The following is a 103912-nucleotide window of genomic DNA, read 5'->3' on the forward strand; positions in this document are numbered from 1 at the left end:
AGAGGAGGTTGACCCGGAACTTGGGGATGAAGATGGGAATAGGGTGGTGACTATGGACTCCTCAATTTGCAAAAAGTGAGGCAAATAAGGGGGGTCTTCGTCAGATAAAGGGGGGGGGGTTGGAAGAAGAAAGCCGTCTAACTCAAACATCCATGATGGCGGCACCCACTCCGTTGACGCTGGCATCAATTAATGTTGCCAGCATTAAGTCAGATAGGGCGGGATTTGCAGCCCTTGATTTTCTTGGCCGAGTTGAAGCAAACATTTTGTTTTTGCAGGAGACCAGGCTGTCACTTTTTTGGCAGACGTCGTTAAATCTAGGAGGGAGTGGCGACACGGGCCCTCCTACTGGTCTCTTGCGGCTGAGCCCTATAGCGGAATGGCGATCCTTTTCACCGCGCCGGTAACATGCCGTCGGATGATTGAGTTAGAAATGGGGAGGTGCTTGATCTTAGATGTCCTCATTAGGGGACAGGAATTAAGATTAATCAATATATACGGACCCCAGAGCAAATGGGACCGTAAAAGTCTCTTCATGAGGATTTTTCAGGTCGACAAGTTATCTTTGGAGGGGACTTCAATACTGTCGTGAGGCCCCGAGATAAAGGAGGTTCCGGAGATAAAAAAAATTGATCTATGATAGTGTAGCATTAAAAAGTATAGTTAGCGTTGCTCGCCTGGTGGATATCCACATCAGGCATACCCCAGGCCACTCGGGTTTCACCTATCGTAGAGGTAGTTGCAGGTCTAGGATAGACAGGTTTTTTTTGAAGGAGGAGTCCATCTCTTCGACAGTGTCCATTGTTGAGGTGGAGTTCTCCGATCACTGTATGATTATTTTCTCTTTGAATATTGCAGAGTCCCTCCAGATGGGAAGAGGTATATGGAGGCTGAATTCTACTCTCTTGGAAGAAGTGGAGATAAGACAGGCCTTTGAGGATTTTCTTCAGAGCCAGTTACCTTTGTTGGATCTCAGTGGTACCAAGTCTGAGTGGTGGGAGTTGTTTAAAGGCCGGGTGGCAGGATTTTTCCGCAGGCTCTCGAGCCTCAGGTCCATGAGTAGGTACCGCCTATATCAGGAACTGAGGAGGAAACTCGAACATCTGGTCTCAACCGGGGGTAGTGGGGAGGAGATCTCCGTGGTGAAAGCTTTGCTCAGGAGGTGTCAGTATGATAGGCACACATCTTTAGTTCTTGAGAGGGATTTCGGGAGGTACCGCTCGCCCGACCCCTACAGGAACTGTAAGATGTCAGTGACTCGTAAGATTGTAACAGGACTGACTAATAGTACAGGCTCCCCGAAGAGACCCAAATCAGGAATCCTGGAGGTCGTCAGATCCTTCTACTCACATCTCTTGGGACAGCAGGATCCAAAAAGAGACGAGATGTCGGCTTTCCTGGCTGAAACCATCCCTGAGCCAGGGGTAGACCCCTCTCTCTGTATTTTGATAGACTCGATCAAGGAAGAGGAAGTGGGACTGGCGATTAATGGGCTTGCCCTCAAAAAATCACCAGGGACGGATGGCGTAACATCTTTTATAAGACTTTTAAAGGAAACCTAGTTCCCCTCTTGACTGCGGTGTTTAATGAGTGCCTTTCCTCGGGTACTTTGCCAATGTCAATGAGGAGGTCGGCCTTGATCGTTTTATCGAAGGGTAAAGACTCGACCCGTATTGAGAATTGGCGTCCCATAGCGCTGCTCAATACGGACAGAAAGAGTCTTGCAAAGGTGCTGTTTAATCGGCTGGTGAATTTAGCACCCCGGCTCCTTTCCCCGGTCCAGCATTGCTCTGTTCCTGGCCGCAGCATGTTTAGTGCTGTCCTCCGTGTCAGAGAGGCAGTGGAGCAGGGAAATTCTGGTCGGTGGGAGGGGTACATCCTGTCCTTGGACCAGGCTAAGGCTTTTGACCGGGTAGACCACGAATACCTCTGGTTGGTCATTCTGAGGTACGGCCTACCGGGGGTGGGGGGGTGGGTTTGTCAATTGGCTACAGACCTTATACACTGGGGCTGAGACTTTTGAGCTGGTGAGCGGTTGGGTTGGAACCCCCTTTGAGGTTGGGTCTGGTGTCCGCCAGGGTTGTCCCTTGAGCCCTTTGCTATATGCGTTCGCAATTGATGCTTTTCTTAAAAGGATCGATCATGGGCCATTGGCGGGAGTTGGGGCCGGACGCCACAAAGAGAGTGGTTGCGTACGCAGACGACGTCTCCATTTTATTCTCCTCGAGAGGGGAGACAGAGTGGGTGATGTCGGAAGTGGAACGTTACTCATTGGCATCTGGGTCCAAGATCAACCAGGATAAGTGCAAGAGTCTCTGGCTGGGAGGAGGAGATCCTGGTTTTGATCTCCCGGACACCCTTCCAGAGCCTCAAGGGTCTGCTAAGATCTTAGGAGTTGAATTTGGCCCGGGTGATTACCCCAAGAAGAACAGGGAGGATAGTCTGAATCTAGCTGCCCAGAAGGTCGGCCAATGGAAGGGTTGGTCCTTAACCCTGAGGGAAAGAGTTCACCTGGCCAGGGCCTACCTGGTGCCCATGTTGCTTTACCTGGGCAGTGTGTGCATCTTGCCAGAACCTCTCTGGACTCGGGTCTATAGCCTGTTCTTCCAGCTGTTATGGGGGAACCGGCTTAACCTAATCATGAGGGAGGTTCCTTACCTATCAAGGACACTAGGCGGGTTAGGTATGGTTAACCCAGTGGCGTTCCTAGTGAACACCTTTGTTAAGATCTAATTGGCAAACCTCTGGCAAGAGAGGTGGATATCCTCCTGCAGGGGGTGGTTTTGGCCTTTCTTCCAGGAATGGGAGAGAGGAGGGCAAGTGAAAGACCTGCGCACACCTCACAGACATCTCCTGGGTTATGCCACCCTGGCGCTGAAGATTGTTCGCCGGTGGGGTCTGGGAGATCAGGACCATGTCGAGAAAATTTCTTGACAGGAGGGTCCTGATGACCCACTTCCAGAAGCCCCTGGCGCTCAAAGACTGCCCAAGTAGTGACCACGGGGTGGGATTAAAACTTTTAAATTCAGCGAGGATTCCCCAGAAGTTTTGGGATCTGGCTTGGCGTTGCTTCCACGGGAGACTGTATGTAAAGGACAATTTGAAGTACAGAAACTCTGATGATGGGGGTTGTCCCCGGGAGGAGTGCGGCGGAGTGCTGGAAAGCATGGAGCATTTCCTTCTTCATTGCCCTTTCAATATAGAGGTACACAAAAGGGTGGGAGCCTCCATTGGTTGGCCTGGCCTAACCAGCCTCTCCTATGCTGGGTGGGCCTATGGGGTGTTCAGAGACCTTGGTGGTAGGGACCATTGCACCTTGTCTCTAGTCAGTATAGTGGTCAGGCACTTTACGTGGAATGCACAGTGTCTAGTTTCTACCCAGAAGAAAATCCTCCTAGTGAATGAGGTTGTTAGCAATATCATTGGTGACCTGGTGAAGGTGCATTCTTTGGAGGTTGGCAGATTGGTAGCATTCAAAGCCTCTCGTCTTTGGAGGGGCTTTTCTTTTTGGGTGCCTTAATGTGTCTGCCTTCTTGAGGGGGGGGGTCATCAACGGTGCTCAACTGGAGGTGGGGGTCTGCGTTCCGCTGAGGCACCAAAAAAAACAAATAGAGATAGGGCTCGGAATAAGGGGAAGGTGAGGGTCAGCATAGGGTTAGCTTTCAATAAGGTCAAGAAAAGGGCTGGTAATAGGGTAAGGAGATAGGGCAAGCAATACGGAGGGCGTAGCGGTGGACGTGGGACCATGGCCTCTGGGGGGGTGCTGGTGGGGACCTTTCCCTTCTCTCTCTGGTGATGGGCTAGGCAGGCACAGGAAGATTTTGGTTTTGTTTAGGATTTAAATGGCAGGAAAAAGGTTTACAAGCGACCGAACTTGGTGCTTTCGGGTATGGTGTATTTTGTATATGGTTTGGTATTTGGACAAGTTGGTGACGTGTATTGTATTATATTATAAAAGTGTTGTTAGAATAAGGATAGATTTAAGGGGGTTAATATATAGGTTGGGAGGGGGGCGCTGGGGGTGTGCCTGACCCAGCCCTGGACTATGCAGACATGGGACGGGGGGCTGGGCTGGGGTGTTGTGGTGGTAATCAGCATCTGGAATATGCGGACATGAGAGGACATGAGCCAAGATGCTGGCTGGGGTGGTGGAGTTTAGGTAGGATGGGTAAGGTTAGGAAAAGTCAGGATGTGTAAGGTGTGATTTACATTTTTTTTTTTAATTGGTTTATTATTAGTATTAATATTATATTTTGGATTATGCTGTTTTGTTTATTATTATTATTATTATTATTATTATTATTTTATTTGCTATTATGTTGTTTGTTTATTATTATTATTATCATTATTATGTTGTTTCTTTTGCATGTAACATCTACTACATTATCTGTAATCAGAGAGTTATCACTGTGTTATCTGTGGTGTTACATAGGACTGCAGGTAACACTACTCCATTATCTGTAATCAGATGGTTATCACTGTTATCTGTGGTGTTACATTTGACTGCAGGTGACATCTAATACATTATCTGTAATCAGAGAGTTATCACTGTTATCTGTGGTGTTACATAGGACTGCAGGTAACACTACTCCATTATCTGTAATCAGATGGTTATCACTGTTATCTGTGGTGTTACATAGGACTGCAGGTAACATCTACTACTGTAAAGGGTTTGCCAGACACAGGTTCTGTGTCGACGCCCGGGTTTAATCAGCCTTCATCAGCTCCAAGGTCTGCTAGAGTGACGCGATCCGTTACCACTGGCAGGCTGAGGAGAGGGAGAACCTATCACAGCCTGGCCTGACGGTTCTAGCTCCCGCCCTTGGCCTATTTATACCCTCACTTGCAGCATGTTCCTTGCCTGTGATTGTCTGGTTTCCTGGCTTTGCGATTCCTGCTATTTACCTGATTGACCACTGTTACTTATTGACCCTGGCTTTACTGACTATTCTCCTGCTCTGATTTTGCGACTACATACTCTCCTGATTTGATTCGGCTCGTTCACCACTGCCTGTTGCTCACAGTGTTTCCGTGGGCAACTGCCCCTACTTCCCCCTTTGCTTCTGTGTGCCCTTGTCTTGTGTTGTCTGTCTTGCACTTATTGAGCGTAGGGACCGTCACCCAGTTGTACGCCGTCACTTAGGACGGGCCGTGCAAGTAGGCAGGGACTGAGTTGCGGGTAGATTAGGGCTCACCTGTCCGTCTCCCTACCCCAATTCATTACATAATCACAGTCCCTATACCTTTTCTTACCCTGGTCCCTGACTCTACTATGGACCCCCTTGAGGCCCTGGCTCAGCAAATGCAGAGTCTCTCCCTACAGGTCCAAGACCTGGCTCAGAGGTTCAACCAGCGTGATGCTACCCAGGTAGTGCCCTTCACCTCACCTCTTGAACCCCACCTCAAGTTGCCTGATCGGTTCTCAGGGGACCGGAAGGCTTTTTTCTCTTTTCGGGAGTTGTAGACTCTATTTCCGATTAAGACCCCACTCCTCAGGTTCTGAGAGCTAGCAAGTGGGTATAATTAGGTCCCGGCTGCAGGACGTCCCCCAGGAATGGGCCTTCTCCTTGGCTCCTGACGCCCCTGAACTTTCTTCTGTTGACCTTTTTTTTTCTGCTCCCGGGCTCATCTATGACGAGACTGACAAGACTGCCTTTGCCGAGAGTCAGCTGGTGATCTTACGTCAGGGTAAGAGACCAGTTGAGGAGTACTGTTCTGACTTTAGGAAGTGGTGTGTAGCTTCTCGCTGGAATGACCCTGCCTTGAGGTGCCAGTGTAGATTGGGTCTGTCGAACGCCCTGAAAGACCTGTTAGTTAGCTTCAGACTCTCTAGATCAGGCTATGGCTTTAGCGATACGTCTTGACCGACGTCTCAGGGAACGACGACTTGAACGTTCTGGTGCCTTCACCTCTGGCTCCCCTATGAAGGCTCCAGAGGTTCCGTTGCTTCGTTCTTCCACGGAGAACTCGGATGAACAGATGCAATTCAGGGCCTCCGTGTCTCCCCAAAAACGTAGAGATTTCCGCAGGAAGAATGGTCTCTGCTTCTACTGTGGGGATGACAAGCATCAATTTAACTCCTGTCCCAGGCACAAGAATAAGCAGCCGGAAAACTTCCGCGCCTAAGTGACCATCGTGGAGGTCACTTGGGCGCACAGGTATTTCCCGAAAACATGAAGCCTAATAAAATCTTGCTTCCCTTTCAGGTCTCTTTTGATGGAAGGTCTGCCACCGGCAGTGCCTTCGTGGATTCAGGGTCTGCTGCTAATATTATGTCTGTGGAATTTGCTATGTCTCTAGCTATGCCATTAATTGATTTGCCTAAACCTGTCCCGGTAGTGGGTATCGACTCCACTCCGCTTGCGAATGGTTATTTTAGGCAGCATACCCGTTTTTTAATGCATTGTTGGCTCCATTCATTTGGAGCAGTGTTCAGTGTTAGTGATGCAGGGGTTATCGTCCGATTTGATTTTAGGCCTTCCATGGTTGCAAATGCATAATCCCACTTTTAACTGGAATACTGGTGATCTTACTAAATGGGGTAATGAATGCTTGACGTCATGTTTTTCTGTTAATTCTATTTCTCCCCCTGAGGAGGTGAACACTCTACCGGAGTTTATTCAGGACTTCGATGATGTCTTTTCTAAAAGGGCCTCCGAAGAGTTACCTCCTCACAGAGAGTACGATTGCACAATCAATTTGGCACCAGGAGCTAAGCTCCCTAAGGGTAGGATATTTAATCTCTCTTGTCCTGAACATGAAGCCATGAGAGAATATATACAGGAACGCCTGGCCAAGGGTTACATTCGCCCCTCTACTTCTCCGGTAGGTGCTGGCTTCTTCTTCGTGGGGAAGAAGGATGGTGGTCTTAGATTACCGAAATTTAAATAAGATCACTGTAAGGAACCAATATCCCCTTCCTTTGATTCCTGATCTCTTCAATCAGGTTCAGGGGGCCCAATGGTTTTCTAAGTTCGATCTTCGGGGGGCTTATAACCTTATCCGGATCAGAGAGGGGGATGAGTGGAAGACTGCGTTTAATACACCCGAAGGTCATTTTGAATACCTCGTCATGCCCTTTGGGTTGTGTAATGCTCCCGCGGTCTTCCAGAATTTCATAAATGAGATCTTAAGAGACTATCTGGGGGTATTTCTTGTAGTGTACCTTGATGATATACTTGTGTTTTCCAAGGACTGGTCCTCCCACATTGAGCATGTCAGGAAGGTGCTCCAGGCCCTTCAGAAAAACAAACTCTTTGCAAAAACTGAAAAATGTGTGTTTGGGGTGCAGGAGATACTATTTTTGGGTCAAATCCTCACTCCTAACGAATTCCGCATGGACCCTGCCAAGGTTCAGGCTGTGGCTGAATGGGTCCAACCTGCCTCCCTGAAGGCGTTACAGTGCTTCCTGGGGTTTGCTAATTATTACAGGAGATTTATTGCTAACTTCTCGGTCATCGCTAAGCCTCTTACGAACCTCACTCGTAAAGGTGCTGAACTCCTCCACTGGCCTCCGGAGGAGGTCCAGGCTTTTGAGAGCCTTAAGAGGTGCTTTGTCTCTGCCCCAGTGCTGATTCAGCGTAACCAAATGGAGCCATTCATCGTGGAGGTTGACGACTCCGAGGTGGGAGTGGGTGCTGTCTTGTCCCAGGGTACCAGGTCCCTCACCCATCTCCGTCCCCGTGCCTACTTCTCCAGGAAGTTCTCATCCACTGAGACAAACTATGATGTTGGCAACCGCGAACTCTTAGCCATTAAATGGGCATTTGAAGAGTGGCGCCACTTCCTGGAGGGGGCTAGGCACCAGGTAACAGTCCTTACTGACCACAAGAATCTGCTTTTCCTAGAATCTGCCTGGAGGCTAAACCCGAGACAAGCTCGATGGGCGTTGTTTAGGACGGGCCGTGCAAGTAGGCAGGGACTGAGTTGCGGGTAGATTAGGGCTCACCTGTCCATCTCCCTACCCAGATTCATTACACCTACATTATCTATAATCAGAGAGTCATCACTGGGTTGTCTGTGGTGTTACATAGGACTGCAGGTAACACTACTACATTATCTGTAATCAGAGAGTTATCACTGTATTATCTGTGGATTACATAGGGCTGCAGGTAACATCTACTACATTATTTGTAATCCGAGTTATCACTGTGTTATCTGTGGTGTTACATAGGACTGCAGGTAACGTCTACTACATCATCTGTACTCGGAGAGTTATCACTGTGCTGTTACATAGGACTGCAGCATGACACGCAGAATCTCTTTATTTTATTGCAGACGTCACATATTCAGTTGCAGGAAGTTATTATCCCGGGGGCCAGCCCATCTGACGGCCACCGATCACGTGTAGATGGAGGTGATAGACGGATTGCGCCCCCTGCTGGCCATCATTGATAACTGTATAGAGATGAAAGAGAGCGAAAAGTTGTAGTGACGGTGGGTGAGAGATGAGCTCCTGTACCGACGACCCCCCCCTGATAGATAGATATATCTAATACACTCACCAATCCTGTACCCATCAGACAGACCTTCCTTCTGTGCCAGGTGACTTGCTGTGACCAATAGATGACCCAGTAGCTGGAGGAACACAAAACTCGAAATATTGTAATAGTAGCAGAAATACACACACATATATATATATATATATATATATATATGGGTCAGTAGTGTTAATCTTTTTAGATAGATACCAGCATAGAATATAGTGACGGCACCATGACTTCAAGGCAGATGAAAAACAGGGTGGATTTATTCACCTCAAGAAATAACAGCAACGTTTCGGTTCAACAGGAACCTTTCTCAAGCCATCACAAACTAACAATGGTGTCCGGTATAAATAGGGGGCGCATACATTATCCAGCAATCACGCTAATAGCAGTACAATTCCCATTATATACATATAAATGAAGATTTCACAACAAATTACAAACAATATTACAAGAGTGTATATCTTTATCTCTAAGAAGCCGACCATAGGCAGTGTTTCATATATATAAATAGTGTACAAGCGTCATAAACAATGACAATAAGAGCAATTAGAATGATTAGGAAGGAGGCAGGGGCCAATTATATTCAGGTGAGAATCAATAGACTTACAGTTAGCAGTCCATCTGTGATGTCAGCATAGCCAGCGTATACAGTCCGCGCGCATCAACTGCGCATGCTCCAAGACGGCGTCCAAACCGGATGTTCAATCCGGTGGTACGCATCACCAGAGCGGTCGTAACTGCGCATGCGCGGAAACGGAACTTGCGTTACAATCCCAATGCGCAGGCGCCAGTGTCGACGCAGGTCAAGAGTATTTATGTAAATAGTGTAGACATATAGTTTTTACAACAGAACAAAGTCCAAGAGTTTAGATAGGAACTGTGATGCATCATCATGCGAGGCTAATGGATTCTGCAGCACCGTGCCCATAGTCAGAAAGAAAAATGGTCTATGAAGAACCCCATACTCTTTAAAACCACAGAATTTGAGAACACTCAAATCCTATTAGCCTGTAATGTGACTATAGTCACCTTTGGAACAACTAGAAGGACTGGTAGCATTACTATCATCCTAGCTAGAGATGAGCGAACTTTTCAAAAGTTCAGTTCGGCTAGTTCGCCGAATTTCACAAAAAAGTTCGATTCGGACCGAACTAGTTCGGACCGAACCTGTCACTTACGTGCGCCGAGCATGCTACTGTCTCGGGTGCTGATAGAGTTAATGGGCTGCACTAACTCTTTCAGCAACCTTCACAGTACATGCTCGGCGCGCGGAAAATACAATTTAAATGTAATAAAAAAATAAAAATTATACGTTCGTACTTACTTTCCTCCTGTCCGGCCTCCAGCGATGATGTTTCATCCCTTTCGCCGCTGCAGCCAATCACAGGCTGTAGTGGCGGTCACGCACGTCAGGATGACGCTTCATCCCACGTGACCGCCTCTGCAGCCAATCACAGGCTGCAGCGGCGACATGGATGAAACGTCATCGCTGGAGGCCGGACAGGAGGAAAGTAAGTATGAACGTATTATTATTATTTTTGGCATGTATGTATGTTGGCATGTATGTATGTTGTCATGTATGTATGTATGTATGTATATATGTGCATGTATGTTTGCATGTATGTTGGCATGTATGTATATATGTGCATGTGTGTATGTATATTTGCATGTATGTTTGCATGTATGTATGTTTGCATGAATGTATGTTTGTATGTATGTATGTTGTCATGTATGTATGTTGTCATGTATGTATGCATGTATGTTGTCATGTATGTATGTATATATGTGCATGTATGTTTGTATGTATATTTGCATGTATATATTTGCATGTATGTATGTTTGCATGTGTGTATGTTGTCATGTATGTATGTTGTCATGTATGTATGCATGTATGTTGTCATGTATGTATGCATGTATGTTGTCATGTATGTATGTATATATGTGCATGTATGTTTGTATGTATATTTGCATGTATATATTTGCATGTATGTATGTTTGCATGTGTGTATGTTTGCATGTATGTATGTATGTTGGCATGTATGTATATATGTGCATGTATATATTTGCATGTATGTATGTATGTTTGCATGAATGTATGTATGTATGTATGTTTGCATGTATGTATGTATGTAGTCATGTATGTATGTTGTCATGTATGTATATATGTGCATGTTTGTATGTATATTTGCATGTATATATTTGCATGTATGTATGTTTGCATTTATGTATGTTTGCATGAATGTATATTTGCATATATGTATGTTGTCATGTATGTTGGCATGTATGTATACATGTTTGTATGTATGTATGTTTGCATGTATGTATGTTGTCATGTATGTTTGCATGTTTTTATTTTTACATGTATGTTTGCATGTATGTTTATATATATGTGCATGTATGTAATTATGTTTGCATGTATATTTGTGCATGCTTGTATATATGTATGTATGTATCTTTGCATGTTTGTATGTATGGTTTCATGTGTGTGTGTATGCATGTATGTATGATAGTTTGCATGTATGTATGTATGTTTGTTTGTATATATGTCTGTATGGCCATGTATGATACTGTCTGCTGGCGCCCTGTATCTAAGTCAACTTCGCGGCAGGCTTCTATACATGGTATAACAGTCAGTATCACACATTAAACTGAATCTAAGCCTACGACATGTTTTATTTCATTTTTTTTTTTTTTTACAGGTTTGGTGTTTGGACTACGTCGGTTTCGAGGACTACTTAGATGACGGTTTTTTTTTCTACAATAAAATGGTTAATGAGGGTTGTGTTGGGGGTGCTTTATTTCAATAAAATATTTTATCTATATCTTTGTCTTTTTCTTTTCAAATTTTATTACTACCACTTTAGTAATGGCCGCTGTCTGAGTGACAACATCCATTACTAAGGCGAGGCTTAGTGTTAGCCGGTGCAGAGGCTAACACTAACCACCATTATTACCCCGGTACCCACCACCACCAGGGGTGCCGGGAAGAGCCAGGTACGATCCAGTACCCGACCATCTGTTGTGATGGTCGGGTACTGGGGCGGCCGCAGGCTGGTATTATGAGGCTGGGAAGGGCCAAAAACAGTGGACCTTCCCACCCTTTTAATGCTAGGCTGCTGCTGCTGTGTTGTATCTGGCTGGTTATAAAAGTGGGGGGGACCCCCACGTCATTTTTTTTTTATTATTTATTTATTTTTAATTTTTTTTTAAAAAGACATGGGGTTCCACCCAATTTATCATAACCAGCCACATACAACACAGTGTTATTAGCCTGGGAATGGACAAAACCAGTGGCCCTTCCCACCCATGTAATGCCAGACTGCTGCGGCCTTGTATATGGCTGGTTATTAAAAATGTGGGGGACCCGTCTATTGCTAAATTTGTTAAATTCCAAAAAAAAAACGACGTGGGGGTCCCCCCATTTTTATAACCAGCTCGATACAACACAGCAGCAGCAGCCTAGCATTACAAGGGTGGGAAGGTCCACTGTTTTTGGCCCTTCCCAGCCTCATAATACCAGCCTACGGCCGCCCCAGTACCCGACCATCACAACAGATGGTCGGGTACTGGATCGTACCAAGCTCTTCCCGGCACCCCTGGTGGTGGTGGGTACCGGGGTAATAATGGGTGGTTAGTGCTAGCCTCTGCACCGGCTAACACTAAGTACCGCCTTAATAATGGACGCTGTCAATCAGCCACTGCCATTATCTAGGCACTAATAAAGTTTTAAAAAAAACACAAAGACAATTCTTTTTTATTGAAATAAGAAATCCCCAACAAAACCCTCGTTAACCATTTTATTAAAATTTTCAAAAAACGTAGATCTACGCAGTAGTCCAACGAATCGAAGACGTAGTCCAATCGGTACATCAAAATCTGCAACAACATAAAAAAACAGTTATCAATGTGAACAATAACAATACTTCTACTCACCTACACACATATATACACGCACACACACACAAACAACCATACACAAACACACACATATACACAAACACACATATACACACATATAAACAAACACACCCATATATACACAAACACACACATAAACACACACCCATATACACAAACACACACATATACAAACACACACACACATCTACACACAAACATATATACAAATACACCCATATATACACAAACACACCCATATACACACATATACACAAACACACACATATACAAAAACACACACACACAAACATCTACACACAAACATCTACACATACACCCATATATACACAAACACATATACACAAACACACCCATATATACACAAACACACCCATATACACACATATACACAAACACACACATATACAAAAACACACACACACAAACATCTACACACAAACATCTACACATACACCCATATATACACAAACACATATACACAAACACACCCATATATACACAAACACACCCATATACACACATATACACAAACACACACATATACAAAAACACACACACACAAACATCTACACACAAACATCTACACATACACCCATATATACACAAACACATATACACAAACACACCCATATATACACAAACACACATAAACATAAACACACATATAAAAACAAAAACAGACAAAGACACATACCCAAACACACACACTGTTTCTTTTAAATGCTGCTGGGGAACCCGCTCGATCCACTATATAAGGCTGCGCTACAGTGCAGCATTTAAAAGAAACAGGATCCTGACCTGTCCATAGAGTTTAAGGCAGCACAGAGTATTTCAGGAGATGAGCGTGCAGATTCAGTGCTGCTGTGAACTCTGCTCTTACCATTACGTAGCTCTCAGTCTGTTACCTCTCCTCCACTTCTGTCCTCAAGAACACCTTCACATGATTGGCAAGTCACCACGTAATGGTAAGAGCAGAGTTCACAGCAGCACAGAGTATTTCAGGAGATGAGCGTGTGGATCTTGTGCGGGGTGGTGACTTGCCAATCATGTGAAGGTGTTATTGAGGACAGGAGTGGAGGAGAGGTAACAGACTGAGAGCTACGTAATGGTAAGAGCAGAGTTCACAGCAGCACTGAATCTGCACGCTCATCTCCTGAAATACTCTGTGCTGCCTTAAACTCTGTGGACAGGTCAGGATCCTGTTTCTTTTAAATGCTGCACTGTAGCGCAGCCTTATATAGTGGATCGAGCGGGTTCCCTAGCAGCATTTAAAAGAAACAGGATCCTGACCTGTCCACAGAGTTTAAGGCAGCACAGAGTATTTCAGGAGAGGAGCACGGCTGGCCACAGGCAGCCGGTCGTTTTTCCAAGCCGTGCTCCCATTATGCACACGACCGTAAAAACACCCGTTATTGCGGGTCGTAATTACGACCCGCAATAACGGGCTCATAGACTTCTGTTACCCACAGGTACCTTCCCGTTTTCTCACGGGAAGGTGCCCGTGCCGTTAAAAAAAATAGAACATGTTCTATTTTTCTATTTTACGGGCCGTGCTGCTATAAAATTTAGGGTATGTTCACGCGACAGCGTCCGTAACGGCTGAAATTACGGGGATGTTTCCGCCTGAAAACATCCCCGTAATTTCAGCCGTAGCGGCATGTGCAGGCGTTTGAACGCCGCGTCCATTACGGACGTAATTGGCGCTGCTATTCATTGGAGTCAATGAATAACGGCTCCAATTACGGCCAAAGAAGTGACAGGTCACTTCTTTGACGCGGGCGTCTATTTACGCGCCGTCATTTGACAGCGGCGCGTAAATATACGCCTCGTGTGAACAGACAAACGTCTGCCCATTGCTTTCAATGGGCAGATGTTTGTCAGCGCTATCGAGGCGCTTTTTTCGGGCGTAATTCGGGGCAAAAAATCCCGAATTACATCCATAATTAGTGCGTGTGAACACAGGGTATGTTCACACGCACTAATTACGGACGTAAAATAGCGCCTCGATAGCGCTGACAAACATCTGCCCATTGAAAGCAATGGGCAGACGTTTGTCTGTTCACACGAGGCATAATTGGAGCCATTATTCATTGACTCCAATGAATAGCAGCGCCAATTACGTCCGTAATGGACGCGGCGTTCAAGCGCCTGCATATGCCGTAACGGCTGAAATTACGGGGATGTTTTCAGGCGAAACATCCCCGTAATTTCAGCCGTAACGGACGCTGTCGTGTGAACATACCCTTATAATGACAGCACGGCTCGTAAAAGCGGCCGGCTGCCCGTGGCCGGCCGTGCTCGTAATTACGAGTCGTAATTACGAGCACGACCCGTAAAATAAAAAAATAGAACATGTTCTATCTTTTTAACGGCACGGGCACCTTCCCGTGAGAAAACGGGAAGGTACCCATGGCTAACAGAAGTCTATGGGCCCGCTATTTCGGGTCGTAATTACGACCCTTAATAACGGGTGTTTTTACGGTCGTGTGCATGAGGCCCCGTAATGACGGGTGGCTACATGTGTGCACCCGTCATTACGGCAGCGTTGCTAGGCGACGTCAGTAAATAGTCACTCTTCAGGGTGCTGAAAGAGTTAACTGATCGGCAGTAACTGTTTCAGCACCCTGGACAGTGACTACCGTTCACAATATAGAGTACCTGTAAAAAAAAAAAGACGTTCATACTTACCGGGAACTCCCTGCTTCCTCCAGTCCGGTCTCCTGGCCGTTGCCTTGGTGACGCGTCCCTCGCGACATCCGGCCCGACATTCCTTGATGACGATGCAGCCCATGTGAGCGCTGCAGCCAATCACGGGCTGCAGAGGCCTCTGCAGCCAATCACGGGCTGCTGCGTCAGAAAAGAAGGTCGGAATGGAGGAAGAAGAGGGACTCGTCCGCAAGACAACGACCAGGTACGTATGAAATGCTTTTTATTTTATTTTTAATCAGCAGCCTCTTTTCTCTATCAGTGATTGATAGAGACAAGTGGCTGCCGATTTGTATAATATTTTTGACCGGGTTCGGTCAAAACGGGTTCGGCCGAACCCGGTGAAGTTCGGATTCGCTGCGAACCGAACTTTTCCGGAAGTTCGGACCGAAACCGGGTTCGGTTGTCCCGGTTCGCTCATCTCTAATCCTAGCCAAGGATGTAAAATATCCCCAAAAAATGGACTATCATGACCAGAGGTCCATATTTTCCACATATATTAAATATACATAAATTAGTATACAATTCGGTTTTTCAAAAAGAGAATAGGATTGAGGGTATGGGACGTTTTTTTATTAAATCTGGACTATAGTTCAGTGTTGTAAAAAAACGTAATCAATTGATATACTGTATCGCTATGGTCTATGTGCGACATTACATAAAAAGCATATAGTCATGTTTTGGAGCTAAACAGACGGAAGGTTGATTCATTGGATAGGCACGATCTCTTAGGTGGGAAACTGAAGAAAAGAAAGTCCGATTACCCCTTATTTCGACTTTTTCCTCACTAAGCTCACAAATTGGTGAAATTCTGAGGAGGGATTGGAAATTCTTGAGTAGAGCCTTCCCAAATATAACTGAATTCCAGGACAGACCTATGATGGCCTACAGAAGAGGCAAATCAATTTAAAATATGGTTGTCAAAGCGGATATCGGGTCTAATCGAAAGAGTCTGATGTTTCAGGTACCTCCCAAAGATGGCTGCTACCCCTGCTTGGGATGCAATATATGTATAGTATGATCAAGGGTGGCTCCTTTAACCATCCTCAAACTGGTAGAGTAATACACATTAAGGGCTTTTTTACATGTCAATCCTCCTTTTGTGATTTACCTTCTGAGCTGTCCTTGTGGTTTACACTATGTTGGTGAAACAACAACGGAATTGCGCCTCAGGTTGAGAAATCATAAATCAAATATTAAAATAAAGAGACAGGATTTGCCAGTGTCGAGACATTTTGCCGAAAAAAACCATACTGTGTCGCAATTGAGGTTCAGAATCATTGATTCTGTGCCTCAGTTGAGACGTGGTGGTGATAGGGGGTTGGTTCTCAAAAGAAAAGAGCTGGAGTGGATCTATAGGTTAGAGACTATGTCTCCAAAGGGATTAACCCCTTAGTGACCACTAATACGCCTTTTTACGTCGGTCACTAATGGGCTTTAGGCTAGGCTGACGCCTTTTCACGTCAGCCTAGTCTAAGTCCTGCACGGGTCTCCCGTGCAGGCAGGAGCCGGGGCTCTGCTGTCTGATGACAGCTGAGCTCCTGCTCCAACGCCCGCGATCTAAGTTTACTTCGATCGCGGCCGTTTAACCCGTTAAATGCCGCCGTCAATAGCGACCGCGGCATTTAACTTTGTTTACAGAGGGAGTGCACACCCTCTGTCACCCATCGGCGGCCCGCGAATGCAATCGCGGGTCTCCGATGGCGTGTCATGGCAGCCGGGGGCCTGATAAAAGCCCCCAGGTCTGCCCTGGACATATTCCTGTTAGGACGCGCCGGAGGCACGTCCTAACAGATTGCCTGTCAGATTTACACTGACAGGCAATAATGCTCTGGTATACGAAGTATACCAGAGCATTATAGCAGCGATCGGAACATCGCACAGTAAAGTCCCCTAGTGGGTCTAATAAAATCAGTCATCAAAGTGAAATAAAGATTATTAATAAACAGTACAGTAAAAAAATAAATAAAACCATTTTTTTCCATAAAAAGTGGTTTTATTTAGTAAAAGTGTAAAAAAATAAAAAAAGTACACATATGTGGTATTGCCGCGACCGTAATGACTCCATTAATAAAGTTAATATGTAATTTAAACCGCAAGGTGAACACCGTAAAAAAAAAAACGCAAAAAAACATGGCGAAATTGCAATTTTTTTCCATTGCCCCCCAAAAAAGTCATAATAAAAATGAATCAATAAGTCCCATGCACCCCAAAACAGTACCAATCAAAACTACGTCTTGTCCCGCAGAAAACAAGCCCAAAAAATCACTACATTGATGGAAAAATAAAAAAGTTACGGCTCTTGGAAAGCGTCGATGCAAAAACAAATAATTTTAGTTCAAAAGTGTTTTTATTGTGCAAAAGTCGTAAAACATAAAAAAACCTCTACATATGTGGTATTGCCGTAATCGTACCGACCCATAGAATAAAGGTAACATGTTATTTACGTCGCATAGTGAACGGCGTCAATTTAAAAACGCATAGAACAATGGCGGAATTTCAGGTTTTTTTTATAATCCCCCCCAAAAAGGTTAATAAAAGTTAATATAAAAATTATATGTACCCAAAAATGGTGCCATTAAAAAGCACAACTAATCCCGCAAAAAACAAGTCCTCATACAGCTATGTAGACGAAAAAATAAAAACGTTATAGCTCTTTGAATGCGACTATAGAAAAACGAATAAAATAGCTTGGTCATTAAGGCCTAAAATGGGCTGGTCACTAAGGGGTTAAACATAGAATATCCCTATGGCCCACATATTTAATGTAGTGGGGGGTAACTTGCCCGGGAACCTGGGGGCTTTTTGTACGGCCTTCGTTCTCTTTGGTGTAGTTTGTGTTACATGTATAAAAGCTTTTGGAGTCTTATTTTGACTCCTTATTTATAGGTGATGTTTTAATGAATTGTATTTTTTGTACATTTATAAATATTGTTTGGTAATAATTTTCTTTGTTTCTTTTTTTACACTTCCAGATACACTTTTTTCAAGCACTGTGAAGGATGATGGAAGGCAGCAGAGGCTTTTCTATTGGGACTGTTGATTCTTGAAATTGAAATATTCAACTATATGCTTTTTATGTAATGTCGCACATAGACCATAGCGATACAGTATATCAATTGATTACGTTTTTTTACAACACTGAACTATAGTCCAGATTTAATAAAAAAATGTCCCATACCCTCAATCCTATTCTCTTTTTGAAAAACCGAATTGTATACTAATTTATGTATATTTAATATATGTGGAACATATGGACCTCTGGTCATGATAGTCCATTTTTTGGGGATATTTTACATCCTTGGCTAGGATGACAGTAATGCTACCAGTCCTTCTAGTTGTTCCAAAGGTGACTATAGTCACATTACAGGCTAATAGGATTTGAGTGTTCTCAAATTCTGTGGTTTTAAAGAGTATGGGGTTCTTCATAGACCATTTTTCTTTCTGACTATGGGCACTGTGCTGCAGAATCCATTAGCCTCGCATGATGATGCATCACAGTTCCTATCTAAACTCTTGGACTTTGTTCTGTTGTAAAAACTATATGTCTACACTATTTACATAAATACTCTTGACCTGCGTCGACACTGGCGCCTGCGCATTGGGATTGGAACGCAAGTTCCGTTTCCGCGCATGCGCAGTTACGACCACTCTGTCTGATGCGTTCCACCGGATTGAACATCCGGTTTGGACGCCGTCTTGGAGCATGCGCAGTTGATGCGCGCGGACTGTATACGCTGGCTATGCTGACATCACAGATGGACTGCTAACTGTAAGTCTATTGATTCTCACCTGAATATAATTGGCCCCTGCCTCCTTCCTAATCATTCTAATTGCTCTTATTGTCATTGTTTATGACGCTTGTACACTATTTATATATATGAAACACTGCCTATGGTCGGCTTCTTAGAGATAAAGATATACACTCTTGTAATATTGTTTGTAATTTGTTGTGAAATCTTCATTTATATGTATATAATGGGAATTGTACTGCTATTAGCGTGATTGCTGGATAATGTATGCGCCCCCTATTTATACCGGACACCATTGTTAGTTTGTGATGGCTTGAGAAAGGTTCCTGTTGAACCGAAACGTTGCTGTTATTTCTTGAGGTGAATAAATCCACCCTGTTTTTCATCTGCCTTGAAGTCCTGGTGCCGTTACTATATTCTATGCTGGTATCTATCTAAAAAGTAGGGGAATTGATTCATCCCCTGGTGATGAGCACATGGCCTGATTTCCTTGATCTGTAGAATGCTGTGTTCTACTCGGACTGTGTGTGTGTGTGTGTGTGTGTGTGTGTATATATATATATAGTCAGCCGTCAGTTGTGGTGGGGGGGGGGGATATATATATATATATATATATATATATATAGTGAAGGAAATAAGTATTTGATCACCTGCTGATTTTGGAAGTTTGCCCACTGTCAAGGAAATGAACAGTCTAGAATTTTTAGGCTAGGTTAATTTTACCAGTGAGAGATAGATTATATTTTAAAAAAAAAACTGAAAATCACATTGTCAAAATGATATATATTTATTTGCATTGTGCACAGAGAAATAAGTATTTGATCCCTTTGGCAAACAAGACTTAATACTTGGTGGCAAAACCCTTGTTGGCAAGCACAGCAGTCAGACGTTTTTTGTAGTTGATGATGAGGTTTGCACACACGTTAGATGGCATTTTGGCCCACTCCTCTTTGCAGATCATCTGTAAATCATTAAGAGTTCGAGGCGGTCGCTTGACAAGTCGTATCTTCAGCTCCCTTCATAAGTTTTCGATGGGATTAAGGTCTGCAGACTGGCTAGGCCACTCCATGACCTTAATGTGCTTCTTTTTGAGCCACTCCTTTGTTGCCTTGGCTGTATGTTTCGGGTCATTGTCGTGCTGGAAGACCCAGCCACGAGCCATTTTTAATGTCCTGGTGGAGGGAAGGAGGTTGTCACTCAGGATTTGACGGTATATGGCTCCATCCATTCTCCCATTGATGCGGTGAAGTATTCCTGTGCCCTTAGCAGAGAAACACCCCCAAAACATAATGTTTCCACCTCCATGCTTGACAGTGGGGACGGTGTTCTTTGGGTCATAGGCAGCATTTCTCTTCCTCCAAACACAGCGAGTTGAGTTAATGCCAAAGAGCTCAATTTTAGTCTCATCTGACCACAGCACCTTCTCCCAATCACTCTCAGAATCATCCAGATGTTCATTTGCAAACTTCAGACGGGCCTGTACATGTGCCTTCTTGAGCAGGGGGACCTTGCGGGCACTGCAGGATTTTAATCCATTACGGCGTAATGTGTTACCAATGGTTTTCTTGGTGACTGTGGTCCCAGCTGCCTTGAGATCATTAACAAGTTCCCCCCGTGTAGTTTTCGGCTGAGCTCTCACATTCCTCAGGATCAAGGATACCCCACGAGGTGAGATTTTGCATGGAGCCCCAGATCGATGTGGATTGACAGTCATTTTGTATGTCTTCCATTTTCTTACTATTGCACCAACAGTTGTCTCCTTCTCACCCAGCGTCTTACTTATGGTTTTGTAGCCCATTCCAGCCTTGTGCAGGTCTATGATCTTGTCCCTGACATCCTTAGAAAGCTCTTTGGTCTTGCCCATGTTGTAGAGGTTAGAGTCAGACTGATCATTGAGTCTGTGGACAGGAGTCTTTTATACAGGTGACCATGTAAGAGCTGTCTATAATGCCGGCACCAAGGTGATTTGGAGCGTGTAACTGGTCTGGAGGAGGCTGAACTCTTAATGGTTGGTCGGGGGTCACATACTTATTTCTCTGTGCACAATGCAAATAAATATATATAAGTTTGACTATGTGATTTTCTGTTTTTGTTTTTTTATATAATCTATCTCTCACTGGTAAAATTAACCTAGCCTAAAAATTCTAGACTGTTCATGACTTTGACAGTGGGCAAACTTACAAAATCAGCAAGGGATCAAATACTTATTTCCTTCACTGTATATATATATATATATATATATATATATATATATATACACTACCATTCAATAGTTTAGGGTCACTTAGAAATTTCCTTATTTTTGCAAGAAAAGCCCAGTTTTTGTCAATGAAGATAACATTAAATGAATCAGAAATCCACTCTATACATTGTTAATGTGATAAATGACTATTCTAGCTGCAAACGTCTGGAGGAGAAAATTATTATTTCACATAAAAATCATTATTTCTAACCTTGTCAATGTCTTGACTATATTCTCTAATCATTTTGCAACTCATTTGATAAATTATAGTGTGAGTTTTCATGTAAAACACAAAATTGTCTGGGTGCCCCCAAGCTTTTGAACGGTAGTGCATATATATATATAGTCAGGGGTCAGTAGTGGGGGGGGGGGGGTTATGTGTATATATAGTCAGGGGTCAGTAGTGGGAGGTTATATATATATATATATATATATATATATATATATATATCGTCAGGTTTCAGTAGAGGGGGGGGTTATATATATATATATATATATATAGTCAGGGGTCAGTAGTGGGGGGTTATATATATAGTCAGTGGTGGGAGGTTAGTCCGGGGTCAGTAGTGGGGGGTTACTCAGGAGTCAGTGGTGGGGTGATCATATATAGTAAGTTAGGTGTAAGCACTGGGGGGGGGGGGTATGTATACTAAGCCTGGGCTCGTCCATCGTCCAGGTACCTCTTTGTCTTCCATCTTTACTTGGCTTATTCTGGGAATCAATATTTTGGGAATCACAAGGAAATGAATTGGAGCCTGAGGAGCAACGTCCCGAAATGCCAAACACTGTAAGAGAGGACGGAGGTCATCGGGCGGTCAGCGGGTGCATGGAGTCCAGGAGAAAGTGGTTTGGTCAATACCTGGTCATCCTCATAGATGATATCTGCAGGAAGACTCCTGTCCAGGATCCGAGAAAAAATGGTGGGTGAGGCCCCCTGAGCTGCCGCCCCCTGTGCCCTCTGCACCTCATCACTGGCACAATATGGTCGCTGAGAAAACAGAGAAGAAGCAGTAAGAAGACCAGGCCGGAGTACAGAGGAAACGTCTCCTTCCAGCATCGCCGGACCGCCGCAGAGCTGGTAACCCCCGGCCAACTCCAGAGGAACAATGTTCTCCGTAGACGTGACTTCACGCATATTGTTAGTCCGGCCTCAGCATCACAACGGGGATCATGTCAGGACTTTGGCTAGGACATTCCAAAACCTCTCTCTAGTTTTGTTGGAGCCATTTAGAGGGGGACTTGGGACTATTGTCTTGCTCCATAAATCCAATTGTGCTTGACCTTGACCCGACATTCTGCTTAAGATTCAGGTAGAGAATAGAATTCATCATTTTATCACTTACAAGAGGCAACAAATAATCCCACACCATCGCACCACCACCTCACCATAACACACCACTACCACCACCCATCCCGCCACCATAACACCACCCCACCACCATCATGAAACCACGAACACCCATCGCACCACCCTGCCACCACCTCAATCGCTACACCATCACCCCACCACCATCATAAAACCACCATCATCACCCATCGCACCACCCTGCCACCATCACCCCACCACCATCATAAAACCACCACCATCGCACCATCACCCCACCACCATCGCAGCATCACCCCACCGCCATCACCCATCCCACCACCATCGCACCATCACCCCACCACCATTAAAAAAACACCACCATCACCCATCGCACCACCCTGCCACCATCATAAAACCACCACCATCACCCATCCCACCACCCTGTCACCAGGGCACCATCACCCCCACCACCATAAAAAAACACCACCATCACCCATCGTACCACCATCACCCCACCACCATCATCATCATAAAACCACCACCATCGCACCATCACCCCACCATCATAAAACCACCACCATCACCCATCCCACCACCCTGTCACCAGCGCACCATCACCCCACCACCATCATAAAACCACCACCATCACCCATCGCAACACACCGCCCCCATGGCACCACCACCACGCCAACACCATAGTTGCACCGCCACCATCATCGCAACACCATCACCCCGCCTCCACCTCAATCATGACACCATCACGTTGCCACCATCATAAAACCACCACCATCACCCATCGCACTGCCACCACCATCGCACCACCCCGCCACAATCACACCACCAGCACGCCGCCACCACATCATCATCACACCACCACAATCATCGCTACACCATTACCCCACCACCACCATCATCACACCACCATCGCACTACCACCATCATCGCACCACCACCACAATCGCTACACCATCACAGCACCACCATCGCACCACCACCACGATCATCGTCGCACCATCACCATCATTGCACCATCACAGCACCACCATAATCGCTACACCATCACAGCACCACCATCGCACCACCACCACGATCATCGCACCATCACACCACTACCAATATCGCTACACCATCACCCCACCACCATCATCGCACCACCACCATCATCATCATCGCACCATCACCGCACCATCACACCAACACCCCAATCGCTACACCATCATCATCGCAGCACCGCCACCACCATCATCATCATCATCATCATCATCACCACCATCATCGCACCATCACACCAACACCACAATCGCTACACCATTACCCCACCACCATTTGGATGATGCACTTATTGTGAAATGGGGTCTTCGCTTTACCCCAATGGGTCCCATGCATTACAAAAAGTTACACTTTCCACATTACACAGCCCACAGAACATTATCTCAAAACACAGCAAGATGTTTTTTGGTAAATGTGAGCGGAGCCTCTTGGTTAGCGGTGGTTTTCGCCCACAAGTGCGGAAAAGGTTCAGCAGCATCAGGAGAAGTTTATTTTTTTTAATATTATTTTTCTTTTGCCCAGTCTCTTTCTAATGGTTGGATATTGAGTTTCTGTGAGGACTGCAGTCTCTTGGATGTTCATCTGTGGGGACCTCCTGGATAAGTTGTTGATACGATCTTGGAGATATTTTGGGAGGCCGGACACTTCTGGGAAGAGTCCCCAATGCTCCAAGTATTCCCTATTTAGAGATGATGGCATTCACCGTGGTTAGATGGAGTCCCCGATCCTTGGGTGTAATAAACAGGAAGTGGACGACTTGAACTGTTGGCTGATCACATTAGCGGACTTTAGGGTTTGGTTACCACATGGTCCAGATGCTCCTCATTCCATGCGCTCTGTGCAGCAAAGCATACGTGTGTGGGCAAGTACTTGGGACTTCCGGTTGGTGATGTCACACTCATCTGTGACTATATAATCCATGTGGTTATCTAAAAATAAGTTTCTGCGCGTCCGGCTCTAGGGGCAAGGGAGGGGCGCGTCCGGCTCCAAGGGCAAGGGAGGGGCGCGTCCGGCTCTAAGGGGCAAGGGAGGGGCGCGTCCGGCTCTAAGGGGCAAGGGAGGGGCGCGTCCGGCTCTAAGGGGCAAGGGAGGGGCGCGTCCGGCTCTAAGGGGCAAGGGAGGGGCGCGTCCGGCTCTAGGGGCAAGGGAGGGGCGCGTCCGGCTCTAGGGGCAAGGGAGGGGCGCGTCCGGCTCTAGGGGCAAGGGAGGGGCGCGTCCGGCTCTAGGGGCAAGGGAGGGGCGCGTCCGGCTCTAGGGGCAAGGGAGGGGCGCGTCCGGCTCTAGGGGCAAGGGAGGGGCGCGTCCGGCTCTAGGGGCAAGGGAGGGGCGCGTCCGGCTCTAGGGGCAAGGGAGGGGCGCGTCCGGCTCTAGGGGCAAGGGAGGGGCGCGTCCGGCTCTAGGGGCAAGGGAGGGGCGCGTCCGGCTCTAGGGGCAAGGGAGGGGCGCGTCCGGCTCTAGGGGCAAGGGAGGGCGCCTCCGGCTCTAGGGGCAAGGGAGGGCGCCTCCGGCTCTAGGGGAAAGGGAGGGCGCGTCCGGCTCTAGGGGAAAGGGAGGGCGCGTCCGGCTCTAGGGGAAAGGGAGGGCGCGTCCGGCTCTAGGGGAAAGGGAGGGCGCGTCCGGCTCTAGGGGAAAGGGAGGGCGCGTCCGGCTCTAGGGGAAAGGGAGGGCGCGTCCGGCTCTAGGGGAAAGGGAGGGCGCGTCCGGCTCTAGGGGAAAGGGAGGGCGCGTCCGGCTCTAGGGGAAAGGGGTGGCGCGTCCAGCTCTAGGGGAAAGGGGTGGCGCGTCCAGCTCTAGGGGAAAGGTGGCGCGTCCGCTCTAGGGATGCATTTACACGTTGTGGATCTGTTGCTTGTTTGCCATGTCGCGGGCCAAAAAAACCATCACAAAACCGCATGAGAACCCAAAAAACCATGAGGTGTGGACATGATCTGAGCCCAATTATCAATTACATTCGGCTAATAAGTGGACTAAGCCGTTAAGGGGCAAGTACTTTTTTTTTTACATCTGGAGAGTTGGTTTCAGGAGCTTTTTTCCTTCAATGAGTTGATCATTTACAAACTGTATCTCGTGGTTACTCAGGTCTTTGTCTTCTATAAAAATTTGGAAGATCTAAAACAATGAAGCGTTAAAAATCTGCAAAAATAGAAGAAATGAAGCCAGTGACTGCAGTCCAGGGATATTACGGTCCATCGGTGTATATATAGTCCCCGGCACAAGGTTTTTGTGTTGAGCAGTGATCTGTAGAAGCTGAAATACAAACGGTGCAGACCGTATATAATCCATGGGAAGGGCACGTGCTCCGTGTGGGAGACAAAAGGTCGTCTGGTCACTATACAAGTTGTAAAGTGCCATACTGGTGCTGTAAATTAGATCCATCTGATGTCATGCAGCATATAAGAAAAGTATCTCCACCCATCATACCGGATGGGGGACGTTGTATGCTCCTGCCACCGGCTACTGCTCTTAGTCCTGCACTTCAGTTACTGGCAACGTATAACGTCTCCTCACAATTAGTCGGTGACTACAGTGAACGTCCCGTTGAGTGTTGACTGTATATCCGGACAGGAGATTCTGTATGAATGACCACCATAGTTTTATCATGACAGGAGAACTGCTGAAGGTCTCTTCTTCTTAAAGGGACATTATACCAAGTAAGAAAATACATACCTTATGTTATATTAATATTAAGGACTTTCACCAGCATCACCCTCTCACCTGCTGCAGAGTCCGTGGATAACCCAATGACGAGTGAAATGTTCCCGCACATCTTACTGCAAAGCTGGTGTACAGCACCCTCAACAATGGAGGAACGGCCATAACTAGAAGAAAAAACATAGAAAAAACAGCTCTACAGGTACAATAACGGGGTAAAAGACCTCACCAAAGATCAGAGACATGGGACAACTAGGGACAATACTGTAGATCAGAGACCTCAAAGATCAGAGCCACGGGACAACTAGGGAAAATACTGTAGATCAGTGGACAATGATAGACCTCACCATAAATCATAGACATAGGACAACTAGAGACATTACTGCAGATCAGAGGATAATGATAGATCTCCCCATAGATCATATACATAGGACAACTAGAGACATTACTGCAGATCAGAGGATAATGATAGACCTCACCATAGATCATATACATAGGACAACTAGAGACATTACTGTAGATGAGAGGACAATGATAGATCTCACCATAGATCATAGACATAGGACAACTAGAGACATTACTGTAGATAAGAGGATAATGATAGATCTCACCATAGATCATAGACATAGGACAACTAGAGACATTACTGTAGATCTGAGGACAATGATAGACCTCACCATAGATCATAGACATAGGACAACTAGAGACATTACTGTATATCAGAGGATAATGATAGACCTCACCATAGATCATAGACATAGGACAACTAGAGACATTACTGTAGATCAGAGGATAATGATAGACCTCACCATAGATCATAGACATAGGACAACTAGAGACATTACTGTAGATCAGAGGACAATGATAGATCTCACCATAGATCATAGACATAGGACAACTAGAGATATTACTGTAGATCAGAGGATAATGATGGATCTCACCATAGATCATAGACATAGGACAACTAGAGACATTACTGTAGAGCAGAGGATAATAATAGATCTCACCATAGATCATAGACATAGGACAACTAGAGACATTACTGCAGATCAGAGGACAATGATAGATTTCACCATAGATCATAGACATAGGACAACTAGAGCCATTACTGCATATCAGAGGATAATGATAGATCTCACCATAGATCATAGACATAGGACAACTAGAGGCATTACTGTAGATCAGAGGATAATGATAGATCTCACCATAGATCATAGACATAGGACAACTAGAGACATTACTGTAGATCAGAGGATAATGATAGATATCACCATAGATCATAGACATAGGACAACTAGAGACATTACTGTAGATCAGAGGATAATGATAGACCTCACCATAGATCATAGACATAGGACAACTAGAGACATTACTGTAGAGCAGAGGATAATGATAGATCTCACCATAGATCATAGACATAGGACAACTAGAGACATTACTGTAGATCAGAGGATAATGATAGACCTCACCATAGATCATAGACATAGGACAACTAGAGACATTACTGCAGATCAGAGGATAATGATAGATTTCACCATAGATCATAGACATAGGACAACTAGAGACATTACTGCAGATCAGAGGACAATGATGGACCTTACCATAGATCATAGACATAGGACAACTAGAGACATTACTGTAGAGCACAGGATAATGATAGATATCACCATAGATCATAGACATAGGACAACTAGAGACATTACTGTAGATCAGAGGACAATCATAGATCTCACCATAGATCATAGACATAGGACAACTAGAGCCATTACTGTAGATCAGAGGATAATGATAGACCTCACCATAGATAATAGACATAGGACAACTAGAGACAATACTGTAGATCAGAGACCTCAAAGATCAGAGCCACGGGACAACTAGGGAAAATACTGTAGATCAGTGGACAATGATAGACCTCACCATAAATCATAGACATAGGACAACTAGAGACATTACTGCAGATCAGAGGCTAATGATAGATCTCCCCATAGATCATATACATAGGACAACTAGAGACATTACTGCAGATCAGAGGATAATGATAGACCTCACCATAGATCATATACATAGTACAACTAGAGACATTACTGTAGATGAGAGGACAATGATAGATCTCACCATAGATCATAGACATAGGACAACTAGAGACATTACTGTAGATCAGAGGATAATGATAGACCTCACCATAGATCATAGACATAGGACAACTAGAGACATTACTGTAGATCAGAGGACAATGATAGATCTCACCATAGATCATAGACATAGGACAACTAGAGACATTACTGTAGATCAGAGGATAATGATAGACCTCACCATAGATCATAGACATAGGACAACTAGAGACATTACTGAAGATCAGAGGACAATGATAGGTCTCACCATAGATCATAGACATAGGACAACTAGAGACATTACTGTTGATCAAAGGATAATGATAGATCTCACCATAGATCATAGGACAACTAGAGACATAACTGCAGATCAGAGGATAATGATAGGTCTCACCATAGATCATATATTTAGGACAACTAGAGACATTACTGTTGATCAGAGGATAATGATAGATCTCACCATAGATCATAGGACAACTAGAGACATAACTGCAGATCAGAGGATAATGATAGGTCTCACCATAGATCATAGACATAGGACAACTAGAGATATAATGTAGATCAGAGGACAATGATAGACCTCACCATAGATCATAGACATAGGACAACTAGAGACATTACTGTAGAGCAGAGGATAATGATAGATATCACCATAGATCATAGACATAGGACAACTAGAGACATTACTGTAGATCTGAGGACAATGATAGACCTCACCATAGATCATAGACATAGGACAACTAGAGACATTACTGTATATCAGAGGATAATGATAGACCTCACCATAGATCATAGACATAGGACAACTAGAGACATTACTGTAGATCAGAGGATAATGATAGACCTCACCATAGATCATAGACATAGGACAACTAGAGACATTACTGTAGATCAGAGGATAATGATGGATCTCACCATAGATCATAGACATAGGACAACTAGAGACATTACTGTAGATCAGAGGATAATGATGGATCTCACCATAGATCATAGACATAGGACAACTAGAGACATTACTGTAGAGCAGAGGATAATAATAGATCTCACCATAGATCATAGACATAGGACAACTAGAGACATTACTGCAGATCAGAGGACAATGATAGATTTCACCATAGATCATAGACATAGGACAACTAGAGCCATTACTGTAGATCAGAGGATAATGATAGGTCCCACCATAGATCATAGACATAGGACAACTAGAGACATTACTGCATATCAGAGGATAATGATAGATCTCACCATAGATCATAGACATAGGACAACTAGAGACATTACTGTAGATCAGAGGATAATGATAGATCTCACCATAGATCATAGACATAGGACAACTAGAGACATTACTGTAGATCAGAGGATAATGATAGATCTCACCATAGATCATAGACATAGGACAACTAGAGACATTACTGTAGATCAGAGGATAATGATAGACCTCACCATAGATCATAGACATAGGACAACTAGAGACATTACTGTAGATCAGAGGATAATGATAGATCTTACCATAGATCATAGACATAGGACAACTAGAGACATTACTGCAGATCAGAGGATAATGATAGATTTCACCATAGATCATAGACATAGGACAACTAGAGACATTACTGCAGATCAGAGGACAATGATGGACCTTACCATAGATCATAGACATAGGACAACTAGAGACATTACTGTAGAGCAGAGGATAATGATAGATATCACCATAGATCATAGACATAGGACAACTAGAGACATTACTGTAGATCAGAGGACAATCATAGATCTCACCATAGATCATAGACATAGGACAACTAGAGCCATTACTGTAGATCAGAGGATAATGATAGACCTCACCATAGATAATAGACATAGGACAACTAGAGACATTACTGTATATCAGAGGACAATGATAGACCTCACCATAGATCATAGACATAGGACAACTAGAGACATTACTGTAGAGCAGAGGATAATGATAGATCTCATAATAGATCATAGACATAGGACAACTAGAGACATTACTGCAGATCAGAGGATAATGATAGACCTCACCATAGATCATAGACATAGGACAACTAGAGACATTACTGTAGATCAGAGGATAATGATAGATCTCACCATAGATCATAGACATAGGACAACTAGAGACATTACTGCAGATCAGAGGATAATGATAGACCTCACCATAGATCATAGACATAGGACAACTAGAGACATTACTGCAGATCAGAGGATAATGATAGACCTCACCATAGATCATAGACATAGGACAACTAGAGACATTACTGCAGATCAGAGGATAATGATAGATCTCACCATAGATCATAGACATAGGACAACTAGAGACATTACTGCAGATCAGAGGATAATGATAGACCTCACCATAGATCATAGACATAGGACAACTAGAGACATTACTGTAGATCAGAGGATAATGATAGATCTCACCATAGATCATAGACATAGGACAACTAGAGACATTACTGTAGATCAGAGGATAATGATAGACCTCACCATAGATCATAGACATAGGACAACTAGAGACATTACTGTAGATCAGAGGATAATGATAGATCTCATAATAGATCATAGACATAGGACAACTAGAGACATTACTGCAGATCAGAGGATAATGATAGACCTCACCATAGATCATAGACATAGGACAACTAGAGACATTACTGCAGATCAGAGGATAATGATAAACCTCACCATAGTTTATAGACATAGGACAACTAGAGACATTACTGTAGATCAGAGGATAATGATAGATCTCACCATAGATCATAGACATAGGACAACTAGAGACATTACTGCAGATCAGAGGATAATGATAGACCTCACCATAGATCATAGACATAGGACAACTAGAGACATTACTGCAGATCAGAGGATAATGATAGACCTCACCATAGATCATAGACATAGGATAACTAGAGACATTACTGCAGATCAGAGGATAATGATAGATCTCACCATAGATCATCGACATAGGACAACTAGAGACATTACTGTAGATCAGAGGATAATGATAGACCTCACCATAGATCATAGACATAGGACAACTAGAGACATTACTGTAGATCAGAGGATAATGATAGACCTCACCATAGATCATAGACATAGGACAACTAGAGACATTACTGTATATCAGAGGATAATGATAGATCTCACCATAGATCATAGACATAGGACAACTAGAGACATTACTGCAGATCAGAGGATAATGATAGATCTCACCATAGATCATAGACATAGGACAACTAGAGACATTACTGCAGATCAGAGGACAATGATGGACCTTACCATAGATCATAGACATAGGACAACTAGAGACATTACTGTAGAGCAGAGGATAATGATAGATATCACCATAGATCATAGACATAGGACAACTAGAGACATTACTGTAGATCAGAGGACAATCATAGATCTCACCATAGATCATAGACATAGGACAACTAGAGCCATTACTGTAGATCAGAGGATAATGATAGACCTCACCATAGATAATAGACATAGGACAACTAGAGACATTACTGTATATCAGAGGACAATGATAGACCTCACCATAGATCATAGACATAGGACAACTATAGACATTACTGTAGAGCAGAGGATAATGATAGATCTCATAATAGATCATAGACATAGGACAACTAGAGACATTACTGCAGATCAGAGGATAATGATAAACCTCACCATAGTTTATAGACATAGGACAACTAGAGACATTACTGTAGATCAGAGGATAATGATAGACCTCACCATAGATCATAGACATAGGACAACTAGAGACATTACTGCAGATCAGAGGATAATGAGAGACCTCACCATAGATCATAGACATAGGACAACTAGAGACATTACTGCAGATCAGAGGATAATGATAGATCTCACCATAGATCATAGACCTAGGACAACTAGAGACATTACTGTAGATCAGAGGATAATGATAGATCTCACCATAGATCATAGACATAGGACAACTAGAGACATTACTGTAGATCAGAGGACAATGATAGATCTCACCATAGATCATATACATAGGACAACTAGAGACATTACTGCAGATCAGAGGATAATGATAGACCTCACCATAGATCATAGACATAGGACAACTAGAGACATTACTGCAGATCAGAGGATAATGATAGATCTCACCATAGATCATAGACCTAGGACAACTAGAGACATTACTGTAGATCAGAGGATAATGATAGATCTCACCATAGATCATAGACATAGGACAACTAGAGACATTACTGTAGATCAGAGGACAATGATAGATCTCACCATAGATCATATACATAGGACAACTAGAGACATTACTGTAGATCAGAGGATAATGATAGATCTCACCATAGATCATCGACATAGGACAACTAGAGACATTACTGTAGATCAGAGGATAATGATAGACCTCACCATAGATCATCGACATAGGACAACTAGAGACATTACTGTAGATCAGAGGATAATGATAGACCTCACCATAGATCATAGACATAGGACAACTAGAGACATTACTGTATATCAGAGGATAATGATAGATCTCACCATAGATCATAGACATAGGACAACTAGAGACATTACTGCAGATCAGAGGATAATGATAGATCTCACCATAGATCATAGACATAGGACAACTAGAGACATTACTGTAGATCAGAGGATAATGATAGATCTCACCATAGATCATAGACATAGGACAACTAGAGACATTACTGCAGATCAGATGATAATGATAGATCTCACCATAGATCATAGACATAGGACAACTAGAGACATTACTGCAGATCAGAGGATAATGATAGACCTCACCATAGATCATAGACATAGGACAACTAGAGACATTACTGTAGATCAGAGGATAATGATAGATCTCACCATAGATCATAGACATAGGACAACTAGAAACATTACTGTAGATCAGAGGACAATGATGGACCTCACCATAGATCATAGACATAGGACAACTAGAGACATTACTGTAGATCAGAGGATAATGATAGATCTCACCATAGATCATAGACATAGGACAAGTAGAGACATTACTGTAGAGCAGAGGATAATGATAGATCTCACCATAGATCATAGACATAGGACTAGAGATATTACTGTAGATCAGAGGATAATGATAGATCTCACCATAGATCATAGACATAGGACAACTAGAGACATTACTGCAGATCAGAGGATAATGATAGATCTCCCCATAGATCATAGACATAGGACTAGAGACATTACTGTAGATCAGAGGATAATGATAGATCTCACCATAGATCATAGACATAGCACAACTAGAGACATTACTGTAGATCAGAGGATAATGATAGACCTCACCATAGATCATAGACAGAGGACAACTAGAGACATTACTGTAGAGCAGAGGACAATGATAGATCTCACCATAGATCATAGACATAGCACAACTAGAGCCATTACTGCAGATCAGAGGATAATGATAGATCTCACCATAGATCATAGACATAGGACAACTAGAGACATTACTGTAGATCAGAGGATAATGATAGACCTCACCATAGACATAGGACAACTAGAGACATTACTGCAGATCAGAGGATAATGATAGATCTCACCATAGATCATAGACATAGGACTAGAGACATTACTGTAGATCAGAAGACAATGATAGATCTCACCATAGATCATAGACATAGGACAACTAGAGACATTACTGTAGATCAGAGGATAATGATAGATCTCACCATAGATCATAGACATAGGACAACTAGAGACAAAACTGCAGATCAGAGGATAATGATAGATATCACCATAGATCATAGACATAGGACAACTAGAGACATTACTGCAGATCAGAGAATAATGATAGATCTCACCATAGATCATAGACATAGGACAACTAGAGCCATTACTGCAGATCAGAGGATAATGATAGATCTCCCCATAGATCATAGACATAGGACTAGAGATATTACTGTAGATCAGAGGATAATGATAGACCTCACCATAGATCATAGACATAGGACAACTAGAGACATTACTGCAAATCAGAGGATAATGATAGATCTCCCCATAGATCATAGACATAGGACAACTAGAGACATTACTGCAGATCAGAGGACAATGACAGATCTCACCATAGATCATAGACATAGGACAACTAGAGACATTACTGTAGATCAGAGGATAATGATAGACCTCACCATAGATCATAGGACAACTAGAGACATAACTGCAGATCAGAGAATAATGATAGATCTCACCATAGATCATAGACATAGGACAACTAGAGACATTACTGTAGATCAGAGAACAATGATAGGTCTCACCATAGATCATAGACATAGGACAACTAGAGACATTACTGTAGATCAGAGGATAATGATAGACCTCACCATAGATCATAGACATAGGACAACTAGAGACATTACTGTTGATCAGAGGATAATGATAGATCTCACCATAGATCATAGGACAACTAGAGACATAACTGCAGATCAGAGGATAATGATAGATCTTACCATAGATCATAGACATAGGACAACTAGAGACATAACTGCAGATCAGAGGATAATGATAGATTTCACCATAGATCATAGACATAGGACAACTAGAGACATTACTGCGGATCAGAGGATAATGATAGACCTCACCATAGATAATAGACATAGGACAACTAGAGACATTACTGTAGAGCAGAGGATAATGATAGATCTCACAATAGATCATAGACATAGGACAACTAGAGACATTACTGCAGATCAGAGGATAATGATAGACCTCACCATAGATCATAGACATAGGACAACTAGAGACATTACTGCAGATCAGAGGATAATGATAGACCTCACCATAGATCATAGACATAGGACAACTAGAGACATTACTGCAGATCAGAGGACAATGATAGACCTCACCATAGATCATAGACATAGGACAACTAGAGACATTACTGCAGATCAGAGGACAATGATAGACCTCACCATAGATCATAGACATAGGACAACTAGAGACATTACTGCAGATCAGAGGATAATGATAGACCTCACCATAGATCATAGACATAGGACAACTAGAGACATTACTGTAGATCAGAGGATAATGATAGATCTCACCATAGATCATAGACATAGGACAACTAGAGACATTACTGCAGATCAGAGGATAATGATAGACCTCACCATAGATCATAGACATAGGACAACTAGAGACATTACTGTAGATCAGAGGATAATGATAGACCTCACCATAGATCATAGACATAGGACAACTAGAGACATTACTGTAGAGCAGAGGATAATGATAGATCTCATAATAGATCATAGACATAGGACAACTAGAGACATTACTGTAGATCAGAGGATAATGATAGATCTCACCATAGATCATAGACATAGGACAACTAGAGACATTACTGCAGATCAGAGGATAATGATAGATCTCACCATAGATCATAGACATAGGACAACTAGAGACATTACTGTAGATCAGAGGATAATGATAGACCTCACCATAGATCATAGACATAGGACAACTAGAGACATTACTGTAGATCAGAGGATAATGATAGATCTCACCATAGATCATAGACATAGGACAACTAGAGACATTACTGCAGATCAGAGGATAATGATAGACCTCACCATAGATCATAGACATAGGACAACTAGAGACATTACTGTAGATCAGAGGATAATGATAGACCTCACCATAGATCATAGACATAGGACAACTAGAGACATTACTGTAGAGCAGAGGATAATGATAGATCTCATAATAGATCATAGACATAGGACAACTAGAGACATTACTGCAGATCAGAGGATAATGATAGACCTCACCATAGATCATAGACATAGGACAACTAGAGACATTACTGCAGATCAGAGGATAATGATAGATCTCACCATAGATCATAGACATAGGACAACTAGAGACATTACTGTATATCAGAGGATAATGATAGACCTCACCATAGATCATAGACATAGGACAACTAGAGACATTACTGCAGATCAGAGGATAATGATAGACCTCACCATAGTTTATAGACATAGGACAACTAGAGACATTACTGCAGATCAGAGGATAATGATAGATCTCACCATAGATCATAGACATAGGACAACTAGAGACATTACTGTAGATCAGAGGATAATGATAGACCTCACCATAGATCATAGACATAGGACAACTAGAGACATTACTGTAGATCAGAGGATAATGATAGATCTCACCATAGATCATATACATAGGACAACTAGAGACATTACTGTAGATCAGAGGATAATGATAGACCTCACCATAGATCATAGACATAGGACAACTAGAGACATTACTGTAGATCAGAGGATAATGATAGACCTCACCATAGATCATAGACATAGGACAACTAGAGACATTACTGCAGATCAGAGGATAATGATAGATCTCACCATAGATCATAGACATAGGACAACTAGAGACATTACTGTAGATCAGAGGATAATGATGGATCTCACCATAGATCATAGACATAGGACAGCTAGAGACATTACTGCAGATCAGAGGACAATGATAGACCTCACCATAGATCATAGACATAGGACAACTAGAGACATTACTGCAGATCAGAGGATAATGATAGACCTCACCATAGATCATAGACATAGGACAACTAGAGACATTACTGTAGATCAGAGGACAATGATAGACCTCACCATAGATCATAGACATAGGACAACTAGAGACATTACTGCAGATCAGAGGACAATGATAGACCTCACCATAGATCATAGACACAGGACAACTAGAGACATTACTGCAGATCAGAGGATAATGATAGACCTCACCATAGATCATAGACATAGGACAACTAGAGACATTACTGTAGATCAGAGGATAATGATAGATCTCACCATAGATCATAGACATAGGACAACTAGAGACATTACTGCAGATCAGAGGATAATGATAGACCTCACCATAGATCATAGACATAGGACAACTAGAGACATTACTGTAGATCAGAGGATAATGATAGACCTCACCATAGATCATAGACATAGGACAACTAGAGACATTACTGTAGAGCAGAGGATAATGATAGATCTCACCATAGATCATAGACATAGGACAGCTAGAGACATTACTGTAGATCAGAGGACAATGATAGACCTCACCATAGATCATAGACATAGGACAACTAGAGACATTACTGCAGATCAGAGGACAATGATAGACCTCACCATAGATCATAGACATAGGACAACTAGAGACATTACTGCAGATCAGAGGACAATGATAGACCTCACCATAGATCATAGACATAGGACAACTAGAGACATTACTGTAGATCAGAGGATAATGATAGATCTCACCATAGATCATAGACATAGGACAACTAGAGACATTACTGCAGATCAGAGGATAATGATAGACCTCACCATAGATCATAGACATAGGACAACTAGAGACATTACTGTAGATCAGAGGATAATGATAGACCTCACCATAGATCATAGACATAGGACAACTAGAGACATTACTGTAGATCAGAGGATAATGATAGACCTCACCATAGATCATAGACATAGGACAACTAGAGACATTACTGTAGAGCAGAGGATAATGATAGACCTCACCATAGTTTATAGACATAGGACAACTAGAGACATTACTGTAGATCAGAGGATAATGATAGATCTCACCATAGATCATAGACATAGGACAACTAGAGACATTACTGCAGATCAGAGGATAATGATAGACCTCACCATAGATCATAGACATAGGACAACTAGAGACATTACTGTAGATCAGAGGATAATGATAGATCTCACCATAGATCATATACATAGGACAACTAGAGACATTACTGTAGATCAGAGGATAATGATAGACCTCACCATAGATCATAGACATAGGACAACTAGAGACATTACTGTAGATCAGAGGATAATGATAGACCTCACCATAGATCATAGACATAGGACAACTAGAGACATTACTGCAGATCAGAGGATAATGATAGATCTCACCATAGATCATAGACATAGGACAACTAGAGACATTACTGTAGATCAGAGGATAATGATGGATCTCACCATAGATCATAGACATAGGACAGCTAGAGACATTACTGCAGATCAGAGGACAATGATAGACCTCACCATAGATCATAGACATAGGACAACTAGAGACATTACTGCAGATCAGAGGATAATGATAGACCTCACCATAGATCATAGACATAGGACAACTAGAGACATTACTGTAGATCAGAGGACAATGATAGACCTCACCATAGATCATAGACATAGGACAACTAGAGACATTACTGCAGATCAGAGGACAATGATAGACCTCACCATAGATCATAGACATAGGACAACTAGAGACATTACTGCAGATCAGAGGACAATGATAGACCTCACCATAGATCATAGACATAGGACAACTAGAGACATTACTGCAGATCAGAGGATAATGATAGATCTCACCATAGATCATAGACATAGGACAACTAGAGACATTACTGTAGATCAGAGGATAATGATAGACCTCACCATAGATCATAGACATAGGACAACTAGAGACATTACTGTAGAGCAGAGGATAATGATAGATCTCAAAATAGATCATAGACATAGGACAACTAGAGACATTACTGCAGATCAGAGGATAATGATAGATCTCACCATAGATCATAGACATAGGACAACTAGAGACATTACTGCAGATCAGAGGATAATGATAGATCTCACCATAGATCATAGACATAGGACAACTAGAGACATTACTGCAGATCAGAGGATAATGATAGATCTCACCATAGATCATAGACATAGGACAACTAGAGACATTACTGCAGATCAGAGGATAATGATAGACCTCACCATAGATCATAGACATAGGACAACTAGAGACATTACTGTAGATCAGAGGATAATGATAGACCTCACCATAGATCATAGACATAGGACAACTAGAGACATTACTGTAGAGCAGAGGATAATGATAGATCTCACAATAGATCATAGACATAGGACAACTAGAGACATTACTGCAGATCAGAGGATAATGATAGACCTCACCATAGATCATAGACATAGGACAACTAGAGACATTACTGCAGATCAGAGGATAATGATAGACCTCACCATAGTTTATAGACATAGGACAACTAGAGACATTACTGTAGATCAGAGGATAATGATAGATCTCACCATAGATCATAGACATAGGACAACTAGAGACATTACTGCAGATCAGAGGATAATGATAGCCCTCACCATAGATCATAGACATAGGACAACTAGAGACATTACTGCAGATCAGAGGATAATGATAGACCTCACCATAGATCATAGACATAGGACAACTAGAGACATTACTGCAGATCAGAGGATAATGATAGATCTCACCATAGATCATAGACCTAGGACAACTAGAGACATTACTGCAGATCAGAGGACAATGATAGATCTCACCATAGATCATATACATAGGACAACTAGAGACATTACTGTAGATCAGAGGATAATGATAGATCTCACCATAGATCATAGACATAGGACAACTAGAGACATTACTGCAGATCAGAGGATAATGATAGATCTCACCATAGATCATAGACATAGGACAACTAGAGACATTACTGTAGATCAGAGGATAATGATAGACCTCACCATAAATCATAGACATAGGACAGCTAGAGACATTACTGCAGATCAGAGGACAATGATAGACCTCACCATAGATCATAGACATAGGACAACTAGAGACATTACTGCAGATCAGAGGATAATGATAGATCTCACCATAGATCATAGACATAGGACAACTAGAGACATTACTGTAGATCAGAGGATAATGATAGATCTCACCATAGATCATAGACATAGGACAACTAGAGACATTACTGTAGATCAGAGGATAATGATAGATCTCACCATAGATCATAGACATAGGACAACTAGAGACATTACTGTAGATCAGAGGATAATGATAGACCTCACCATAGATCATAGACATAGGACAACTAGAGACATTACTGCAGATCAGAGGATAATGATAGACCTCACCATAGATCATAGACACAGGACAACTAGAGACATTACTGTAGATCAGAGGATAATGATAGACCTCACCATAGATCATAGACATAGGACAACTAGAGACATTACTGTAGATCAGAGGATAATGATAGACCTCACCATAGATCATAGGACAACTAGAGACATTACTGTAGATCAGAGGATAATGATAGATATCACCATAGATCATAGACATAGGACAACTAGAGACATTACTGCAGATCAGAGGATAATGATAGATCTCACCATAGATCATAGACATAGGACAACTAGAGACATTACTGCAGATCAGAGGATAATGATAGATCTCACCATAGATCATAGACATAGGACAACTAGAGACATTACTGTAGATCAGAGGAGAATGATAGATCCCACCATAGATCATAGACATAGGACAACTAGAGACATTACTGCAGATCAGACGATAATGATAGATCTCACCATAGATCATAGACATAGGACAACTAGAGCCATTACTGTAGATCAGAGGATAATGATAGACCTCACCATAGATCATAGACATAGGACAACTAGAGACATTACTGTAGATCAGAGGATAATGATAGATCTCACCATAGATCATAGACATAGGACAACTAGAGACATTACTGCAGATCAGAGGATAATGATAGACCTCACCATAGATCATAGACATAGGACAACTAGAGACATTACTGGAGATCAGAGGATAATGATAGATCTCACCATAGATCATAGACATAGGACAACTAGAGCCATTACTGGAGATCAGAGGATAATGATAGATCTCACCATAGATCATAGACATAGGACAACTAGAGCCATTACTGGAGATCAGAGGACAATGATAGACCTCACCATAGATCATAGACATAGGACAACTAGAGACATTACTGTAGATCAGAGGATAATGATAGACCTCACCATAGACATAGGACAACTAGAGACATTACTGTAGATCAGAGGATAATGATAGACCTCACCATAGACATAGGACAACTAGAGACATTACTGCATATCAGAGGATAATGATAGATCTCACCATAGATCATAGACATAGGACAACTAGAGACATTACTGTAGATCAGAGGATAATGATAGATCTCACCATAGATCATAGACATAGGACAACTAGAGACATTACTGTAGATCAGAGGATAATGATAGATCTCACCATAGATCATAGACATAGGACAACTAGAGACATTACTGTAGATCAGAGGATAATGATAGACCTCACCATAGATCATAGACATAGGACAACTAGAGACATTACTGTAGATCAGAGGATAATGATAGATCTTACCATAGATCATAGACATAGGACAACTAGAGACATTACTGCAGATCAGAGGATAATGATAGATTTCACCATAGATCATAGACATAGGACAACTAGAGACATTACTGCAGATCAGAGGACAATGATGGACCTTACCATAGATCATAGACATAGGACAACTAGAGACATTACTGTAGAGCAGAGGATAATGATAGATATCACCATAGATCATAGACATAGGACAACTAGAGACATTACTGTAGATCAGAGGACAATCATAGATCTCACCATAGATCATAGACATAGGACAACTAGAGCCATTACTGTAGATCAGAGGATAATGATAGACCTCACCATAGATAATAGACATAGGACAACTAGAGACATTACTGTATATCAGAGGACAATGATAGACCTCACCATAGATCATAGACATAGGACAACTAGAGACATTACTGTAGAGCAGAGGATAATGATAGATCTCATAATAGATCATAGACATAGGACAACTAGAGACATTACTGCAGATCAGAGGATAATGATAGACCTCACCATAGATCATAGACATAGGACAACTAGAGACATTACTGCAGATCAGAGGATAATGATAAACCTCACCATAGTTTATAGACATAGGACAACTAGAGACATTACTGTAGATCAGAGGATAATGATAGATCTCACCATAGATCATAGACATAGGACAACTAGAGACATTACTGCAGATCAGAGGATAATGATAGACCTCACCATAGATCATAGACATAGGACAACTAGAGACATTACTGCAGATCAGAGGATAATGATAGACCTCACCATAGATCATAGACATAGGACAACTAGAGACATTACTGCAGATCAGAGGATAATGATAGATCTCACCATAGATCATAGACATAGGACAACTAGAGACATTACTGCAGATCAGAGGATAATGATAGACCTCACCATAGATCATAGACATAGGACAACTAGAGACATTACTGTAGATCAGAGGATAATGATAGATCTCACCATAGATCATAGACATAGGACAACTAGAGACATTACTGTAGATCAGAGGATAATGATAGACCTCACCATAGATCATAGACATAGGACAACTAGAGACATTACTGTAGATCAGAGGATAATGATAGATCTCATAATAGATCATAGACATAGGACAACTAGAGACATTACTGCAGATCAGAGGATAATGATAGACCTCACCATAGATCATAGACATAGGACAACTAGAGACATTACTGCAGATCAGAGGATAATGATAAACCTCACCATAGTTTATAGACATAGGACAACTAGAGACATTACTGTAGATCAGAGGATAATGATAGATCTCACCATAGATCATAGACATAGGACAACTAGAGACATTACTGCAGATCAGAGGATAATGATAGACCTCACCATAGATCATAGACATAGGACAACTAGAGACATTACTGCAGATCAGAGGATAATGATAGACCTCACCATAGATCATAGACATAGGATAACTAGAGACATTACTGCAGATCAGAGGATAATGATAGATCTCACCATAGATCATCGACATAGGACAACTAGAGACATTACTGTAGATCAGAGGATAATGATAGACCTCACCATAGATCATCGACATAGGACAACTAGAGACATTACTGTAGATCAGAGGATAATGATAGACCTCACCATAGATCATAGACATAGGACAACTAGAGACATTACTGTAGATCAGAGGATAATGATAGACCTCACCATAGATCATCGACATAGGACAACTAGAGACATTACTGTAGATCAGAGGATAATGATAGACCTCACCATAGATCATCGACATAGGACAACTAGAGACATTACTGTAGATCAGAGGATAATGATAGACCTCACCATAGATCATAGACATAGGACAACTAGAGACATTACTGTAGATCAGAGGATAATGATAGACCTCACCATAGATCATAGACATAGGACAACTAGAGACATTACTGTATATCAGAGGATAATGATAGATCTCACCATAGATCATAGACATAGGACAACTAGAGACATTACTGCAGATCAGAGGATAATGATAGATCTCACCATAGATCATAGACATAGGACAACTAGAGACATTACTGCAGATCAGAGGACAATGATGGACCTTACCATAGATCATAGACATAGGACAACTAGAGACATTACTGTAGAGCAGAGGATAATGATAGATATCACCATAGATCATAGACATAGGACAACTAGAGACATTACTGTAGATCAGAGGACAATCATAGATCTCACCATAGATCATAGACATAGGACAACTAGAGCCATTACTGTAGATCAGAGGATAATGATAGACCTCACCATAGATAATAGACATAGGACAACTAGAGACATTACTGTATATCAGAGGACAATGATAGACCTCACCATAGATCATAGACATAGGACAACTATAGACATTACTGTAGAGCAGAGGATAATGATAGATCTCATAATAGATCATAGACATAGGACAACTAGAGACATTACTGTAGATCAGAGGACAATGATAGATCTCACCATAGATCATAGACATAGGACAACTAGAGACATTACTGTAGATCAGAGGATAATGATAGACCTCACCATAGATCATAGACATAGGACAACTAGAGACATTACTGTAGATCAGAGGATAATGATAGACCTCACCATAGATCATAGGACAACTAGAGACATTACTGTAGATCAGAGGATAATGATAGATATCACCATAGATCATAGACATAGGACAACTAGAGACATTACTGCAGATCAGAGGATAATGATAGATCTCACCATAGATCATAGACATAGGACAACTAGAGACATTACTGCAGATCAGAGGATAATGATAGATCTCACCATAGATCATAGACATAGGACAACTAGAGACATTACTGTAGATCAGAGGAGAATGATAGATCCCACCATAGATCATAGACATAGGACAACTAGAGACATTACTGCAGATCAGAGGATAATGATAGACCTCACCATAGATCATAGACATAGGACAACTAGAGACATTACTGCAGATCAGAGGATAATGATAGACCTCACCATAGATCATAGACATAGGACAACTAGAGACATTACTGCAGATCAGAGGATAATGATAAACCTCACCATAGTTTATAGACATAGGACAACTAGAGACATTACTGTAGATCAGAGGATAATGATAGATCTCACCATAGATCATAGACATAGGACAACTAGAGACATTACTGCAGATCAGAGGATAATGATAGACCTCACCATAGATCATAGACATAGGACAACTAGAGACATTACTGCAGATCAGAGGATAATGATAGATCTCACCATAGATCATAGACCTAGGACAACTAGAGACATTACTGTAGATCAGAGGATAATGATAGATCTCACCATAGATCATAGACATAGGACAACTAGAGACATTACTGTAGATCAGAGGACAATGATAGATCTCACCATAGATCATATACATAGGACAACTAGAGACATTACTGTAGATCAGAGGATAATGATAGATCTCACCATAGATCATCGACATAGGACAACTAGAGACATTACTGTAGATCAGAGGATAATGATAGACCTCACCATAGATCATCGACATAGGACAACTAGAGACATTACTGTAGATCAGAGGATAATGATAGACCTCACCATAGATCATAGACATAGGACAACTAGAGACATTACTGTATATCAGAGGATAATGATAGATCTCACCATAGATCATAGACATAGGACAACTAGAGACATTACTGCAGATCAGAGGATAATGATAGATCTCACCATAGATCATAGACATAGGACAACTAGAGACATTACTGTAGATCAGAGGATAATGATAGATCTCACCATAGATCATAGACATAGGACAACTAGAGACATTACTGCAGATCAGATGATAATGATAGATCTCACCATAGATCATAGACATAGGACAACTAGAGACATTACTGCAGATCAGAGGATAATGATAGACCTCACCATAGATCATAGACATAGGACAACTAGAGACATTACTGTAGATCAGAGGATAATGATAGATCTCACCATAGATCATAGACATAGGACAACTAGAAACATTACTGTAGATCAGAGGACAATGATGGACCTCACCATAGATCATAGACATAGGACAACTAGAGACATTACTGTAGATCAGAGGATAATGATAGATCTCACCATAGATCATAGACATAGGACAAGTAGAGACATTACTGTAGAGCAGAGGATAATGATAGATCTCACCATAGATCATAGACATAGGACTAGAGATATTACTGTAGATCAGAGGATAATGATAGATCTCACCATAGATCATAGACATAGGACAACTAGAGACATTACTGCAGATCAGAGGATAATGATAGATCTCCCCATAGATCATAGACATAGGACTAGAGACATTACTGTAGATCAGAGGATAATGATAGATCTCACCATAGATCATAGACATAGCACAACTAGAGACATTACTGTAGATCAGAGGATAATGATAGACCTCACCATAGATCATAGACAGAGGACAACTAGAGACATTACTGTAGAGCAGAGGACAATGATAGATCTCACCATAGATCATAGACATAGGACAACTAGAGACATTACTGTAGATCAGAGGATAATGATAGACCTCACCATAGACATAGGACAACTAGAGACATTACTGCAGATCAGAGGATAATGATAGATCTCACCATAGATCATAGACATAGGACTAGAGACATTACTGTAGATCAGAAGACAATGATAGATCTCACCATAGATCATAGACATAGGACAACTAGAGACATTACTGTAGATCAGAGGATAATGATAGATCTCACCATAGATCATAGACATAGGACAACTAGAGACAAAACTGCAGATCAGAGGATAATGATAGATATCACCATAGATCATAGACATAGGACAACTAGAGACATTACTGCAGATCAGAGAATAATGATAGATCTCACCATAGATCATAGACATAGGACAACTAGAGCCATTACTGCAGATCAGAGGATAATGATAGATCTCCCCATAGATCATAGACATAGGACTAGAGATATTACTGTAGATCAGAGGATAATGATAGATCTCACCATAGATCATAGACATAGGACAACTAGAGACATTACTGTAGATCAGAGAACAATGATAGGTCTCACCATAGATCATAGACATAGGACAACTAGAGACATTACTGTAGATCAGAGGATAATGATAGACCTCACCATAGATCATAGACATAGGACAACTAGAGACATTACTGTTGATCAGAGGATAATGATAGATCTCACCATAGATCATAGGACAACTAGAGACATAACTGCAGATCAGAGGATAATGATAGATCTTACCATAGATCATAGACATAGGACAACTAGAGACATAACTGCAGATCAGAGGATAATGATAGATTTCACCATAGATCATAGACATAGGACAACTAGAGACATTACTGCGGATCAGAGGATAATGATAGACCTCACCATAGATAATAGACATAGGACAACTAGAGACATTACTGTAGAGCAGAGGATAATGATAGATCTCACAATAGATCATAGACATAGGACAACTAGAGACATTACTGCAGATCAGAGGATAATGATAGACCTCACCATAGATCATAGACATAGGACAACTAGAGACATTACTGTAGATCAGAGGATAATGATAGATCTCACCATAGATCATATACATAGGACAACTAGAGACATTACTGTAGATCAGAGGATAATGATAGACCTCACCATAGATCCTAGACATAGGACAACTAGAGACATTACTGTAGATCAGAGGATAATGATAGACCTCACCATAGATCATAGACATAGGACAACTAGAGACATTACTGCAGATCAGAGGATAATGATAGATCTCACCATAGATCATAGACATAGGACAACTAGAGACATTACTGTAGATCAGAGGATAATGATGGATCTCACCATAGATCATAGACATAGGACGGCTAGAGACATTACTGCAGATCAGAGGACAATGATAGACCTCACCATAGATCATAGACATAGGACAACTAGAGACATTACTGCAGATCAGAGGATAATGATAGACCTCACCATAGATCATAGACATAGGACAACTAGAGACATTACTGCAGATCAGAGGACAATGATAGACCTCACCATAGATCATAGACATAGGACAACTAGAGACATTACTGCAGATCAGAGGACAATGATAGACCTCACCATAGATCATAGACATAGGACAACTAGAGACATTACTGCAGATCAGAGGATAATGATAGACCTCACCATAGATCATAGACATAGGACAACTAGAGACATTACTGTAGATCAGAGGATAATGATAGATCTCACCATAGATCATAGACATAGGACAACTAGAGACATTACTGCAGATCGGAGGATAATGATAGACCTCACCATAGATCATAGACATAGGACAACTAGAGACATTACTGTAGATCAGAGGATAATGATAGACCTCACCATAGATCATAGACATAGGACAACTAGAGACATTACTGTAGAGCAGAGGATAATGATAGATCTCATAATAGATCATAGACAGAGGACAACTAGAGACATTACTGTAGAGCAGAGGACAATGATAGATCTCACCATAGATCATAGACATAGGACAACTAGAGACATTACTGTAGATCAGAGGATAATGATAGACCTCACCATAGACATAGGACAACTAGAGACATTACTGCAGATCAGAGGATAATGATAGATCTCACCATAGATCATAGACATAGGACTAGAGACATTACTGTAGATCAGAAGACAATGATAGATCTCACCATAGATCATAGACATAGGACAACTAGAGACATTACTGTAGATCAGAGGATAATGATAGATCTCACCATAGATCATAGACATAGGACAACTAGAGACAAAACTGCAGATCAGAGGATAATGATAGATATCACCATAGATCATAGACATAGGACAACTAGAGACATTACTGCAGATCAGAGAATAATGATAGATCTCACCATAGATCATAGACATAGGACAACTAGAGCCATTACTGCAGATCAGAGGATAATGATAGATCTCCCCATAGATCATAGACATAGGACTAGAGATATTACTGTAGATCAGAGGATAATGATAGATCTCACCATAGATCATAGACATAGGACAACTAGAGACATTACTGTAGATCAGAGAACAATGATAGGTCTCACCATAGATCATAGACATAGGACAACTAGAGACATTACTGTAGATCAGAGGATAATGATAGACCTCACCATAGATCATAGACATAGGACAACTAGAGACATTACTGTTGATCAGAGGATAATGATAGATCTCACCATAGATCATAGGACAACTAGAGACATAACTGCAGATCAGAGGATAATGATAGATCTTACCATAGATCATAGACATAGGACAACTAGAGACATAACTGCAGATCAGAGGATAATGATAGATTTCACCATAGATCATAGACATAGGACAACTAGAGACATTACTGCGGATCAGAGGATAATGATAGACCTCACCATAGATAATAGACATAGGACAACTAGAGACATTACTGTAGAGCAGAGGATAATGATAGATCTCACAATAGATCATAGACATAGGACAACTAGAGACATTACTGCAGATCAGAGGATAATGATAGACCTCACCATAGATCATAGACATAGGACAACTAGAGACATTACTGTAGATCAGAGGATAATGATAGATCTCACCATAGATCATATACATAGGACAACTAGAGACATTACTGTAGATCAGAGGATAATGATAGACCTCACCATAGATCCTAGACATAGGACAACTAGAGACATTACTGTAGATCAGAGGATAATGATAGACCTCACCATAGATCATAGACATAGGACAACTAGAGACATTACTGCAGATCAGAGGATAATGATAGATCTCACCATAGATCATAGACATAGGACAACTAGAGACATTACTGTAGATCAGAGGATAATGATGGATCTCACCATAGATCATAGACATAGGACGGCTAGAGACATTACTGCAGATCAGAGGACAATGATAGACCTCACCATAGATCATAGACATAGGACAACTAGAGACATTACTGCAGATCAGAGGATAATGATAGACCTCACCATAGATCATAGACATAGGACAACTAGAGACATTACTGCAGATCAGAGGACAATGATAGACCTCACCATAGATCATAGACATAGGACAACTAGAGACATTACTGCAGATCAGAGGACAATGATAGACCTCACCATAGATCATAGACATAGGACAACTAGAGACATTACTGCAGATCAGAGGATAATGATAGACCTCACCATAGATCATAGACATAGGACAACTAGAGACATTACTGTAGATCAGAGGATAATGATAGATCTCACCATAGATCATAGACATAGGACAACTAGAGACATTACTGCAGATCGGAGGATAATGATAGACCTCACCATAGATCATAGACATAGGACAACTAGAGACATTACTGTAGATCAGAGGATAATGATAGACCTCACCATAGATCATAGACATAGGACAACTAGAGACATTACTGTAGAGCAGAGGATAATGATAGATCTCATAATAGATCATAGACATAGGACAACTAGAGACATTACTGTAGATCAGAGGATAATGATAGATCTCACCATAGATCATAGACATAGGACAACTAGAGACATTACTGCAGATCAGAGGATAATGATAGATCTCACCATAGATCATAGACATAGGACAACTAGAGACATTACTGCAGATCAGAGGATAATGATAGACCTCACCATAGATCATAGACATAGGACAACTAGAGACATTACTGTAGATCAGAGGATAATGATAGACCTCACCATAGATCATAGACATAGGACAACTAGAGACATTACTGTAGATCAGAGGATAATGATAGATCTCACCATAGATCATAGACATAGGACAACTAGAGACATTACTGCAGATCAGAGGATAATGATAGACCTCACCATAGATCATAGACATAGGACAACTAGAGACATTACTGCAGATCAGAGGATAATGATAGACCTCACCATAGTTTATAGACATAGGACAACTAGAGACATTACTGCAGATCAGAGGATAATGATAGATCTCACCATAGATCATAGACATAGGACAACTAGAGACATTACTGTAGATCAGAGGATAATGATAGACCTCACCATAGATCATAGACATAGGACAACTAGAGACATTACTGTAGATCAGAGGATAATGATAGATCTCACCATAGATCATATACATAGGACAACTAGAGACATTACTGTAGATCAGAGGATAATGATAGACCTCACCATAGATCATAGACATAGGACAACTAGAGACATTACTGTAGATCAGAGGATAATGATAGACCTCACCATAGATCATAGACATAGGACAACTAGAGACATTACTGTAGATCAGAGGATAATGATAGACCTCACCATAGATCATAGACATAGGACAACTAGAGACATTACTGCAGATCAGAGGATAATGATAGATCTCACCATAGATCATAGACATAGGACAACTAGAGACATTACTGTAGATCAGAGGATAATGATGGATCTCACCATAGATCATAGACATAGGACAGCTAGAGACATTACTGCAGATCAGAGGACAATGATAGACCTCACCATAGATCATAGACATAGGACAACTAGAGACATTACTGCAGATCAGAGGATAATGATAGACCTCACCATAGATCATAGACATAGGACAACTAGAGACATTACTGTAGATCAGAGGACAATGATAGACCTCACCATAGATCATAGACATAGGACAACTAGAGACATTACTGCAGATCAGAGGACAATGATAGACCTCACCATAGATCATAGACACAGGACAACTAGAGACATTACTGCAGATCAGAGGATAATGATAGACCTCACCATAGATCATAGACATAGGACAACTAGAGACATTACTGTAGATCAGAGGATAATGATAGATCTCACCATAGATCATAGACATAGGACAACTAGAGACATTACTGCAGATCAGAGGATAATGATAGACCTCACCATAGATCATAGACATAGGACAACTAGAGACATTACTGTAGATCAGAGGATAATGATAGACCTCACCATAGATCATAGACATAGGACAACTAGAGACATTACTGTAGAGCAGAGGATAATGATAGATCTCACCATAGATCATAGACATAGGACAGCTAGAGACATTACTGTAGATCAGAGGACAATGATAGACCTCACCATAGATCATAGACATAGGACAACTAGAGACATTACTGCAGATCAGAGGACAATGATAGACCTCACCATAGATCATAGACATAGGACAACTAGAGACATTACTGCAGATCAGAGGACAATGATAGACCTCACCATAGATCATAGACATAGGACAACTAGAGACATTACTGTAGATCAGAGGATAATGATAGATCTCACCATAGATCATAGACATAGGACAACTAGAGACATTACTGCAGATCAGAGGATAATGATAGACCTCACCATAGATCATAGACATAGGACAACTAGAGACATTACTGTAGATCAGAGGATAATGATAGACCTCACCATAGATCATAGACATAGGACAACTAGAGACATTACTGTAGAGCAGAGGATAATGATAGACCTCACCATAGTTTATAGACATAGGACAACTAGAGACATTACTGTAGATCAGAGGATAATGATAGATCTCACCATAGATCATAGACATAGGACAACTAGAGACATTACTGCAGATCAGAGGATAATGATAGACCTCACCATAGATCATAGACATAGGACAACTAGAGACATTACTGTAGATCAGAGGATAATGATAGATCTCACCATAGATCATATACATAGGACAACTAGAGACATTACTGTAGATCAGAGGATAATGATAGACCTCACCATAGATCATAGACATAGGACAACTAGAGACATTACTGTAGATCAGAGGATAATGATAGACCTCACCATAGATCATAGACATAGGACAACTAGAGACATTACTGCAGATCAGAGGATAATGATAGATCTCACCATAGATCATAGACATAGGACAACTAGAGACATTACTGTAGATCAGAGGATAATGATGGATCTCACCATAGATCATAGACATAGGACAGCTAGAGACATTACTGCAGATCAGAGGACAATGATAGACCTCACCATAGATCATAGACATAGGACAACTAGAGACATTACTGCAGATCAGAGGATAATGATAGACCTCACCATAGATCATAGACATAGGACAACTAGAGACATTACTGTAGATCAGAGGACAATGATAGACCTCACCATAGATCATAGACATAGGACAACTAGAGACATTACTGCAGATCAGAGGACAATGATAGACCTCACCATAGATCATAGACATAGGACAACTAGAGACATTACTGCAGATCAGAGGACAATGATAGACCTCACCATAGATCATAGACATAGGACAACTAGAGACATTACTGCAGATCAGAGGATAATGATAGACCTCACCATAGATCATAGACATAGGACAACTAGAGACATTACTGTAGATCAGAGGATAATGATAGACCTCACCATAGATCATAGACATAGGACAACTAGAGACATTACTGTAGAGCAGAGGATAATGATAGATCTCAAAATAGATCATAGACATAGGACAACTAGAGACATTACTGCAGATCAGAGGATAATGATAGATCTCACCATAGATCATAGACATAGGACAACTAGAGACATTACTGCAGATCAGAGGATAATGATAGATCTCACCATAGATCATAGACATAGGACAACTAGAGACATTACTGCAGATCAGAGGATAATGATAGATCTCACCATAGATCATAGACATAGGACAACTAGAGACATTACTGCAGATCAGAGGATAATGATAGACCTCACCATAGATCATAGACATAGGACAACTAGAGACATTACTGTAGATCAGAGGATAATGATAGACCTCACCATAGATCATAGACATAGGACAACTAGAGACATTACTGTAGATCAGAGGATAATGATAGATCTCACCATAGATCATAGACATAGGACAACTAGAGACATTACTGCAGATCAGAGGATAATGATAGACCTCACCATAGATCATAGACATAGGACAACTAGAGACATTACTGTAGATCAGAGGATAATGATAGACCTCACCATAGATCATAGACATAGGACAACTAGAGACATTACTGTAGAGCAGAGGATAATGATAGATCTCACAATAGATCATAGACATAGGACAACTAGAGACATTACTGCAGATCAGAGGATAATGATAGACCTCACCATAGATCATAGACATAGGACAACTAGAGACATTACTGCAGATCAGAGGATAATGATAGACCTCACCATAGTTTATAGACATAGGACAACTAGAGACATTACTGTAGATCAGAGGATAATGATAGATCTCACCATAGATCATAGACATAGGACAACTAGAGACATTACTGCAGATCAGAGGATAATGATAGCCCTCACCATAGATCATAGACATAGGACAACTAGAGACATTACTGCAGATCAGAGGATAATGATAGACCTCACCATAGATCATAGACATAGGACAACTAGAGACATTACTGCAGATCAGAGGATAATGATAGATCTCACCATAGATCATAGACCTAGGACAACTAGAGACATTACTGCAGATCAGAGGATAATGATAGATCTCACCATAGATCATAGACATAGGACAACTAGAGACATTACTGTAGATCAGAGGACAATGATAGATCTCACCATAGATCATATACATAGGACAACTAGAGACATTACTGTAGATCAGAGGATAATGATAGATCTCACCATAGATCATCGACATAGGACAACTAGAGACATTACTGTAGATCAGAGGATAATGATAGACCTCACCATAGATCATAGACATAGGACAACTAGAGACATTACTGTAGAGCAGAGGATAATGATAGATCTCACAATAGATCAGACATAGGACAACTAGAGACATTACTGCAGATCAGAGGATAATGATAGACCTCACCATAGATCATAGACATAGGACAACTAGAGACATTACTGCAGATCAGAGGACAATGATAGACCTCACCATAGATCATAGACATAGGACAACTAGAGACATTACTGTAGATCAGAGGATAATGATAGATCTCACCATAGATCATAGACATAGGACAACTAGAGACATTACTGCAGATCAGAGGATAATGATAGACCTCACCATAGATCATAGACATAGGACAACTAGAGACATTACTGTAGATCAGAGGATAATGATAGACCTCACCATAGATCATAGACATAGGACAACTAGAGACATTACTGTAGAGCAGAGGATAATGATAGACCTCACCATAGTTTATAGACATAGGACAACTAGAGACATTACTGTAGATCAGAGGATAATGATAGATCTCACCATAGATCATAGACATAGGACAACTAGAGACATTACTGCAGATCAGAGGATAATGATAGACCTCACCATAGATCATAGACATAGGACAACTAGAGACATTACTGTAGATCAGAGGATAATGATAGATCTCACCATAGATCATATACATAGGACAACTAGAGACATTACTGTAGATCAGAGGATAATGATAGACCTCACCATAGATCATAGACATAGGACAACTAGAGACATTACTGTAGATCAGAGGATAATGATAGACCTCACCATAGATCATAGACATAGGACAACTAGAGACATTACTGCAGATCAGAGGATAATGATAGATCTCACCATAGATCATAGACATAGGACAACTAGAGACATTACTGTAGATCAGAGGATAATGATGGATCTCACCATAGATCATAGACATAGGACAGCTAGAGACATTACTGCAGATCAGAGGACAATGATAGACCTCACCATAGATCATAGACATAGGACAACTAGAGACATTACTGCAGATCAGAGGATAATGATAGACCTCACCATAGATCATAGACATAGGACAACTAGAGACATTACTGTAGATCAGAGGACAATGATAGACCTCACCATAGATCATAGACATAGGACAACTAGAGACATTACTGCAGATCAGAGGACAATGATAGACCTCACCATAGATCATAGACATAGGACAACTAGAGACATTACTGCAGATCAGAGGACAATGATAGACCTCACCATAGATCATAGACATAGGACAACTAGAGACATTACTGCAGATCAGAGGATAATGATAGACCTCACCATAGATCATAGACATAGGACAACTAGAGACATTACTGTAGATCAGAGGATAATGATAGACCTCACCATAGATCATAGACATAGGACAACTAGAGACATTACTGTAGAGCAGAGGATAATGATAGATCTCAAAATAGATCATAGACATAGGACAACTAGAGACATTACTGCAGATCAGAGGATAATGATAGATCTCACCATAGATCATAGACATAGGACAACTAGAGACATTACTGCAGATCAGAGGATAATGATAGATCTCACCATAGATCATAGACCTAGGACAACTAGAGACATTACTGCAGATCAGAGGATAATGATAGATCTCACCATAGATCATAGACATAGGACAACTAGAGACATTACTGTAGATCAGAGGACAATGATAGATCTCACCATAGATCATATACATAGGACAACTAGAGACATTACTGTAGATCAGAGGATAATGATAGATCTCACCATAGATCATCGACATAGGACAACTAGAGACATTACTGTAGATCAGAGGATAATGATAGACCTCACCATAGATCATAGACATAGGACAACTAGAGACATTACTGTAGAGCAGAGGATAATGATAGATCTCACAATAGATCATAGACATAGGACAACTAGAGACATTACTGCAGATCAGAGGATAATGATAGACCTCACCATAGATCATAGACATAGGACAACTAGAGACATTACTGCAGATCAGAGGATAATGATAGACCTCACCATAGTTTATAGACATAGGACAACTAGAGACATTACTGTAGATCAGAGGATAATGATAGATCTCACCATAGATCATAGACATAGGACAACTAGAGACATTACTGCAGATCAGAGGATAATGATAGCCCTCACCATAGATCATAGACATAGGACAACTAGAGACATTACTGCAGATCAGAGGATAATGATAGACCTCACCATAGATCATAGACATAGGACAACTAGAGACATTACTGCAGATCAGAGGATAATGATAGATCTCACCATAGATCATAGACCTAGGACAACTAGAGACATTACTGCAGATCAGAGGATAATGATAGATCTCACCATAGATCATAGACATAGGACAACTAGAGACATTACTGTAGATCAGAGGACAATGATAGATCTCACCATAGATCATATACATAGGACAACTAGAGACATTACTGTAGATCAGAGGATAATGATAGATCTCACCATAGATCATCGACATAGGACAACTAGAGACATTACTGGAGATCAGAGGATAATGATAGACCTCACCATAGATCATAGACATAGGACAACTAGAGACATTACTGTAGATCAGAGGATAATGATAGATCTCACCATAGATCATAGACATAGGACAACTAGAGACATTACTGCAGATCAGAGGACAATGATAGACCTCACCATAGATCATAGACATAGGACAACTAGAGACATTACTGTAGATCAGAGGACAATGATAGATCTCACCATAGATCATATACATAGGACAACTAGAGACATTACTGTAGATCAGAGGATAATGATAGATCTCACCATAGATCATAGACATAGGACAACTAGAGACATTACTGCAGATCAGAGGATAATGATAGATCTCACCATAGATCATAGACATAGGACAACTAGAGACATTACTGTAGATCAGAGGATAATGATAGACCTCACCATAAATCATAGACATAGGACAGCTAGAGACATTACTGCAGATCAGAGGACAATGATAGACCTCACCATAGATCATAGACATAGGACAACTAGAGACATTACTGCAGATCAGAGGATAATGATAGATCTCACCATAGATCATAGACATAGGACAACTAGAGACATTACTGCAGATCAGAGGATAATGATAGATCTCACCATAGATCATATACATAGGACAACTAGAGACATTACTGCAGATCAGAGGATAATGATAGATCTCACCATAGATCATATACATAGGACAACTAGAGACATTACTGCAGATCAGAGGACAATGATAGACCTCACCATAGATCATAGACATAGGACAACTAGAGACATTACTGCAGATCAGAGGATAATGATAGACCTCACCATAGATCATAGACATAGGACAACTAGAGACATTACTGCAGATCAGAGGATAATGATAGATCTCACCATAGATCATAGACATAGGACAACTAGAGACATTACTGTAGATCAGAGGATAATGATAGATCTCACCATAGATCATAGACATAGGACAACTAGAGACATTACTGTAGATCAGAGGATAATGATAGATCTCACCATAGATCATAGACATAGGACAACTAGAGACATTACTGTAGATCAGAGGATAATGATAGACCTCACCATAGATCATAGACATAGGACAACTAGAGACATTACTGCAGATCAGAGGATAATGATAGACCTCACCATAGATCATAGACACAGGACAACTAGAGACATTACTGTAGATCAGAGGATAATGATAGACCTCACCATAGATCATAGACATAGGACAACTAGAGACATTACTGTAGATCAGAGGATAATGATAGACCTCACCATAGATCATAGGACAACTAGAGACATTACTGTAGATCAGAGGATAATGATAGATATCACCATAGATCATGGACATAGGACAACTAGAGACATTACTGCAGATCAGAGGATAATGATAGATCTCACCATAGATCATAGACATAGGACAACTAGAGACATTACTGCAGATCAGAGGATAATGATAGATCTCACCATAGATCATAGACATAGGACAACTAGAGACATTACTGTAGATCAGAGGAGAATGATAGATCCCACCATAGATCATAGACATAGGACAACTAGAGACATTACTGCAGATCAGACGATAATGATAGATCTCACCATAGATCATAGACATAGGACAACTAGAGCCATTACTGTAGATCAGAGGATAATGATAGACCTCACCATAGATCATAGACATAGGACAACTAGAGACATTACTGTAGATCAGAGGATAATGATAGATCTCACCATAGATCATAGACATAGGACAACTAGAGACATTACTGCAGATCAGAGGATAATGATAGACCTCACCATAGATCATAGACATAGGACAACTAGAGACATTACTGGAGATCAGAGGATAATGATAGATCTCACCATAGATCATAGACATAGGACAACTAGAGCCATTACTGGAGATCAGAGGATAATGATAGATCTCACCATAGATCATAGACATAGGACAACTAGAGCCATTACTGGAGATCAGAGGACAATGATAGACCTCACCATAGATCATAGACATAGGACAACAAGAGACATTACTGTAGATCAGAGGATAATGATAGACCTCACCATAGACATAGGACAACTAGAGACATTACTGTAGATCAGAGGATAATGATAGACCTCACCATAGACATAGGACAACTAGAGACATTACTGCAGATCAGAGGATAATGATAGATCTCACCATAGATCATAGACATAGGACAACTAGAGACATTACTGCATATCAGAGGATAATGATAGACCTCACCATAGATCATAGACACAGGACAACTAGAGACATTACTGTAGATCAGAGGATAATGATAGACCTCACCATAGATCATAGACATAGGACAACTAGAGATATTACTGTAGATCAGAGGATAATGATAGACCTCACCATAGATCATAGACATAGGACAACTAGAGACATTACTGTAGATCAGAGGACAATGATAGATCTCACCATAGATCATAGACATAGGACAACTAGAGACATTACTGTAGATCAGAGGACAATGATAGATCTCACCATAGATCATAGACATAGGACAACTAGAGACATTACTGTAGATCAGAGGATAATGATAGACCTCACCATAGATCATAGACATAGGACAACTAGAGACATTACTGCAGATCAGAGGATAATGACAGATCTCACCATAGATCATAGACATAGGACAACTAGAGACATTACTGTAGATCAGAGGATAATGATAGACCTCACCATAGATCATAGACATAGGACAACTAGAGACATTACTGTAGATCAGAGGATAATGATAGACCTCACCATAGATCATAGACATAGGACAACTAGAGACATTACTGCAGATCAGAGGATAATGATAGATCTCACCATAGACCATAGACATAGGACAACTAGAGACATTACTGCAGATCAGAGGATAATGATAGATCTCACCATAGATCATAGACATAGGACAACTAGAGACATTACTGTAGATCAGAGGATAATGATAGACCTCACCATAGATCATAGACATAGGACAGCTAGAGACATTACTGTAGATCAGAGGATAATGATAGACCTCACCATAGACATAGGACAACTAGAGACATTACTGCAGATCAGAGGATAATGATAGATCTCACCATAGATCATAGACATAGGACTAGAGACATTACTGTAGATCAGAGGATAATGATAGATCTCACCATAGATCATAGACATAGGACAACTAGAGACATTACTGTAGATCAGAGGATAATGATAGACCTCACCATAGATCATAGACATAGGACAACTAGAGACATTACTGCAGATCAGAGGATAATGATAGACCTCACCATAGATCATAGACATAGGACAACTAGAGACATTACTGTAGATCAGAGGACAATGATAGATCTCACCATAGATCATAGACATAGGACAACTAGAGACATTACTGCAGATCAGAGGACAATGATAGATCTCACCATAGATCATAGACATAGGACAACTAGAGACATTACTGTAGATCAGAGGATAATGATAGATCTCACCATAGATCATAGACATAGGACAACTAGAGACATTACTGTAGATCAGAGAATAATGATAGATCTCACCATAGATCATAGACATAGGACAACTAGAGACATTACTGTAGATCAGAGGACAATGATAGATCTCACCATAGATCATAGACATAGGACAACTAGAGACATTACTGTAGATCAGAGGATAATGATAGATCTCACCATAGATCATAGACATAGGACAACTAGAGACATTACTGTAGATCAGAGGATAATGATAGATCTCACCATAGATCATAGACATAGGACAACTAGAGACATTACTGTAGATCAGAGGATAATGATAGATCTCACCATAGCTCATAGACATAGGACAACTAGAGACATTACTGTAGATCAGAGGATAATGATAGATCTCACCATAGATCATAGACATAGGACAACTAGAGATATTACTGCAGATCAGAGGATAATGATAGATCTCACCATAGATCATAGACATAGGACAACTAGAGACATTACTGTAGATCAGAGGATAATGATAGATCTCACCATAGATCATAGACATAGGACAACTAGAGACATTACTGTAGATCAGAGGATAATGATAGACCTCACCATAGATCATAGACATAGGACAACTAGAGACATTACTGCAGATCAGAGGATAATGATAGACCTCACCATAGATCATAGACATAGGACAACTAGAGACATTACTGCAGATCAGAGGATAATGATAGACCTCACCATAGATCATAGACATAGGACAACTAGAGACATTACTGTAGATCAGAGGATAATGATAGATCTCACCATAGATCATAGACATAGGACAACTAGAGACATTACTGCAGATCAGAGGATAATGATAGACCTCACCATAGATCATAGACATAGGACAACTAGAGACATTACTGCAGATCAGAGGATAATGATAGACCTCACCATAGATCATAGACATAGGACAACTAGAGACATTACTGTAGATCAGAGGACAATGATAGACCTCACCATAGATCATAGACATAGGACAACTAGAGACATAACTGCAGATCAGAGGATAATAATAGATCTCACCATAGATCATAGACATAGGACAACTAGAGACATTACTGTAGAGCAGAGGATAATGATAGACCTCACCATAGATCATATACATAGGACAACTAGAGACATTACTGCAGATCAGAGGATAATGATAGACCTCACCATAGATCATAGACATAGGACAACTAGAGACATTACTGCAGATCAGAGGATAATGATAGACCTCACCATAGATCATAGACATAGGACAACTAGAGACATTACTGCAGATCAGAGGATAATGATAGATCTCCCCATAGATCATAGACATAGGACAACTAGAGGCATTACTGTAGATCAGAGGACAATGATAGATCTCACCATAGATCATAGACATAGGACAACTAGAGACATTACTGTAGATCAGAGGATAATGATAGATCTCACCATAGATCATAGACATAGGACAACTAGAGACATTACTGTAGATCAGAGGATAATGATAGATCTCACCATAGATCATAGACATAGGACAACTAGAGACATTACTGTAGATCAGAGGATAATGATAGATCTCACCATAGCTCATAGACATAGGACAACTAGAGACATTACTGCAGATCAGAGGATAATGATAGACCTCACCATAGATCATAGACATAGGACAACTAGAGACATTACTGTAGATCAGAGGATAATGATAGACCTCACCATAGATCATAGACATAGGACAACTAGAGACATTACTGCAGATCAGAGGACAATGATAGACCTCACCATAGATCATAGACATAGGACAACTAGAGACATTACTGTAGATCAGAGGACAATGATAGATCTCACCATAGACCATAGACATAGGACAACTAGAGACATTACTGTAGATCAGAGGATAATGATAGATCTCACCATAGACCATAGATATAGGACAACTAGAGACATTACTGTAGATCAGAGGACAATGATAGATCTCACCATAGATCATAGACATAGGACAACTAGAGACATTACTGTAGATCAGAGGACAATGATAGATCTCACCATAGACCATAGACATAGGACAACTAGAGACATTACTGTAGATCAGAGGATAATGATAGATCTCACCATAGATCATAGACATAGGACAACTAGAGACATTACTGTAGATCAGAGGACAATGATAGATCTCACCATAGATCATAGACATAGGACAACTAGAGACATTACTGTAGATCAGAGGACAATGATAGATCTCACCATAGACCATAGACATAGGACAACTAGAGACATTACTGTAGATCAGAGGATAATGATAGATCTCACCATAGATCATAGACATAGGACAACTAGAGACATTACTGCAGATCAGAGGATAATGATAGATCTCACCATAGATCATAGACATAGGACAACTAGAGAAATTACTGTAGAGCAGAGGACAATGATAGACCTCACCATAGATCATAGACATAGGACAACTAGAGACATTACTGCAGATCAGAGGATAATGATAGACCTCACCATAGATCATAGACATAGGACAACTAGAGCCATTACTGTAGATCAGAGGACAATGATAGATCTCACCATAGATCATAGACATAGGACAACTAGAGACATTACTGCAGATCAGAGGATAATGATAGATCTCCCCATAGATCATAGACATAGGACTAGAGACATTACTGTAGATCAGAGGATAATGATAGATCTCACCATAGATCATAGACACAGGACAACTAGAGACATTACTGTAGATCAGAGGATAATGATAGACCTCACCATAGATCATAGACATAGGACTAGAGACATTACTGTAGATCAGAGGATAATGATAGATCTCACCATAGATCATAGACATAGGACAACTAGAGACATTACTGTAGATCAGAGGACAATGATAGATCTCACCATAGACCATAGACATAGGACAACTAGAGACATTACTGTAGATCAGAGGATAATGATAGATCTCACCATAGATCATAGACATAGGACAACTAGAGACATTACTGCAGATCAGAGGATAATGATAGATCTCACCATAGATCATAGACATAGGACAACTAGAGAAATTACTGTAGAGCAGAGGACAATGATAGACCTCACCATAGATCATAGACATAGGACAACTAGAGACATTACTGCAGATCAGAGGATAATGATAGACCTCACCATAGATCATAGACATAGGACAACTAGAGCCATTACTGTAGATCAGAGGACAATGATAGATCTCACCATAGATCATAGACATAGGACAACTAGAGACATTACTGCAGATCAGAGGATAATGATAGATCTCCCCATAGATCATAGACATAGGACTAGAGACATTACTGTAGATCAGAGGATAATGATAGATCTCACCATAGATCATAGACACAGGACAACTAGAGACATTACTGTAGATCAGAGGATAATGATAGACCTCACCATAGATCATAGACATAGGACTAGAGACATTACTGTAGATCAGAGGATAATGATAGATCTCACCATAGATCATAGACATAGGACAACTAGAGACATTACTGCAGATCAGAGGATAATGATAGATCTCCCCATAGATCATAGACATAGGACAACTAGAGACATTACTGTAGATCAGAGGATAATGATAGACCTCACCATAGATCATAGACATAGGACAACTAGAGACATTACTGTAGATCAGAGGATAATGATAGACCTCACCATAGATCATAGACATAGGACAACTAGAGACAATACTGTAGATCAGAGGATAATGATAGATCTCACCATAGATCATAGACATAGGACAACTAGAGACATTACTGTAGATAAGAGGATAATGATAGACCTCACCATAGATCATAGACATAGGACAACTAGAGGCATTACTGTAGATCAGAGGATAATGATAGATCTCACCATAGATCATAGACATAGGACAACTAGAGACATTACTGTAGATCAGAGGATAATGATAGACCTCACCATAGATCATAGACATAGGACAACTAGAGACATTACTGTAGATCAGAGGATAATGATAGATCTCACCATAGATCATAGACATAGGACAACTAGAGACATTACTGCAGATCAGAGGATAATGATAGATCTCACCATAGATCATAGACATAGGACAACTAGAGACATTACTGTAGATCAGAGGATAATGATAGATCTCACCATAGATCATAGACATAGGACAACTAGAGACATTACTGTAGATCAGAGGATAATGATAGACCTCACCATAGATCATAGACATAGGACAACTAGAGACATTACTGCAGATCAGAGGATAATGATAGATCTCCCCATAGATCATAGACATAGGACTAGAGACATTACTGTAGATCAGAGGATAATGATAGATCTCACCATAGATCATAGACACAGGACAACTAGAGACATTACTGTAGATCAGAGGATAATGATAGACCTCACCATAGATCATAGACATAGGACAACTAGAGACATTACTGCAGATCAGAGGATAATGATAGATCTCACCATAGATCATAGACATAGGACTAGAGACATTACTGTAGATCAGAGGATAATGATAGATCTCACCATAGATCATAGACATAGGACAACTAGAGACATTACTGCAGATCAGAGGATAATGATAGATCTCCCCATAGATCATAGACATAGGACAACTAGAGACATTACTGTAGATCAGAGGATAATGATAGACCTCACCATAGATCATAGACATAGGACAACTAGAGACATTACTGTAGAGCAGAGGACAATGATAGACCTCACCATAGATCATAGACATAGGACTAGAGACATTACTGTAGATCAGAGGATAATGATAGATCTCACCATAGATCATAGACATAGGACAACTAGAGACATTACTGCAGATCAGAGGATAATGATAGATCTCCCCATAGATCATAGACATAGGACAACTAGAGACATTACTGTAGATCAGAGGATAATGATAGACCTCACCATAGATCATAGACATAGGACAACTAGAGACATTACTGTAGATCAGAGGATAATGATAGACCTCACCATAGATCATAGACATAGGACAACTAGAGACATTACTGTAGATCAGAGGATAATGATAGATCTCACCATAGATCATAGACATAGGACAACTAGAGACATTACTGTAGATCAGAGGACAATGATAGACCTCACCATAGATCATAGACATAGGACAACTAGAGGCATTACTGTAGATCAGAGGATAATGATAGATCTCACCATAGATCATAGACATAGGACAACTAGAGACATTACTGTAGATCAGAGGATAATGATAGATCTCACCATAGATCATAGACATAGGACAACTAGAGACATTACTGCAGATCAGAGGATAATGATAGATCTCACCATAGATCATAGACATAGGACAACTAGAGACATTACTGGAGATCAGAGGATAATGATAGACCTCACCATAGATCATAGACATAGGACAACTAGAGACATTACTGCAGATCAGAGGATAATGATAGATCTCACCATAGATCATAGACATAGGACAACTAGAGACATTACTGGAGATCAGAGGATAATGATAGATCTCACCATAGATCATAGACATAGGACAACTAGAGATATTACTGTAGATCAGAGGACAATGATAGATCTCACCATAGATCATAGACATAGGACAACTAGAGACATTACTGTAGATCAGAGGACAATGATAGATCTCACCATAGATCATAGACATAGGACAACTAGAGACATTACTGTAGATCAGAGGATAATGATAGATCTCACCATAGATCATAGACATAGGACAACTAGAGACATTACTGCAGATCAGAGGATAATGATAGATCTCACCATAGATCATAGACATAGGACAACTAGAGACATTACTGGAGATCAGAGGATAATGATAGATCTCACCATAGATCATAGACATAGGACAACTAGAGACATTACTGTAGAGCAGAGGATAATAATAGATCTCACCATAGATCATAGACATAGGACAACTAGAGCCATTACTGTAGATCAGAGGACAATGATAGATCCCACCATAGATCATAGACACAGGACAACTAGAGACATTACTGTAGATCAGAGGATAATGATAGACCTCACCATAGATCATAGACATAGGACAACTAGAGATATTACTGTAGATCAGAGGACAATTATAGATCTCACCATAGATCATAGACATAGGACAACTAGAGACATTACTGCAGATCAGAGGATAATGATAGATCTCACCATAGATCATAGACATAGGACAACTAGAGACATTACTGGAGATCAGAGGATAATGATAGATCTCACCATAGATCATAGACATAGGACAACTAGAGACATTACTGTAGATCAGAGGATAATGATAGATCTCACCATAGATCATAGACATAGGACAACTAGAGACATTACTGTAGAGCAGAGGATAATAATAGATCTCACCATAGATCATAGACATAGGACAACTAGAGCCATTACTGTAGATCAGAGGACAATGATAGATCCCACCATAGATCATAGACACAGGACAACTAGAGACATTACTGTAGATCAGAGGATAATGATAGACCTCACCATAGATCATAGACATAGGACAACTAGAGATATTACTGTAGATCAGAGGACAATTATAGATCTCACCATAGATCATAGACATAGGACAACTAGAGACATTACTGCAGATCAGAGGACAATGATAGATCTCACCATAGATCATAGGACAACTAGAGACATTACTGTAGATCAGAGGATAATGATAGACCTCACCATAGATCATAGACATAGGACAACTAGAGACATTACTGTAGATCAGAGGACAATGATAGATCTCACCATAGATCATAGACATAGGACAACTAGAGACATTACTGTAGATCAGAGGATAATGATAGATCTCCCCATAGATCATATACATAGGACAACTAGAGACATTACTGCAGATCAGAGGATAATGATAGACCTCACCATAGATCATAGACATAGGACAACTAGAGACATTACTGTAGATGAGAGGACAATGATAGATCTCACCATAGACATAGGACAACTAGAGACATTACTGCAGATCAGAGGACAATGATAGATCCCACCATAGATCATAGACACAGGACAACTAGAGACATTACTGTAGATCAGAGGATAATGATAGACCTCACCATAGATCATAGACATAGGACAACTAGAGATATTACTGTAGATCAGAGGACAATTATAGATCTCACCATAGATCATAGACATAGGACAACTAGAGACATTACTGCAGATCAGAGGATAATGATAGATCTCACCATAGATCATAGACATAGGACAACTAGAGACATTACTGGAGATCAGAGGATAATGATAGATCTCACCATAGATCATAGACATAGGACAACTAGAGACATTACTGTAGAGCAGAGGATAATAATAGATCTCACCATAGATCATAGACATAGGACAACTAGAGCCATTACTGTAGATCAGAGGACAATGATAGATCCCACCATAGATCATAGACACAGGACAACTAGAGACATTACTGTAGATCAGAGGATAATGATAGACCTCACCATAGATCATAGACATAGGACAACTAGAGATATTACTGTAGATCAGAGGACAATTATAGATCTCACCATAGATCATAGACATAGGACAACTAGAGACATTACTGCAGATCAGAGGACAATGATAGATCTCACCATAGATCATAGGACAACTAGAGACATTACTGTAGATCAGAGGATAATGATAGACCTCACCATAGATCATAGACATAGGACAACTAGAGACATTACTGTAGATCAGAGGACAATGATAGATCTCACCATAGATCATAGACATAGGACAACTAGAGACATTACTGTAGATCAGAGGATAATGATAGACCTCACCATAGATCATAGACATAGGACAACTAGAGACATTACTGTAGATCAGAGGATAATGATAGACCTCACCATAGATCATAGACATAGGACAACTAGAGACATTACTGTAGATCAGAGGATAATGATAGACCTCACCATAGATCATAGACATAGGACAACTAGAGACATTACTGTAGAGCAGAGGATAATGATAGATATCACCATAGATCATAGACATAGGACAACTAGAGACATTACTGTAGATCAGAGGATAATGATAGATCTCACCATAGATCATAGACATAGGACAACTAGAGACATTACTGCAGATCAGAGGATAATGATAGATCTCACCATAGATCATAGACATAGGACAACTAGAGACATTACTGCAGATCAGAGGATAATGATAGATCTCACCATAGATCATAGACATAGGACAGCTAGAGACATTACTGTAGATCACAGGATAATGATAGATCTCACCATAGATCATAGACATAGGACAACTAGAGACATTACTGTAGATCAGAGGATAATGATAGATCTCACCATAGATCATAGACATAGGACAACTAGAGACATTACTGTAGATCAGAGGATAATGATAGATCTCACCATAGATCATAGACATAGGACAACTAGAGACATTACTGCAGATCAGAGGATAATGATAGACCTCACCATAGATCATAGACATAGGACAACTAGAGACATTACTGCAGATCAGAGGATAATGATAGACCTCACCATAGATCATAGACATAGGACAACTAGAGACATTACTGTAGATCAGAGGATAATGATAGATCTCACCATAGATCATAGACATAGGACAACTAGAGACATTACTGCAGATCAGAGGATAATGATAGATCTCACCATAGACATAGGACAACTAGAGACATTACTGTAGATCAGAGGACAATGATAGACCTCACCATAGATCATAGACATAGGACAACTAGAGACATTACTGCAGATCAGAGGATAATGATAGACCTCACCATAGATCATAGACATAGGACAACTAGAGACATTACTGCAGATCAGAGGATAATGATAGACCTCACCATAGATCATAGACATAGGAGAACTAGAGCCATTACTGCAGATCAGAGGATAATGATAGACCTCACCATAGATCATAGACATAGGACAACTAGAGACATTACTGCAGATCAGAGGATAATGATAGACCTCACCATAGATCATAGACATAGGACAACTAGAGACATTACTGTAGATCAGAGGATAATGATAGATCTCACCATAGATCATAGACATAGGACAACTAGAGACATTACTGTAGATGAGAGGACAATGATAGATCTCACCATAGATCATAGACATAGGACAACTAGAGACATTACTGCAGATCAGAGGATAATGATAGATCTCACCATAGACATAGGACAACTAGAGACATTACTGCAGATCAGAGGATAATGATAGACCTCACCATAGATCATAGACATAGGACAACTAGAGACATTACTGTAGATCAGAGGATAATGATAGATCTCACCATAGATCATAGACATAGGACAACTAGAGACATTACTGTAGATCAGAGGATAATGATAGACCTCACCATAGATCATAGACATAGGACAACTAGAGACATTACTGCAGATCAGAGGATAATGATAGATCTCACCATAGATCATAGACATAGGACAACTAGAGACATTACTGTAGATCAGAGGATAATGATAGATCTCACCATAGATCATAGACATAGGACAACTAGAGACATTACTGCAGATCAGAGGATAATGATAGACCTCACCATAGATCATAGACATAGGACAACTAGAGACATTACTGCAGATCAGAGGATAATGATAGATCTCACCATAGATCATAGACATAGGACAACTAGAGACATTACTGTAGATCAGAGGATAATGATAGATCTCACCATAGATCATAGACATAGGACAACTAGAGACATTACTGCAGATCAGAGGATAATGATAGATCTCACCATAGATAATAGACATAGGACAACTAGAGACATTACTGCAGATCAGAGGATAATGATAGACCTCACCATAGATCATAGACATAGGACTAGAGACATTACTGTAGATCAGAGGATAATGATAGACCTCACCATAGATCATAGACATAGGACAACTAGAGACATTACTGCAGATCAGAGGATAATGATAGACCTCACCATAGATCATAGACACAGGACAACTAGAGACATTACTGTAGATCAGAGGATAATGATAGATCTCACAATAGATCATAGACATAGGACTAGAGACATTACTGTAGATCAGAGGATAATGATAGATCTCACCATAGATCATAGACACAGGACAACTAGAGACATTACTGTAGATCAGAGGATAATGATAGACCTCACCATAGATCATAGACATAGGACAACTAGAGACATTACTGTAGATCAGAGGATAATGATAGACCTCACCATAGATCATAGACATAGGACAACTAGAGTCATTACTGCATATCAGAGGATAATGATAGATCTCACCATAGATCATAGACATAGGACAACTAGAGACATTACTGTAGATCAGAGGATAATGATAGATCTCACCATAGATCATAGACATAGGACAACTAGAGACATTACTGCAGATCAGAGGATAATGATAGATCTCACCATAGACATAGGACAACTAGAGCCATTACTGTAGATCAGAGGATAATGATAGACCTCACCATAGATCATAGACATAGGACAACTAGAGACATTACTGCAGATCAGAGGATAATGATAGATCTCACCATAGATCATAGACATAGGACAACTAGAGACATTACTGCAGATCAGAGGACAATGATAGACCTCACCATAGATCATAGACATAGGACAACTAGAGTCATTACTGCATATCAGAGGATAATGATAGATCTCACCATAGATCATAGACATAGGACAACTAGAGACATTACTGTAGATCAGAGGATAATGATAGACCTCACCATAGATCATAGACATAGGACAACTAGAGACATTACTGCAGATCAGAGGATAATGATAGACCTCACCATAGATCATAGACATAGGACAACTAGAGACATTACTGCAGATCAGAGGATAATGATAGATCTCACCATAGATCATAGACATAGGACAACTAGAGACATTACTGCAGATCAGAGGACAATTATAGATCTCACCATAGATCATAGACATAGGACAACTAGAGACATTACTGTAGATCAGAGGATAATGATAGATCTCACCATAGATCATAGACATAGGACAACTAGAGACATTACTGCAGATCAGAGGATAATGATAGATCTCACCATAGATCATATACATAGGACAACTAGAGACATTACTGTAGATCAGAGGATAATGATAGATCTCACCATAGATCATATACATAGGACAACTAGAGACATTACTGTAGATCAGAGGATAATGATAGACCTCACCATAGATCATCGACATAGGACAACTAGAGACATTACTGTAGATCAGAGGATAATGATAGACCTCACAATAGATCATAGACATAGGACAACTAGAGACATTACTGCAGATCAGAGGATAATGATAGATCTCACCATAGATCATAGACATAGGACAACTAGAGACATTACTGTAGATCAGAGGATAATGATAGACCTCACCATAGATCATAGACATAGGACAACTAGAGACATTACTGTAGATCAGAGGATAATGATAGACCTCACCATAGATCATAGACATAGGACAACTAGAGACATTACTGTAGATCAGAGGACAATGATAGATCTCACCATAGATCATAGACATAGGACAACTAGAGACATTACTGTATATCAGAGGATAATGATAGATCTCACCATAGATCATAGACATAGGACAACTAGATATTACTGCAGATCAGAGGATAATGATAGATCTCACCATAGATCATAGACATAGGACAACTAGAGACATTACTGCAGATCAGAGGATAATGATAGACCTCACCATAGATCATAGACATAGGACAACTAGAGACATTACTGTAGATCAGAGGATAATGATAGACCTCACCATAGATCATAGACATAGGACAACTAGAGACATTACTAGGACATATACGATATATATATAATATACAGGGGGGTGTATGTACCTCTCACTTCCGGCAGCCGTACAGGCCACGCCTCTTCACTTCCTTTCACACCCAGGTGTTTGCATTCTGTTTTTTGATTGGAGATGTCATCAGTGACGTGCTCATGTCTCCTCTCCTTTCCTATTTCAGGCCACGCCCGCGCATCACGTGAAGTGTCAGGTTTAGACACTGAGCTTAGTTAAAGGGCCAGTGACCCCGGATAAGACGTGGTGATCGCGGAGGCTTCTGAAAGACAGTGCAGCTAAAGTGGCTGATAACAGCGAACACTAGATTGTTATCACTTGATACAGGATTAGTGACGTCACCACTACTGGTGCGCGGTGTATATAATCCTGTCATGTGTGATACTGTCTGCTGAGCTGTGTATCTAATCCTATCATGTGTGATACAGTCTGATGAGCTGTGTATCTTATCCTATCATGTTTGATACTGTCTGCTGAGCTGTGTATCTAATCCTATCATGTGTGATACTGTCTGCTGAGCTGTGTATCTAATCCTATCATGTGTGATACTGTCTGCTGAGCTGTGTATCTAATCCTATCATGTGTGATACTGTCTGCTGAGCTGTGTATCTAATCCTATCATGTGTGATACTTTCTCCTGAGCTGTGTATCTAATCCTATCATGTGTGATACTGTCTGCTGAGCTGTGTATCTAATCCTATCATGTGTGATACTGTCTGCTGAGCTGTGTATCTAATCCTATCATGTGTGATACCATCTGCTGAGCTGTGTATCTAATCCTATCATGTGTAATACTGTCTGCTGAGCCGTGTATCTAATCCTATCATGTGTGATACTGTCTGCTGAGCCGTGTATCTAATCCTATCATGTGTGATACTGTCTGCTGAGCCGTGTATCTAATCCTATCATGTGTGATACTGTCTGCTGAGCTGTGTATCTAATCCTGTCATGTGTGATACTGTCTGCTGAGCGGTGTATCTAATCCTATCATGTGTGATACTGTCTGCTGAGCTGTGTATCTAATCCTATCATGTGTGATACTGTCTGCTGAGCTGTGTATCTAATCCTATCATGTGTGATACTGTCTGCTAAGCCACTGTATCTAATCCTATCATGTGTGATACTGTCTGCTGAGCTGTGTATCTAATCCTATCATGTGTGATACTGTCTGCTGAGCGGGTGTATCTAATCCTGTCATGTATGATACTGTCTGCTGAGCCGCTGTATCTAATCCTATCATGTGTGATACTGTCTGCTGAGCCACTGTATCTAATCCTATCATGTGTGATACTGTCTGCTGAGCCGTGTATCTAATCCTATCATGTGTGATACTGTCTGCTGAGCTGTGTATCTAATCCTATCATGTGTGATACTGTCTGCTGAGCCGTGTATCTAATCCTATCATGTGTGATACTGTCTGCTGAGCTGTGTATCTAATCCTGTCATGTGTGATACTGTCTGCTGAGCGGTGTATCTAATCCTATCATGTGTGATACTGTCTGCTGAGCTGTGTATCTAATCCTATCATGTGTGATACTGTCTGCTGAGCTGTGTATCTAATCCTATCATGTGTGATACTGTCTCCTGAGCCACTGTATCTAATCCTATCATGTGTGATACTGTCTGCTGAGCTATGTATCTAATCCTATCATGTGTGATACTGTCTGCGGAGCTGTGTATCTAATCCTATCATGTGTGATACTGTCTGCGGAGCTGTGTATCTAATCCTATCATGTGTGATACTGTCTGCTCAGCTACTGTATCTAATACTATCATGTGTGATACTGTCTGCTGAGCTGTGTATCTAATCCTATCATGTGTGATACTGTCTGCTGAGCAGTGTATCTAATCCTATCATGTGTGATACTGTCTGCTGAGCTGTGTATCTAATCCTATCATGTGTGATACTGTCTGCTGAGCTGTGTATCTAATCCTGTCATGTGTGATACTGTCTGCTGAGCTGTGTATCTAATCCTATCATGTGTGATAGTCTGCTGATCCGCTGTATCTAATCCTATCATGTGTGATACTTTCTCCTGAGCTGTGTATCTAATCCTGTAATGTGTGATACTGTCTGCTGAGCCGTGTATCTAATTCTATCATGTGTGATACTTTCTCCTGAGCTGTGTATCTAATCCTGTCATGTGTGATACTGTCTGCTGAGCCGTGTATCTAATCCTATCATGTGTGATACTGTCTGCTGAGCTGTGTATCTAATCCTATCATGTGTGATACTATCTGCTGAGCCCTGTATCTAATCCTATCATGCGTGATACTGTCTGCTGAGCTGTGTATCTAATCCTATCATGTGTGATACTATCTGCTGAGCCCTGTATCTAATCCTATCATGCGTGATACTGTCTGCTGAGCTGTGTATCTAATCCTATCATGTGTGATACTGTCTGCTGAGCTGTGTATCTAATCCTATCATGTGTGATACTATCTGCTGAGCTGTGTATCTAATCCTATCATGTGTGATACTGTCTGCTGATCTGTGTATCTAATCCTATCATGTGTGATACTGTCTGCTGAGCTGTGTATCTAATCCTATCATGTGTGGTACTGTCTGCTGAGCTGTGTATCTAATCCTATCATGTGTGATACTGTCTGCTGATCTTTGTATCTAATCCTATCATGTGTGATACTGTCTGCTGATCTGTGTATCTAATCCTATCATGTGTGATACTGTCTGCTGAGGGGTGTATCTAATCCTATCATGTGTGATACTGTCTGCTGAGCCGTGTATCTAATCCTATCATGTGTGATACTGTCTGCTGAGCAGTGTATCTAATCCTATCATGTGTGATACTGTCTGCTGATCTGTGTATCTAATCCTATCATGTGTGATACTGTCTGCTGAGCCGTGTATCTAATCCTATCATGTGTGATACTGTCTGCTGAGCAGTGTATCTAATCCTATCATGTGTGATACTGTCTGCTGATCTGTGTATCTAATCCTATCATGTGTAATACTGTCTGCTGAGCCACTGTATCTAATCCTATCATGTGTGATACTGTCTGCTGAGCTGTGTATCTAATCCTATCATGTGTGATACTATCTGCTGCGCTGTGTATCTAATCCTATCATGTGTGATACAATCTGCTGAGCTGTGTATCTAATCCTGTCATGTGTGATAGTGTCTGCTGAGCTGTGTATCTAATCCTATCATGTGTGATACTGTCTGCTGAGCTGTGTATCTAATCCTATCATGTGTGATACTGTCTGCTGAGCCACTGTATCTAATCCTATCATGTGTTATACTGTCTGCTGAGCTGTGTATCTAATCCTATCATGTGTGATACTATCTGCTGAGCTGTGTATCTAATCCTATCATGTGTTATACTATCTGCTGAGCTGTGTATCTAATCCTGTCATGTGTGATAGTGTCTGCTGAGCTGTGTATCTAATCCTATCATGTGTGATACTGTCTGCTGAGCTGTGTATCTAATCCTATCCTGTGTGATGCTGTCTGCTGAGCTGTGTATCTAATTCTATCATGTGTGATACTGTCTGCTGATCCGCTGTATCTAATCCTATCATGTGTGATACTTTCTCCTGAGCTGTGTATCTAATCCTGTCATGTGTGATACTGTCTGCTGAGCCGTGTATCTAATCCTATCATGTGTGATACTGTCTGCTGAGCTGTGTATCTAATCCTGTCATGTGTGATACTGTCTGCTGAGCCACTGTATCTAATCCTATCATGTGTGATACTGTCTGCTGAGCTGTGTATCTAATCCTATCATGTGTGATACTGTCTGCTGAGCTGTGTATCTAATCCTATCATGTGTGATACTGTCTGCTGAGCTGTGTATCTAATCCTGTCATGTGTGATACTGTCTGCTGAGCTGTGTATCTAATCCTATCATGTGTGATAGTCTGCTGATCCGCTGTATCTAATCCTATCATGTGTGATACTTTCTCCTGAGCTGTGTATCTAATCCTGTAATGTGTGATACTGTCTGCTGAGCCGTGTATCTAATTCTATCATGTGTGATACTTTCTCCTGAGCTGTGTATCTAATCCTGTCATGTGTGATACTGTCTGCTGAGCCGTGTATCTAATCCTATCATGTGTGATACTGTCTGCTGAGCTGTGTATCTAATCCTATCATGTGTGATACTATCTGCTGAGCCCTGTATCTAATCCTATCATGCGTGATACTGTCTGCTGAGCTGTGTATCTAATCCTATCATGTGTGATACTATCTGCTGAGCCCTGTATCTAATCCTATCATGCGTGATACTGTCTGCTGAGCTGTGTATCTAATCCTATCATGTGTGATACTGTCTGCTGAGCTGTGTATCTAATCCTATCATGTGTGATACTATCTGCTGAGCTGTGTATCTAATCCTATCATGTGTGATACTGTCTGCTGATCTGTGTATCTAATCCTATCATGTGTGATACTGTCTGCTGAGCTGTGTATCTAATCCTATCATGTGTGGTACTGTCTGCTGAGCTGTGTATCTAATCCTATCATGTGTGATACTGTCTGCTGATCTTTGTATCTAATCCTATCATGTGTGATACTGTCTGCTGATCTGTGTATCTAATCCTATCATGTGTGATACTGTCTGCTGAGGGGTGTATCTAATCCTATCATGTGTGATACTGTCTGCTGAGCCGTGTATCTAATCCTATCATGTGTGATACTGTCTGCTGAGCCACTGTATCTAATCCTATCATGTGTGATACTGTCTGCTGAGCTGTGTATCTAATCCTATCATGTGTGATACTATCTGCTGCGCTGTGTATCTAATCCTATCATGTGTGATACAATCTGCTGAGCTGTGTATCTAATCCTGTCATGTGTGATAGTGTCTGCTGAGCTGTGTATCTAATCCTATCATGTGTGATACTGTCTGCTGAGCTGTGTATCTAATCCTATCATGTGTGATACTGTCTGCTGAGCCACTGTATCTAATCCTATCATGTGTTATACTGTCTGCTGAGCTGTGTATCTAATCCTATCATGTGTGATACTATCTGCTGAGCTGTGTATCTAATCCTATCATGTGTTATACTATCTGCTGAGCTGTGTATCTAATCCTGTCATGTGTGATAGTGTCTGCTGAGCTGTGTATCTAATCCTATCATGTGTGATACTGTCTGCTGAGCTGTGTATCTAATCCTATCCTGTGTGATGCTGTCTGCTGAGCTGTGTATCTAATTCTATCATGTGTGATACTGTCTGCTGATCCGCTGTATCTAATCCTATCATGTGTGATACTTTCTCCTGAGCTGTGTATCTAATCCTGTCATGTGTGATACTGTCTGCTGAGCCGTGTATCTAATCCTATCATGTGTGATACTGTCTGCTGAGCTGTGTATCTAATCCTGTCATGTGTGATACTGTCTGCTGAGCCACTGTATCTAATCCTATCATGTGTGATACTGTCTGCTGAGCTGTGTATCTAATCCTATCATGTGTGATACTGTCTGCTGAGCGGGTGTATCTAATCCTGTCATGTATGATACTGTCTGCTGAGCCGTGTATCTAATCCTATCATGTGTGATACTGTCTCCTGAGCCACTGTATCTAATCCTATCATGTGTGATACTGTCTGCTTAGCTGTGTATCTAATCCTATCATGTGTGATACTGTCTGCTGAGCTATGTATCTAATCCTAGCATGTGTGATACTGTCTGCGGAGCTGTGTATCTAATCCTATCATGTGTGATACTGTCTGCGGAGCTGTGTATCTAATCCTATCATGTGTGATACTGTCTGCTCAGCTACTGTATCTAATACTATCATGTGTGATACTGTCTGCTGAGCTGTGTATCTAATCCTATCATGTGTGATACTGTCTGCTGAGCTGTGTATCTAATCCTATCATGTGTGATACTGTCTGCTGAGCAGTGTATCTAATCCTATCATGTGTGATACTGTCTGCTGAGCTGTGTATCTAATCCTATCATGTGTGATACTGTCTGCTGAGCTGTGTATCTAATCCTGTCATGTGTGATACTGTCTGCTGAGCTGTGTATCTAATCCTATCATGTGTGATACAGTCTGCTGATCCGCTGTATCTAATCCTATCATGTGTGATACTTTCTCCTGAGCTGTGTATCTAATCCTGTAATGTGTGATACTGTCTGCTGAGCCGTGTATCTAATCCTATCATGTGTGATACTTTCTCCTGAGCTGTGTATCTAATCCTATCATGTGTGATACTATCTGCTGAGCAGTGTATCTAATCCTATCATGTGTGATACTGTCTCCTGAGCCACTGTATCTAATCCTATCATGTGTGATACTGTCTGCTTAGCTGTGTATCTAATCCTATCATGTGTGATACTGTCTCCTGAGCCACTGTATCTAATCCTATCATGTGTGATACTGTCTGCGGAGCTGTGTATCTAATCCTATCATGTGTGATACTGTCTGCTCAGCTACTGTATCTAATACCGTACTATCATGTGTGATACTGTCTGCTGAGCTGTGTATCTAATCCTATCATGTGTGATACTGTCTGCTGAGCTGTGTATCTAATCCTATCATGTGTGATACTGTCTGCTGAGCAGTGTATCTAATCCTGTCATGTGTGATACTCTCTGCTGAGCCCTGTATCTAATCCTATCATGTGTGATACTGTCTGCTGAGCTACTGTATCTAATACTATCATGTGTGATACTGTCTGCTGAGCTGTGTATCTAATCCTATCATGTGTGATACAATCTGCTGAGCTATGTATCTAATCCTGTCATGTGTGATAGTGTCTGCTGAGCTGTGTATCTAATCCTATCATGTGTGATACTGTCTGCTGAGCTGTGTATCTAATCCTATCATGTGTGATACTGTCTGCTGAGCCACTGTATCTAATCCTATCATGTGTGATACTGTCTGCTGAGCTGTGTATCTAATCTTATCATGTGTGATACTATCTGCTGAGCTGTGTATCTAATCCTATCATGTGTGATACTATCTGCTGAGCTGTGTATCTAATCCTGTCATGTGTGATAGTGTCTGCTGAGCTGTGTATCTAATCCTATCATGTGTGATACTGTCTGCTGAGCTGTGTATCTAATCCTATGATGTGTGATACTGTCTGCTGAGCCACTGTATCTAATCCTATCATGTGTGATACTGTCTGCTGAGCTGTGTATCTAATCCTATCATGTGTGATACTATCTGCTGAGCCCTGCATCTAATCCTATCATGTGTGATACTGTCTGCTGAGCTGTGTATCTAATCCTATCATGTGTGATACTGTCTGCTGAGCTGTGTATCTAATCCTATCATGTGTGATACTCTCTGCTGAACTGTGTATCTAATCCTATCATGTGTGATACTGACTGCTGAGCCACTGTATCTAATCCTATCATGTGTTATACTGTCTGCTGAGCTGTGTATCTAATCCTATCATGTGTGATACTATCTGCTGAGCTGTGTATCTAATCCTATCATGTGTTATACTATCTGCTGAGCTGTGTATCTAATCCTGTCATGTGTGATAGTGTCTGCTGAGCTGTGTATCTAATCCTATCATGTGTGATACTGTCTGCTGAGCTGTGTATCTAATCCTATCATGTGTGATACTGTCTGCGGAGCTGTGTATCTAATCCTATCCTGTGTGATGCTGTCTGCTGAGCTGTGTATCTAATTCTATCATGTGTGATACTGTCTGCTGAGCTGTGTATCTAATCCTATCATGTGTGATACTATCTGCTGAGCTGTGTATCTAATCCTATCATGTGTGATACTGTCTGCTGAGCTGTGTCTCTAATCCTATCATGTGTGATACTGTCTGCTGAGCTGTGTATCTAATCCTATCATGTGTGATACTGTCTGCTGATCTGTGTATCTAATCCTATCATGTGTGATACTGTCTGCTGAGCTGTGTATCTAATCCTATCATGTGTGATACTGTCTGCTGAGCTGTGTATCTAATCCTATCATGTGTGATACTTTCTCCTGAGCTGTGTATCTAATCCTATCATGTGTGATACTGTCTGCTGAGCTGTGTATCTAATCCTATCATGTGTGATACTGTCTGCTGAGCTGTGTATCTAATCCTATCATGTGTGATACCATCTGCTGAGCTGTGTATCTAATCCTATCATGTGTAATACTGTCTGCTGAGCCGTGTATCTAATCCTATCATGTGTGATACTGTCTGCTGAGCCGTGTATCTAATCCTATCATGTGTGATACTGTCTGCTGAGCCGTGTATCTAATCCTATCATGTGTGATACTGTCTGCTGAGCTGTGTATCTAATCCTATCATGTGTGATACTGTCTGCTGAGCAGTGTATCTAATCCTATCATGTGTGATACTGTCTGCTGAGCTGTGTATCTAATCCTATCATGTGTGATACTGTCTGCTGAGCTGTGTATCTAATCCTGTCATGTGTGATACTGTCTGCTGAGCTGTGTATCTAATCCTATCATGTGTGATACAGTCTGCTGATCCGCTGTATCTAATCCTATCATGTGTGATACTTTCTCCTGAGCTGTGTATCTAATCCTGTAATGTGTGATACTGTCTGCTGAGCCGTGTATCTAATCCTATCATGTGTGATACTTTCTCCTGAGCTGTGTATCTAATCCTATCATGTGTGATACTATCTGCTGAGCAGTGTATCTAATCCTATCATGTGTGATACTGTCTCCTGAGCCACTGTATCTAATCCTATCATGTGTGATACTGTCTGCTTAGCTGTGTATCTAATCCTATCATGTGTGATACTGTCTCCTGAGCCACTGTATCTAATCCTATCATGTGTGATACTGTCTGCGGAGCTGTGTATCTAATCCTATCATGTGTGATACTGTCTGCTCAGCTACTGTATCTAATACCGTACTATCATGTGTGATACTGTCTGCTGAGCTGTGTATCTAATCCTATCATGTGTGATACTGTCTGCTGAGCTGTGTATCTAATCCTATCATGTGTGATACTGTCTGCTGAGCAGTGTATCTAATCCTGTCATGTGTGATACTCTCTGCTGAGCCCTGTATCTAATCCTATCATGTGTGATACTGTCTGCTGAGCTACTGTATCTAATACTATCATGTGTGATACTGTCTGCTGAGCTGTGTATCTAATCCTATCATGTGTGATACAATCTGCTGAGCTATGTATCTAATCCTGTCATGTGTGATAGTGTCTGCTGAGCTGTGTATCTAATCCTATCATGTGTGATACTGTCTGCTGAGCTGTGTATCTAATCCTATCATGTGTGATACTGTCTGCTGAGCCACTGTATCTAATCCTATCATGTGTGATACTGTCTGCTGAGCTGTGTATCTAATCTTATCATGTGTGATACTATCTGCTGAGCTGTGTATCTAATCCTATCATGTGTGATACTATCTGCTGAGCTGTGTATCTAATCCTGTCATGTGTGATAGTGTCTGCTGAGCTGTGTATCTAATCCTATCATGTGTGATACTGTCTGCTGAGCTGTGTATCTAATCCTATGATGTGTGATACTGTCTGCTGAGCCACTGTATCTAATCCTATCATGTGTGATACTGTCTGCTGAGCTGTGTATCTAATCCTATCATGTGTGATACTATCTGCTGAGCCCTGCATCTAATCCTATCATGTGTGATACTGTCTGCTGAGCTGTGTATCTAATCCTATCATGTGTGATACTGTCTGCTGAGCTGTGTATCTAATCCTATCATGTGTGATACTCTCTGCTGAACTGTGTATCTAATCCTATCATGTGTGATACTGACTGCTGAGCCACTGTATCTAATCCTATCATGTGTTATACTGTCTGCTGAGCTGTGTATCTAATCCTATCATGTGTGATACTATCTGCTGAGCTGTGTATCTAATCCTATCATGTGTTATACTATCTGCTGAGCTGTGTATCTAATCCTGTCATGTGTGATAGTGTCTGCTGAGCTGTGTATCTAATCCTATCATGTGTGATACTGTCTGCTGAGCTGTGTATCTAATCCTATCATGTGTGATACTGTCTGCGGAGCTGTGTATCTAATCCTATCCTGTGTGATGCTGTCTGCTGAGCTGTGTATCTAATTCTATCATGTGTGATACTGTCTGCTGAGCTGTGTATCTAATCCTATCATGTGTGATACTATCTGCTGAGCTGTGTATCTAATCCTATCATGTGTGATACTGTCTGCTGAGCTGTGTCTCTAATCCTATCATGTGTGATACTGTCTGCTGAGCTGTGTATCTAATCCTATCATGTGTGATACTGTCTGCTGATCTGTGTATCTAATCCTATCATGTGTGATACTGTCTGCTGAGCTGTGTATCTAATCCTATCCTGTGTGATGCTGTCTGCTGAGCTGTGTATCTAATTCTATCATGTGTGATACTGTCTGCTGATCCGCTGTATCTAATCCTATCATGTGTGATACTTTCTCCTGAGCCATGTATCTAATCCTATCATGTGTGATATTATCTGCAGAGCCATTGTATCTAATCCTATCATGTGTGAGGGTGGGTTCACACGAACGTGTATTGGGTCCGTGCGGGCCGCGTGGTTTTCACGCGCCACGCACAGACCAATACAAGTCTATGGGGCAGTACAGAAAGTCCGTTCTTTTTGCGCAGCGTTTGTCAGCTGCGCAAAAAGCGCGACATGGTCAATATCTCCGCTTATTTCGCGCATCACGCACCCATTGAAGTCAATGGGTGCGTGAAAACCACGCAGGTCGCACGGAAGCACTTCCGTGCGAACTGCCTGTTTCGCGCACCAGCTGTCAAAAGGATGAATGTAAACAGAAAAGCACCGCATGCTTTTCTGTTTACAAACATCCAAACGGAGTGTCTTTGAGTTGAGCGAACCCGGACAATCGAACCGAACTTCACCGGGTTCGGCCGAACTCGTTTTGGCCGAACCCGGCAAAAAAAATTCCGGTACGCAAAGTTAGGAGACAGTCACTGTCCAGGGTGCTGAAAGAGTTAAACTGTTTCAGCACCATGGACAGTGACTTCCGATCCCAATATACAGCAACCTGTAAAAAAAAAAAGAAGTTCTGACTTACCGATAACTCCCGGCTTCTTCCTCCAGTCTGACCTCCCGGGATGACAATTCAGTCCAAGTGACCGCTCCAGCCAATCACAGGCCAAGCACAGGCTGCAGTGGTCACATGGACTGCCACGTCATCCAGGGAGGTGGGGCCCGATGTCAAGAGAGGCGCGTCACCAAGGACGCGTCACCAAGGCAACGGCCGGGAGGGAAGTTCTCGTTAAGTACGAACGTCTTTTTTTTTTTTTTTTTAACAGGTTGCTCGATATTGTGTTCGGAATTCACTGTCGAGGGTGCTGAAAGAGTTACTGCCGATCAGTTAGCTCTTTCAGCACCCTGGACAGTGACTGACGTCGACTAGACTCATCTCTATGATGGCGGCTGCGCGAAAATCACGCAGCCGCGCATCATACACGGATGACACACGGAGCTGGCAAGTGATTTTTGCGCGCGCAAAACGCCGCGTTTTTTGCGCGCGCAAAAACGCAATGTTTGTCTGAATAAGCCCTGATACTGTCTGCTGAGCTGTGTATCTAATCCTATCATGTGTGATACTGTCTGCTGAGCTGTGTATCTAATCCTATCATGTGTGATACTGTCTGCTGAGCTGTGTATCTAATCCTATCATGTGTGATACTGTCTGCTGAGCTGTGTATCTAATCCTATCATGTGTAATACTGTCTGCTGAGCTGTGTATCTAATCCTATCATGTGTGATACTGTCTGCTGAGCTGTGTATCTAATCCTATCATGTGTGATACTGTCTGCTGAGCTTTGTATCTAATCCTATCATGTGTAATACTGTCTGCTGAGCTGTGTATCTAATCCTATCATGTGTGATACTGTCTGCTGAGCTGTGTATCTAATCCTATCATGTGTGATACTGTGTGCTGAGCCCGGTATCTAATCCTATCATGTGTGATACTGTCTGCTGAGCTGTGTATCTAATCCTATCATGTGTGATACTGTCTGCTGAGCTGTGTATCTAATCCTATCATGTGTGATACTGTCTGCTGAGCTGTGTATCTAATCCTATCATGTGTGATACTGTCTGCTGAGCTTTGTATCTAATCCTATCATGTGTAATACTGTCTGCTGAGCTGTGTATCTAATCCTATCATGTGTGATACTGTCTGCTGAGCTGTGTATCTAATCCTATCCTGTGTGATCCTCTGAGCTGTGTATCTAATCCTGTGTGATCCTCTGAGCTGTGTATCTAATCGTGTGTGATACCCTGTGGTACCAGGTAGGAGATGGGGGTGTATGGATCTGAGGCCGGAGCTTCTTTACTTCATCATTGTCCGGAATATTCCGGTTTGAAAATCTGCGGAAAAGATCGTCACAAATTTCTGCAGCGGAAAATCGCGAGATTTGAATTGTCGGACCCTGTGAGCGCGGTAAATCCTGGCGGCCGGAAGCGGTCAGCGCCATTTTACCAGAAGAGGAAGATCCTGCGGAAGTTACCGCCCCGTATCTTCACTGGACTGTGACCGGAAACGGTGGCCCAATCACTAGCAAAGCATTGACGCGCTTCCCCGGCTCATGGATCCGTCGGGCTCCGCACCCAATAAGAAAAGCCGCCATGAGGGCGACGTACGCCGTATATCACGCCACAGCTCGCAATATCCCGCCAGGCACAGATGCCGAGAAGGCCATGGACGGGGCAGGTGTTCTAAATACGGAAAATATATCACACAAGGTTGAGATTCCGCCTCTCTGCTACATTCTCCCGCTATGCCGATCCTGCGATCCGCATTCAGATTATGGGAGAGATTTTTTTTACGGCACCCACTTTATTCATTGTAGTCATGGAAACACTGAAAATCAGGCAGGAGACGACTGTTCCGGATGTAACCATCAGAAACGTCACCAATAAGACAGCAGCTGACGACGACGACGACGATCCCTCGCGCTGCCGACAACGACGATCCCTCGCGCTGACGACGATCCCTCGCGCTGCCGACAACGACGATCCCTCGCGCTGACGACGATCCCTCGCGCTGCCGACAACGACGATCCCTCGCGCTGACGACGATCCCTCGCGCTGCCCTCCAGGTATCAAAGGTCAAGATAAAAGAGATCAAGTTGGAAGAACTCAACACGACACCACCTAAAAAACAAAAAGGGCTTCATAGAAGATGTCCCCCGTAGAGCAGCCGGAGGAGTCCATGAAGTTGTTGGGAGTCCCCGCGCCGTGACCGTGTTTCTCGGACTATAAGACGCACTCTGGTTTTAAACAAGAGAAAATGGGGAAAAAATTCAAATTTCCGACTTTTAAATAAAAAATATTTGTTTAAAAAAAAATAATAATTTGAGTTTCACTGCGTTCCGGGAGCCGGAACTTTTATATTTTTCCATCAATGAGGGATTATTTTTTGTAGTTTTTTATTGGCACAATTTTTTGGTACATACATTTTTTGGCTAAGGTGCCAAAAAAACGAATTCTGGGGTTTTAACTATTTTATTTTTTTATGCCGTTCATCGTGAGAGTCAAATAACGCCATATTGTAATAGTTTCAGACTTGAACAGGCGCAGCGATACCAATTTTTTTTTATTTTTACTTTGTGCTTGGGAAAAATAGGAAAAGTTTTATTTATTTTTTGACACATTTTATTAGTTCCCCTCGGACTTGAACCAGCGATCATAAGATCGCTGGCACAATACACTGCAATACATGGATGAGTTACGGAAACAGCGCAGCTCAGCCAGTTATGTTGTTTTGGTCAATCGACCATGTGCGCCGTTTGCGTCACTCCAACATGTGCGCCGTTTTCGTAGCTACCGAGTTGCGGAAACAGAGTAGCTTGCGGTGCTGCGCCGTTTTCTTAACTACTATTCTGGTCTATAGGAGCTACGGAAACGGCACAGCGAGCACCTGAACCAGTTTAAAGGAGACCAGTGAATCATTGTGAAACCTGCGGACAAGGGGATCTTAGTGATAATGGGTGTAGTAGTTTACAAAATGATGTGCGACGCGTACTACACGACCGGGCAAACTATCAAACGCTTGCCGCAATGATGAAGAATAATTTAAAGGGGGTTATCCGGGGATAGCAAACCCCTGAAGTCACTGACCATATATGGACAGTGGCGTGGGCAGCAGGGCTGAAGTCCCCAGGCAGAGTATCAGCTGATGCTCTGCTCGGGAACTCCAGCGATGGGGAAACCCCTGAATTGACCAAATATGGACGTCGGGAGCAGGGCCGGAGTCCGGGCAGAGCACTAGCTGATGCTCTGCTCGGGACTCAAGCAATAGGCAATGTGAAAGCCCCTTGCGGTCATGCTCACTAGCAGCACATGAAGGTATATAGACGACGTTTTTGATATGCGGGAGAAATTGTATTTTTTTATTTTTTCATAGTTTGGAGGTAGAAAAAAATATATATTTTTACGGTGCCAATATAAGAAAAAGCGATTGTCTGCATGGTTTTATTTTTTATCCCGTTCACGTTTCACGCAAAATAACCCGTTAGATTAATGTTCCAGGTTATTACGGTCGTTTACATACCTAATATGTGTGGGTTTTTATTTAGTGCAGGAGCAATAAAATTTATTTTATGTATCATTATTTTGCATATTTTTTTTTTTAATCCCATTAACCCCTTGACTCACCAGGACGTAGCCGTACCTCATGCACTGCCAGCGAAGACTGTGATTGGTCAGTCACAGCAGACTGACCAGTCACCATTCCTTGAGAATCGGTATGTCATGAAGCTGAGCCAGCGCCATCACCGCCGGGTGTTGGCTGTATATTTTTGCCGACACTCCGCTGTAACCGCCAGGACCAGAGCTAGGCTCCGATCCGGCCGATCAACCCCTTAGCTTTTTAATGCTGCATCTATCACTGCGTTTAGGTGGTGAGATCAAACCCGATGGTTGCTAATGGCAACGATCGGCACTATGGTTGCTATGGCAACCGGAGGCAATAATGTCCTCCTAGTACGAAAGCCTATTAGGCCACGCCGGGAGGCGAAGCCTAATAGGCTTGCTGTCAGTGAATAGTTGACGGCTCTAATACACTGCACTATATAGGTAATGCAGTGTATTAGAATAGCGACCAGGGCTTCAAGCCGGTCCCCTAGTGGGACAACAACAAAAGAGTTTATAAAAATGAAGAAAAGTTTCACAGTAAAAATAAAAATGGTAAACATAAAAAAAGGACACATCTTACATATACCCTGATGTACTCCTCACATATTACATATATCCTGATGTACTCCTCACATATTACATATACCCTGATGTACTGCTCACATATTACATATACCCTGATGTACTCCTCACATATTACATATACCCTGATATACGCCTCACATATTACATATACCCTGATGTACTCCTCACATATTACATATACCCTGATGTACTCCTCACATATTACATATACCCTGATGTACTCCTCACATATTACATATACCCTGATGTACTCCTCACATATTACATATACCCTGATGTACTCCTCACATATTACATATATCCTGATGTACTCCTCACATATTACATATATCCTGATGTACTCCTCACATATTACATATACCCTGATGTATCCTCACATATTACACATACCCTGATGTATCCTCACATATTACATATATCCTGATGTACTCCTCACATATTACATATACCCTGATGTACTCCTCACATATTACATATACCCTGATGTACTCCTCACATATTACATATACCCTGATGTACTCCTCACATATTACATTTATCCTGATGTACTCCTCACATATTACATATACCCTGATGTACTCCTCACAGACTACATATATCCTGATGTACTCCTCACATATTACATATATCCTGATGTACTCCTCACATATTACATATATCCTGATGTACTCCTCACATATTACATATACCCTGATGTACTCCTCACATATTACATATATCCTGATGTACTCCTCACATATTACATATATCCTGATGTACTCCTCACATATTACATATACCCTGATGTACTCCTCACAGATTACATATACCCTGATGTACTCCTCACATATTACATATACCCTGATGTACTCCTCACATATTACATATATCCTGATGTACTCCTCACATATTACATATACCCTGATGTACTCCTCACATATTACATATATCCTGATGTACTCCTCACATATTACATATATCCTGATGTACTCCTCACATATTACATATATCCTGATGTACTCCTCACATATTACATATACCCTGATGTACTCCTCACATATTACATATACCCTGATGTACTCCTCACATATTACATATACCCTGATGTACTCCACACATATTACATATACCCTGATGTACTCCTCACATATTACATATACCCTGATGTACTCCTCACATATTACATATACCCTGATGTACTCCTCACACATTACATATACCCTGATGTACTCCTCACATATTACATATATCCTGATGTACTCCTCACATATTACATATACCCTGATGTACTCCTCACATATTACATATACCCTGATGTACTCCTCACATATTACATATATCCTGATGTACTCCTCACATATTACATATATCCTGATGTACTCCTCACATATTACATATACCCTGATGTACTCCTCACATATTATATATACCCTGATGTACTCCTCACATATTACATATACCCTGATGTACTCCTCACATATTACATATACCCTGATGTACTCCTCACATATTACATATACCCTGATGTACTCCTCACATATTACATATATCCTGATGTACTCCTCACATATTACATATATCCTGATGTACTCCTCACATATTACATATATCCTGATGTACTCCTCACATATTACATATATCCTGATGTACTCCTCACATATTACATATACCCTGATGTACTCCTCACATATTACATATATCCTGCTGTGCTCCTCACATATTACATATATCCTGATATACTCCTCACATATTACATATACACTGATGTACTCCTCACATATTACATATACCCTGATGTGCTCCTCACATATTACATATACCCTGATGTACTCCTCACATATTACATATACCCTGATGTACTCCTCACATATTACATATATCCTGATGTACTCCTCACATATACCCTGATGTACTCCTCACATATTACATATACCCTGATGTACTCCTCACATATTACATATACCCTGATGTACTCCTCACATATTACATATACCCTGATGTACTCCTCACATATTACATATATCCTGATGTACTCCTCACATATACCCTGATGTACTCCTCACATATTACATATACCCTGATGTACTCCTCACATATTACATATACCCTGATGTACTCCTCACATATTACATATATCCTGATGTACTCCTCACATATTACATATATCCTGATGTACTCCTCACATATTACATATATCCTGATGTACTCCTCACATATTACATATACCCTGATGTACTCCTCACATATTACATATATCCTGCTGTGCTCCTCACTTATTACATATACCCTGATATACTCCTCACATATTACATATACACTGATGTACTCCTCACATATTACATATACCCTGATGTACTCCTCACATATTACATATACCCTGATGTGCTCCTCACATATTACATATACCCTGATGTACTCCTCACATATTACATATACCCTGATGTACTCCTCACATATTACATATATCCTGATGTACTCCTCACATATTACATATACCCTGATGTACTCCTCACATATTACATATATCCTGATGTACTCCTCACATATTACATATATCCTGATGTACTCCGCACAGATTACATATATCCTGATGTACTCCTCACATATTACATATACCCTGATGTACTCCTCACATATTACATATACCCTGATGTACTCCTCACATATTACATATATCCTGATGTACTCCTCACATATTACATATACCCTGATGTACTCCTCACATATTACATATATCCTGATGTACTCCTCACATATTACATATATCCTGATGTACTCCTCACAGATTACATATACCCTGATGTACTCCTCACATATTACATATACCCTGATGTACTCCTCACATATTACATATATCCTGATGTACTCCTCACATATTACATATACCCTGATGTACTCCTCACATATTACATATACCCTGATGTACTCCTCACATATTACATATACCCTGATGTACTCCTCACATATTACATATACCCTGATGTACTCCTCACATATTACATATATCCTGATGTACTCCTCACATATTACATATATCCTGATGTACTCCTCACAGATTACATATACCCTGATGTACTCCTCACATATTACATATACCCTGATGTACTCCTCACATATTACATATATCCTGATGTACTCCTCACATATTACATATACCCTGATGTACTCCTCACATATTACATATACCCTGATGTACTCCTCACAGATTACATATATCCTGATGTACTCCTCACATATTACATATATCCTGATGTACTCCTCACATATTACATATATCCTGATGTACTCCTCACATATTACATATATCCTGATGTACTCCTCACATATTACATATACCCTGATGTGCTCCTCACATATTACATATACCCTGATGTACTCCTCACATATTACATATACCCTGATGTACTCCTCACATATTACATATATCCTGATGTACTCCTCACATATTACATATACCCTGATGTACTCCTCACATATTACATATATCCTGATGTACTCCTCACATATACCCTGATGTACTCCTCACATATTACATATACCCTGATGTACTCCTCACATATTACATATACCCTGATGTACTCCTCACATATTACATATATCCTGATGTACTCCTCACATATACCCTGATGTACTCCTCACATATTACATATACCCTGATGTACTCCTCACATATTACATATATCCTGATGTACTCCTCACATATTACATATATCCTGATGTACTCCTCACATATTACATATACCCTGATGTACTCCTCACATATTACATATACCCTGATGTACTCCTCACATATTACATATATCCTGATGTACTCCTCACATATTACATATATCCTGATGTACTCCTCACATATACCCTGATGTACTCCTCACATATTACATATACCCTGATGTACTACTCACATATCACATATATCCTCCTCACATATTACATATACCCTGATGTGCTCCTCACATATTACATATACCCTGATGTGCTCCTCACATATTACATATACCCTGATGTACTACTCACATATCACATATCCTCCTCACATATTACATATACCCTGATGTACTCCTCACGTTACATATATCCTGATGTACTCCTCACATATTACATATACCCTGATGTACTCCTCACATATTACATATACCCTGATGTACTCCTCACATATTACATATACCCTGATGTACTCCTCACATATTACATATACCCTGATGTACTCCTCACACATTACATATACCCTGATGTACTCCTCACATATTACATATACCCTGATGTACTCCTCACATATTACATATACCCTGATGTACTCCACACATATTACATATACCCTGATGTACTCCTCACATATTACATATACCCTGATGTACTCCACACATATTACATATACCCTGATGTACTCCTCACATATTACATATATCCTGATGTACTCCTCACATATTACATATACCCTGATGTACTCCTCACATATTACATATATCCTGATGTACCCCTCACATATTATATACCCTGATGTACTCCTCACATATTACATATACCCTGATGTACTCCTCACATATTACATATACCCTGATGTACTCCTCACATATTACATATACCCTGATGTACTCCTCACATATTACATATACCCTGATGTACTCCTCACATATTACATATACCCTGATGTACTCCTCACATATTACATATACCCTGATGTACTCCTCACATATTACATATACCCTGATGTACTCCTCACATATTACATATACCCTGATGTACTCCTCACATATTACATATATCCTGATGTACTCCTCACATATACCCTGATGTACTCCTCACATATTACATATACCCTGATGTACTCCTCACATATTACATATATCCTGATGTACTCCTCACATATTACATATACCCTGATGTACTCCTCACATATTACATATATCCTGATGTACTCCTCACATATTACATATATCCTGATGTATTCCTCACATATTACATATATCCTGATGTACTCCTCACATATTACATATATCCTGATGTACTCCTCACATATTACATATATCCTGATGTACTCCTCACATATTACATATATCCTGATGTACTCCTCACATATTACATATATCCTGATGTACTCCTCACATATTACATATATCCTGATGTACTCCTCACATATTACATATATCCTGATGTACTCCTCACATATTACATATATCCTGATGTACTCCTCACATCTTACATATACCCTGATGTACTCCTCACATATTACATATACCCTGATGTACTCCTCACATATTACATACACCCTGATGTACTCCTCACATATTACATATATCCTGATGTACTCCGCACATATTACATATACCCTGATGTACTCCTCACATATTACATATACCCTGATGTACTCCTCACATATTACATATACCCTGATGTACTCCTCACATATTACATATACCCTGATGTACTCCTCACATATTACATATACCCTGATGTACTCCTCACATATTACATATATCCTGATGTACTCCTCACATATACCCTGATGTACTCCTCACATATTACATATACCCTGATGTACTCCTCACATATTACATATATCCTGATGTACTCCTCACATATTACATATACCCTGATGTACTCCTCACATATTACATATATCCTGATGTACTCCTCACATATTACATATATCCTGATGTATTCCTCACATATTACATATATCCTGATGTACTCCTCACATATTACATATATCCTGATGTACTCCTCACATATTACATATATCCTGATGTACTCCTCACATATTACATATATCCTGATGTACTCCTCACATATTACATATATCCTGATGTACTCCTCACATATTACATATATCCTGATGTACTCCTCACATATTACATATATCCTGATGTACTCCTCACATCTTACATATACCCTGATGTACTCCTCACATATTACATATACCCTGATGTACTCCTCACATATTACATACACCCTGATGTACTCCTCACATATTACATATATCCTGATGTACTCCGCACATATTACATATATCCTGATGTACTCCTCACATATTACATATATCCTGATGTACTCCTCACATATTACATATACCCTGATGTACTCCTCACATATTACATATACCCTGATGTACTCCTCACATATTACATACATCCTGATGTACTCCTCACATATTACATACACCCTGATGTACCCCTCACATATTACATATATCCTGATGTACTCCTCACATATTACATATACCCTGATGTGCTCCTCACATATTACATATACCCTGATGTACTCCTCACATATTACATATACCCTGATGTACTACTCACATATCACATATATCCTCCTCACATATTACATATACCCTGATGTGCTCCTCACATATTACATATACCCTGATGTACTCCTCACATATTACATATACCCTGATGTACTACTCACATATCACATATATCCTCCTCACATATTACATATACCCTGATGTACTCCTCACGTTACATATATCCTGATGTACTCCTCACATATTACATATACCCTGATGTACTCCTCACATATTACATATACCCTGATGTACTCCTCACATATTACATATACCCTGATGTACTCCTCACATATTACATATACCCTGATGTACTCCTCACAGATTACATATAACCTGATGTACTCCTCACATATTACATATATCCTGATGTACTCCTCACATATTACATATATCCTGATGTACTCCTCACATATTACATATATCCTGATGTACTCTTCACATATTACATATATCCTGATGTACTCCTCACATATTACATATACCCTGATGTACTCCGCACATATTACATATATCCTGATGTACTCCTCACATATTACATATATCCTGATGTACTCCTCACATATTACATATACCCTGATGTACTCCTCACAGATTACATATAACCTGATGTACTCCTCACAGATTACATATATCCTGATGTACTCCTCACATATTACATATATCCTGATGTACTCCTCACATATTACATATATCCTGATGTACTCCTCACATATTACATATACCCTGATGTACTCCGCACATATTACATATATCCTGATGTACTCCTCACATATTACATATATCCTGATGTACTCCTCACATATTACATATATCCTGATGTACTCCTCACATATTACATATATCCTGATGTACTCCTCACATCTTACATATACCCTGATGTACTCCTCACATATTACATATACCCTGATGTACTCCTCACATATTACATACACCCTGATGTACTCCTCACATATTACATATATCCTGATGTACTCCGCACATATTACATATATCCTGATGTACTCCTCACATATTACATATACCCTGATGTACTCCTCACATATTACATATACCCTGATGTACTCCTCACATATTACATACATCCTGATGTACTCCTCACATATTACATATACCCTGATGTACCCCTCACATATTACATATATCCTGATGTACTCCTCACATATTACATATACCCTGATGTGCTCCTCACATATTACATATACCCTGATGTACTCCTCACATATTACATATACCCTGATGTACTACTCACATATCACATATATCCTCCTCACATATTACATATACCCTGATGTGCTCCTCACATATTACATATACCCTGATGTACTCCTCATATATTACATATACCCTGATGTACTACTCACATATCACATATATCCTCCTCACATATTACATATACCCTGATGTACTCCTCACGTTACATATATCCTGATGTACTCACATATTACATATACCCTGATGTACTCCTCACATATTACATATACCCTGATGTACTCCTCACATATTACATATACCCTGATGTACTCCTCACATATTACATATACCCTGATGTACTCCTCACAGATTACATATAACCTGATGTACTCCTCACATATTACATATATCCTGATGTACTCCTCACATATTACATATATCCTGATGTACTCCTCACATATTACATATATCCTGATGTACTCTTCACATATTACATATATCCTGATGTACTCCTCACATATTACATATACCCTGATGTACTCCGCACATATTACATATATCCTGATGTACTCCTCACATATTACATATATCCTGATGTACTCCTCACATATTACATATACCCTGATGTACTCCTCACATATTACATACACCCTGATGTACTCCTCACATATTACATACACCCTGATGTACTCCTCACATATTACATATATCCTGATGTACTCCTCACATATTACATATACCCTGATGTACTCCTCACATATTACATATACCCTGATGTACTCCTCACATATTACATATATCCTGATGTACTCCTCACATATTACATATACCCTGATGTACTCCTCACATATTACATATACCCTGATGTACTCCTCACATATTACATATACCCTGATGTACTCCTCACACATTACATATACCCTGATGTACTCCTCACATATTACATATACCCTGATGTACTCCTCACATATTACATATATCCTGATGTACTCCTCACATATTACATATACCCTGATGTACTCCTCACATATTACATATACCCTGATGTACTCCTCACATATTACATATATCCTGATGTACTCCTCACATATTACATATATCCTGATGTACTCCTCACATATACCCTGATGTACTCCTCACATATTACATATACCCTGATGTACTCCTCACATATTACATATATCCTGATGTACTCCTCACATATTACATATATCCTGATGTACTCCTCACATATTACATATATCCTGATGTACTCCTCACATATTACATATACCCTGATGTACTCCTCACATATTACATATATCCTGCTGTGCTCCTCACTTATTACATATACCCTGATATACTCCTCACATATTACATATACACTGATGTACTCCTCACATATTACATATACCCTGATGTACTCCTCACATATTACATATACCCTGATGTGCTCCTCACATATTACATATACCCTGATGTACTCCTCACATATTACATATACCCTGATGTACTCCTCACATATTACATATATCCTGATGTACTCCTCACATATTACATATACCCTGATGTACTCCTCACATATTACATATATCCTGATGTACTTCTCACATATTACATATATCCTGATGTACTCCGCACAGATTACATATATCCTGATGTACTCCTCACATATTACATATACCCTGATGTACTCCTCACATATTACATATACCCTGATGTACTCCTCACATATTACATATATCCTGATGTACTCCTCACATATTACATATACCCTGATGTACTCCTCACATATTACATATATCCTGATGTACTCCTCACATATTACATATATCCTGATGTACTCCTCACAGATTACATATACCCTGATGTACTCCTCACATATTACATATACCCTGATGTACTCCTCACATATTACATATATCCTGATGTACTCCTCACATATTACATATACCCTGATGTACTCCTCACATATTACATATACCCTGATGTACTCCTCACATATTACATATACCCTGATGTACTCCTCACATATTACATATACCCTGATGTACTCCTCACATATTACATATATCCTGATGTACTCCTCACATATTACATATATCCTGATGTACTCCTCACAGATTACATATACCCTGATGTACTCCTCACATATTACATATACCCTGATGTACTCCTCACATATTACATATATCCTGATGTACTCCTCACATATTACATATACCCTGATGTACTCCTCACATATTACATATACCCTGATGTACTCCTCACAGATTACATATATCCTGATGTACTCCTCACATATTACATATATCCTGATGTACTCCTCACATATTACATATATCCTGATGTACTCCTCACATATTACATATATCCTGATGTACTCCTCACATATTACATATACCCTGATGTGCTCCTCACATATTACATATACCCTGATGTACTCCTCACATATTACATATATCCTGATGTACTCCTCACATATTACATATATCCTGATGTACTCCTCACATATTACATATATCCTGATGTACTCCTCACATCTTACATATACCCTGATGTACTCCTCACATATTACATATACCCTGATGTACTCCTCACATATTACATATATCCTGATGTACTCCTCACATATACCCTGATGTACTCCTCACATATTACATATACCCTGATGTACTCCTCACATATTACATATACCCTGATGTACTCCTCACATATTACATATATCCTGATGTACTCCTCACATATTACATATACCCTGATGTACTCCTCACATATTACATATACCCTGATGTACTCCTCACATATTACATATACCCTGATGTACTCCTCACATATTACATATATCCTGATGTACTCCTCACATATTACATATATCCTGATGTACTCCTCACATATACCCTGATGTACTCCTCACATATTACATATACCCTGATGTGCTCCTCACATATTACATATACCCTGATGTACTCCTCACATATTACATATATCCTGATGTACTCCTCACATATTACATATACCCTGATGTACTCCTCACATATTACATATATCCTGATGTACTCCTCACATATTACATATATCCTGATGTACTCCTCACATATACCCTGATGTACTCCTCACATATTACATATACCCTGATGTACTCCTCACATATTACATATACCCTGATGTACTCCTCACATATTACATATACCCTGATGTGCTCCTCACATATTACATATACCCTGATGTACTCCTCACATATTACATATATCCTGATGTACTCCTCACATATTACATATACCCTGATGTACTCCTCACATATTACATATATCCTGATGTACTCCTCACATATTACATATATCCTGATGTACTCCTCACATATACCCTGATGTACTCCTCACATATTACATATACCCTGATGTGCTCCTCACATATTACATATACCCTGATGTACTCCTCACATATTACATATATCCTGATGTACTCCTCACATATTACATATATCCTGATGTACTCCTCACATATTACATATATCCTGATGTACTCCTCACATCTTACATATACCCTGATGTACTCCTCACATATTACATATACCCTGATGTACTCCTCACATATTACATATATCCTGATGTACTCCTCACATATACCCTGATGTACTCCTCACATATTACATATACCCTGATGTACTCCTCACATATTACATATACCCTGATGTACTCCTCACATATTACATATATCCTGATGTACTCCTCACATATTACATATACCCTGATGTACTCCTCACATATTACATATACCCTGATGTACTCCTCACATATTACATATACCCTGATGTACTCCTCACATATTACATATATCCTGATGTACTCCTCACATATTACATATATCCTGATGTACTCCTCACATATTACATATATCCTGATGTACTCCTCACATATTACATATACCCTGATGTACTCCGCACATATTACATATATCCTGATGTACTCCTCACATATTACATATATCCTGATGTACTCCTCACATATTACATATACCCTGATGTACTCCTCACATATTACATACACCCTGATGTACTCCTCACATATTACATATACCCTGATGTACTCCTCACATATTACATATATCCTGATGTACTCCTCACATATTACATATACCCTGATGTACTCCTCACATATTACATATACCCTGATGTACTACTCACATATCACATATATCCTCCTCACATATTACATATACCCTGATGTGCTCCTCACATATTACATATACCCTGATGTGCTCCTCACATATTACATATACCCTGATGTACTACTCACATATCACATATATCCTCCTCACATATTACATATACCCTGATGTACTCCTCACGTTACATATATCCTGATGTACTCCTCACATATTACATATACCCTGATGTACTCCTCACATATTACATATACCCTGATGTACTCCTCACATATTACATATACCCTGATGTACTCCTCACATATTACATATACCCTGATGTACTCCTCACATATTACATATACCCTGATGTACTCCTCACATATTACATATATCCTGATGTACTCCTCACATATTACATATACCCTGATGTACTCCGCACATATTACATATATCCTGATGTACTCCTCACATATTACATATATCCTGATGTACTCCTCACATATTACATATACCCTGATGTACTCCTCACATATTACATATACCCTGATGTACTCCTCACATATTACATACACCCTGATGTACTCCTCACATATTACATATACCCTGATGTACTCCTCACATATTACATATATCCTGATGTACTCCTCACATATTACATATACCCTGATGTACTCCTCACATATTACATATATCCTGATGTACTCCTCACATATTACATATACCCTGATGTACTCCTCACCTATTACATATACCCTGATGTACTCCTCACATATTACATATATCCTGATGTACTCCTCACCTATTACATATACCCTGATGTACTCCTCACATATTACATATACCCTGATGTACTCCTCACCTATTACATATACCCTGATGTACTCCTCACATATTACATATACCCTGATGTACTCCTCACATATTACATATATCCTGATGTACTCCTCACATATTACATATACCCTGATGTACTCCTCACACATTACATATACCCTGATGTACTCCTCACCTATTACATATACCCTGATGTACTCCTCACATATTACATATACCCTGATGTACTCCTCACATATTACATATACCCTGATGTACTCCACACATATTACATATACCCTGATGTACTCCTCACATATTACATATACCCTGATGTACTCCACACATATTACATATACCCTGATGTACTCCTCACATATTACATATATCCTGATGTACTCCTCACATATTACATATACCCTGATGTACTCCTCACATATTACATATATCCTGATGTACCCCTCACATATTATATACCCTGATGTACTCCTCACATATTACATATACCCTGATGTACTCCTCACATATTACATATACCCTGATGTACTCCTCACATATTACATATACCCTGATGTACTCCTCACATATTACATATACCCTGATGTACTCCTCACATATTACATATACCCTGATGTACTCCTCACATATTACATATACCCTGATGTACTCCTCACATATTACATATACCCTGATGTACTCCTCACATATTACATATACCCTGATGTACTCCTCACATATTACATATACCCTGATGTACTCCTCACATATTACATATACCCTGATATAATCCTCACATATTACATATACCCTGATGTAATCCTCACATATTACATATATCCTGATGTACTCCTCACATATTACATATACCCTGATGTACTCCTCACATATTACATATACCCTGATGTACTCCTCACATATTACATATATCCTGATGTACTCCTCACATATTACATATATCCTGATGTACTCCTCACATATTACATATATCCTGATGTACTCCTCACATATTACATATACCCTGATGTACTCCTCACATATTACATATACCCTGATGTACTCCTCACATATTACATATACCCTGATGTACTCCTCACATATTACATATATCCTGATGTACTCCTCACATATTACATATACCCTGATGTACTCCTCACATATTACATATACCCTGATGTACTCCTCACATATTACATATACCCTGATGTAATCCTCACATATTACATATATCCTGATGTACTCCTCACATATTACATATACCCTGATGTACTCCTCACATATTACATATACCCTGATGTACTCCTCACATATTACATATATCCTGATGTACTCCTCACATATTACATATATCCTGATGTACTCCTCACATATTACATATATCCTGATGTACTCCTCACCTATTACATATACCCTGATGTACTCCTCACCTATTACATATACCCTGATGTACTCCTCACATATTACATATACCCTGATGTACTCCTCACATATTACATATACCCTGATGTACTCCTCACATATTACATATACCCTGATGTACTCCTCACATATTACATATATCCTGATGTACTCCTCACATATTACATATACCCTGATGTACTCCTCACATATTACATATATCCTGATGTACTCCTCACATATTACATATATCCTGATGTACTCCGCACATATTACATATATCCTGATGTACTCCTCACATATTACATATACCCTGATGTACTCCTCACATATTACATATACCCTGATGTACTCCTCACATATTACATACATCCTGATGTACTCCTCACATATTACATATACCCTGATGTACCCCTCACATATTACATATATCCTGATGTACTCCTCACATATTACATATACCCTGATGTGCTCCTCACATATTACATATACCCTGATGTGCTCCTCACATATTACATATACCCTGATGTACTACTCACATATCACATATATCCTCCTCACATATTACATATACCCTGATGTGCTCCTCACATATTACATATACCCTGATGTACTCCTCACATATTACATATACCCTGATGTACTACTCACATATCACATATATCCTCCTCACATATTACATATACCCTGATGTACTCCTCACGTTACATATATCCTGATGTACTCCTCACATATTACATATACCCTGATGTACTCCTCACATATTACATATACCCTGATGTACTCCTCACATATTACATATACCCTGATGTACTCCTCACAGATTACATATACCCTGATGTACTCCTCACAGATTACATATAACCTGATGTACTCCTCACATATTACATATATCCTGATGTACTCCTCACATATTACATATATCCTGATGTACTCCTCACATATTACATATATCCTGATGTACTCTTCACATATTACATATATCCTGATGTACTCCTCACATATTACATATACCCTGATGTACTCCGCACATATTACATATATCCTGATGTACTCCTCACATATTACATATATCCTGATGTACTCCTCACATATTACATATACCCTGATGTACTCCTCACATATTACATACACCCTGATGTACTCCTCACATATTACATACACCCTGATGTACTCCTCACATATTACATACATCCTGATGTACTCCTCACATATTACATACACCCTGATGTACTCCTCACATATTACATATATCCTGATGTACTCCTCACATATTACATATACCCTGATGTACTCCTCACATATTACATATACCCTGATGTACTCCTCACATATTACATATACCCTGATGTGCTCCTCACATATTACATATATCCTGATGTGCTCCTCACATATTACATATACCCTGATGTACTCCTCACATATTACATATACCCTGATGTACTCCTCACATATTACATATACCCTGATGTACTCCTCACACATTACATATACCCTGATGTACTCCTCACATATTACATATACCCTGATGTACTCCTCACATATTACATATACCCTGATGTACTCCTCACAGATTAAATATACCCTGATGTACTCCGCACATATTACATATACCCTGATGTACTCCTCACATATTACATATATCCTGATGTACTCCTCACATATTACATATATCCTGATGTACTCCTCACATAATACATATATCCTGATGTACTCCTCACATATTACATATATCCTGATGTATCCTCACATATTACATATACCCTGATGTACTCCTCACACATTACATATACCCTGATGTACTCCTCACCTATTACATATACCCTGATGTACTCCTCACCTATTACATATACCCTGATGTACTCCTCACCTATTACATATACCCTGATGTACTCCTCACCTATTACATATACCCTGATGTACTCCTCACATATTACATATATCCTGATGTACTCCTCACATATTACATATACCCTGATGTACTCCTCACACATTACATATACCCTGATGTACTCCTCACCTATTACATATACCCTGATGTACTCCTCACCTATTACATATACCCTGATGTACTCCTCACCTATTACATATACCCTGATGTACTCCACACATATTACATATACCCTGATGTACTCCTCACATATTACATATACCCTGATGTACTCCACACATATTACATATACCCTGATGTACTCCTCACATATTACATATATCCTGATGTACTCCTCACATATTACATATACCCTGATGTACTCCTCACATATTACATATATCCTGATGTACCCCTCACATATTATATACCCTGATGTACTCCTCACATATTACATATACCCTGATGTACTCCTCACATATTACATATACCCTGATGTACTCCTCACATATTACATATACCCTGATGTACTCCTCACATATTACATATACCCTGATGTACTCCTCACATATTACATATACCCTGATGTACTCCTCACATATTACATATACCCTGATGTACTCCTCACATATTACATATACCCTGATGTACTCCTCACATATTACATATACCCTGATGTACTCCTCACATATTACATATACCCTGATGTACTCCTCACATATTACATATACCCTGATGTACTCCTCACATATTACATATACCCTGATATAATCCTCACATATTACATATATCCTGATGTACTCCTCACATATTACATATACCCTG

At 40.5% G+C, this 103912-nt stretch overlaps 1 protein-coding gene across 4 annotated transcripts; it reads right to left on the reverse strand.

The window, feature by feature from the left end:
- Positions 1-8246: 8246 nt before the first annotated feature.
- HINT2 (histidine triad nucleotide binding protein 2) lies at positions 8247-72428 on the reverse strand. Of its 4 annotated transcripts, none has more exons than XM_075844535.1 (6): positions 72321-72428; positions 26182-26285; positions 21970-22098; positions 21791-21895; positions 8505-8577; positions 8247-8397 (listed from the first exon to the last, which is right to left on the reverse strand). In XM_075844535.1, exons 2-6 carry the CDS (start codon positions 26281-26283, stop codon positions 8306-8308), a joined length of 501 nt encoding a protein of 166 aa, XP_075700650.1. In that variant the 5' UTR covers positions 26284-26285; positions 72321-72428; the 3' UTR covers positions 8247-8305. The 4 variants fall into 4 exon arrangements, with proteins under 4 accessions (XP_075700650.1, XP_075700632.1, XP_075700639.1 ...); XM_075844517.1 differs by lacking the exon at positions 72321-72428 and adding an exon at positions 72239-72298; XM_075844524.1 differs by lacking the exon at positions 72321-72428 and adding an exon at positions 72043-72098.
- Positions 72429-103912: the final 31484 nt, after the last annotated feature.

This window comes from Rhinoderma darwinii, chromosome 1 (assembly GCF_050947455.1).
Source record: "Rhinoderma darwinii isolate aRhiDar2 chromosome 1, aRhiDar2.hap1, whole genome shotgun sequence".
In the NCBI taxonomy this organism is placed as follows: Eukaryota; Metazoa; Chordata; class Amphibia; order Anura; family Rhinodermatidae; genus Rhinoderma; species Rhinoderma darwinii.

What these genes read in the sequence shown, in the direction of transcription:
- HINT2 (XM_075844517.1), bottom strand. An exon ending in ATCCACGGACTCTGCAGCAG is followed by an intron (nt 22,099 to 26,181) that starts GTGAGAGGGTGA and finishes CTGTTTTCTCAG; the next exon opens with CGACCATATTGTGCCAGTGA. An exon ending in GTCTGATGGGTACAGGATTG is followed by an intron (nt 8,398 to 8,504) that starts GTGAGTGTATTA and finishes ATCTCTATACAG; the next exon opens with TTATCAATGATGGCCAGCAG.